At 43.6% G+C, this 144179-nt stretch overlaps 1 protein-coding gene across 1 annotated transcript; it reads right to left on the reverse strand.

Moving 5' to 3' along the window:
- Nucleotides 1-6985: 6985 nt before the first annotated feature.
- Nucleotides 6986-64408, reverse strand: COL1A2 (collagen type I alpha 2 chain). The gene is made up of 49 exons (XM_069211760.1): nucleotides 64276-64408; nucleotides 63234-63308; nucleotides 58677-58733; nucleotides 52791-52835; nucleotides 52408-52461; nucleotides 52244-52297; nucleotides 51121-51174; nucleotides 50876-50929; nucleotides 49114-49167; nucleotides 47983-48027; nucleotides 46752-46805; nucleotides 46598-46642; nucleotides 42968-43021; nucleotides 41998-42096; nucleotides 41846-41890; nucleotides 40267-40365; nucleotides 39947-40000; nucleotides 39729-39836; nucleotides 38971-39024; nucleotides 38776-38874; nucleotides 37719-37772; nucleotides 37167-37265; nucleotides 36617-36670; nucleotides 35716-35769; nucleotides 35573-35626; nucleotides 35292-35345; nucleotides 33627-33671; nucleotides 31358-31456; nucleotides 31121-31228; nucleotides 29124-29177; nucleotides 27517-27570; nucleotides 26113-26166; nucleotides 25947-26000; nucleotides 25745-25852; nucleotides 24497-24550; nucleotides 24349-24402; nucleotides 23658-23819; nucleotides 22769-22876; nucleotides 21772-21879; nucleotides 20965-21018; nucleotides 20768-20875; nucleotides 17893-17946; nucleotides 17571-17678; nucleotides 14465-14518; nucleotides 14271-14378; nucleotides 13079-13328; nucleotides 10809-10999; nucleotides 10052-10294; nucleotides 6986-7928 (listed from the first exon to the last, which is right to left on the reverse strand). The coding sequence occupies exons 3-49, from the start codon at nucleotides 58677-58679 to the stop codon at nucleotides 7782-7784; spliced, it is 3822 nt and encodes a 1273-aa protein (XP_069067861.1). The 5' UTR covers nucleotides 58680-58733; nucleotides 63234-63308; nucleotides 64276-64408; the 3' UTR covers nucleotides 6986-7781.
- Between the last annotated feature and the right edge of the window lie 79771 nt (nucleotides 64409-144179).

The raw sequence follows: 144179 nt of genomic DNA on the forward strand, positions 1-144179 counted from the left end.
CTTCACTACAGACTGCAGTGGCAGGCCTGAGGCATGGTTTACAAGGATACTTTAGTGGATGGCACAATGAGGGCTGTTAGCATCTACATTTCCTGGGTACATGTAGTACTGTGTACTAAGTATTAATAAGTAAATAAATGGACCAATCCGGTCTTTACCAATTTTGCTGTGTGTAGAAGTGAGAACTCAAGCACTTTACCACTGATTAGCAGGCATAAAGTACAAAGTCCTAAATGCCAATAGGTTCCACAAAGGATGGCAAAATTCATGTCCAACAATATCCCCGTCAGCCAAACGCTAATGTAGTCTAATCAATACCTTGATGGGCTTCCTTGCCCAGGTGATAGAACTTAGGTAACTGGCCTCTTGCAGTCAAACTTGTCAGCTCTGTGCCCCCTGAACATACTTGCACCACTCTGTCACGGTCCTCTTGGGTGACTGTACTGACCCATGGGGAACACTTCTCTTTAACAGTGGATCTCTTCTATGAGGCTCATGACTTTAGTTTGCTCACAGATGCATCCCAGTAAACAGACAGTATCGCCAGGGCCAAAAGTGTGATGTGGTGCATTCCATCCCTTGGATCAGACTTCTATCCCAAGTCCAAGGAAATTTCTGCCCATAAACACAACAACCAAAAGAGGCCACTGCCAGCTGTCAGTGTCAAGAGCCAGACCCCTGACCATCCACCTAAAGGTGAAGGTTGCAACCTGGGGCCTTAATCAGGCGTCACTTCCAACCTTGGGGCTGGCAAAGAGTCCCAAACATGTTCCTTGGGGTTATATCCTGAGACTGGCGTTTCAGCCTAGGGTCTGTACCCTGGGACTGAACAGGTACCTGGCAAGCCAAACTTCCAAGGGAAACCATTCTTCCCAAGGGTGACACAGTCGGTCTGTGTCCTGCATGGATCTGCCTGGCACAGGTATCCTGTCTTCTGCCTCTGGGACAGCACAGGCAGCACATCCAGGTCAGAAGCCTCACCAGGGTCCGTCTTGTGATGATCTCCTCACAGACTGGCTAGAATCTCTACTCCACTAGGCTTTACACTGAGGATTGTTTCCACCTATTACCCATTGCTCTCTGGTGGTAATTCATTACCTGTAATGCAGTTAATGAGCATGTGGAGACTGACTATGACCCTCCTCTGGACCACTTTCCAATCCTATTTCGGAGACACCAGGGGAATAGGGCAGACAAAGCCCTGTCCATGAGCCTGAATTACCCTAAACACCTGTCCTGGAAGGTACACATTTGGGGAAACCAGTGCTTCCATCACAATGGTCAGAGCAGTGACAGGAATCCTACATACGGTGATCTTGTGGAAGTGACGACTCCCACTTCCAGGGATCACAAGCTTCCCCTCTGAATCCACGTCCCATCTAAGGGACATTAGGGCATGTTCTACCCACTTGGAGCCCCCACACGGCCATATTGGTCATCTGTTCTCAAAAGTGGATGGTCTCTCAGTGCAGGTAGAGCTCCCTTGCTTGTACCCTAACTGGGAACCGTGAAAGCACCTGGGCATGACAAAAGATGCCCTGAGCCTCTGCCCATCTGACCCTTCCCTTCTCAGAAAGGGCATGGGAATCCTGATCCTCACACCGGTGTGGGGCCAACTTTTGGGACTCACCTCTTTTGTCCTGAATCTCCCCTTTGCTCTGCAAGGGGAACTTGAACTACCCTTTTTGGAGTCACTGCTAGAAATCTTCCTTTGAACCAGGTGCTGATCCAGAGGTCTGCTTCCTTGTCATGCTCACTGGGGGTCAGTGAATTTGGAATCAATAAAGTGTTGGTTCAACTCTATAAAGCAACTATTGAGGATGTGCTTCCAGAGAAATAGATGGTACAGCTCAACATATCTACTAATTTTACTGTATTTCACCCAACCATATAGTGACTTACAGGAGTAATCCACAAATCCTCCCAGGATTGTCTTCCCGGCTTCTGGCTATCCCTGCGCTTTAACGTGTACTTCGCAGGGGTTAGAACATATTTCCTAATAAGTGCTTTCTTCATGAGGTGATACTGTACCTGCTCATTTACCTATGGCCAACAGATAATACCATCCTCCCCTCAGGTGGCACATGCCTCCAGAGACTGGTTCCCCAATTCTCCTCAGGGAACCTATATATCTGTAGAGCTACCTCGTAGGTTTCAAACTATGTGTCTATATCACCCTTCACCACATAGTTAGGCACCAGATCTTTGGTATGCAGACTCTCTTGTCACCTTTGGACACTGCATTGTCATTTACACCATTTTCACTAGGCTCTATGAGCGTCTTTGCTTTCAAGTCCAGTTCCTTCTGACTCACTTCATGACCTAGCAATATTTTCTTCTCCGCCAGAGCTAATTTTCTTTCCTCTTTATAACTGTTTCTGCTTTCATTTCCTCCCTATGCCAGAGTGGCCTGGTGCAACCTCAACTCTTTTTCAGCCTTCCTGTCCTTCAACTCCTTAATGGACAGGTTGTATGAGGACACACTGCTTCCTGTTTGAAATTCAGCAGGGGACCTCACTCTTGTGCGCCCTCATTTCTCCTCTGGTTCCGGGACCATGGTCAAGAGGGTCTAATGATCTTCCTGCATATCATCCTCCCTACCTCTTCATCTCCCTCTTCATCATTCCCTTGCTTCTGTGCTACTAAGTGCACCATGCATACCGCCTCCCAAGCTCAGAGGGCCATCTGATACTCCGGCTTCTGGGAGCCCTTGAGCAGCTTCAGCTGCCCGTCCCACACAACTTCTTTCTGCTCTGCCATAGTTTAGGCTTCAATGTTATTAATATTCACCTCCATCCAAAAATATGAGGCAGAAATTGAATTTGGAAAAAGAGAAAAATGCCCAATCAAGAAACCATGTAAAATTAAAAAAACAATTCTGGTGCCTGATTATAACAAGGGATTTTTGGTTTTACACAAATCACTGAGTGGCACTGCAAAAACACAAGTGCTGTATCCCATTGCTGAACACCAGTGTAAGATATTGAGTTATTAGGTGTCAGGGGTGAAGGCTCCACCTAAATACAATCCTTGTCAGGGAAAGCCACAAATGTCACTAAATAAACCTGTGCTTAACCTTTGGCAGCCTGGCACAAAAGCAGCCAGGCTCAACATAGAGGCAAATACTTATGCATTAATAAAGTGGAAACACAACACAAGGAAAATCCCAAATGAATCTAGAAAAACAGAGTACATTTTATTAATAAAATGGCATAAAAATGACAAACACCCAATCAGTACAACCAGACAGATGGATTTTTAGCCAGACAGATGGATTTTTAAAGTTTCAGATACAAATAGCACCAGGAAGCACAAAGCACCTCTCATGGTTATCTAGTCGCGGTTGACCGGGTCAAAGTCATGAGTCCAGGCCGACTGTGATGAAGCGTGGGTCGTATACAGGGAATACGTTCATTAACTGGAGAGTTTACCTTTTCACACAGTCGTAAGAACATTGGCAGCAAAAAGAGCAGGTCACCATTGGAGCGTCATGCTGGCAAAAGACACAGATGGTGGTTGCTGATTCGAAGAGCAGGTTGGAGTCAGATGTTCACAGAGAACGGGAGAAGAGAACAGTCATTTGTGATCGCGAAGAGTACAGAACTTCGGGGTTTTCACCCAGAGTCTAGTTTTTGCAGAACTGAAGTAGGAGATCACCCTGACACCAGCCAAGGGTCCAGGACCTGGGGAGGCAAATCTTGGGGGGCAGGCTCACTCCAACAGAGGCCAACAGCAGGGCTGAGGGAGGTCTAGTTGGTGTTGGCCAGCTGGATATTTGTAAGGAAGTACTCTGGAGGCATGTTGTTTCCCTGTAGCTGAAACAGAAGGTCAGCCAAATGACCCTTGAAATCACTCCTGCCGATCCTGGGTTCAAGGCAAGCACGTCCAGTCTTCCAGCAGGACAATCCTTCTTCTGAATATTCAACAAATCCTGGAATGTTCTGATTCTAGGTTCTGAAGGTGCTAATTTTATTACAAATGCCATCTTATGGGTAAGGGGACACTCACTAGCCTAATACACTCTTCCCTGTGTTTGGCTCCTTCCTCACTAGGGGATAAAATGCAAGAGCAGGCCTAGTGGCAGGTTCCTTTGTGTGTTCTGCATGTAGGGATCTATGAAGAGACATCAGGACAGCGCACAAGTCCTTCCCTGCCATCCTGTCAGGAGGACCCACTCCCTCTCCACCCAGGCCCCTTTTGTCCACCGTCTGGAAGGAATAAACATCAAACCACATGAGAGCCATTAACTGTCATGTGATCCTGGACACTGGCAGTAAGGCACATTTGATTTAGACAGAAAAACTATTAAAAGTGGCATTTTCAGAAAAGTAACTTAAAAATCCAACTTTACTTTTAAAGAGGATTTTAAGTTACAATTCAAATGGGTGGAAGAGGTGTTTGCTTATCTGGTCCCAAATTAAAGTTATCTCTTATTAAGTGTAATAAGGTAATCCAGTGTCAGTTTATAGAAGAGGTAGTCTTGCTACAGTGAAAATGACTTTTTCACTGTCAGGACATGTAAAACATAAGCAAACGTGTCCTACTTTTTGATATGGCAGTTTCAAACTGCACTATAGGCTGCAGTGACAAGCCTGAGACGTTCTTTAAGGCTACTTTAATGGGTGGCACTAGGAGTGCTGCAGTCCATTAGTATTATGTAATTTACAGGCCCTGGCTACATGTACTATCATTTACTAGGAAGTATGAGAAAATTAAATGGACCAATGAGTTGTGTACACCAATTCTACCATGCTTAGAAGGTAGAGTACACAACTTTACCACTGGTTGGCAGGAATAAAGTGCACAGAGTCCTAAAAGCCAACTAAAACAGATTCAGCAAAGGAAAGTAAAAATCTCAGGTGACCCTGCAGAAAGGGCCAGATACAAGACTTTTAAAGAAAGCAGTAGGATTAACATGTTGAGGTGAATTCCACCAAGAGGATAGTTACCATAAATTCCTGAGAACTGCACAGTACCATGAAAGTCATGATGCACAGTACCTACTGATGTTACTGAGCAACAGCACTAAATAAATAAATGAGGGCTGTAAAGTTTGGCCACAGAGTCATGGTGTCACTTGTTTGTGTGTTATGCAATTTGTTTTACGTAATACAAGCTAGGTCTAAAGCCACACTGTAATTTTCTCTTATCTATATCCATTGGCATATGATATCCAGTGTTGCCATTATCTGGCTTAAATTCAAGTGATGGTATTTCCAATGGTGTCATAGGTTAGTGCTTAATTTGAGTCAGTGGTTGCAGGTTTGGCCCACTGGGACTCAGTTTTGGGCACCAGGACTTAATATTTATCCTCAGACTTGAACCCAGAACAAGAGAGAGAGGGAGGTGGAAAAAAGGGAAATAAGGAGAAAGCAAAAGATCAGAAAACAGTATCAAATAGAGTAAGCAGAGAATAAATAACCTGCAAGAGTTAGATAAAGGGACATGGAGTGTGTGGTTGTGGATGGAAAAGTGACGAGATGAAAAAAACTAGCACAGTCATGGTATGAACAACCCTGACATTCTGCAGCACCTGCGGAAGCCTTCTGAGAAAGTTTTTGGGGTGAGTCATTTATTCTTTTATAAATTGCTTACTGCCATATGTATGCTAATAGTTGGGTTTGAAATCTGAAAAATATTACCTCTTTATGTTCACATATTTTATGTAGGTACAACAAGGGCATTTTCAGTGCCTGCACCAAAGGAAGCTCAACTCTAGTCGTCCAGCATAAGCAGGAAGAATGTACCATGTGCCTAAATTTACCAAAACAAAAAATAATTGTGAGTAAAGTAGAAAGCGCAGGGAGTTGAACAGTGCTGTAAATAACAATGTACTATATGCCGATGAAAATAAACAGCATTGCTAGAGCCATTCCTTTAAGGTGATGAACTCTCCAAAAGTATGTATTTCCCTGTCTACTGAGAAAGGTTTGACAATTAGTACGAGTGAATGTTGACATTTAGACAATTTTCAGTTCTACTTCTTGCAGGTAATTCTTCTGGACAAGCGGAATGCAACTAAAACAAAGCGAAAGATTCACTTTTTTTCTCCCAACACTGCACTCAGCTTCCTTTCACGCAATCCTAAATGCAATTAATGAGAATGCAGTGATCAGAAATTAATGTTTCCTTTGGCCCTACTTTAATTTTTAAACAAGCGTACCTTTCCCTTTTGCATATTAAAACAAAATTAAATTACTTTACCCTAAGTCGGAAGAATCTGTTAATGTTTTGTACGAGTTTTTAGTTGTACTATAACTGCTCGAGGAGATAACCTATACGTTATTGAAACAAACAGCTAAAATAAGAGTTCGCTGAGTAAAAGTATCAAATTTGCAAAACTTCATGCTTTATCCTTTTTAAAAATGCAAACATTGTTTATTTGAAGCAAACACACTCAACAAACAATTCAAACAGACACTACATAAACAGACGTCCTTACTCATCAGCAACACATGAGAAACAGCAGGAGAAAATGGCGGCCGTTGTTCATCAAACTGGTAGCTACATAGTGCTGGATTACGGCAGAGCTAGTTCGGCATCACGGGGCATGCTGGAATAAACCACTTCAATTTTCCATTTCAGAGTGAAGAATTTGATGACTCAGATTGTTATTTTATCAAAGTTTTCATTTATAGAAAAGCATTTTGATAGACATAAAGCTCCTGTCCTTGTAAAACCAAAGCAGGACAGTCAAGACATCTATTATCGGTTTCAACTGGATGTGTAGTTAATAGCACAAAGCGAGAGTCAATTGGTGATTCATTATGTCCAGAAATTAGTCCTATAACTTATGTGCTATTGTCACAATGATTTCTAGGTTGTAGACCTCTAACAAATGTTTATTTAGGCATGCAAAAAAGCGATGAAAGGTGGGAAAGTAAACCAAAAAGACAAACGTATTGGCAATTTTTTTCTCAGGGCACATTTTTAAGTGCCAAATGCAAATGGATGGGTGTAAACAAGGAATTTTACTCGCTGAAGGTTTTCGTTCGGAACACTGGACATGCTTTATTTCAAATTTTTTCACAATTTATTTAAACATCTCACATATACAAAAAATAGGTACAATTTAACGATGCCTCCATTTACCCAATCTGAGAGGATGAAAATGAGATTTTTAAAAGGATGAAAACCTGAATTTAAGGAAGAAGGCAAAAATGAGAGAAATGATCCACATGCTTAATCTTTGGGCAACAGTAGACTGGAGAATATTACTTTATTTTATAAAAACAATTTTCAAAGCAAACAATTCAACTCAACACACAAAAAGTGGTATTCGAATGTTGTTAGCACCATCGAAGTTCTTCAAGTATTTGAGAGCTGTAATACTGCAGTTTGCACCTTTGTATCACACGTGAGACGAAACCACCTTGTTAAGTGTAGCACAAGTACCTATCAGGGATACATATCACACTTGGGGAGAAGTGTCTGAGGTAGTTTTAAACCTTTGGAAGTTGTGGTTTTAAACTTCCTCTTTGGGAGACAGTCAAAGGCCACAAGTGGTACAAACTTTCAGGGTGTTTATTTTTTATTTTAGCTTTTTTTTTTTTACAAAGATTGACATTTCCCAAATCAAGTTGTTAACATCTTGAATGACTTCCAGGTCCCTCGGGGGCTGTTTTAGTGTGTATTTCACAATGTTCCAATCAATCCTCCTCCTTCTCTTTCGCCCAGAGTTTAAGCAAGCAGATGAGCAAAGGAAATGGAAGGAGTCAGTTTTCAGCACAAAAAAGAGAAATGGCAAAAAGAGAACATTTTTTAAGTTAGTTTGAGTCCATTCATTTGAAACAGACAGGTCCAATGTCCACACGGATTTCTTGTTCAGCACCACCAATGTCCATAGGTGCAATATCCAAGATGGGCAAGCGGGATGGTTTGTTTGTTCTGTATTCAATGACCGTTCTGCCCCATTCACCAGTATGTTTCTGTAAATAGAGAATGAAATATTCGATTTGTGAGGTTAGATTATTGGTATGACTGTTTGGATACAAAGTCTCAACAGCCTTGCAAACAGGGTGTGCTAGCCTCCATAACATGTAGTGATCTAAATTCTCATATTCAGCTAAATTGTCAATATTTTAAAATTTTACGGGCCTCATCCACAAAGCTATTTCTGTAAGTAGGTCTATCTTACTTCTGGTTTAGATGATACTTACTCTTGAATGTCTAAGCATAAGACATATTCCATCATGGAAAAAGGTTTGAGAATCAGGACCTAAATGTTGCCATTTAGAAAGTATTAAACATTGTGTTTCTGTTGCGACACAAAAGAAGAAATATGTGTGTCCTGTCTCAGTCTTGGCTCAGGTAGGCAAATTAGGATTTCAATCATGGCCCTGTGGTGCCAAAAGCCAGCACTCCTACCAATTGTTAAACTCTATTTACACGGAGCAGGGGTTTTAGTAGGCAATAAAGCCATGGTTTGCACATGTTTCATTGGTCACATAATAAAGTGTTGTATTTTCCTTCCAAACATTAGAGCAATAAAAGATATATGGCCTCATATGTGAATCAGGCTTTCCAATCTCAGAGCCCATTTTCACAAGGTACAACCCGCCGTTAAGAGTTGGCAAAGTCTTTCCAAATCGTAAAAGGAATTGTGCGAACCATCTGATATAGACAGAAGAGGATGTGAAAGAGTCTTTTGGAGTCTCAAAGGAATGTTATAATGGTTAGTGACCTCAGTTGTGGTTGAAAACCATTTAATAGTTACCAGCTTTCAAGTTGGGTTGGTAACCCATTTGTAAAAAAACAGTACCCATTGGGCTGCTTCATCTTTTGGGAATCAGTGGTCCAAGGGGCAAATGCATGCTCCTCCCATGTGTTCCAAAACAGGAAGAAATTATAGTAGCCTCTTTCGCTTTAATGAAAACAAGCTGCTTTAAAAATGTTTTTCTTTGGGGAAAGCAAATGCAGGCATGGTGGGCTGTTACCCTTTGCATACTGCTATCACTGAATTCTGAGCTAGTCACAACCGCTCACACAATTCAACATGCCTAATAATTATCTAATAGGCAGGCCATTTTGAGACTCCCTGTTCACGATTAAATTGTGATGCCACCTATTAGCACAGAGGTCACATTGAAAATAATATCCAATTTTGTCCACCAGTTTGTGTGTAATTTGCACATCCCTGGTTTACGAATGGGGATAGCACATCAGGCCGACTCTTCTTAATTTGGATCTCATATGTATATGTCTTAGTAAGATTAATTTACTAAGGCACATATGAGCCTAAAAAGTAATACACCTGTACCACTACACTGCAAAGTCATACATGCTTTTGCGAACTGGCACCATAGTTTGGTGTATAAAAACACCATAAAAAGTGGTTTTCATGTGGGCCATGTGAGTGATCATCAAAAAAGGAAGTCACAAAAACATTAATGTAGGTTTACCTTAAAGATGATGGGACCATTTCACAAAGGCATATATGAGTATGTATGTTAGTACTGCAGGAGAGCTACATTACATACATATAAGTGCTTTTTGTGAATTGGCCACCACAGCCTTCAGTCAAAAACAATTCATCTCCTTATTTTGATTTTTTTATTAATAGAATTATGTGTATCTTCTTTTAAAATATCAAAATCATGTGCTATATCTCCAGATGCCACACACATGTTTTCAAATCCACATCACCTGTGTTTTCTAGAACTAAAACTGAATAGATCATCTAGAAAATTGCCATTAGAAGGTTAAAAGAATAACTGTGTTCAAGTTGAGAAATCTTGTTATCAGAACTGCAATAGCATTTTCATTTTGAAAATCTGTGAAGGCATAACCCCTAACCAATTTAGGGGGGAGAGGTCAAGCGTATCCTTTAATGAATTATCAATCATTGGCAATTATGCAGTTCTGTCTACACAAGTATAGTATAATTTGTTATCAAAAACAATTAGTCACAGCCCATGTATGTGCCTGACAATGTAGATATTTAGGGCCATATGTACGAACACATTTTCCCATTGACACAGAATGGGAAAAAACCCTTTGCTACATCTGGCCCTTAGTGTCTAAAAATCATACTGCTTTGCAAGTTACTTACAGTGCAGCTGTCCTCGAGGACACTGAAGGTGAATCTGCTGTTGCCCTCAGCGCGGAGTTCAACATCACTAGATCCTTGCAGCATGACAGCCTTCTTTAGGTTACCGGTCTCTCCATCCATGTATGCAATGCTGTTCTTGCAGTGGTAGGTAATGTTCTGAGAGGCGTGGTTGGCCAGGAGACGCATGAATGCAAACTGAGTAGCCATATCTTTAGAGGTCACACCTTCTTCATTGTACTCAAACTAGAACACAAATACAGCACATTTTTACATCAATTCAATAGAAAAGTGCAAATTATGATTTTCTTCACAATATTGATGTGAATAGTAGACTCAAGTAGGCAGAATAATACTATACTACTAAGTAAATGCCTTGACACATAGTAACATAGTAGATCTTCAACCAGACGTTGATTTTAATAACTTACTGGTCTGGGCTATCCTTCTAAATCACTGCTGTGGTTGTGTCTAATATCCACCACTTTTGTGTTCAGAAGTGTGATCCAATAATCTAGTATGGAAGCTCTGACTTTGTAGTCAATGGCTTCCAGAGATTGGGGCTTGGTGTAACACTCTTGAAGACAAACAGTTTACTGAACAACATGTGTAAGCAGCCGTATGATTGGGTAAAATATTTAATTGGATCAGACGTACTGGCTCAAAGGGGACTACTATAGTTCAGGTGTGGTTATAAATGGGACTTTGGCAATACTTTCAGCTACTTGGATATTTTGCTGATTTTAATTTGTATACTCACTTGGGTACCACCATTCATGATTTCTCCAAGCCATACATGCTTCTTATCCTTGGGGTTCTTGTTCAAGTACGAGGTCTTGGGTGAAATGCTATCTGGGTTGGCATGGATGCATGTTTCCCCGCTGGAAAAGTCACAGTACACTCTGATGGCATCAGCAATGCAACCCTGGTTAGGATCAATCCAGTAGAAGCCTACCATTGGAATAAAACCATCTACTGTTAAGAAGGGCTGGAATTCTCAACAGTAATGCTACAAATTATACAACAGAGATGGACATAAGATCATTCTTTTTCTAGTTTACATTTAAGAACAGATGATGATTTCTACAATAAACTGATCCTAAAGTTTAAATTTAATTCCTAAATATAATGTAGCAATGGATACATAGGTTTATGAGGTTTCTTCCCAGCTAAAAAGTAGTGCACTTGAAACAGAGCCCTTTCCATAAGACGTTCAGTGTTTTTTAGGCAGTCTAGTTCCATTGTGACGCTACTTGAGACAGAGCTGAACAAATGTGCACAGCTCTGACATTGATGTCCACCTAATGCCTTAAAACGCTACATCTACTGATCAGGTGTCAATCAGTTCTAGTTATCCACCCCTATGTAGATAATACATACATTGGATAACTACTCATTCTTTTTTGGACTAAAAGGTAATAGAGGGAAAATAGGTCAGATGCCGGAAGTCTCACCTTGAGTACTGGTTAAGTCTTGTTCTTCCTTACCTCAGTGCTCATGTGAGACCCAAGGGACTGTCCTTCACTCTAGTACAATGTTTTATGGAGGGAGGCTCAATATTAACAGCATGCTGTTCTGTCCTATCTCCAGCATATGTGCTAGCTGTCGTGGAAACAATCAATGGAACTTCTTTCAAATTAATGTGGTCTATCTATACTTAATGGTGAAGATACGCAGTGTGCCCATAATCTCAAAATCTGTATGTTATGTTATTTACATTTTTATGGTGATAATTACTTTTGCTATAGTGTCATAATGCATTGCCTTTCTTGGTCATCCTATTTTGCAGATAAGGCCATCCATTAGACTTGAGGAACCATTATTTGATAGTATATCTTACACTGCTGGTATTTCATGGTGTGATTAGAGGAGAGTTTGTACTAGGTGAAGTTTCAAAATGGTTTGTGTGAATTAGCATGGAAGAAGAAACGTGTTTGAGCTCTGTTATCTTTCTGTTATTTTATTACTATTGAGTTGGTTCGGAATGACTTTTCTATTTTCGTTCATTTGCAAAAGGATCAATAGTAAACTGCATGGTTAGAGAATGGTGTTTATAAGTATGTGTCAGAACCCAGCATGGTGTTTTAGAATACAATGTTATGCTTGTGTTGGCGTGTTTATGCTAAGTTTATCGGCAGTCAGAAGAAAAGTAGTTGTTCTCCTAAACCAGGAACATCTTTATTTATTTATGTAATGTTGGGTGGTGCCTTTGGAGGATGAATAGAAAGCCATTTTTTGATAGAACAGCATAATGAGCTGTGTAAAAATTAGTACCAAAATACGTTGCCAATGCTTGTTTACTATGGCAGGGCCTAATCCTTCTTGTGGATGCTGTTCAGCGTGGCAAAAATAAACGTTTTAATATTGATGACGATCAACATGAGCAATATCAGCAACAGATAAGCTAGAAGGAGGGAGACCAGCATGGAGAGTGTGAGGAGGTGGGGTGCAAAGGGGGAAGCACCACACAGGGGAGAAGGCAAGAAATCACACTCACTCCCATGGAGTGCTAAAGAGTAAAAGTAGTTCCCTTAATGTAAGCAGTAGAAGGATACAAGTCATCCAATCATAACATGGAAAGGAAAAAAGAATAGGGCAGAAAGCACTCAAACACAAAGTAGGGAAATGAGATATACCAGAAAACCATGCCATTAAGAGCAAGGGCCTGATATAAAGCTCAGCATGTGTATATATTATAATTTATTGGAGAAAACAGATCTCCAACAACAGACATTTAAAACTGACCATAAACAATGACTAAAACATATTTCGAGAGGCAATACAATAGTCACAGTGACAGATAAATTCTACAAAAATTATATAGTTAGACTCAAAGAATTGATATACAATGAACACATAAATATTGAGGTACAGGTTACTCTAATTTGTCCATGGTGCATTCAAGGTGAGAAAATCTGATATGCAAGACGTACCTACAGAGTCATAGGATTATAACAATATAAAAATTACCTCTTCTTAATGAGAAAGGGGAAGAATGTCGTAGTAGTTATTATATTAATTTATACATACCACTTGACCAGTCTGGGTGACTGAGTCGTAAGTCACGGCATGTGCGAGCTGGATTCTTCTTTGAGCCTTCTGGGGTCAACAGTGTCTCAATCTGGCTGTTCAAAGTTTTCAGTGTGGAGTCAACTTCATAGTCCTTGGGTCTGAGAGAAGGCTGGTCAGCTCTATAAAATTCACCACCATCATAACCGGCATCATAGCCACCTCCAGAAGGTCCAGCAGGGCCAGGGGCACCAGGGGATCCAGCGGGACCCTACCATGAAATGTAATCACAGTAAAAGATTAGTTATTGACTCATTGGAATCTCACTAGACCCAGTAATATGTATATTATTTGAAGGTTTCTCTTTTAACCTGGCAATCCCTTTATTCCCATTTACTGCTATTTCCCTGCAATCATAGTGACAGCAGATTTATTTTACTTTACAACTTTCACTAAATTGAAGCATGCTAAATGAAGGGGCATTTTATTGTCTGAAAATGGAAGTCTAGTTTTATTCGTAGGTCACTGTGTGAGTCTTATTTAAGAAATTCAAGGTGGTTCTTTACCAGGGTGATATTCATAATGCTGTGCACTTTTAAGATCACGTTGATTCTCTCATCCAATTAAAGCCACAATCATATCAATATCTAGATTACAAGTGACGTCTCTTAGATTTCTGGCAAGAGGATGTTTATCACTGAAGGCACATGACATACTGCTTGGGCAGCTACTGAGTGCACTGCTACTGGACTTTTTCATCATTTCTCAACCACTGTTTACTGAATGGACAATGCCAAGACGTAGCCAGGCATCTTTTGTAAGGATCATGTGAGGTTAGGCCTTCATTTTTACGCTATTTTTTATTTGCCTAAGGGTGGCTCAAGTTCATTGCTTTCGATAGGCTAGTTCACTAAGACATGAGCCCTTGGATGGTTATGAATTCAATGCAAATAAATTTGCTTGGCTCTTATGATTGATTTTGATGGGCACACACCCTAGTTGTGATTACTTTTGCTAATTGCTAGAGCTGACGGGTGATATGGAAAGAATGGACTTAGAACCCTTCTTCAGACTTACTAGCTCTTGTCTGTTGGAATCTCAGCATTTTAAAAATCTCATGTTCTTGATTTTGACTTTCAACACAATCACACTATCTTGAAAAAACATTTTCAGTCAATTTTTGAACTGCATATATTAAAAGACATGCACTCACAGCAGGGCCTTGATGTCCAGGAGAGCCACGAACACCAACGGGGCCAATTGCTCCAGGATGTCCTGAGCGACCATCTTTTCCTGGAGGGCCAGATGGGCCGGCAGGACCCTAAGAAAATTAACAAAATATCATTAAGAATCAAAATAAACACATATTTCACCACAAAATGAAAGAGATAAGTACAAAGATCGTACCCTTGGGCCAGAGGGACCACTTGGACCAGCAATACCTGATTCTCCGGGTGAACCCTGTTAAGAAAGAACAAATCATTGTCAATTTTTAAACGGTCAGCAGGCATTACTTATCAAACGTTAGAAATTGTCTGTCAAATAGAATCTATGAGATTTAGGAGATTAACTTTTAAAGACATTCAGCTATGTAGAGCCCTCTGTGAATGCTAATTTGCAATAAATAGTTTTCTACACTTCACATAGCACATTAGTATAAAAGCACTGCAATGGATTCCTTATGGGAAGATGTTTTCATTCATCCTCATCCAAACTAACCATCATCTTATCCCTAATTCCCGAGCTCCAATTGTAACACTTAGGCTGTCCCTATCCTGACATTAGCCTTAGCAGGAACTCTGGCTCCCACCCTAAAACTATCAATGGACATTTCCATAACCTTAACTTGAACCCTAGCCCTTACCCCAGTCATGTGATTGAAGTCATAAAACCAACCATAACTTTATCTATATCTTTAATTTTAATATATTTCTAACCCTTCTCTAACTGTAACACTTCTCTCAAACATTAACCTTTTACTTTTGACCTACCCTAACTTTTTTTTTAAACTAATATCCGTTTTGTGAAATGGCAATAATGAATAAATGTGTTTGTTATGTTGCATTTTTTTGTTATTGCAACTAAATAATTGCTGAAGCCACTAACTATAATCAGTGTTCACATAGGATCTTGAAACAGAAATGACACCAATGCCACACAATCAATAAAAAATGTGCCAATTACCAAAGACAGGATTGTGACCATCTGCTATTTCACTGACCACAATTACTATTTCAATATTCTTCAGGCAACAATTGTCATATGTTAGGCAGTTAGGGTGCATATGAAGTTGTACTAGACAACTGAATGTGAAAGAGTGTTCAGACATATGAATCAAACAGAATATTCAGACACATGTATAGAAAACAGTACCTGGACATGTGAAAAGGGATGTTTGCTGTGACATGTGAAGTGACAACATTCCCAGGCATTTTAAAAGGAAAACGTTACCCAACAGGTGATCTGGAAAGTATGCCAGGACAGAGATGAAAGAGTTTGGACACCAGAAGGACAGTGAACAGAAGAATATATAGAGAACAGTACCCAGAGACCTTACGAGTCAAGAGTGCCCAGACAAATAAATCTCTAGTCCTGTGTTGAGATTTCTTTCTATGTGTGCAGCATATATATGGGGAACTTGCAAGCAGCTCTGAAAACAACAGCAAAAAATAAATCTATGTCCCAGTGCAATGAGCATTGGGTGGTCTTGATCATAAATTATTTGATATTCACCGGACACTCCAACAAATACTTTGGCCAAAAATAAAGTGTATCAACTAATGCTTTGTGTGAAGTGGAAAAATAGGAATAGAAATTAGAGCTTGACACCTGACTAGAAATCATTGCTCAATATAATGAATAGGATTAGATGGCTGGATACATAAGTGTAGAGGAGTAACTAGCCTCTGAAAAGGAAGCACTTTTGAGACACATGAATACAAAAATCTCATAAGAGAACTTTGTAGGAAACACATGAACAATAAGGAGTGTCCAGACACTTAAATGCAAAGGAGGGCTGAGTCATATTAATTTGAAAAGGTGCCTGGAAACATGGCTAGAATGATTGGCTACATTCGATTAAGAAAGCGTGACCATAAACATGCATACAAAAGTACCTAGATGCATGAATAGGAAGCTGTACTTGCTTAGGAAAGTGTACCCCACACATTTCTATCCATGAGTGCTTGGACACATGAAGAGAAAGATGTGTCAATACATCTGATTAGCGAGGAATGGGCAGACACAGGATTAGGAAGCAGTGCTCAATCACACAAATAATAAAAATGTGTCCATAGATATAAATCAGAAAAAGAGCCTCAAGACATGCATACAAATGTATTCCCCAACACTAGAATATACTTTGGTAGCCAGGCACATGAATAAAAGGGGCACCTAAGCTAAGGAATTAAAATAAGTAGTTAGATACCTAGACCAGTGGTTCCCAACCTTTTGACTTCTGTGGACCCCCACTTTATCATTAATGGAACTCAGGGACCCCCAATGAATCATCATTGGAATCCGGGGACCCCCACTGAGTCATTACTGGAGGCAGGATACCTAATTTTTCAATATTTGTTAATATTTTTTAATTTTGTAAGCAGTCGCGGACCCCCTGAGAAGGCTTCGCGGACCCCCAGGGGTCCCCGGACCACAGGTTGGGAACCACTGACCTAGACACTAAAGATTTCCCAGACATCTTGCTAGGAATGATTGTCAGCATATCTCAATAATAAAGTGCCCAAGTACCTGAATAAAAAAGGTGCTTGGATTAGCAGATGTAATGGAAAGAGTTATGAATGTGGCAGACATTAAGGGCCTCATTATGAGTCTGGCTGTCACTAGACCGCCAGACTCATGTATAGGGGTCGGACTGCCGCAAATGCGGTCATCCGAGCACCTCATTAAACCCTGGTGTTCGGGCCACCAGGGAACCACCAGCTTCACCAGGATCAGAGATTCTGGAGGTGGTGGCAGTTCTAATCCTCTAGGGCAGCATTGCAAACAGCACTGCCCTGGGGATTATGACCCAGTTCTCCACCAGCTGGTGGAGAACGGATGCAAGGGGCCTGAGGGGGGCTACTGCACTACCCATGCACTTGGCATGCACAGTGCAGGGGCCCCACTTTCAAGCACCCGTGCAATGTTCACTGTCTGGTCTGCAGACAGTACATTGCAAGGGTGCTGGTGCACCCTGCACTCTACAGCATTGCCGCCGGCTCAATTACGACCTGGAGACAATGCTGTAGGCTGTTTCCTGCTAGGCCAGCGGGCGGAAACGCAGGTTTCCACCCACTGGCTTAGCGGGAAACTCTTAATGGTGGCAACGTTCCCATCGGAATTTCGGCGGACTGTGTAAACCATCCACTGAACTCATAATGAGCCCCTAAGCGCCCACACATTAGAATGAGAGATGGATAAACTAAACTTGTGGTTTGGGCTGAGTAATATTCAAACATACTTAGCCTCTGACGAGCCTATGTTATACATTTCCACTATACGTATAAATACTTACTGGGAGACCAGGCAGACCCTGTAATCCATTGTGACCTTTGCGACCATCCAGACCGCGGGCTCCCTTTTCTCCAGCTTCACCCTTGTCACCTCGGACACCTTGAGCGCCCTACAAAAAGGGTAATGAAGAAGGCATTAAAAACATGTTTTGTAATTTCCAGCATTCGTCAAAGACAATGTAATTGAAGCACACTAATCATTTTAGAACATGATTGTAGCATATAAACTGTCCTATACTTACACTTACTCCTCATCAAATCAAGGGTGACATTTACGTTACAGATTGGAGCACAAAAAAACGAAAATATTTAACAATTACTTACAGCAGGTCCTCTTGGTCCAGCAGGACCAACAGAGCCTTGAGATCCAGCTGAGCCCTGTAAAGATAAACAAACATTACTTTAAATCAGACTAAATTTCGAGACATTCATTTCATGTTTGAGCCTGCATCTTGGCTCATCTACCCAATCTAGAGATCTCTGATGTAGGGTTTTCGCTCAAAAAACTCCAGCCAACATGGTGATAATAGTCTCAGTAAACATGTCAGGGCAGCCTGCTCACCATTATTTTTGTTTCACAGAAAAAAGTGGGATTTGTTTCTGCAAAACAAATAGCAAAGTTCATGACATGCTGAATTTTTCTCTTGGGTCATGGGAGTCATTGCTTATTTGTCCTTTCTGCACTGCCATTGTGTGTTGCATGCACAGGTTGAAAACATCAGACGACTGGCGCTACATAGTGTGGGCAATCTCATGATCAGATGCTTGTGCCCATGTGACTGACTGCCCACTAGCTAAGGTTTTCCAAAGCCAGAGGAAGTTGATATTCCATCACAGGTCTGGAGAAATCTGTAATTGTAAATCCCGCTCAGGTTGGTATTATAAAGTGTGGTTTGCCTTGGAAGTTTCGGAACATCAACAAACATGTATGGGCATATCCAAATTCGATTCTGACTCTTTTTTACTCTAGAAATTGAGTTTTAACTATAGGGGGGTGCATCATCCCTACATTTTGTACAGTATAGGGCTAGAGCTTTGTACATGAAGATACATGTTTTCCCCACAGAAAAAAACGAGCATTTTCACAGGTGATGCATTCTCCCTCATGGGTACTGTCATGTAACAGTAACTATGCACTTATATTCCCCCTGAAGGGGAATGGAGATCCTATAGCTGTGTTTGATTAATCTGTATGAAATTTGTCAGACAAATATGAAGTTCGTTTCAAGTGCATGCCCACAAAGACCCTGCAACCAACTTCCGCTACACAAAGCTGAAGGGAGTTGAGTGCAGGGCTTGGCCATATTTTTACAGAGCTCTTACACTGCTCAGGTTTAACCAATGAAAGGAGTTACTTGTGTTTCTGTACTTTCTGCTGCTCCTCCTCTGACATTTGCAAAACATCCTTCCTTCTCCGATAGATCACATGTTCTCAATTAGACTGGTTTCTCGCAATCAGATAATGAATACAACCTTTATCTGGATCTCACTCCACTACAAATAACCAACTCTACCAGGATCTTCTTATGTTTTGGGTAGAGGAGAATATGGCCCTCATTCTGACCTTGGCGGTCTTTTCGCAAGACCGCTGAGTTACCGCCGCGGTGAAGACCGCCGACCGCGGCGGTGTGCCGCTGTGCGCATTCTGACCGCTGGGAGCGTTCCGCCGGAAAACCGCCAGCAGCCACACTGGCGGTCGGCGGGAAAGTGGAGACTGGTCAACCTCCACCGCCACGGCAGCAGAACACCGCCCACAGAATTACGACCCACATTTCTGTGTGGCGGTCTTCTGTTGGCGGTCTTCTGTTGGCGGTCACGTCCCTATGGCTCCCGTCGCCTCCCGGAGGACCAACGCACAAGGTAAGTTGATCGTCCGTGAGGGGAGGGGGTGGGGGGGTGTTGTGTGATGTGGGCGTGCATGGGGGTGTGCGTGTGAGTGTGTAGAGTGGGTGTGTGAGTGCGTGTATGCGGGCGGGGGGTGCTGCTGTGTCTATGGGTAATGTGTGCTGTTCGGCAGGTGCGCATGTCGGCATGTATGTGTGCGGGTATGTGTCCCCGTTGTGTATGTGTGTGTAGGGGGCGTGTATATGTGCATGTTGGGGGTGTGTGCATGTCGGGGTACATGTATGTGCATGTCGGGGTGGGGGTGGGGAGGGGGTTCGTACCACCTCTGGGGGGTGGCAGGGGGGTGGAGGGTGTGGGGGGAGGACTCGGGTGGGTAGTGGGGGGTGGGGGAGACCCCTATCAGTGCCAGGGAAGGAATTCCCTGGCCCCGATAGTGCTTACCGCCATGGTTCGCACGGCGGTTCCCGCCCGCAAGAAACCGCGGCGGTAGGCAGGGTCATAATACCCTTGGCGGTCTTGGGACGACCGCCGGGCCGGAGTGCGCAAACTCCAGCCCCGCGGTCATGACCGCCGCGGCGGTCGGAGTGGAGAAGTAGCGGTCGGTCGCGGCGGGGACCGCCGCGGTCAGAATGCCATTTTTAATACCGCCGGTCTGTTCGCGGTCCGACCGCCGTCTCTCCGCCGACCGCCAGGGTCAGAATGAGGGCCTATATGTTTTCCATGCTTACGTCTTCCCATTAATTAATTCAATGTGCAGAGTCAATATTAACTGCTGCCTGTTACATGTGATCAGTGCAATTAATTGTTAGGACTTTACACACCCCTCCCGAATCCCAATATTTTAATTTCTATTTTTTCTTTTTGTTTTTTTCTTTACTAATGATTTGATGGCCAGTCTCTCGGGGACAATTCACCACTGTTTTAAACAACGCTATGACTGGTTTTGAATCAGCAGAGGATCTGCATTATTTTCTTTAATGTTAGAACTGCATAGTCCTCATTATTTTTCTGTCACTTTTTATATTTCGCTTTAGGCTTTGCCTTCTAACAGCAGCATTGTGTTTTTGTGGCACTGATTGCTAGTACTCTTGCTAATTAGGCTGTCATTTGGTTCCAATTTCTGTTGTTTACCCATACTGTTTACTCCATTTGTATGCAGCCAGATTTAGTAGTTTCTCTAGAGCAACCTGTGAGTTCACATTCATACACGAACTCAGGCTGCAACGTAAATATTTGTGTCCACTCTGCCACATTTTGCCATGTAAAGATTCTGAGTATGCCAGGTATATCTGGAATTTTTGTTTCCATTTTCGTAAATGATATTTTCAATAAAGATACAAAGTTCATAACTTACAGGCTCTCCACGGTTTCCAGCCCTGCCAGCGGGGCCGACAGAGCCATGGGGTCCAGGAGCACCAGCATGGCCAAGACTTCCTGAGTTGCCAGGATAACCACGCTCACCCTACAGTGGAACACAAATATATAAAATATTTTACAACGAAGCAGCAAGGAGTAAGAACTAAATGTACCAATGCAAGTAAATGTACTTACCTTGGCACCAGCGAGCCCGTCACGGCCTGGAGGACCATCGTTCCCAGGGTTGCCCTTTGAGGATATAAAAATGAGATATGAAGTGTAACAGTGCAACATTATTACATGTGCATTGCACATCAAGCGCATAAAAAGTCTAGCTCCTTCTACCAAGGAATCAGATGTGTTGCCCCCTTTCTTGGTGATGAATTTAATTTTGCAACAGACACATGGCAGATTTATACAGGAAATTGTGGTTCAAAGAAAGAATATGTGATTTATAATCTACTAGATAAAGTACAGATCAACTGGAGACATTGTAATGTAGGGTGCAGGTGGTGATAGCACTTGCATTCATTGTAAATGGTTTAGGATTATCTATGTTAAGCCCCTATTAGAAAGAGACATTGAGAGTTTTGTGTCTTGGAATGATGTGGTATCAGTGAGTGTTTCACCTTAATTACCAAATGTATAAATTTGAATGAGCCAAAAGGTTTAATCAAAAGCAAACTGGTCAGCCTGGGGTCTGTTTCCTATTGCACTGGTTAAGCCTTGAGATTTCGGGGGTTTATAGGTTCTGCCCACTTGTTACCTCTAAGATCTGCTCCGAACAAAAGGGCATAGTGAATTGAACTTGCTGTAGGATTTAAATTAATAAGCCCTCTTGTTTGGAATAATACTGACCAGTTTGAGAGAGTGGGACTCACCTACTAAAATTAGCCTTATTATCAATCTGTGTACATATTTTGTAATTGGGATCAGCCCTTCACTTGACAATAGGTTGCTATCTCTGCACATGTTCACGATTGTATTGCACATTTGACTTACATCGCGACCAGCTTCACCAGGAGAACCATTCATACCAGCAGACCCAACAGGACCAGGGGCACCACGGGAGCCAGCAGGACCGGCAGGTCCAGCAGAACCAGGCTCTCCCTGTGAAATAAGCACAAGCAGATAGAGTTTAGCTGAGTAGTACAGATGTAAAATTCAATACTGACAATTATCTAATCCTTGTATTGTAATGCATGATATGTACTTGTGTTTATAGTATATCTGCAGGAGTGCTGTGTGATATCTATTGCTTACCATTGTTGTCTGTGGAAAGGGACCATTTCTCATGACAGGTTCAGCTTCAAGTGGGCAACAAAGACCCTCCCCTCCATCAACACTTGTAATAAAGAGCATATTACTCAGTGCAGGTCTGCATACATGAGTTATGCCATGGTGTTATGTCATGTTTGCAAGTCCTACAAATACTTAACTAAATTCAGGACACAAGTTGTTAAATCTCTGCAATGATGTAAAGTCATACTGAATTGGCTGCTTGACCATTAGCATTCGTCTTCCTCTGTCACATTATTGTAAAATGCATGCTATGAAGCAGTAAGCAGTGTTTCCTCAGTTCAACTAGAATGTATGATGTTAAGAAATGTGTGACTAAGCATTTATTAGCACACTTTTTCTAAATAATATGTGTTTTATAAATTCCAAATTTTAACTGTTACATTGCAACTTTATTAACATAATACGTTGCCTCAATTATTGCACTTATTTAACATTAAAACATTATAGTTTTAGAACAGTTGGTACTGGTATTTAAATTGAGCAAACATATTTTAGGTCCAATGGACTGCTCGCAAGGTAGAGATCTATGAAGATACTGGCTGCAGGGAAAGATTCAAAATTTAGTACATAGACCGGTATGCAATGGAGACAGATGTCAATGTTGTAGGTGCGTGAAGCTACAGAATTGTTAATGGAATTGCTGATGCTGGTCTGATAATGTTACATTCTTGTGAGGTTGATAATAGTCAAAACTTACATTCGCTCCAGGACCACCAGGAAGACCACGTTCACCTCTGGTACCAGGAAGACCAAGAATACCACGAGAACCCAAGACACCAGATGGACCTGAACTACCAGGAAGACCCTGAGAAAGGAGAATGAAACAGGTACATTGTAAGTAAGTCATGTCTCTCGCACTGTGAAACATCTAAAAGATTTATTAAATCATTACTCTGTATAATGCCTAATCCATGCACCAACCAAAGAGCTGTGTCTACTCCGACTAATAGGAAGTACTTTGAAGTTATCAATGCTTCTTTCTATGAACACACCAGCATTTGTGCTATGTATGAGCCAAGTCACACAGTTCATAAGTTTTAGTGCATCATTCTAGGTAGATTCCCTGTATATGGATTTTGTGACACAGTGCATAATCATTATCGTTTGGTACATAGCCTAGTTAATTCCCAGCAGCATATTAAGTTGGACATTTGTGATCAAGATCTGTTGGCTTTGCTCCAAGATGTTTACAATCATTTACAACACAAGTGATATTGGGCAATTTTTGAGTACACGCGATAAACCCAGATGTCTAAAAAGGAATGCAACAAATTATTTGCTGTACAGCTGCAAAATATTATTTTTGGTCTTTATGTCACACAGGAACTCACCATGACATTGACACTTGCATCCAAGTCAGACAAGTCATCAGCGACATCAGATGCTGCTGAACTATTAATGTTTTGTATTGTTATTTGGCTAACAACCCATCTTTCCCCATTAGACAGAACAGAATTACACTTAAACTCTTATGTACAGTCATAGGCTTTTCTTTTTATATAGCAGCAGCATTCATTGATAAAGGCCATAGCAGACACATTCCTAATCATTATCAATTATTAACTCTAAATTAAATGACTACTTACAGGAGGCCCAGAATCACCAGAAGGACCCTTTTCACCAGAGATACCTTGGGGACCACCAACACCTTGTTCACCGGGACGACCCACTGGGCCTGAATCACCGCGTGGACCTCTTGGGCCATCTTTGCCAGCATGACCAGTTGGGCCAGGTGGGCCAGCCATACCCTAGGAACAAAGCAGAAAAATGTGTATCAATCACAAACAATAGGCATTCTAAAGTGCTGTTTTGTTTCATGAATTATGTTTTGGTAGTTATACCTATTGCAATATCATTCACCGAATTGCTCCTTTAAAGCAGACTAAAATAGGAGCACTAGAAGAAAATCATGATCCTAGAGTTAAGATTTAACTGACCATATTGTAACATGCGCTGCTAGGGAGAGGAAGTTCTTAAAATTAATGGCCATGTTATAATTTAACTTATGTACCATGTATGTCCTAATCCATGCATATTTAATGCTGTTGCCCATTGTTTTGATAATGTGTAATCCATTATGTGCTCTATCAAGGATATAGAGAAATTACTTAGATCCTTCAAGAACAAGATGTTAATCTGTTTTTCATGACTAACAATGTGGACATCTGCAATAATAGAGCTGTTCATTGATACATAAATGTTTTTTATCAAGTTAATGAATAAAGGTTAAAAATTAGTCCTGTTTTCTGCCTACTTTTATTTCTAGGGTTGACTTACTGCAGGGCCAGGTGCACCAGGTCTTCCAGCAGCTCCAGGGAATCCTGTAGCACCCTGTAAACAGACACCAATATGAGGTTTCAAGATGAAGAACCAGAACTGAAAAACTTAAATAAAGGATATTTAGATGGCCAAGACTGATACTTACAGCTGGACCAGCATCACCACGAGCACCAGGAGCTCCAGCAGGACCATTGGGACCCTAATTAGAGGGAGATTGTAGAATATAAATATTCTAGAGAGATGCATGCTTTAGCATTATAATCAATAATATATTATAGCCAAATGCAAATTCCTTAGCCCTAGTGTGAGAACATACACCTGACTATATTCAGATGTCAATCTGTACTTACCACTACTTTGATATCATGACAAACATTTACACACCATTACATATACATGTTGCAATAATGTTACAAGAATCATTTACTGCATAACATGCAAATAGCACTACTTTCTGAAGGCATATTTTAGCTACTGTGGGTGCAGATTTTAAGAAAACAACTATCACCCTTCATCATTGCTCTGTATAGTCTAGTGTTGTCACATCTGAATCTCTCCTGACAGACCCTATCAGAGCAATTTAATTAAGACCTCTTTAGCAGGGAAGAAATACACATTTTTACACATAGCCATGGGTCTTGTAACATCATTTGCTTGGTGCCAAGTATTTTTATTTTGACCGGAAGGTCTACTGAACACTGAAGAAGTTTCAAAGTCTTTATTATGTGCTCTTATTTTTTCAGGTTAAATCATCATATATATCATTAACAGCTTTGGGTTCTGCTTTTTGTAGGCTCACCATAGACCAAAAGTGCCATTTAGTTAGAGGCACTCAGTGGCTGGCTTGAAGAACATGGCACTCTCCTCTGTTCTTACACAAACACATTTTGCTCTAAAACTAAAAGACACATTTTTGTTGGATTTGTTTTCATCTATTTGCATTGTTTTATAAGAGTGGAATCAGCAAAGCTGTGTCCACTTAAGATCCGATAGATTCATTATGGTGTTCTCAATTCCAGAGCATTATGATCTGCTTACATGACATTTTACATGAACACTTTTCCAATGGGTCTTTTGACACTTATAATATATACAGCCCACCTCGCTGATTAACCATTATGAGAAAAGCTCAGCGGGACCAAAGGTGCTTTAAACGACATACTCAGGTGCCCTTATTCGAGATGCTGTAGCGATATGATCAAAATAGATCCATGCATTAGTCAACGAAGCCACCTGATTGGTTAAGAGTCCTGTTAAAAGGACAATTATGCACCTAACACCAGGGTGATATACTCTTAAAAATCATGTGACATTGATCTCCAATTGCAACACTCTGCATCAATACAACAAAGCCAGTTCTGTAATGTTGGCCTTATATATGGAGGCTACTCACTGCAGGACCACTAGAACCAGCTGCACCAACAGGACCCTGTGGGCCACCTTCACCTTTAGGTCCTTTTTCGCCTCTTTCTCCTTTCACTCCAGTGTGTCCAGCGGCACCCTATTAAAAATGGGATGTGTAAAAAATCTTAAATTACACTATGAAAAAATGCAATTGAACTAATAATCATTTAGAAAGAGTTGTAGATACATACAGGAGGACCGCCAAAGCCAGTGGGGCCACCAGGGCCAGGTTCACCACGTTCACCCTAGAAGGAAATGAAAAACATCAGATGAGAAGTGGTGCAGGCATAGAACTGTAGCTTTTCTTGCCGAAGTCTATTTTGTATTAGTGGAATACTTTTAATGGCGGATACTCACAGGTGCTCCTCGAGAGCCTGCAGGACCAGCAGGGCCAGAAGGACCAGATTCACCCTGAAAAATAAAAATAAATTCTAATGTTGTCCTACATCAGTACCAAATAAAGAGCATGATCAATTGTCACTATGACAGCGGCAGGATGGCTCAGATATCTTATTTGATATCAAGTTAAAATGTTCAGTAAATGGCTATTACTCTCAACAGAAATGGACAGGTAAGGCTAACTATTGAATCTTGAATACTAATTAGGGGTGGCCAGTGCTACGAGCTTTTGTCTGTAGTTTGTCCTTAGATACCCCGGCATTGCCCTTACTACCCTGGTCACAGGTTTTATGAAGATAGAAACAGAAAGTAAATATATTATAAAGGCCCTGTACACAGTCTGTAGTTTTTCTCCTAACCGTTCCCTTGCAACTCTGCAAACAATAGATTGGTCTTACATGCATAAGGATGGGAAGATAATGAACCCTGGAATGTTATTGACAATCAAAGGGTGTATGATGTAATTTTCACTTACAATGATATTTCGGTCAATTGACATCTGTGAGTAAAATAATATGTTTGCATAGAAATACCGTGTTTATGAGAACTTATTTTCTGGTTTAGAGATTTTGTAGTAATTATAGACATTAGGAGAGAACCAATGTTATGCCCATGTTCTTCTAAATTCAATACAGTCAAAACAAGCACTCAAACATCAAGTTTAAGAAAAACCCAAAGATATCATGTAACTGTAAATGTGACTTGGGTGTTGTGCATATATAATCCAATTATCTCAGAACAATGCTCACTTTCAATTAGAAAAAGAGAAAAATATCTAAATGAAAGGGGCATATAGGGCCTAATTCACAAAGGTAAACTTACACTTTTGTGCCAGTTTTTGACTGTTTACTATTCACAAAAGGATTTATTAATAGTATCTTTATGAGTGCAGAGTCTCCACACATAAAAATATAGGACAGTCCTATATTTTTATGTGCAGAGGGTCTGCACTTGTGAAGATACTACAAATAAATCCCTTTGGGAATAGCAAACAATTGTGAACTTACAGAAAAGTGTACGTTTACTATGTGAATCAGGCCCCCTAGTGAATAATTCCCAGGTAGATCTCCAAACCCAACCAGACATCATAAAAATGAATGACTTTCTGAAATTGTTATTGATGGTTATTTTAGTGCTGTTGGGTAGGATTACATGATGTGGATTTTTATGTTTGGCTGAGCAATGCCTTTCTTTATCTTTAAACTGCTTTTTCTGATCTATTATATATAAAAATGTGTAATAACCAAATCAATAACTTGTCAGCCGAAAACCACCCAGAATGTATGTTACTAGGTGGCAATATGTTTTCTTTAAAGTACAACCATGTTTATACTATCAGATGATATGTAGTTGTAGACTCACCCTGTCACCGGGACCTCCAGATGGACCAGGAGCACCAGAAGCACCAGCAGGGCCCTAAAGATAATACATGATTAAATGTTTACCATTGAGTAGTCAAACAGAATCAACAATACATTTTATTGAAAATATTGACTGTCTAAGCACTATCCTTACATTTCTCTTCATCTGTTGATGCTACCTTTGGAAAGTCTTCATGAATGGTACAGTCACAACATTCATATCCAACCATGGGCTACCAAAGCCTTATTCTTGATGTGGGGCTAGGCTAACGTTAGAAATTATTTTTCTTTTGAGCCCCATTGTAATTGATAAGGCATTAGAGAGGAGCAGAGAAGCTGCCACAATGAACATTCTTAAACCCTCTTCCTTAGCTAAGATGTTACTAAGCATCATTATTGATGTGTGACATGTTCTTTCAGAATTTCTGCCACTTAAAGAAAGTCTCCTGTTCTAATAAATTTCAGTATTATAGCATTATGCCCCTCTGTTGACCACTCTGTCAATTAGTAAATAGATATATTCTGCTTTCCTTTGGCTGATTGGTCTTCTCTCTCAGACAACTCAAAGTGAGGTGCCCAGACACTGTGTGATAATGGGATACACCAGAGGAGGCTAAGGGAGGGCCACAAGAGAACGAAGCCATGTTATCTTTCTCTTCAAGTAAGGTATATCTCCTGCTCTGACAGCACTACTTTCTTCTGAAGGGTAGGGTGCTCTTACCTGCAGGGAATCGTATGGGTAATATTTACCCCCAACTTATTATGCATCCTCGTCTCTGTTCTGAGGCCAAAACCATGGCGAAGGTAATTAGCTTGGGCATAGCCCAAGATAGAAGTGTTATAGTGGTGCTACAACATACCACCCACAGAAGAAGGAAGGGAAAGAAAGGCATTGGAATGTTGGAAGAGAAGGCACATACCAAGCACTTTGCCATCCATTACCTACAATTAAGTTCTCAAACTTTCAATGTTCTAATTTTTAATGGGCACTGGGTATGGGGCACTTTGCCCTGATCCCACCTTTTCTGTGTGCATTTAACATACTAGTAGTGGCACTACAACATGTGGTCTCCCAAGTCCAAAAGAGAAGGACTAGATAAACAAATTGATAACAGCACCAATGGTAAGGTTAGGTAGCTTGGTACAATCTGCAATATTTTCCTTTATGTCCAAAAACACACTTTGCTTGCATCTAGTAGAAGCAGTGGTGTATTTTATTCAAAATGTAAAACTGATTTTAATGTTCTCCATCTTTACCCATTGGCTGTTGTCAATATGTTGTAGGCAGTGTTAACCTTGTCATAGACTTGTAACTTGTAAAGGAAAAGCCAAGGTATTTTGAGTATCATTGACTTCCTAGATAGGATTAGTTTACCTGTATATATTGGTACGTTTTACTAGAATGTTACCAGACTCAAATCAATATGAAAGTACACCATATTTTAACTTGGGAAAGCTGTATATTCACTATGCATTTCAAGATGCAGTAGTTGTTTAAAAAAAAATAATGTATACCTTGTCTGTCCAGTGTAGTGATCTGAGAGTACAGGGTTTAAACCCTTGCTGATATCACAGCGAGTATTTGCCTAATCAATTCAAAGTACTTACACGTGCTCCATCTCTTCCTTGGTTTCCGTATTCACCTCGGTTTCCGGGTTCACCCTACAATGAAGAAGAACTTCTTTCAGTGTCACAGAAAGTGTAATTGTATCATTATGCTTCATAGTGGCATGGTTCTCTGTGGCTTTATTGGATATGTGTACTTCTTTATCAAATGTAGGGAAGTGGTGGGCATTAATAGTACTGCGCCAAAATGACTGGGGCTTGCTTATACAACATTTAAGCGTGCGATCCATTGATAATTAAACTACATTTGGAGTGTTTTGAAAATGTTACATTGAAAATTGACTTATGTCTTGCATGGACATTTGTTAGTTTGTAATGATTTTCCAGGCAACTGCTTATTCCAAATAAAAGTACTATTGCCATCACATCTTATTGTGTTTTGCATTTTTAGGATTACAAATTGTTTTTCTCTAAGCCCAACATAAGAAAATACTCTGATATGAAAAAAGGTCACCTGACTACAAATGTCAGTAGAACTCTAGTGTCCCTGTTGTATATTAGACAGTGGCATGTACTTTTCTCTGCTGATCTGAGGTGAAGCTGCAAGTCCAGTTACAACTTGAAAGAAAGCAGGCATTGTTGAAAAAGGCTGGCCATGCCTGCCTAGCCTGAATGTTAACATTCTAGAGCATTCCACCTTTTAGGTCTGTTATCTAAACAATCATAACATCACAAGTAAGCAATGCTTTGCTCATTTAAAAAAGAACAATTGTTATATTGCTGTGACTTTTCTTTAATTAGGCAAGCAAAGGGGAAAACTCCAATTTGTAGAAACATCCATATACCCAATATCATGATTTCACAAGGAAATTATTTCAGACTATTTTATTTATCGGAGAAAATGTTTAAATAGAGTAAACAAAGGATCCAGAGCACATCACATTTAGATCCGTGACGTAAGATAACTGCAATTATGAATTGTTGAGAATCAACAGTGTCCATGCTTAAATTATACAGTGGAGTTAGCTGTAATGGGAGTGCTTTTCATTGAGTTGCTAGGAGGACAGCAGGCCTCTTCTCAAGTTGATGGATGTGATAGGAATATATATATATATATCTTAAATAAGACACTGACAATCAATATTTTTCTTTTGTTGACAAGTCTTATGGATACTTTACCATACTTAATCTCAAACAGAACTTTTCAAGTTCACGTGTAATCTCTCAGAAATGTCAGACCCATGTAATTTCCTATTTGTACACGTGTTTTCCTGCTGTCTTTAATAGCAGAATTTGGTGAGAGTTTATTTGGGGAAAGAGGCATCAAATCGGCATAAAAAATCATAGGCCTCATAATCTTGGAGTAGAAGTAAGTACAGCTCATTAGGGAGTCAAACATTACTGGCTATGCTGTTGTGTTAGTTTTAATTTTCATCACCTGAGGCATCTAAGAAATTGAGCCTTTTCCAAAACCTCTTTCTGACCTTGATACAAACCCTGATTTGGGCACAAATTTCCATTTGTGTCTTCATCAGAATTCTAGGTCAGGCACAAATTATGCACCACGCACTATTTATCCCCAAGATTTTCCCAGGTGTGATCCAGGTTCTCCAATTTTCACTTCACTGAACTGGAGAAAACACGCAATTCATGGATTAGGTCTCACATGTGAGTTCAAAAACTAGAACTGAGTGCAAGTTATGCATATGGTAAATACAGTGCCTCACACAATTGAAATCTACAAGGGCACAGTGTGTTCCTGGATTTGCACAGATGTTGTAAACGAGGTCTATGTTGTTAGTCAGCTTTCTTTGACATAATGCTAATAAAGAAATATATAGGGTTCCACATTGTTTTGACCACGGGCCACAAACCTGTTGATGTGTCCTTTGCACCAGCCATTATAGGACAGTAATGTGTGCTGTTGATATGCACAAGAATTAGCAGCTCAGTGGGAGACAGGGGGAGGTTGACAATCCATTAGTTCATGTTAATGGAGAATTAGAGTAGGTGAGGCATATCACTTTGTTTTCATTTACCTTTTCTCCTTTGACACCAGGTGTTCCAGCACCACCTCTTTCTCCGGGAATTCCACCAGAGCCAGATGGGCCAACACCACCAGCTAAACCAGCAAGACCAGGTTCACCCTTAGAATCATAAGAGAAAGGAAAGTCATGAGATTGCTGTTTTTGTACATTTTTAACATTATGATTATACTGAGAATCCTATATTAAACTATTTAATATGTATTTAAAAGGTGAAGCAGTTGAACTTACCTTAGTACCATCAGGGCCAGGGGGACCAGATGGACCACGCGATCCAACAGGGCCGACAGGTCCAACAGAGCCACTTTCGCCTGGAGCACCACGCTCACCCTGGGAAAGACATTGTGATTAGTATAGCACCAGGTACAATGGTCATTTTTTAAAAATACATAGAGGACTTGAGTATTATATATTAATGTACATAACTACAAACCATAAAAAGTGAAGTCTGGAATACTACCTTTTAAAATCACCATATTTAGTAAGCACATTATCATGATTTTTCCTAAGCAATGTGCTTCCTTAAATCATGGTTCATGTAAGAGATTAGATCAGTGGACAGATGTCATGCATAAGCTCATAAGCTGGAAAGTAATGAGTTGGATTGTCAAGGTAGCATTTTTCCCGTGATATGCTATTTTCATAGCAATGCCTTAAACTATTTGGCTATTGGCACTGAGTGATTTTGCTTTAGAGTTTGATGTTAAATTATGTTAATCTTGTTTTTCTGATGTATTTGTGGAGGCATTGCCTTTGTGAACAACATGTGGAGACAATTGTTAATGACATTATTTGCCAACTGTTAATATGTGATGCAGTATTCATGCATATGTCACTGCAGCGCAAACTCTGAACAAGGTTTTACTTCAACCTCTTAGGGTACTTCCTTCTGCTTACTACAAGCACTAGTTCGACTGCTACCCCTTCTACTCTGTATCACTGCTGACACAATTTTATAGAAATTGCTGTATGGAATATTTGAAATATTTGAAGCAATTTCTTTGAATTCAGAAAAGTCTGTAAAATTTGCTGTACAATATTTTTACTGCAATAGCAGTACATGTATGCCTAACATGAGATATACAGCATCCAGTGGTGTTCTACCCATTTCTGTACAACTGGAGGACAAAAGAGCCCCATAGCATGTGCCCTGGTGAAATACCGTTGGCATATGTTGCTGTTTTCCCTTTAGGCAGTTGCTAGAAGATAGGAGGTTGCTGCCACAGTAGGTGCAACTTTACACTGTTGTAATGGCCTTTATTTGATAATCCAAAAAGGCTAACTGAGACATCTACAAATGGTTCAAAAGCAAGCTAGATATTGTGTCTGCCAGGCTCCTCATTTCATGAAGGCTGGTACTTTACCCCTTAAATTACATTGGCTTCCTAGTCACAAAGTGTTTTATTTAAATGTCTTTGTAAAGTACAAAAGTGCCCCCTTCCACCACAACTAGGGTATTAAGATTTGCCCAGTCAAAACGTCTTACAGTACAATTTGTTTAAAAAATACTCAATGGATGGGAGGGTTTTTCATGGCTTTCTCCTTGACTTTAGAATGAGCCATCTCTTCAGTTTAGGCAGACCTTTTCACATTGGCCTTTTTGTAAAATGTTGAAGCCTATTTTCTTAGCTTCTAATTTCCAGATGCACATTATAGCCAAGGGACCTTTAGGTATTCATGCACTCAATACATTTTCTAAAATATATCAATATTTTCTATAACCCTTGATTCTTTGTTCACAGTCTAAATAAGGAATATGATAAGGCCCAAGTTTAAGAGGGCCTAGAGCCTCCTTGTGCCACTTTAGCATAATTTTTTATGATGCTAATGTGGCTCAACAAGGCCAAATTTGCTGCGCCAGATGTACAAAGTGGTGCAATGCATGCATTGTGCCACTTTGTAACCCCTTGCACCACATTATGCCTGTGCCAGGCATAATGTATGCAAGGGGAAGTTCCCTCATTAGGGGGACCACAAAAATGGTGCAGTAGAATGTATGCACCTTTTTTGTGGCATTTCTAAACATCTGCACAGAGCAGGCATTAAAAGGAGGCACACCATTATTATAATGGGCCTCCCTGTACTTTTCAGGATTAGGGCCAACATTTTTGGAGCTTGTCCTACTAAGTACAACAATAACGTCAAAAATGTTGACGCTCTTGTCCCTAACCTGCGCCATGGTGCATCATATGTTTAATAAAGGGCGCACATGGTGGCATTAGGTGGACTCTAAGGGGGCAAGAAAAGTGGTGCTGCATATAATGCAGCAACACTTTTCTTAAATTGGGGCCAATGTTTCTCTTGCTCTGAATTATTTCACCCATGCAAATTGCTCCTGGAAATATCTCAAGGACTTTGTGTGGGGAGAAGCCTGAGTCAATGTACAATTTGCATCAGCTCAAACTTAAATTTTGGGCAAAAACAACATGTGACCCTAACCTATGCGCCTGTAAATTAATCACATTAATAGACAAAAAATGAATTATAAATTCATACTTACTCGCACGCCAGCAGGACCAGCAGGACCATGGTCACCATGTATTCCCTGCAACAAGTAAAACCATTTCATTACATTTGAAAATATCACAACAGATTATTTAATGAAATGGAATAAGCTAAAAAAACAGTTTAAGCTATGCCGTTCAGTGTTCCTTCACTACATCTTGAATACATAAAGAAATCCAAAATTGAATCAGAGTCCATTATGAAAGGGGAATTAAGTTGTTGACAGGGTTAATGGTGACCTTGTGTATGGGCATAACTGAAGATTTTCAGGACTGCTAGTCCCTTGAAAAGGCTTCTGTTCATGTTAGTGGCTTATTTAGAAATGTAAGAGTGATTGGAGCCTAAACCTGCACTTAAAAAAGCACCCCATGCCTGATGTTACCATCTGGTTGAACTGATGTCAAGAGTTCGATCAGGGTACTTCAGCCCTTACTATTCAAGGTAAATATAACAGGATGGGACTGGGGGCCTCATTACGACTTTTGTGGTCCCACCACGGGACCGCCAAAGCTGCAGGGTGGATGGCACAGTCATGCCAGCAGCATCCCCCCTTGTATTGCAATGTTCCCGCTGGGCTGACCAGCAGGAACACTGTATTATGATGCTCCTGCCAGGCTGACTGGCGGGAACAGTGCTACAGTACTGGCCTTGGCTCCCTTCAGGAAGCCAAGGCCAACACCATAGAAAACCATCATCCTCGTAATGCCGACTGTCACAGGGTGCTGGCCCCTGCACTGCCCATGCCATGGGCACCCTGCACTGTGTTTCCGCCAGTCTTTACATGGTGGGGATCACGTCATGGAAAGGCTGGCAGAAAGAGGTGTTGTGATCAGATCGGCAGTGCTGAGTTCAGCACTACCGTGGTTGACCACGAGTCCGACCGCCATCAGCCTATCAGGAACCATGTTCCTGGCAGGCATGGTGGTCCCCTGGTGGTCCGACCACCAGGGTTGTAATATGGCAGTTGGACCACCTGGAGTGAAGCAGTCCGACCGTCAATGCAAGTCTGGCGGTCCTTGGACCGCCAGACTCCTAATGAGGCCTGCGTCTGAGATTCCTTCTTGAATTTTAACACATGCTTATAGAACCCTTCACATACAATTTTGAAATACCCATTTTTAAAACTATACTTAGAATCCCAGTTCCAGCTTAAAGAGAAAAGACTGAAGAGTAGAAGGGTTTAACTAATATTAACTGAAAAAGAGACAGGGACTGGCCATGGCAATGGATTGGCTTCATAGTTATATTTTTAAGTATTTCTACTTTTACTACTACTACTACTACCATTAATAGTAATAATACTAATACTACTACTACTACTACTACTACTACTACTAATAATAATAATAATAATAATAATAATAATATGTATCACCACAATAACAATGATTACTACTAGTAAACCATTGTAGTAGACTAGAACTGATTGGAAAAAAACAATAATGAATGGAAAGCCTCTTTGAAGGTTTTTCTCTGAACCACAAACCTACCATATTCAAAACTAGGTGTTGCATAGAGTACATTTTCCAAAAAGACATTACAAATGTATTTTACCACTAGAATAATCATCAGCCATCCAATTTATAATGAACTGAATTTACTGATTGATAGCAACGTTATCATAATCTCATACATCTCCTATTTTCAGTGGATTACTAACCCTGTCTCCAGGTTTGCCAACTTCTCCAGCAGGACCTCCGGGACCAGGCAGACCCTAAAAGGTAAATAAGAAACATTCAAATACATCCATTTTGTGAACATATGCCATATGTTCAACAGGCCTATTAAACACAAAAGCCATTAGATATGAGCTAACTAGAACAACTTTCACTTAAAATAGTACAACAAACATATACTGATGCTTTAAAAAGCAACATTTTGCCTAGTTTTCCATGAAAGGTCAAAAGATTCTTGATAAAATGGCACAATTGAAATTCTTACCTGAAAACCAGGAGCTCCAGCTGGGCCTTGTTCACCTTTCTCACCAGCATTTCCCTAAAAAATAAAATATATTATTAAATAAAGAGGTACTTGTATTGAAGATTGGATAATACCATGACATGATTGAGTAAAATGGTACTCACCAGAACACCAGCTGGACCTTGGGCACCATTGTTTCCATCATTACCAGGAGCTCCCTAAAAATATTAAACATTCATTACACATGTATTGTTCAATGTTACAAAAAGTGCATGTTTTTGTTTAAACTATGACCTACAATTTCGCAATTGTTGTCCGATGCATTTAAATACGCTTTACCCAGGTGTACCATATAATCAGGCTATAACACATTAAGGCCCTCATTCCTACTCTGGCAGACCGCTGGGGCCATTCCGACCTTCCTGCTGGGCCGGCGGGCGCTAACATTGTTAGCGCCCGCCGGCCCAGCGGGAAGGCGGCCTGCAACACTGAAGCCGGCTCCGAATGGAGCCGGCGGTGTTGCAGGTGTGCGACGGGTGCAGTTGCACCTGTCGCGCTTTTCACTGTCTGCTACGCAGGCAGTGAAAAGCAGGCTGGGGCCCTGTTAGGGGGCCCCAGGACACCCGTTCCCGCCAGCCTCTTCCTGTCGGTGTACACCGCCAGAAACAGGCTGGCAGGAAGGGGGTCGGAATCCCCAGGGCAGCGCTGCTTGCACTCTAAACAATTAGCTATTATGAGACATTCATGGTCATCTAGAACACTAAAGTTTCTTCTGTTTGTGATGCCTATTATGAATACCGACCTAAGTGTTGTATCCATTTGAGAAATCTTTGCAACCAGTACTAATGCATGGGATTCAGATTACGGTGATGCTTTGTCCATGCATAGGTAGAATATGGAACAGATTACATATGCACAAACATCTGAACTGAGTATTTAAGTGACAGAATAAGGCCAATACAATGTTGTTTCCCATTTGTCTCTTTGCTTCTAACAAAGGAGTATAGCTAAAGGTGCTATGGTTGTTTTAAATTCACCAATACAAAAGCAGAAACACATACATACCCTTGCACCGGAAGGTCCAGGGCTACCCTTGTCACCATTCTTGCCAGGCTCACCCTAGATATAATAAACAGAACCTGATTACACAAAACACAAGTCAAGTTCTAATTGGAAAAAGTTAAATAACATATTTTGATTTGAAGAATGTGGATGCAACTGTGGCACTTATAAGGGAAGGAAACTGTGAACTTTCAGTTTTTGCAAACTACAGATTGAAATGAACTTGCACTGATGGATAAAGGCAACCACACAGACTCAAGGTGGTGAATTGTTGGAAAATTAGTTAATTCAAAGTGAGCTACCTTTTGATCCACAAAGAAGCTAAAATCATGGTGGCTGCCTTCAATAAGCACTTTTTATACTCTCAAACATTTGGGTATCACTTTTGCCAGAAAAGGCAATAAATCGCAAGTGGCAAACTATTCTACATCAATTAAAGACAATAATTTGATTTTCCTTAAGGGAAGTCTGAATTTGTCTCCTGGAGAGCTCCAATGCTATAAACGGCTATGATGATGAAGGTGGCACTTCACTCATATTCCAAGTTACTTACAGCTGGGCCTTTTGGGCCAGGGAATCCTATGCTGCCAGGCTCGCCTCTAGCACCAGTTGGACCAGCAGGACCCGAACGACCTTCAATGCCTTGTGGACCCTACAAAACATAAACAATAAACATGCTTTCATTAATATATGGCCAGGCATTTTCAAAATTCCATTCATCCACTTGAGCTGAAAACCATATCCCTATGCAGAGCTGGATTTATACATGTCCTCTTTCACAATCTCAAATGTTCCAGCCCCAGTTGGACCTTAATGTATTCAAAGCAACAACAATTTAGAATAATTCATTTTTATGTAGCGCTTACTGCAACATATTTAGTTGTGTGGAGCACTAAAAAAATAAAAGGGTTTACTATCACTCATCTCAATTTATCAAACACCTTGTTAGTCCTAAGTGGTCTTTAAGTCTGTTGTATTATTATCAACAACAACCCAGCCCACATAGTAAGAACAGACTAGAACAGATGTTTATGTGTTAACATTACCTTCTGTAAATTATTTACATATGTTGCACTGCTTTCGAAAATGAGAATATTACACTTACAGCGGGACCTTCTTTGCCTGCAGGGCCTGTATTTCCAGGGAAACCAGGAATTCCCTATAACAAATAAATTAACTATGTTAGAAATACCCATTACTGGTAAACATCTCAAATAAATAACTCACACTCACTTTTGAAAATTGTAGTTATAATTTCATACACACAAATATATTATTTTCACATTGTGATAACTTTCACGCATTTAATTTTGATTATTTAGCATTAAAAATGAATCTAACTCCATCAAAGTGAAAATAATCAATTAAGGCAATACATTTTCTTTACACATTATTATTGATTCTCTTTTTGTGATATGTTTTACTTGAAATGTTTATTTAGGTCAATACTATAGGATCCTAATAATTATTATACATTGTTTGAAAAATAAAAGAAAGTTTAATTCTAAGGGCCTGATTTAGAGTTTGGCAGAGGGGATTACTCCATCACAAATGTGACGCATGTCCCGTCCACCATAATACGATCCCATAATAGCCTATGGAGAGCATAATATGTTTGTGACGGAGTAACCCATCCGCCAAACTCTAAGTCAAGTTTTGAAATGGTATCATCAAACTTGATGCAGGCTTTTCATCCCAGCTTTCTTAAGCTAACATTCCATATATGCAAATTGATGTCTGTTTGACTTTCTCACTTCAGCATACAGAAAAGAGACTTGAATTTCAACTGATTACCACTAAGGTGAAAGATTTCATGCCACTTTGAGGTTGCTGCTACATATGGGCTCTGCCAGATTATACTCAAGGGCTAAGTCAACTAAGCTCCACAGGAGCTAAAAAACTACTATTTGCTTAACTTGCATCTGCTGGATATGAATTGTATACTCACTGATTTTACTAAATGACTAGCGAGACAGAACTCAAGAATAGCTCTCAGAACTGACAGCAAGTACTGTGCTCTAACATACTCAGAAATCTTCAACTTTTGCCTTAGGCCTGAACTTTTTACAAATGCATTTAACTGATTGTCTTTGACATTTATTACAAATTATTTCCTTACATTTTTTAAAGATCATAATGTATAAACTCAAATTTCAAAATACCCTTGCTCCCAAGAGACCAGGCTCGCCAGGGCGTCCTGCATCACCTGAAGGACCACGAGCACCAGCAGGACCAGAAGAACCGCGACTTCCAGGAGCGCCCTAGAAAACACCAAAGCCAATGACCATGAGTAACACAACCATAAATCATGAGCTTTAATACCAATAATTCAAGATCATTTCAGTCGGTAACATTACCATTCCACCAGCTCTGCCATCAGCACCAGGGAGACCACGAGTTCCAGGAACACCCTACAACATAATAAATACAAAAAAAGTTAAGTAGAATCATTAACCAAAACAGTTTGACTACTTGGGCCATGAATGCACTATATTGAACGTAACGCAGCATGAGGGAGATTTGGAATAATTCATAAAATAGTAGCACACAATAAAGTGTTCTCAGGCTATTCTAGCCATTTTAATTTAGTAGATTATCTCATTCTGATATGGACACTACTATGGTTGATTAAATGTACTACATGATGTTAGGATGGACATTTTAATACATAATGCCCTTACTAAGATCCTCTGGAATGATGGCCAGAGTGGAGTCATTTCCATTATATAGCTCAATCATATTCTATTTTTGTGCACAGTGCACAACTTGATAGTTTCTTTACACTGTAATAATAAGTAACTAATTATTTGGTCAACAATAAATATATAAGAGTACATTTTTAGGAATGAGCACACTTGATTGAAGGCTCCGTATTCAACATCATCCCTAAAGTGAATGTGCAATATCACTAAGAAACTAAATATAAATAGTACATATTTAAATATGATACAAATATATAGAGAGATTAATTTTCAACTGTAGTACACAGGTTGTGTCTTATAGAAAGCCTTGTGAATGTTCTTGGAAAAATAGTTACAAACAACTAAGAAGTTAAATTATTTTGTTTGCCATTCTCTGATCCCTAATTTGATAACAAAAATGCCAATAAACCTACCCTTATGCCTGCAGAGCCTGCAGGGCCAGAGGATCCAGGTTCACCATTTGGACCTCTTTTGCCTTCTTCTCCAGATGGTCCAGCATTACCTTGGGGACCAGCAGAACCCTGAAGGAGAAAAATATAGTAAACTTTGATACAATGATAAGATCAATATGGAAGGGTACTCTTCAACCCTGCCAGAATATTACATTTGAAAGAGCCTGTTTGTTACTTACAGGTTCACCCTTGGAGCCAGTGTCTCCCTTTCCACCAGAAGTTCCTGGGTCACCCTACAGCAAAACAAAAAAAACAAATACATGAGTATTCTGTTTCAAGAGGTATTCACTTACTGACCGAAAGCCATCATCATGTGTATGGCTTCAGAATGAATGTCAATGAAATAAAAACTTCAGGAACTTGATGATACTTGGTTTAGATGTTAAGCACTTGCTAACACAATACCAAAATCATGAACTTCAGTTATGTACAATAAAAACGAACACAGCTTTGAAATTATTTGCAAATAAGCACTGCATGTGATAAACGTTGTACTTACAGCAAGGCCCCTGGCACCAGTAGCACCAGCTGCCCCCTGGGGGCCAGGAATACCACGTGGACCAGGCAAACCAGGAGCACCACCCACACCAGGAAGGCCCTGTAGGAGAGAAACACTTACTTAGGTACAGCTGTTGTAAAAGATAATCTATATCATTTGGATAAAGCAATATGAATTTAGTTCTAAATAACAGAAGCACATGCCAAATAATGACTGTCACCATTGCCAAACAATTAAGGAATAGTTCCCTTTATAAAGTTTATGAATAAGTGTTAAATTCTTGTTTCATTTTAAGAGCATAATCTGGAATCAACGGCATATACTAAGAGTGTCACCTGAGGAATATCAGGGGTAGCAGCTACCACTGCTGATATCCCCTTTGGCAGAGCTGGCATTGCCTTTGCTACCCTTGGTCTCAGTGAACACGAAAGACGTGCCAAGAATAAAAATTAATTACAGGACTCCAAAATATTTGTTTTCTTTCTGTAGTTTCCACTCCCTGCACTTCCCCTTAGTCTCTCAGTTGTTAATATAGCTTGTTTTGCTGCTAAAGATTTACATATGACCAGTGTTGTCATGTGATACCAGCATATAGTACTGTGGGAAATTTCTGACACATAATTTCAGTTGGTGAGTCTCCCATGGCGAGAATCCCACTTTGCTGGACCTTCGTCTCTGTATTGTATCTACCTTGCTTGTTTTTAAGCTACCCATATCTGAAACCTTTTGCTTTGTTCTGGGAAGGGTGACTTTAGCATGGAGGTGGGCCATGCTCTAGAACTTCTTGTGTTTCCATCGTCCCATCTGCTTCTTTTATGCCAGTGGGGGAAGCAGCATCTCTGTACCCTCTGCTTACTTTGAAGGGGTGTTTTCCACAACCCCCCTATGCACCCTCACTTTTTGATTTCTGATTACCCACCCTCTTCACAAACGCAGTCCATCAAGCAATGAAATAAAGGCAGAGAATTATCTGGTGACACAGAATGTGTAGGCAAAGCTGCATGCCCTCTCATTTCATGTGTGTAAAAAGCTCTATGACATCACTCCACTAACAGAGCTATTTTAGTGAATCAATAGCTGTCCATATAATGAGAAGGCAGGACACTTAATAACTTCTCATGCACAATAGCAGGGAGCTTTTCCAACCAATCACTCAAATCCCATCTTTCCATGAAAGGGCATATATCAACTGCTCCAGCCTGCTTCATTACAGTACTCTTTCACCCAACTCAAGACTGAGAATGTAAGCAAGTGCTCGTAGTTAATGCTGCATTCTAAAGCCTTTAAATGAGCTAATGGGTGTGGTATCAGAAAATTAGGCTGAGACTATGCCAGAAGTCTACAATAGGCATTACCTTCTGTTGGCATCATGGCTGAGATCTGGTTTTGTTGCCTGCACAGCGTTGACTTAGTTGGCAGTGACCAGTGATGAGTACGACATAAAATGTTTGAACAAATTGCAAAAATAGTTGCATAATCTTTATTTTTGGTGTAACTCATTATATTCCTTATCACACTGGGAATATTCCTGATCATAGGGAATGTTTACAAGTTCCTCCACATGAATACTAATACTCACAGCGGCACCTTTTGCTCCAGCTACACCATTAGCACCAGGATTACCCTGTTAGAGAAAAGAAAAAAATGTGTGTTACTAATATTTACGGTATGACCCTTCTTTCAACTTTTAACAAATAAATATTATTAAAGAAATGTTTGAACTGTACTTACAGCAGGTCCAACAGGGCCAACAGAGCCAGGGAGGCCAGGATCTCCTCTAGAACCAGCAGGACCAGAAGGACCAGTGCTTCCAGCAGAACCAATTTCACCCTGTTGAGAAAAAATATACACATTACTTGTGGGTCTTCCTAGATTGTTTTCAATTAGCTATGACACACATGCTCACACACGAACACACACACACACACACACACTAACTCTCAAACACATAGAGACACTTCTCTGCGCTTTTTTATGATAATGCAGAGGCAAATGTTAAGTTCTACTATGATAATACATATCCCTAGCTACCTCCTTTGCAGCATGTTGTGGCAGTTATATAGGAGCAGTACTGAGCTATCAAAATGTGTCTACAGACCAATGATTGGTGGTCTATGAGCCATCAGAAGCAAAGGCCTCAAAGGTTGTACATAAAAATCTTACAAAACGTTCTAGAACTTATTGTAATACAAACCAATACCTGGTGCATCCTTTCCATATATGTAGAGGAAATAGTTAGTTAGTCATGTATTTCATGGCCACTGGTCACTCAGACATATTGCCATTGGGCTCCATGACTTAATTAACAGTAGCCTCCCAAGTTGATTTACGTCTTATGAAGGATGGCAGACTGTTTAGGTTTTCAAGGTATATACAAGAAATAGCTACATAAGTGTGAACCTGTACTTGTTTGCCATTTAAAGCATTCTACTCCATCAATGTATCAGTGGTAGGCACAGGAACCCACTTTGACATCAGACTAAAGTTTTTATATGAGAAATATTTCACTGTGCTATTACCAGTTCAAAAGTATCAAAACCTAGTCAAGTACGCTAGGCAACTAATGAAAATGCGGATATATATTTCTAATAAATGTTCAAAAAATACAAGTCAAGAGGTCTTCTTTCTTGGTGGAAAATTGAGCATGCAAAGGAGGGGATTTCGTCAAATGGAAGTGTTCAACCTGAAGAACTATTCTTACCTTGACACCAGGGGCCCCTGGAAGGCCTGGAGCACCAGCGGAACCAATAGGGCCCTGTAAACATTAAAACAAAATTGTCTCATAAATGTGGCATCAGACATTGTTAATGCACCAGGTTAAACAAAATTGATAAGCCTACTGTCCCGATGTTTATCAATCCTTTATTCCCTGACTATGGCAAAACAGATTGGAATGGTGTTAATATGAATTTGATATACAAAACTCAGGGTGCTCAGTCTAGTAATATATATTAGTTTTAAGGATTTTTAAGTCTGACTGCAACCATTTCGTTTTTAGCCCACACAAAAACTAGTCTTAAAAAGTGAAGAACTATCTTGTTTGACCCATAATCCAAAATCATTGTGTATGGTGAATCATATCTCATTTCAAATAAAAATTTGTCCTTTAACCATAGACATGTTGATATTGGCCTAGTAACAAGTTAGTAACATTTAGGAGTGGCATACCAGCTTACCAAAATTATCATTTCCAGCCAGTATGTCCACATCGAAATCTGGCTATTATGTATTTTTCTACCCAGAATGGAGATTGAGATGCAGACTTCGGTTTACAGGACCAATATCTGTATGCCGATCCAGATTTTATGCAGAATAATTGGGCCTTTCCTGCTCCCAGCAAATGAGAATTAGGAGTGGGGATCCCTGAGGTCCAGAGGACTTGGCTATCCATGAGTAGCCCCTTGGATGATTGGAGGCAGTGGGGAGCATTTCATGCTCCTGATGCCATTAGACAAACTCAGCTTGTGCTGTCTGCACTTTCTGTCCTGCTCTAAGTATTACAATAAGCATTTCCATCTAGTAAAATCAGTCTCAGTATTTCCGCAACTAGTAATCCCAGGTATACTTGTGATCCAGGAGAGCAGTGTCCTACCGATAGATACCACACAACCTGTAACATGACCGTATATTTTTAACATAGTGCCACTGTAATCTGGGCAATTAAAGATTTTTAAAACAATGGACAAAAAAGTGATACCTAGATCTGCAATATTTCTTCATTACCTGAGCACAACTTTAGCATATTTGAAATATTTACAGTGTTTCACTATGTCTCATTTTAGGCATGGTTGCATGGAGTGCTTTTATGCATTTGTTATTGAAAGAGAAATATATTTAAGGTAAGGTGACTGAAATAGGGAATAAAGGTGGCATATCTAAGTACAAGTAATGCACACATAAATCAAGTTGTGTATTTGATGATGCAATATGTTTGTCATAGACCTTAATTGTCAGAGGAAGATTATAATAAGTTTTATATGAAACAGCCATGTCAGAAATGATTAATGCGTTCATCTCCTTGTGATAAGTTTTAGGGTTAACATTATGGAACTGTGAACTACTAGTTTCCAGTACATTGTCATGTTTCCTCAACAAAGAAGTTTTGTGTATAGTCACTCAGCAATCTATGTGACTCTAGCAGGAGGGCTATATTTGTCATCCTGCAGGTGACAGACATACTGAGCGCTTGAGTGCCAAACCCAAAATCATAAAGAGTAGGAAGCTCCTTGCCTGATGGCTGCCCTATGCATAATTATGGACAATCAGTGTGTTCTTGCTCCATAGACACCTCGATAGCAATATAGTAAGAAATGGTGTGGCTACATTAAAGTGGAGTGTGAAAGAAAACCTAACACGTTTAACCAGCACTGTGGAGAGATAATATTATGAACTAGGCAGAATGTACAGCAAACAGGACACCAGGGATTTTGGGGAGGGTAAACAAACACCCGTTTTTAAAGGTATTCAAACATAATGGTCGTCATTACGAGACTGGCGGTCCGAGTGCCACATTATGACCATGGAATGGCGGTCATGCCGCAGTCAGACTGCCAGCACCGCCAGGATCAGAGATCCTGGTGGTCTGGCGGTTGTGGCAGTCCTAATCTCACAAACAGCACTGCCCTGAGGATTATGACCTTGTTCTCTGCCAGCAATTTCATGACGGTAACACCGCCATGAAGAGGCTGGTGGAGAACGAGTACAGGGGCGCCAGTGGGCCCCTGCACTGCCCATGCGCTTGGCATGGGCAGTGCAATGGTCCCCCTAGCCAGCACCCTCGTCGTGTCCACTCTTTTCTTTGCAGACCGTGAACATGGCAAAGGTGCTAGTGCACCCTGCATCCTACAGCATTGCCGCTGGCTTGATTACGAGCCAGAGACAATGCTGTAGGGTGTTTCCTGCTAGGCAAGCAGGCGGAAACTCAGGTTTCCACCTGCTGACCTAGCTGGAACCTCCCAGTTGGAAGTTCAGCGGATGGCCTAAACCTTCTGGTGAACTCGTAATCAGGCCCAATGTCTCACATCCCTAATAGCTTCCTATTGTCTCCCAATTAAATCCCTTGTATTGTAAGAACTAAACTATCCCTTTTTATGCATAAAGGGAATTTCTAAATCACATTGCAGTTCAATGGCCTTATAAATTTCATTTGCCTAAGGTTGAAAGCCTCTCCATTGTCACAGAACTCGTCAGAGACAAGATGAGTGTACAAGAGGGGGCACTTCATTTTATGTACACGTGTTTGAGCCTTTGATGATCCTGGGGTGCCTTTCTCACAACCTGATAGATCAGACTTCAGTTCTTGTTGCGCATAACAAAAGAACATTATATCAGATTGCAAATTAAATATCTTAGCACTTCCGGCAACACAATCTTGCTTGTGTTGGCATAAACAAGCCCTCTGCAGTCTCTGAGAATGGCACTGCTGCTTTCTTAGTATGCGCCTCATAGTGGGCTGGTATATGTCTGCTGTTGAAGAGTACTGTAAAATACTTAAACATGCATGATAATTCATTGAAGGAAGGTGAGTGAAAACAGTATGCCACCACTGCAGTCAAAAGAACAATTCCTTAAAAGGTACAGAAAGAACTACTATAAAACATAACACATGGTACTACAGATATATGGGTGACATCAGGGTTGGGGGAGAAACCAGAGTCTGGAATAGAGAAGGTGTGGCATAAAATAATGACATCACAAATTAAGGGTGTGACAAAATACACCTGTACAGGGAGCATCATAGCAGGAAATTAGAGGCCTCAACATCCTCGCATTATTAGAAACAAAGTACTGCCAAATCTAGATAACAATGCAATAGCAATTCACTTTGGAGTTCCACTCCCTTACAGTACAAAACCACAAGGAGTTGCTTTCTGCTACATTGGAGTGCAATGTCTTGATGACGTGCAATTTCCTGGTCACAAACACTAGGTAGCAAACTATCCTATAGTAACTTCAATATATTTGTCTTGTAGTTTATTCGGCCCTTTTCGGGCTTTATAATGATCAAATTATGGGGATTTACTCATTTGCATGCTAGAGATCATGTCCAACAGTGCTTTTTAGGAAAAAGTTAGCTCTGATATGAAACTAAATTTATGTGAAGCATTTTCATTTTACAGATTTTGTGCAAATCCAGATTAAACCTTAGCCCAGAGACCCAAATGTACACAAAATTTATGGGAAGTTAAGTATTAAATACGATATGATTGCCCCCCAGTGTGATTTTGAATATTTTATGTTATTTATTCAATGGCCACAAAATCATTATTTTGGGTATTGATAACTATATATAATGCTTACTGAAAAGTTAATGATGTGCTTTTGTACTTACAGATGGGCCACCTGGACCTGCACTGCCATCACTTCCCCGAGCTCCCTGGAAAAGTAAAAGATGGACAATAAATATGTGAGTTCATGTGCCATTTGTTACAGGAATGGCGGATTATTATCAGCTTCGAGAAAAAGCTATACCAAACAATACTTACAACTGGTCCAGGGCCTCCTATACGCCCCCTCTCTCCTGGTAGGCCACGGGCACCCTACAAAAAGCACAATGAAGGAGGATTAGATAAACTGCATTATGATGCACATGTAGAAATATTTCAAGGAACCATATTTTGCTTATCAATTCTTTATTTGTGTTTTCACTCATTTTTACATTGATATTACCTCATTAACAATGGCTAGCGAGTTACATGTATGTAGCAATATCATGCACCATTTTATATACAAAAAGCTATAGCATTATGTATTCATTATTATCACAAAAACAATGGCCCGTATTTATACTTTTTGACGCTAAACTGCGCTAACGCAGTTTAGCGTCAAAAAAATTTGCACCGGCTAACGCCATTCTGAAGCGCCATGCGGGCGCCGTATTTATTGAATGGCGTTAGCCGGCGCAAGCAGACCGGCGCTGGCTGGTGTGCGTGGAAAAAAACCACGTACACCAGGCAGCGCCGGCGTAGGGAAAAATGGCGTTAGGGCGTCTTAAAAATGGCGCAAGTCAGGTTGACGCTAAAAAATCGTCTTAACCCGATTTGCGCCATTTTAAACGACGCCCAGACGCCATTTACATGACTCCTGTCTTAGTAAAGACAGGAGTCATGCCCCCTTGCCCAATGGCCATGCCCAGGGGACTTATGTCCCCTGGGCATGGTCATTGGGCATAGTGGCATGTAGGGGGGCACAAATAAGGCCCCCCTATGCCACCCAAAAAAAAAAAAAAAAAAATGTATACTTACCTGAACTTATCTGAATGTCCCTGGAGTGGGTCCCTCCATCCTTGGGTGTCCTCCTGGGGTGGGCAAGGGTGGCAGGGGGGGTCCCTGGGGGCATGGGAGGGCAGCTGTGGGCTCATTTTGAGCCCACAGGTCCCTTAACGCCTGCCCTGACCCAGGCGTTAAAAAGTGGCGCAAATGCGGGGTTTTTTGACCCGACCACTCCCGGGCGTGATTTTTGCCCGGGAGTATAAATACGACGCATTTGCATCGCCGTCATTTTTTTAGACGGGAACGCCTTCCTTGCATCTCATTAACGCAAGGAAGGCGTTCACGCAAAAAAATGACGCTATTTGCCCATACTTTGGCGCTAGGCGCGTCTAACGCCAAAGTATAAATATGGCGTTAGTTTTGCGCCGAATTTGCGTAAAAAAAAACGACGCAAATTTGGCGCAAACGGAGTATAAATATGCCCCAATGTGTTCTGTCTACTTACAGCTTGACCTGGAGAGCCATTTTCACCATGGGCACCATTTTCTCCCTAAAAACAAATAAAGAATTAATAAAAATTAGTGCACTGGTAATGTATAACAAAAACTCCCTTGAAGCAAAATTGTTCAAGTAATAGGACAGGTCTATAAATTGGGTTACATAGGAGCCTCGCGGTTTCCATTGTCTGTAAGGTCTACATAACAATGTTCCCCATTTGTTTCTGTCGATTGAGCATTTATGTATTTTCTAACATTTCGATTTTCTCCCTGATCTAAGCCCCAAATTCAACAAATCTAATCCCACTCCCTTACCAACTCTGAAAGACAAAGGACAATTTTGATATTGGTGAAAACAAGAAACACACCACGATGTAAAATTCCTAACTCCTCTCAATTTTATCGGTCAATGCGTTTTGGTGCCCTGTTATGGATTATGTTTTCACGCTGTTCAGCATGTTGTTAGATCGAACGAAATGGTGGGCATATTGATATATATGTATTAATGAAGGTTACAAAATGCAATGGATAAGTGGGAGAGTAATTATACCAGAGAATACATTCCTAGCTATAATGTTTAACACTTCTCTTCAGAGTAAACACTGCAATTAAAGGGGACATGTTATTATCAAATGCTCTAAAATAACATGAAAATCTGAGCAATCCATGGCGAAAGAACATGCGAACTGCATTAAGACCCTCCTGTAATGTAGCAAAATTATCATAATGATGATATCCCTGCTAGCAAAAATTGCAACATCATTGAAAGTGAATCCACACACATATCACAAACTATTGATATCATTGATAAGACAGGGACTTGTGTCTTTCTCTTCTTTGTGAGAGCAAGTGGGCACAGCCATGAAAAAGACCAGAAAATAAAGAGGCACCCACAATGACATTGGGTCTACAGAGCACGGGTCTTTACATAAAAGTGTACCTTTCCAATCAACGTTTAATCGGATGTGCATACACAAAAACACAATACAGCTTACTTTATTCAAGGGTGAATTTGGCCCTGTCTGGCATTATGAGATAATTTAGAGTGTGGGTCCTAAACATCTTTTGCACCCTTGCCTTGTTATAGACAAAAATAGGAGTGACACGAACTTGAACCATGTTGAGTGAATGACACGTACCTTAGTACCAGCATTGCCAGGAGCTCCTTTGACACCATCAAAACCGTTGTGGCCCTGAAAAAATATATGTATATGTTATTTCTACACAACCCATTGTCAGCCAGTCTTTTAGTTCATTGCCTCTGTAGTATTAAGTTCTTCCCATTGTATGCAAGTACAGACTCATCACATCCTAAATATAAACCTGTCAATAAATGTGCTGGTAATCTTTTGTGTGCATGCCTTTATGACTAGATTTGCACTGTGTCTCATATATGCAATGTAGTGAGAATATATATCAATTGATTGTGCTGTATGGTGAAGTATTTTATCTTCCAATTTGCTAAGCAGAAACAGCTGTAGAATAGGTGTGCCAATCCTATCAAAAACTGTAACTGTGTAACCAAGACTTACAGTTTTCACGTCGATATTTCAGTCCCACACACTAACCTTTCACAAGCATCAATGGTAAATGACTGAACCATAGAAATACTGCACGAGTTTAGAAGATGAATTACAATGCAATCGATCATACTTTTACCCCTGCATAAAGACATGCTAAAGTAGTATTGTTTTTGGAATCTGATAGATATAATTTGCCAGAAAGTAGGCCAGAGCCCACATCTCCATGTTGGTTTTGGGTATTTTTCTCAGAATAACAAGATTACCCTTTGGCAAAATTAATAGACAGGATATCTTGAATTTTGGAGATGGCTCAGTAACTAGTGGAAAGCTTTTTCACAGTACTAGATAACCTATATTACTCCTAATCTGATGTGCTTAGGAAACAGATGGCCTGGCAAAAATGGTTTTGGGCTCAATATAAATATTGGCTATAAACACACTCTGTCACACCAGCGACGCGTTTACCGCCAACATGATGGTCTGCCCAACAAATTTAAAAGCACATGGACCACAGTTTGACCATGGGGGGAAATATTCTGTCCCCGCCATAGTCAAACTTACCAATGGCCTGATGGTTTAAGGAGCATTGTTATTTAATGCCTGTCATCGATAACTTGGTGGTAAGGGGCAGAAAGAAACAAAACATTCCCCAAGGGAGATGACTTGCATGGCGGGTGGGTCAGTGTTGTTTTTTTATTTTTAAACACAAAAATTTACTTTGGGGTTTTGTATTTGTATTTGAAAACCAAAAAACCTTTGGAAACAGTGCTGTATGGCTACGTCATTTTTGACAGAGCCATAGGGCAGAGTTCAAAGGCATTCACTGGAACAGCATTAATGTTGTTCCTGTAAATGGTAGAAATGTCGGCCCAACAGATATTTCTAAATTTGGTAGCCTGCCCCTCCCACCAGGGCAATGGAGTGTTTTACTCCATTGCCCTGACGGAAAATGTCCTGATTTCCAAGAATTAAACCAGGCCCTTTGTATTTGGAATCCAGGCTCATCAGCACAGCCTAAGGTCTTACTAGGAGGTATTTTTTTTAAAAAGTCAATACTCTTTATTTGATTTCTAAGAATTGAGAACACATTCACTGCTAGCAGGAACTTTTAAAGGAGGCTTTGTGGTAGTTCTTTGTTACTTCTTAATCACCAGAATGTGTAAAATGCAATGGTATGGATAGTACAAAGTATGTGCTTTATTATGTGCACCGATATCATGATGATGACACTGGAAACAAAAGAATTAGGGCAGCAGTTTGTGTTCCCTGGATAACTTATTTTTGCTATGTTTTGGTGTGATTTTTTGTACTTTTTTCTGAAAGCTTACCACAGTTGTATTGACATTTTTTATTCCTATTAAAGGAACAATTTTCTTACCCTGATTCCTTTAAATCCAGGAAGGCCAGGTGTTCCAGGAAAACCACGGGCACCCTAAAAAAGAGTTACAGTGCAGCATATTTATTGAACTGAGACAATAATAAATACCACAAAAACATTTTGTATTCATCCATCATGCTGAATCAGCAAAAAATGGATATTCATTAACACTAACTAATAAAATTACACTAGGTGTTAAACTGATGAAGCCAGAGGTCAACAAACAACAGTAAAGGTAATGTTACCTGAGCACCACCAGGACCTCTCTCACCAGGTCTGCCAGGTTTTCCAGGGTTGCCCTAAAGGTGAGTAGAGAGAAGAATCAGTGAGTAAATCCAACAAATTGTAATATCAAAAGGGAAAGAAAAGGGGTAATGTTTTCATTAATCTGTCTTTTGCTGCTACACCAACATAAAAGAAATTGGTGCTTTAAATGTACCATACACTGCATACCATCTGCAGTTTGAAATCATGTGATCACAGTGGCCCATTAATGTATTGTTGAGTATGGTGTAAATGCTCAATTCACCATTTGTACATTTTGATTATAAAATGCAAAGTGCAACAAGCATTACTCATGAAAAGGAAGTGATCTGGGAACCTCTTAATTATGTCACACCTCACCTATACTTGGATTGTACAAAATTTTAAAAGGCTTCATCCTGAGTTAGTCTAAATAAGTTGAAATTTTCATAACTGCTTTCCTCTATGAAGGCAGAAAGGTTAGATACCCATATCAGCATGTCATAAAACCTATGGAATGACAATTGCTAGAAACCATGTGTTTCTTAGATGCTTTAGGAGCACTGTTACACTTTATAAGTGGACAATGAATGAAAGCCAGAAAGAGCATTGCCCCATAAAGCATTCTTCAGGAGATGCTTCTTTGTGGTAGCTGTTTTGTACATATTTCCACTTCAGGTGAAACTATTCTTAACACAAAATGATACAAAATATCCTCTATTCCAGAATCCATGTCACAGCGGGACTTTGGGAAAACCCATGGAGAAACTTCAGTTTTGCAACCAGCAGTACGCTGCACAGAAGCCAGCTGTGGAATTTCTCCAGGCAAAATAGGCAATGAGAGTATAGCTATCACAGGGTGGTAGTTTATCATTTCTTTTTTTATTTCAATGAAAGATGAATTTTCATTTCTCTCACCCCAGATCAAAAACGTGTGTTTATATATTGGTGCCAATGTTACTATTTGGTGCCTCATTTGAAACAGAAGCTTGTATTGGAGCATTGTCTCACTAGTTTTGTGTCTTTTTAATGTGTTGATATCTTTACAATAAAATATGTTCTGTACTAAATCAGACCAATTATTGCTGAGAGAATTTCAGTATGTAATGATAACATTTTACTTACATCTTCACCAGACTTTCCAGGTGGACCAGTTGGACCTCGGCCACCCACAGGACCCTGTTAGTATGTAAAATAAAAATATGTAGCGTTAGATGGCGCTGTAATCTGCCTGTATGCAAACATGTGTGTGGTTTATGTGTTAATATATTAGAAAAAGATCTACTTACAGTCTGACCAGGTTCGCCAGGCTCACCAGGAATGCCCTGAAATCCTTGAGCACCCTAAAAGAACAATATAAGCAGACAACATTTCGTAAACAACTGAATTCTGACTGCATTTAAAAATGACTATCCCTTAAGGTGGAAGTGCAAGTTTACAAAAGGGCTTTTAGAGTTTCAAAACAATGGAAGATAATAAGAATCTGCCAGCAATTCGATGCTGACTAATGGCTGTTCACTGTGGCAATTGTTGATGGGAAACTTTGACACATGGAGTGATAAGAACAACTCATTTTTTTGTTCTCACTTGATACTGTAGCTCACTTTCTAATAATGTTTGTATTGATCATGGTCATTTCTATATGATAGTACTTATCATCAACTATACTTACAGGAGGTCCGGATGGTCCTGGAGGACCTCGGGGTCCCATCAGACCCTAAAGGAAGAAGAAACAAAATATTCCATCATACTCATACTGTTGGTACTACCTGAAACTTTCTTAAGACATTATATTCAGGAAACCAATTTGGCTGATAATAAGTCTAGTTGTGTGCAGAATAATATAAATTGGAACATCTTGGGCCTCATATGCAAAGAGTCTGATCAGAGCACAAAACTTTGCCTTGCACTGCAAGCAGACCTCAAGCTCTTGCAGGAGGACAGAGGGACTGTCTACAATGAGGCACAAACTACCAACCTCACTAATAATAATTATGAGAGATTCCACTTGACATTCACTGTGAATAGTTGCAAATGTTGGGACAAAAAACACATGTAAAAGTATGCCTCCTTTCCAGCATTCACATTTGCAGTATGTCACATTGTGACCCTTGTCCTTTGAAAGTAAAGGAGTATTAATGCCACTGGAATTTGCACACTGTAAATTAAACTTTGGTTACAGCGTTCAGCAGTCCGTAAGCCAGCAGCCTGCTCCTCTAAATGTCCCCGACCTGCACAAGCAAAGTGGGAGTTGAAAATATTGACAGCTTACACATTGTAAATGACTATATCCTGCCCTTGTCAGATCTTACCCATTACATGCTTTTAACCACAAAAATGGTTACAGAGCATGTGTGCATGCCACTGTGAGTCAGAAGAGAGGAAGAATGCTCTCTGGCCACTTCCTTTGTCTTACAACTCACATGAGGTTTGTGATATATGCTTTCTGTTTTGTATGGCCATTAGGAGTTGCAGAACACTTTTATGTACTGTTAACAGGCACTTTCAATTTGTAAAGTGCACAGTGGTTTGCACATTGTGTTTCTCATCCATTTAGTTTACCTAATAATATTATATTTCTAATGCACATTTCAAAATTAAGTATTAACGCTTCAATCTAACTGTTAATGGGATAACATGACTATATGCTTCAATAAAAATTTAATAAAAGAAAGTGTTGGGAAATTACTAAGCAAATAGAATAAAGCAATCTCTTTGTGTGGTATGTTAGAATAGCATTAGCAAAAACATCATCTGACAGCATACTATGGGCCTGATTTAGAGTTTGATGGGCGAGTTACTCTGTCAGAAATGTGACGAATATACCGTCCGCCATAGTCCGATGTCCATAGGACATAACGGAATTGTAATACAGTGGACGGGATATCCATCACATTTGTGATGGAGTAACCCCATTGGCCAAACTCTAAATCAGGCCCAATGTCTTAAACATGATTTACAGAACATTGTTACATTAGGTGTACATTTTTTATTATTAACTACAGTAGGGCAATATTTTTAAACAAATGATGATATTATAGTTCCAATATTCTGGTCCTAGAACGTTGACCCACAAGTTGTCTCCCTTAGGTCAGTTGCTGAAAGACCTCATCAGCACCACTTCAGTATTACGATTTGGTTGCACAATAAAACATTTTTCTTAGGGTTGCTCACAATTTTTGTGATCTGCAACAGCAAGGATTTGGGATAGTAACAAAAAATAATTAATTGTCAAATGAGAATAATTGGCATATTTACATATAGGCTTTATCTGAAAATGCCTTTGTGATAAATCTAGTAAAGAAAATGTTTTCTATGATTGAAGTTATCTAAAGACTCATGAGTTAGACTCAGAATCTTGGGGCTTGAATACTCAGTAATGGAGAAGTTAACTTGAACAGGTGTGGTGCATTACTATTTCAGAGCATGAGTGAACTATAAACAGAGTGTTAACTTTTATAAAACAAAATAGTGTTTAAGACCACCTGTTTATTTACATTTACATGTAAAAAAATTAAGAATTTGTCTAAGTCCAATAGTTCCACTCTGAAAAATAATAAGTGCTAAACATTATCCTTCCCTTCGGTATGCACTGATTTTCCACACAACAATTCTAAACCCTGATTTGAATGTAGCCAAAGTTAGCGTGTTCAAAGTAATTTGTGTTCAGACCTGGGGTGTTCTCTCCTCTCTCTGTTGGATAATGTGGCATGCATGAAATATATGCTACAGTTACTGCGGACAGTCCCAAATTCTTAAAGGGGCCTGTGTTGTGGAAATGGTTGAGGGAATTCATGACAAACACAAATCCCTGTGTGAGTACTTGAGAACAGTTACTGTCAAAATGAAAGATCAGCTCCATGTAGTGTACTATGGGGATGTTGGGTAAACGTTTGTTCTTTACACAGTACCATTTCATGTGTTCTAAGCAGTTGGGAAGCCTTTAAAATGAGGTCAGAACAAAACATACTTTGTTACTAATAATACTAGAAATTGCAATGCTTTGAACACTCCAAATTGTATGCAGAGGCTGCAGAAGGAGAAATCTGGTGTTATAGAAAATTAGGTTCCCTTTAATGTCTTTAATACATTGGGGTAGATTGGGGTAGATAATTATCCTATGTACCTTATATTATGTTCAGGTTTGGCTTTCGCAACAAGACAGCTCAACCATAAAATGTTTTCTGAGAAGTAAAGCACTTTAATATTGACTTAACTGTAGGTCTCGCACTTAATCTAAGTGTGAGTGGCCCATCAGTCCAGGTATTATTTTCTTAGCATTTTGGTGCTTGTTGTTCCTCAATTTCTAATACGATAAATGGACCTAAAAATACCAGAATACAAATAAAATCTTGACTGAATGCCCTCATGCATAGAATTGTATTTTTCAAATGCTGCACTTTCTGATTTGGAAATTTGCTTTAACTGTGAAAGACCCAAGTAATTTCACCCTGACTGTATATGTTTGTACCAAGAGTAGATAAATTAAGTAATTTAACATTTGTCAGATTAAGTAGCTATTAGAGAATATGAAAATACTCCCAGAGTAACTTTTTTGGGTGTGGCATCTTCAGAGCTGATCAAAAAATAAAACAATGACTTCATGACACCTCAAGGGATACTTCCTGGGACTTCAATTTGCTCCTGCTCTATGTTATTTCACTAGACAATTTACAAAGAAATGACATCTCTTGCTAATAAATCTGATACAATGTCTTACTGGTCTTAGCTGTGTTGTTGAACCATCAGAAGTCAAGTCCACACTTCTGGGCAATGTTTTAAAAGGAACATCAGCAAGTCCAGTGACTCAATCCAGTGAACAAACCCTAAAGCATGTCTTTGGTTACATATGCTGAGATTCAGAGGGGGATTTTGGCTAGCAGTTCGATCTAGACTGCCCTTAAGGGGCGGAGGCTCAAAAGAATGGCATGTGACATGCCTGTCTGTGATAGCACATTGATCTGCATTTAACCAATGGGATAGAGTTTTTCTTCCTGTCTCTTCCTGCACTGATGACCTGGAACACTTAATTGAATGTAGGTACTTATGTGTGCTATGGTAGGACTATAGCACAACAAAAGTGTCTGGTCCAAGTTACAGAATCTAAATATGAAAGTCCACGTGCAATGTGCTCCGGCACATAAATTGTGTCCTGCAGATATAATAATACACTTAGAGTTCTGTTAGAGACATTGTATTAAGGGTTGCAAATATGCATACAGAGGGCACTAATGGAAAATTTCAAAAAACAGCAGCATGATGATGGAAGCTGTGATTAAGGATCACTAATCTAATAATTTGTGTGAAATAGGGAATTTTAAGTGCATTTGTGCTTTTTTTCCTGAGCCCCTTGATATGTTTATGTATAGTAACTAATGTTTTGTGGATCTCTCAGTACGCAGTCACAGATTATAAAGAAAAGACGTCAGAACTCAACAGTGCTAACATATTACAGTTGCGTTCTGATGTCACAATTCAGTTCAATTCATCTCAGTTCAACTTAGTTATTTACACCATGCCTGCTGCCAGAGCCAGCAGCTAAGGTGAAAGGCAGGTCATGTTGCAGAGCATAATTGAGGCAGCTGCTTATGGAAAAAAACAGACATGAATTTTCTTTCTTTTTGCTCTTTTTTTCTAGCTGTACAGTGACAATCAGAAAGATTATATGTATGGCAACATGACTATTTGTTTCACTCCTTAGGTAATTATTATAGCTAGACTTTTTCTGCATGTTTCTTCATGTTTCTACACATTCCAAGCTACTCTGCTTTTTATAAAAAAATAAGTGACTTATATTGAACTGATTCTAATATCTTCGTGAAACAAATATCTCACAGCTTTTTATGTATTTAATTTTGTACTACAGATTCTATTTTTATTCATCATGTTTGCAAACATGGACACACTTTCATATGAAAGAACTACATACCAGGGTTTTAAGTGGTTTGTGGGAAAGGTGATAATGTGACCATGTATTATAAGGCATAAGGTAACCCCATCTGCACGATAAGGATATTGCAGGTCACCTTGGAGTTCCATTAACATATAAAGGAACTCAGCCTTCAGCTTGATTATTAGATGTGGCTATGCAACTCTGTAGTCAATTGCAATATCCTTATCACGTATGGCAAGGGGTACTTTATCTCACACATACCATATCACATATATAGGTATATAGCATGTAATACAACATCAGAGTGATATGTGAGGCCCTTGGTTCCTGAAGTGTATTTTTTCTCACAATCTCTGAAGTGACAATATAACAGGAAAAATGTATCTTTCCCCCAACTAAATAACCTAGATTTCATATGTCTAAAGGGAGGTTTTTGAAGTATATTTTTCATTTTTCAACAATATGACTATAAATAATTATGGCAGTATCCACAGAGGGAACATCAAAGCAGTCTCTACCCTTTACAAATTAAGAGCCCAAGAAATGATCAAATCAAAACTCAAATAATCAGGAGTGTACACATTTTAGTTTAGCCTCATGTTTTCCAGAGGTGTTTGGACAGATTAGTGAGCCTATATTTTTCAACCCAACATGTGGATCGAAAATGATTTATCTTTAGTACTTGATTGAAGTTCATAAGAACACTACCATAGACTGATTAAACACACTTTATAAGTAATCAATATTTTGATGTTTCATAAGCCTCAAAAAGTAGAATCCTTACTAATTACAGAAGACAATAAATGATCTAGTAATGGAATTATATTGTTAACATCAAATATTAAAATTGAATGGTCCAAAATAGTCTTATGAACATCCTGTTTGCTATCCCTTACTTTGGTATAATTAAATTAGTACAGCGTCTTGATTTTTGCTCAAAAATTGAAAATCATAATTGCGTAAATAGATATTGGTTTATCTATACAGAAGAAACGTGCAGTGTTGAATGGATTTTAGATGTTTTCTATATGGTGTGATTTCTGAGAAGGTGTCATGTGTTCTTGCAATTAGGGCAAAGCTTTCCTCCTCTGTTGGTTGTCCATTTAGAAAATAATGGCATTTAATTGTTTTTACTTTAAACATGGGGTTTTGATCATGACTGCATTATTTCATGTTAGCATAATTTGCCAAATGTAATCATTTTCGTTTTTAAGGGGAAGGTTTTTCAGACTTATTCATTTATGCAATTATGATTAGTAGTGTCATCAAAATCGGAATACCAGAGAATGAGATTCTTAAGAATGTGGTTCATAATAACTGAGATAAAGAACACTGAGGCATCTATTTCCAAATACACAGTCTTACAAGGGTTGGGGTTTAGCCGAGTGGACAGACTATGAGATGGGTGAGATAATAGCATTACTGGCCTTGGAGTCAGCCAATAAAGTAAGCTATTGACTCTCAGCCTCTACCATATTTAACTCAAGCATCAGGATATCCTCTCAGGTGATTAGTGTGCTATACAAATCAATATAACATAGCATAACATAACTACTCAGCAGAACAGCTTGTTTTCACCATGTGCTAATGAGCATTTATCCTGAAATTAAATCTTACTATACATTATTTAAACATTCTCCATTCATAACAGGATGTTTGGCTTACCATTGGTCCTGGTCCAGCATCTCCTGATTTGGATGGATCATATTGAGCAGCAAAGTTCTAAAAGCAAAATGAACATTGTGGTTAATATTAAATCTCATATGTATGCCAGGAATTACATGAATCCACATTATTTCAAAAACATCTGTTTGAACAATGTAACAGGCACCCTAGCCTGTTGGCAAATGTTGTGTCAGCCACTTAATGCCTCCTACCTGAATTATAGGCCTGGCCAGTTACCTGGGGCCTATACAAGAGAGGGAGCTGCAAACTTTTGGGGAAAGCCCAAGGTTCAAGGACTATTATGCTATGAGGACAATCCACTCACAGATTTTGTTAATGAAACACATTGAAATAAAAAGAAAGTTGTTGGAATTTTGGAAGAAGATTCCTGTAAGAGCCATAATATGTCTTCTGCATGTATTGTGTTGATTTCATATTTGATCTATTCATTGTTGTCAAATTGAATTGCTGTTAATCTAACCCAGCCTTACAGTGAAGATTGCCCATAAGAATCCATATATGTACATATCAACTCTTGAATGTGATTATGTGTTGGTTCTGTCTTGAAAGTATTTGTAGTCAATGATGTAGAACCAATTAAGACATTTGAACATAGTGCTTACATTTGAACTGACTGTAATAAGCAACAGAAAATCTACAGCAGCATAGATCAAATGGGAATAAATTTGCATTAAATCATACGTGGTTTGCCCTGCTGGAAACTATGAATATATGAATTTACCATTATGTAAGTCATACAGAGAGAGTATAAATATAACCCATTTTGAAATCAAATTTAAGAAAGTAAACACATGTTGATCTTGCTATTGTGTGGATTAACAATGTAGAACTGGAGCTCAAATCCCTTAGATCATGAATACAGAAATGACCAAGATTATCAAAACCATTTGAGAGTCTTATAAAAGCCAGGGGAGAATCATAAATTAAAGAAGGTTGTGGCTGTGTGCAAACATCTGCACACATGAACCAGCAAAGTTTTTGAAGATCTGCTGGATGAATCTCTTCCTGGATTTCCAGCAAAAATCTGCAAAAGTTATTGGATTGGGGGAGAAATGTATTGGGGTGCGTTTTGTTTATGCTGGTTGATTAAAATTCTTGCTGATTTTTAGATATTTTACAGACTCTTCTTTTTACTGTCATAACATGAGGGCCTCTTCAAAATATATGTATGAACTTCAATAACTACAAATTTGGCATATACCTAGGGACTTGGTGGCTGTGGATCTTAAACTAAAATTTCCTCCATTTGCTTAAGAGTGAAAAACATTAACCAAGCAGATTTACAAATCAAATGTACCTGTAAAATAGCACAGTTGTGAATGTGAACTGTCCAGATAAAATTGTAGCTGGTCACAGACAACATGTAGAATTGAAGGCAATATTTCCACCATGTAAATCTGTACTCATCCAGAAAGAGCATGGTTACCATTCCTTGATGGTCAGATTGAATACAGGTCTAGCACACGCTTACTTTCCAGAGTATGGCACCAATGCATTCTGCAGTTTATAATAATTTGGCTACGCAAGATCTGAAAGATGTTTCACTATAAAGCTACAGAACACAGGAAACACTCAAGAAATACAACAACTATGCTGAAACCAGGCTCACTGCTGTATAGGCTTTGTGTATATACCTGTAGAATGGTAAGTGAATACACATTACCATTTTACAGACTAGACTCATATATATTCATAACTTTAACAAGAGCTAGCCGGAAAAAAATGTGTCATATTCTATCTGATCCTGGATTGGTATGTTCTTCTCCTTTAGTTTGAAAGTCAACCTGAATACTGAGGTATCAGTCTATTGTTGCTGGTAGCGACCATTTACAGTTTCTCCTGAATTGCATTTGAACAACATATCCTGTATCTCCAAAATTTTAGTGCTACACATATTTTCCTGCTCTGCACTGGTCTTACATAACTCTAACTTAACCAAGTTATTTTTTGTGCTGGAGTATATTTCTTTATTGTTCTTGATTGCTGAAAAAATATTTTTTCTTGAAGAAGTGCCCCTATCTTGTCTATTGGCTTTGGTGAGACTCATTTGCCTCCAGTCCAAATATCTTTACTTTCTGTGCATTGCTGCTTTATTTTGTAGGATTGAAGACCTCCTAAAATGGTTCATAACATGTAGTAATTCCACTCCTCCTGTGAGATTGTGCCTCTCTTACTGCTTGGAAGCCATGGCTTCAGAGGCTCTCATTTACCTTATGGCAGAGACCAGGTAGCAAGTTCTATAATGTCAATGTAAATCACAGTGTGAGTCCCACTGAGTATCATATAACCATTGCTGTTAGTGAATCTGTTCACAGCAATGTACGACAAGTGGAAAATGTTCTTTGCGTATAATGATCAAAGCTCTACAGTCTACATGTGCTTTCCTCTTACATTTGTCAAGTGGAACTGTTCGGGTTACTGAGGCCTACCCTTTCCATCACATCTCTCCACCTGGAGGTAATCGATGAAAACAATGGGAACCGTGGTTATTGTGAAGTGTGACTTCAAATATATTGGATTGTATTATTTAGCCTGGAATCCAGTGCATCCTAATTTGTGTCGTATGTATTGATTTGCTTAATATTTTGCAAGGTGCCTACTCTCATGCTCTAATGTTAAGGAATGTTGTAGGCTGTATTCAATATACATATATGTCAATATTATAAAAAGCCATATTTATGTGTCAATCATAAAATATTGTAAATATTCTTATCTTATTTCACTATTTTTATGTCTGGCATTAGGCACGACCATTTGAATTTACGGAAACTATATGTATAACATCCATACTTGCAGAGGTTTTCAGCACCCACCATCATTCATTCATTGGCCTGTTATTGTGTCACTTGCATTTTTGTTCCACCCACTATAACTTACAGCAGGGGTCTCCAACGGGTAGCTTGTGAGCTACCAGTAGCTTGCCAGCTGCCAAAAGTAGCTCTAAGATTTAGAGTCTACCCTAGCATACATTTAAAAGGATCTGGAGCTTAATGGCGCTGCCTTCTGTAACACTGAGTTGTAAAGTCTTGAAGTAGAAGCCAGCATAACCAATGGCAAAGTCCAATGCACAAACACACACAATGAGACTGACAGCATGAAGCCTGTAACATGATAAACCACTATGCAGCAAAGCCACCTTTTACAGTGGGCCCTGGTAGTTTTAGTCACATTGTCTGTGTGTGAGCCCTGGCTGGGTATTAAACGCAGAGTATCTCAAGTGTGGAACTGCATGAGTTAGAATCAAGAAATGCAAACTTTAAACAACATAATCTGATGCCCATGTTGGATGTGATATCTACTGTAACAGTTATGTTTGTTAGTAGCTCTGGATTATTTTCATTGATCTAAGGTAACTCAGCCTGTAGAAGCATGGGGCTTACAGCATGAGGCAATGCATAAGCCTGCTTCAGCAACTGACAACTTCACTGTGAGTGATAGCACTCTATCCTTTCACAGCACATCCAAGCAGTTCCTTCCAGTGCCTGGGACTACTATAGCAATGTGTGCTTTTTGTGACAAAAAATATTTTTGCTTCTAGCCCTTTTTAAAAATGTATTAGGGCCTGCAGTTTCCTGAATACAAAAGTTTTGCAAAAACCATGACAAACCAAACGAAGCATTGGAAAGCCACAAAACTTGCAGCCAGAGCAAGGCCTATTGGCTTTGCCAATGCTTGTTTACATTTTGAATTTTAAAAAAGACAATAAATTCTAGGTGTTGTAATATAATTTGGGAGTCATAAAAATTGTCCCCTGTACTTTCCTGGAATTTTTTGTTTTTTTGCACTTATCTTTTTAGACGAGTCTAATTTTGCAAGATTAACTCCTATGGGTGCTTAATTTGTGCAGGCGGTTGCAGATGGAGGGCACTAGCGTTCATGTGTGTGCAGTAGGACTTATTTTTGATTATCAGACTTTATCAGACTTTGGCCCAGAGGAAGAGAGATGAAATCAGAGAAGGGAGAAAAAAGGAGGAAGTAGAGGATTTGAAAAGCGTGAAATTGAGAACGTTGGGAAGAAAAAGAACCTGCAGGAATGAGATAAAGAGAAAGGAGACGCAGGTTAGAGGAAGAATCGACATGAGGTGGGCTCAAGTCTTGGAAGTATCAGCAACCCTAGCAATGAACATCACCAGATGAAGGATCCTAAATGTATGATTTGGCCCATGCACCAATTTTGTTTACAAATTAAGCAGCGCCAATGTCCATTGTTGTTCTAAAATGGACTGAGGATGAAAATGGTGCCCATGTTATTCAACGTAATGTTATGTACTCGGCATTGATATGACACAGATGCCCCGTAGTGTTCTTCTTCCATTGGAAGAAAGCTTATTGGCTTTTGCACAAATGGTAGAGGACAAAAGAAGCATCTGCTGGTCTCCTTCGGGCTTTGGATACAGAGCAACATAATCCACTTTCATGTGCAGGTTGATCTTGTGTATTGTTTTATTTGTTTTAAAAAAAATTGACATTCTGGTGGTCGTGCAAAGGTTGATACAAATTAATCAGTTTCACTCATAATATAGTATGGTTCCTTACTCCGCTAATTCCAGGTGGGCCGGGAGGGCCAGGGGGACCATCTTCTCCATCTCTGCCTGGAGGTCCGTGTGGACCCTAGAAACAAACATAAAACATTTCCTTACAAAATGTTTGGCAAAAAGAGAAAAAAACCACGGTAAATTGGCCAAAAAACAACCATTACATGCGGAATAATAAGTAATGGGAACAGAACCAATGCGTTTATTTCTTGAACAGTGATAAGAAAACCCAATACGATCAGGTGTGTGATAACAAAGATGCAAACTGATAGTCTAAAACACAATGAGGATGCGCTGTGACTGCACTGCCCTTAGCTATGTAGGTTAATAATGAGAATTAACAATGGTACATAGTGGACATCATTGAAAAGCTCTACTTTCTTTGTTTCAGAGTTTCTCTCAGTTACACGATCAGCTCAATATCTGCTCAGTGAACTGGAACAAAGTACCATTGTGGACAAGTTATAGGGTCAAATGGTTTAATTTGCAATCCTATATGCGCACATTGGATTATTTTCTAGGCAACCGTACAACAGCAGGACCCCCATCCTCATCCACTCACATAGTTAAGTGACACGAAGCACTGCGGCACTACGCACTCTATACAAGACAGCTTTAGGAGACTAGACAATAGGCTAGGAAGTGGCAATCTAAGCCTTCGTGTGATTGCTCTAAACCAAGATGTTTGCCTTCCAGATACTATTTTTTACAATCGATGGTTACCTTCCATATATATAGCCGAGAAATGCTGATTTCTCACAGTACGCTTACAAAGGCATGGGGACTTGTTACCACATTCAAGCACTCCATCACAAGTTGTGCCTGCCTTCATGCAAAGTACACTGCAGCATGCTTTCTCCTCTGACGTATGCATTTGTGAAGTTGTGGTGTTGTGATGCACCTTCGATTGACAACAGAGTGGCATCGATAGAAGACAGGCATTTTTTAAACACAGTGCAGAGTACCAACATACTTGACTCTACCATGTCATTCTCAAGCAGTAATAGCGCGCACGGGCTTAGAAGAGGCGTATGATTCCTTACCCTGTCTCCTTCTGGGCCTTTGTCTCCTCTGGGCCCCTACATGAAGCCAGAAAACGTACATTAGGCATTATTCAAGCAAACAAATCTGTGAGCTGATTAATAATGTTCTTCATGGTTTGTTGGTATAAATATGTAATGGACGGATCTATCTCCAAACAGGGAACCTAATATAACAGATTACTTTAAACATTAAAACAGAACCCATTTTACATGCAGCGTTAGCTCCTCCCCTCCCGATAGTACAGCATAACTATGCGTTTGTACTCACTTCAGATTCTCTAAGATGCTGTAAGATTTAGAGTAGAATCAATACACAAATCAGCACAGAAGAGGGCTCCAAAATAGGCCTCTGCAATCTATATGTGTGGATCTCGCGATACTGTATCTAACAATAACACATTCAAAATAACTTACTTTGAACTTTTCTAGAACCAGCTGAGAACGAGATATACTCTCTATGTTCCATCACAAAAACTGTTTTCTAATGATTAAGCCAACGTGCTAGACGTTTCACAGTGCCAGTAGCAATATTAAAACTTTATTTAAAAAATAGCTGTGCTTACCCTGAGAGCCTAAAGGAAGGAAAACAGTGAAAGACACAAGTTACTAAGTATCACAAAACAGATGAAAGTATTTTGTTGGCACTTAGTGTGCACATTGATGCACTGCAAATGGCACCATGGAAAACAGAGAATATGTGACTTGTGCTACTTTCTGCATCTTGGTACAGTATTGCCTATATTTAAAGATAAACTCACTCAATTAGCCCTCCATATCAAAGCAACAGAATAAAACGGTTAAACAATGCTACTGAAAGTATGACACCTCATCACCTCAAGTGCCACTCTAATGATCATCATTTCCAAAGCAACTCCCACAAATATGCATGCACTAAAAAATCACACCTGATGTATGCCATAATCCTCCAAAAGCTCAGAAACAGCCAACAGCTTCCTAATTTGCTTGCTGCCGAGGGCCCACTTCTTTTTATCTTTAGGGCAAACCTGGACTTTACCCACATTATTGCCCCCTTTTATACTAAAGTGCCCGTCCGAGGGCAGTCTTTTTTTTTAAGACCAGCCCACTAAGGAAGTTGGGGAGGGCACACTTGTGGACAGTCCCATGAGGCTTGCATCAACAGCTGATTTTAAAATGGCCGCGGCCATGAAATATTTCTTGAATATATCAATTTTCTTTAAAGTACGAAGACCAGTCATTTCTATATTGTTGAGAATTGAAAAAGTTGTGCAAATACTTATACTGACCTCATTTGTGTCTTTTGAAGATACATTAATGGGAAAAGAGAAAAAAAAAGGAATGTAAGTATAATGTACCTGCAAATTTCTGTAGACCAGCAGTATGTCGTTCACCACACACACATAATTTCCTTACTTTACATCTCTAAAATACTGTACTTAAAATAATTGTAAAAATATGTATTCTTAAGAATCTATCTATATAAAAAATCTAACTCATGAGCACGGTACTTATAACCATATAAACGACAATATAATCACTGGGAAGTCAAACAAACTGAAAAATCATTACTGCAGGGGAAAGTCTGCTTCGAAGTCTAATTTACTATGTTCACAGATTGTAAAAGGGCCTAAACTGTGTTTATAACGACTGTGTGAAGTCTCTTATGGAGTAGAACTTTTGCCATACATTCATGTTGTAGTACTGATATTGGCGAGGTGGTCGTGATTTGGGTAATTGTACATATCTTTCTAGTCAAAGCAAATAAATATGCAATTATATCCTCATCGTATCACCTTAATGATTGGTGCCCACGGCTCTGGTTCCTACAAACAGAAGCTAATGACTGAGCCTTTTTCAATAACGCAGGTTAACATGACGTTAACACTATCATTATGCAGGTGTATTTGCATTTAATCATCAGCAGTCAAGATGTCAAGCTAGTTCTTAAACGCAGCCTTACTTGGAAAGTTGTTTCACTAAATGTCATGCCTGCTGGATAAGCAGAGAACGTCCTGGCCAGAGAATGGGCTGGTTAAAGCCACAACTATACGTCTCTGAGTCTTGCATTTAAGGAAGAAATTAATATATGTGCGTGTTCATGTATACAGTTGTATGCGTATAACATTACATCTGTGTTGTGCAAATACGTATACATGTATGTATACTGCATGTTACTGAATATGAGAATATATATAAGCACATATACAACATTGTCATCGGGAAGAGGTGAAATGAATGAGTATGTGTGTGTGTGTATATATATATATATATATATATACACGTGTGTGTATGTGTGTAATATATGCATATACTACACCCACATATACATGTGTGCACATATAAGCATGTTATATATATGTTCCTTAACAATCAAAGAAATCATATTGTAAATATTTCAAATGTATGCAATATACACGTCGCACTATTATGTATACATGCATGCAACATTTTTACAGAACTAGAGGAGGGTAATACTAAGGAACAGCAATTGTGAAGGTCGTTTGGATTGTATGAAGAAGAAAGAGCAACGTGGGAAGATTGGGGTCATGGGGTCGAAACCTTACTCCGCCGACGTGGATGGAGGAGAGTGGTCTCGCTGTCTCGGGAACGCCTTGATTTCCTAGTACCTCCCCCCCTCACTTATGCAGTATAAGACATATGATCAAAAGGCCTTACGCCTTTTAACGTGCCCCGGCTTTGACAGCTGCAATTCTAAGTTTTTGCCACCTTTTCCATTAAAAAAAAAAACGATGCTGTATCCCAAAAGTGCCACGAGAGGGAGGCAAAGCTTCAGCAACGTGTCGGTTGCATTTTAATTGTTTTTTTCACAGATGAAACTTCCAGAATCCAGATAATTCGTTTTTATAAAAGTTAACGAGTGTAGTTGCATTTGTGTTATAATAGACTCGAGACGACCTTGCAAAAATCGTGTTCAAAATTTGCCAGAACAGATCTATTTTAAATCTATCAAATCCCCTTGTGTCCACCACGACCAAAATGCATAGCACGAGTGGTAATCGCTCAAACCAATCTTGCCTTTTTATCATGAAATGCCTCCTTAACAGTGCAAGGATTCCGATAAGTAAAGAGAAATTATGATTGATCACCTCACTTTGTCTATATTGGCAAAGCCAGTGACACGGCCCTGGGCGGGCCGTTCTCTTTTCAACTTTCAACATGCAGCAGGCTATGTGTTCTCACTCATACTTCAAACAGGATTTAGTGCACAAGAACATCGCCACACCTTCCTTTAAACTAAAATAGAAATAGCCAACGCCGGCTTGATAACAGTATCTCCCCGGCCTTAACATTAACTATCCCCAATGGCGCTTCAAAATGCAAATTGTCCCACAATTCCCTTCTGTAAAAGTATTCCTAACAGACCATTTAATGCTGCATATCTCTACCACTACGTGGCGCTGCTGTTACGTCCGCTAGTGACTTTGCACTCAACAAAATTGTATCGCTGCTAAAAAGTAATGTATAAAGGACGCTCTCCTTACATTTATACATCCCATCTCATAAAAGACACACCCCTTTAGACGCATTATTCTCTATTTTGAAGTCATATACTCTGCTAGTATCTGTTTTGTTGCATCTTGTAATTTGTAAAGCAGCCCCTCGCGTGACCATTTTGCCCCCATACGTTGTCATATTGTGGTTATAAATATGCACGTTTTATGAACGTGTAACCAGCAACAAGTTCTAAAATCACATAAATGACCAACTGCAAGCAATGATATAAATAGTATTGCCTGTGGGGGGTGTGGTAGGTTCACTTTTCCTGATGAATCGAGACGTTATCAGGGCTCTTGCCTCTATGTCCACCAGAGGGCGGACAAGCGCCTTTTTTCCAGTCGACCCAGTACAACGCCCTAGATTTACACAAGGGGATGGAAGCTTTTGTTTTCTGCCACAGCCAAGTCCAAGTAAAAGCAGGACGATCTTTTTAAACTGTTTCCAAAGTGGATATAAGTTTATTCGAACACGTTTATTAGTGATTGCGTGTTTTAAAAGGTCAAGGCAGATTTAAAGCTCCCCGATTATATATTATCTAGACGAGAATAAAAACGTTGACAGGTTGCATCCTTTACTAAGAACACTGCCGTTTTAACGGATGGTTAAAACGTAGGAAAATGCTATTTCCCATCCAATGTGCATTTTTAATATGCAAGGATTAAGGATTTGATATTCCTTATGCGTGGTAAAACCCCTTCGTTTTCCGGAGCCCCAAAAAATTGCGATGCATCGGGTGAGTCGAGAGTTAGGTCCCATAAAAAAAGATGAAAACACTTACATTGACATGTTGCTAGGTGTGAAGTTACTGCGAGCAGCAACACAATCCGTGTATCCACAAAGCTGAGCATGTCTAGAGATTAGACATGCAGACTCCTTGTGACGCAGACCCTGGCTGGTTAGGACCTGGGGGCTGCAGGCATGCAGTCGTAATGATGGGTAACTCCAAACTTAGCAGAAACCTGCCGCCCGTGATGCTAAACTAATAAAGCACGACCAGCCCCCTTTATATGGCAGGAGGTTCCCTGGGCTGCTTGTCATCGCGCGCCTCCAGACCAATGGGAAGTGAGGGATCCCTGCTCTCTACCGCCCAGACACCAGTGCGCGGGGTCATGTGGTCCTTATCTCCTGCCTCTCTGGCAACAAAAGGGCTCCGGTGACGAAGGCAACCCTGCTAAATTACTTCCATTCTTTTTGAGGACGTGGACACTTTGATGCTTTAAAAGAGAGTTCTGCCCTTTTTTTGTCTGTTTTTTTTTTTTTTTTTGTCTTTCCAGAATCCCAGGCTGGCAGAGCAGTGCTGTCATTTCAAAGTGGGAGCTGTCCAGGGACTGCTGCTGCCACATCATGGACTGCAGATCTCTGATTAGCAGCCTCCACCTTCCGGGAAGTGGTTTGTGCCTGTCCTTCGGCTGCCTGCCTGCACCCACGTAAGGGAGCTGCATCTTCATATAGCTGCCTGGAGCCCCGGAGTAGGGTCTAAACCTCTTTCTCTTGCTAGTTTCCTGCACCCCCCTAAGAGTGGGCTACCCCATATCCTGATATCTACCTGTACGCAGGAGGGGGTCCCCCCCACCCCTCACGTGGTAGTGGCCTGTGGCCGCTTAGAGCTACCTGCCTGGACCTCCTGGGTGGTATAAGCCCCTTTCTCCAGCTGGGTGCTTGCAGCCTCCCCGAAGTGTTTAAACTCCGCTCTCCAGCTACATGCCCGCTCCCCCAGAGGAAGCTTAAGCCTGCTCTCCAGCTAGCTACCAGCAACTCCCGAAGGGCGCGTTGTGCCCAGCCATGAGCCAGGCACAGGTGGTCGCCAGCTCCAGGACAGATGTTTCACATCTCGTTTGAAGTGCGCAGCCTCGTCGGCTGACTCGACCACTGAACGTTCAACTGACCCCTCGACCCAGTTTTGCTCTCTAAAAAGCCAAGTGTCCGTGAAATGATTTATTTTCAGTAGCCTGGCTATTTCCGCCCCTAAAAAGCTCGCAAAATGTTTCCTAAAATAAAGTGCATCACATTAAAGTAAAGTATCACGTTCCGTGACAGATACAAAATGCGTTTCTTTAGACTTCGCATTGATAAAGGTCATCAATGTTCATAGGGCGTTTAATCTCGTAAATGTAACCATATAACACAATAAAACACCAATGCAATTGCACAAAAATTACGTTTTTATCTGTGTATGGGTGTATGTACGTGTATACTTTGTGATTTTTATCCTCAGTGTACCCACAATATGGCGTTTTACAAAATTGTCTTTTTCTCCTACAGTTACTCAAGAAAATCATAAAACACCCACCCTGGTTGTAATGCATTGTGACTTGGGCGCCTGCACATTGTTACATATTTAGCCACGTGTCATGAAAAAGATGGGCAATGCTCAATTCCATGGTCCAGCCTCATAAAGCAGTCACTTCTTTTAAAGTCTACTAATCGATACGTTCAGTTTTATCTTCACCTGTAGGAGAATCGTTTGGGGATGTAAGTGTCTTGGCGGGGAGACCCAGGGTAACAACAAATTGCCGAATATCTTATTTTATTCCAGTTTAACGTTCCGCATATTGGAGGATCGCGTTTCGACACAGACGTAAACTACCTGAAATCACAAAGACCCCCTGGTGAAAGCAGACAAAACGCCGGTGTCTCTGGAAGATACGAGACACCTTTGCACTTGACACCCACTGCCAAGTCCCCAAGCCACTCCCCCCTCAGGTCTTCCATTCTCCCGCAGCCAGTCTGAATATCCAAAGAGGGGCCTCGAATGCATCCCAGCTGGAGGGACACACCCCAGCCAGCGACTGCGCCCCTTTCTCCAGCTCCCAAGTTTATTTAAACGTATCCAAGCATGAGTTCAAGTTATCTGATGGGAGAGACACGTCCATCGCTTGGCATTCTTCCAAGCCTCCCCCTCTCTCCTGCAGAGGAGCATGGAAACGAAGCCCAGGGCCAGCTCCTGGCAAACCCCTCCCTGCTCTACGCCCCCGCCCTCTTTGTTCTTTTTTTCCTTTTCTCTTTCCCTGCTCAGTCCCCTCCACAAATTCCTGTCCAGGCGAAGGAACCAGCTGCAACAAGTCCCACTGAAAAGCATCCAGCAATGTGGAGCTGCACGGGACAGCTCTGCAGGAGAGAGATACAGGGTGGGCGGGCACAGTTCGTTCGCACAGGGCGGGATCACCTAAGAAGGGCTTATTAGACCGCAATCTGCAGGATTTGAAAGTGGCCTTTGGTGTTTGATCCTCCGCTTAGCCCTTCTCAGAAGGGGAAAGTGCTTTCTATAGGACCCTTCCGCACTCTGTCCGGGGACAGACACCTGCCAAGTGTGACTACGTGTAAAGTGCACTAGGGCATCGGCAAAAAGCGTCGTAGAGAGTGTTTTGGGCTCAGAGGGGCTTTTAAAGTTCATCAGAAACATGTCTGTTTGATTTTTCATACTTCAGAATCATGCTTTCGACATTTACTCCAGTGGGGTAAATATCAAACGCATCATCTTGGAGGGCGTCGCCCACCTAAGTCTCAACTTCAAGACACAGAGGACTGTCATCCTCCTTAAAGCCGTCCCCTACACTATAAAACGTGTTAATATTCATTAATTTCGTTGGGACCACCAGCCTCCAGAACCGCTCATTACCGCCCTCCTCGGAGGCTTGAAAAGATGGCGAGGTAAACAGTTACCGCATAATGCACTGGGACGGTGGGAACACTGGAAGCAAGAGTCACTGGGATGGGGACATGGAATGTGGATATGCTGTGGAAAGTGGATGCCGCCATAAGGTCTTTTGGGTTGGAAAAATTGAATCTGTGACACCAAGATATGAACACAGGGACAAGAAGATACGGACACTGGGACAGAGAGACACTGGAACGGGGTGATTGATCAAAGAAATACTGGGAAAGGGGTCCATGGGCAACAGAACAGAGATACACAGCCACTGGGAACCAGAGACAGAGACACTGAGAGAGGCAGACACAGGCACTGAGAGAGGCATACACGGCTTACATGGGCACGGAGAGAGGCATACACAGACTCCGAGAGAGGCATACACAGACACCGAGAGAGGCATACATGCACACCGAGAGACATACACAGGCACCGAGAGAGGCATACACGGGCACCTAGAGAGGCATACACGCACACAGAGAGAGGCATACACAGACACCGAGAGAGGCACACACAGCATACACAGGCACTTAGAGAGGCATACACAGGTACTGAGAGAGGCATACACGAGCACCGAGAGAGTCATACACAGAGTCTGGGAACCAGAAACATAGGCAATGAGAGAGGCATACAAAACATACACGGGTGCTGGCAGAGGCATACGCTGACTCCGAGGGAGGTATACATGGGCACTGAGAGAGGCATACACGCACACCGAGAGACATACACAGGCACCGAGAGAGGCATACATGGACACCGGGAGAGACATACACAGACACAGAGAGAGGCATACACAGACACCGAGAGAAACATACACGACATACACGGACACTGAGAGAGGCATACACAAAGGAGTGACCTTTGACCTGCTTGGTCAGTGGTCCACTCCCCGCGTGCACAGAGCGCCCCAGCTGTCCTCGTGTCTCCCCACCCCACCCTCGCTGCTCCCAGCTGATCCCTGGGGTCTAGTGGTAAGCGTAGTGACTGTAATACTTCTTATGATTACTGTGAAAGCCGTCTCCTTTTCCCCGCCGCTGCGTCCCTGCGGTCCGCCCCCCTTGAGCCCCCATTCGCTCCCGTCTCCCGCCTCCCAGCTGCTCCTCCCTCCCACCTCCCTCTCTTAATGGCGGTCGCTGCGCGCCCGTGCTGCTGGCATGCCAGAGGCAAGCCCGTCTGCGCCCATCCACACCTGGACCGCGCCCAGCGCCAACCCCCCTGGTCTGCAGGACCCCCGCACCTCCAGACGCCACTACACGGCCAGCGACCTCAACGCCCTCAATCCCGGCCGCATCTCAGCATGCTTCCAGTCCTCCCCAAGAAACACCAACGGACCCTTCTCCTGCCGCACCTGCAACTTCACCTGCGACAGAACGAATAAACCTCCAAAGACCGGAACAAACCACCTCCACTGCATACTCCTAAACACCCGCTCCGCACGCAAGCATGCCATAGAGCTCTGGGATTTGTTCGACACCACCGCCCCAGAGTAGCCTTCCTGACCGAAACCTGGTGGAACGACTCTTCGGCACCCGACATCGCCATAGGCATCCCGGCCAGCTACAAGAACGGAATCGTAGGAGGAATAGCCATCGCCCACAACTCCACCCTCAAAGTCTACACCCACATGGACGACACCTTCAAGACCGCCGAACACCTGCACTTCCGAATCCACACCGACCCCAACACCACCCTCAGAGGAACACTCATCTACAATCCCCCCGGACCACGGGCACCTTTCAGCAACTCCATCGCCGACCTCACCAGCACCCACGCGCTCACTTCCACAGACTACATCCTCCTCGGGGACCTAAATTTCCACCTTGAGAACAACGCCAACTCCACCTCTCTGATCGCCAACCTCGCCAACTTCGGCCTCAGACAACTCGTCACCACACCCACCCACATCGCCGGCCACACGCTTGATCCCATCTTCTCCTCAAGCGCCCACGTCACCTTCAACCACACCACCGAAGTCCACTGGACTGACCACCACTGTATCCACTTCACCTTCAAGAAACATACCGAGCACCACCGCACCCAACAACCACCACGTCGCTGTTGGAGCAAAACTACTGAAGACCAGCTAACCAACATCCTCGCCCAGAACCCTCCTTCCGACCCCACCGACCCAGACACCGCCGCCCACAACCTCAGTCAGTGGATCAACGACTGCGCCAACACCCTAGCGCCACTCAAAAAACCCACCGACAACCAAGCCAGGAAAAAAGCCATCTGGTTCACCAATGAGCTCCAAACCTCCAAGCGCGACTGCCGGAAACTTTTAAAAAAATGGCTCCTCGAACGCACACCTGACAGCCTTGTAGCCCACAAAGACGCCACCTGCAGGCATCACCAACTCATCAAACTAGCCAAAAGATCCCACTTCAAAGACCGTCTGGATAACAGCGCACACAACAGTAAAGAGCTCTTCAGCATCGTGAAAGAACTCTCCAACCCCAGCACCAACGTCAACGACATCCCTCCATCTCAAGAACTCTGCGACGCACTGTCCTCCTTTGTCCACCGGAAGATCACGACATCCACAACAGCTTCCACACCACGACCACGCGAGTCCCTACCCCCGAAAACACCACCCGCACCAACCGCCTGACCTCCTGGACCAACGTCAACGGCACAGAGACACGTAAGATCATGAACTCCATCCACTCAGGATCTCCGTCAGACCCATGCCCACACCACGTGTACAACAAAGCCGACACTACCAGCGCCCCCCAACTATGGAAGGTCATCAACATCTCCTTCGAAACAGCAACGTTCCTGGACAGTTGGAAGCACGCCGAAATCCACGCCGTCCTCAAGAAGCCCAAGGCAGAACCCAAGGACCTCAAGAATGTCCGACCCATCTCCCTTCTCCCGTTCCCGGCGAAGGTCATCGAGAAAATTGTCAACACGCAACTAACCCTTCACCTCGAAGACAATGACATCCTGGACCCCTCCCAGTCTGGCTTCAGACGAAACCACAGCTCTGAAACTGCCCTCCTCGCCGCAACAGACGACATCAAACGCCAAATGTACAATGGCGAAACATCAGCCCTCATCCTCCTGGACCTGTCTGCCGTTTTCGACACGGTCTGCCACCGCACACTGAAAACGCGCCTCCAAGAAACCGTAATACAAGAAAAAGCCCTCGACTAGATCACCTCCTTCCTCTCCGGCGGAACCCAGAGAGTCCGCCTCCCTTTTTTCCAATCCGAAACCACCAACATCATCTGCAGCGTCCCCCAGGGCTCCTCCCTCAGCCCGACGCTGTTCAACATCTACATGGCCCCCCTCGCACAAGTGGCCCGCCAACACGACCTCAACATCATCTCTAACGCCGACGACACCTAGCTCATCCTCTCCCACACACCGCCAAAACCAAAACCAACCTCCAGGAGGGAATGAAGGCCATCGCCGAATGGATGAGAAGCAGCCGTCTGAAACTGAACTCGGACAAGACGGAGGTCCTCATCCTCGGACCCACCCCCTCCACCTGGGCCGACTCCTGGTGGCCTACCTCCCTGGGAACCCCACCGACGCCGACCGACCACGCACGCAACCTGGGTTTCGTCCTTGACTCCTCGCTCTCCATGTCCAAACAGGTCAACGCAGTCTCCTCCTCCTGCTACAACACCCTCTGCATGCTCCTTAGAATCTACAAGTGGATCCTGACAGAAACAAGAAGAACAGTAACACAGGCCCTCGTCAGCAGCAGGCTGGACTACGGCAACGCACTCTACACAGGTATCCCAGCAAAAAACCTACGACGCCCCCAACGCATCCAAAACACCTCCGCCCGACTGATCCTCAACGTACCCCGCTGCAGCCACATCTCCCACCACCTGAGAGACCTTCACTGGCTCCCCGTAGACAAGAGGATCACATTCAAGCTCCTCACCCACGCTCACAAAGCACTCCACAACACCGGACCAGCCTACCTGAACAACAGACTCAGCTTCTACACCCCCACCCATCAGCTCCCCGCATCCAACGAAAGACCTCCAGCGGCAGATCCTTCTCCTACCTCACCGCCAAGACCTGGAACACCCTCCCGACCAACCTACAGCAGACCGAAGACCTACTCACCTTCAGAAGACTCCTCAAAACCTGGCTCTTCGATCAGTAGCAGCAGCACCCCCCCAGCACCTTGAAACCTCACGGCTATGTAGAGTGCTTTTTAAATTCTATGATTGATTGATTGATTGACACAGGCACTGAGAGAGGCATAGACGGCATCCACGGGCACTGAGAGAGGCATACACAGGCACTGAGAGAGGCATACACGGACACTGAGAGAGGCATGCACAGGCACAGAGAGAGGCATACACAGCCACTGAGAGAGATACACACAGGCATAAAGAGAGGCATACACAGCATACACAAACAATAAGAGAGACATACACAGACACCTCGAGAGGCATACATGAACACTGAGAGAGGCATACATGGACACCGGGAGAGGCATACACGGACACTGAGAGAGGCATACACGGACACCAAACGAGGCATACATGGCATACACTGACACCAGGAGAGGCATACACGAGAACGAGAGAGGCATACACGGGCACTGAGAAATGTATACATGGTCACCGAGAGCAGCATACATGGACACCGATAGAGGCATTCACGGACACTGAGAGAGGCATACATGGGAACTGAGAGAAGCATACATAGACACTGAGAGAGGCATACATGGGCACGAGAGAGGCATACACGGGCACGAGAGAGGCATACGCGGGCACAGAGAGAGGCATACATGGGCACCGAGAGAGGCATACACGGTCACCGAGAGCAGCATACACGGACACTGAGAGAGGCATACAAGGGCACTGAGAGAGACATACTCGGGCACCAAGAGAGGCATACACGACAAACACAGACACCGAGAGAGACATACACAGGCATTGAGAGAGGCATACACAGACACCAAGAGAGGCATACACGGACACCGAGAGAGGCATAAATGAACACCGAGAGAGGCATACACGGACAGTGAGAGAGGTTTCCACAGGCACTGAGAGGCATACACAGACACTGACAGAGGCACACTCAGGCACCGAGAGAGGCATGCACGGCAAACAAAGACATGAGAGAGGCATACACAGGTACTGAGAGAGACATACACAGACACCAAGAGAGGCATACACGGACACTGAGAGAGGCATAACCGAACACCGAGAGAGGCATACACAGAGAGTGAGAGAGGCATACACAGGTGCTGGGAAAGGCATACACAGGCACTGAGAAAGGCAAACACAGACACTAAGAGAGGCATTCACGGGCACTGAGAAAGGCATACACGACATGCACGGGCACTGAGGGAGGCATACACAGGCACTGAGAGAGGCATACACGGACACTGAGAGAGGCATGCACGGACACCGAGAGGCACTGGTTGAGGCAGACATGGCATGCACAGACACCAAGAGAGGCATACACAGGCACCGAGAGAGGCATACACCGAGAGAGTCATACACGGACACCGAGAGAGGCATACACAGGCACCAAGAGAGGCGCACAAGGGCACCGAAAGAGGCATACACGGGCACCGAGAGAGGTATACACATTCACCGAGAGAGGTATACATGGACACTGAGAGAGGCATACACGGAGACCGAGAGAGGCAAACACGGACACTGAGAGAGGCACACACATACACCGAGAGAGGTATACACATACACCGAGAGAGGCATACACGGACACCGAGAGAGGCATACATTGACACCGAGAGAGGCATACACGGGCACTGAGAGAGGCATACACGATTACCGAGAGCAGCATACACGGACACCGAAAGAGGCATACACGGACACAGAGAGAGGCATACATGGGCACGAGAGAGGCATACACGGGCACCGAGAGAGGCATACACGGACACTGAGAGAGGCATACACGGACAACGAGACAGGCATACACAGGCACTGAGAGAGGCACAGATAGACACCGAGAGAGGCATACACGGACAGTGAGAGAGGCATACACGGGCAATGAGAGAGGCATACACAGCAAACACAGACACCGAAAGAGGCATACACAGGCACTGAGAGAGGCAGACACAGACACCAAGAGAGGCATGCACGGTCACCGAGAGAGGCATAAATGAACACAGAGAGAGGTATACACGGACACTGAGAGAGGCATAAACAGGGGCTGAGAGAGGCATACACAGGCACTGAGAGAGTCATACACAGACACTGAGAGAGGCATACACGGGCACTGATAGAGGCATACACGACAGGCATAGGCACTGAGAGAGACATACACAGGCACTGAGAGAGGCATACACGGACACCAAGAGAGGCATACACGGACACCGAGAGGCACTGGGTGAGGCAGACACGGCACACACAGACACCAGAGAGGTATACAGAGGCACCAAGAGAGGCATACACGGACACAGAGAAAGGCATACACGGACACTGAGAGATGCATACACGGGCACTGAGAGAGGCATACCGGGGTACGAGAGAGGCATAAACAGGCACAGAGAGAGGCATACATGGGCACCGAGAGAGGCATATATGGACACCAAGACAGAGGCACACACGGACACCGAGAGAGGCATGCACGGACACCGAGAGAGGCATACACAGGCACTGAGAGAGGAATACACGGTCACCGAGAGCAGCATACACGGACACCGAAAGAGGCATACACGGACACAGAGAGAGGCATACATGGGCACGAGAGAGGCATACACGGGCACTGAGAGAGGCATACACGGACACCGAGAGAGGCATACACGGACAATGAGACAGGCATACACAGGCACTGAGAGAGGCACAGATAGACACCGAGAGAGGCATACACGGACAGTGAGAGAGGCATACACGGGCAATGAGAGAGGCATACACAGCAAACAGACACCGAAAGAGGCATACACAGGCACTGAGAGAGGCAGACACAGACACCAAGAGAGGCATGCACGGTCACCGAGAGAGGCATAAATGAACACAGAGAGAGGTATACACGGACACTGAGAGAGGCATAAACAGGGGCTGAGAGAGGCATACACAGGCACTGAGAGAGTCATACACAGACACTGAGAGAGGCATACACGGGCACTGATAGAGGCATACACGACAGGCAGAGGCACTGAGAGAGGCATACACGGGCACTGATAGAGGCATACACGACAGGCAGAGGCACTGAGAGAGACATACACAGGCACTGAGAGAGGCATACACAGACACCGAGAGAGGCATACACGGACACCGAGAGGCACTGGGTGAGGCAGACACGGCACACACAGACACCAGAGAGGTATACAGAGGCACCAAGAGAGGCATACACGGACACAGAGAGAGGCATACACGGACACGAGAGAGCCATACACAGGCACTGAGAGTGGCATACATGGGCACCGAGAGAGGAATACACGGACACTGAGAGAGGCACACTCAGGCACCGAGAGAGACACGCACGGCAAACAAAGACATGAGAGAGGCATACACAGGTACTGAGAGAGACATACACAGACACCAAGAGAGGCATACACGGACACTGAGAGAGGCATAACCGAACACCGAGAGAGGCATACACGGAGAGTGAGAGAGGCATACACAGGTGCTGGGAAAGGCATACACAGGCACTGAGAAAGACAAACACAGACACTAAGGGAGGCATTCACGGGCACTGAGAAAGGCATACACGACATGCACGGGCACTGAGGGAGGCATACACAGGCACTGAGAGAGGCATACACGGACACTGAGAGAGGCATGCACGGACACCGAGAGGCACTGGTTGAGGCAGACATGGCATGCACAGACACCAAGAGAGGCATACACAGGCACCGAGAGAGGCATACACCGAGAGAGTCATACACGGACACCGAGAGAGGCATACACAGGCACCAAGAGAGGCGCACAAGGGCACCGAAAGAGGCATACACGGGCACCGAGAGAGGTATACACATACACCGAGAGAGGTATACATGGACACTGAGAGAGGCATACACGGAGACCGAGAGAGGCATGCACGGACACTGAGAGAGGCACACACATACACCGAGAGAGGTATACACATACACCGAGAGAGGCATACACGGACACCGAGAGAGGCGTACACGGACACCAAGAGAGGCATACACGGGCACTGAGAGAGGCATACACGGTCACCGAGAGCAGCATACACGGACACCGAAAGAGGCATACACAGACACAGAGAGAGGCATACATGGGCACGAGAGAGGCATACAATGGCACCGAGAGAGGCATACACGGACACCGAGAGAGGCATACACGGACAACGAGACAGGCATACACAGGCACTGAGAAAGGCACAGATAGACACCGAGAGAGGCATACACGGACAGTGAGAGAGGCATACACGGGCAATGAGAGAGGCATACACAGCAAACACGGACACCGAAAGAGGCATACACAGGCACTGAGAGAGGCAGACACAGACACCAAGAGAGGCATGCACGGTCACCGAGAGAGGCATAAATGAACACAGAGAGAGGTATACACGGACACTGAGAGAGGCATAAACAGGGGCTGAGAGAGGCATACACAGGCACTGAGAGAGTCATACACAGACACTGAGAGAGGCATACACGGGCACTGATAGAGGCATACACGACAGGCAGAGGCACTGAGAGAGACATACACAGGCACTGAGAGAGGCATACACGGACACCGAGAGAGGCATACACGGACACCGAGAGGCACTGGGTGAGGCAGACACGGCACACACAGACACCAAAGAGGTATACAGAGGCACCAAGAGAGGCATACACGGACACAGAGAGAGGCATACACGGACACTGAGAGATGCATACACGGGCACTGAGAGAGGCATACAGGGGTACGAGAGAGGCATACACAGGCACAGAGAGAGGCATACACAGGCACGAGAGAGGCATATATGGACACCAAGACAGAGGCACACACGGACACCGAGAGAGGCATACACGGACACCGAGAGAGGCATACACAGGCACTGAGAGAGGAATACACGGATACCAAGAGAGGCATACACGGACACCGATAGAGGCATACACAGACACTGAGAGAGGCATACACAGGCATCGAGAGAGGCATACATGGATAGCGAGAGAGGCATATACATACACTGAGAGAGGCATACACAGGCACTGAGCGAGGCATACACAGGCACTGAGAGAGGCATACACGGACACTGAGAGAGGCATACACAGACACCGAGAGAGGCATAAACGAACACGGAGAGAGGCATTCACGGACTCTGAGAGAGACATACACAGACGCTGAGAGAGACATACACAGGCACTGAGAGAGGCATACACAGACACTGAGAGAGGCATACACAAGCACCGAGAGGGGAATACACAGGCATCAAGAGAGGTATACACATACACCAAGAGAGATATACATGGACTCTGAGAGAGGCATACACTGACACTGAGAGATGCATACACAGGCACTGAGAGAGGCATACGCGGGCACGAAAGAGGAATACACAGGCACCGAGAGAGGCATACACAACCACAGTGAGAGGCATACACGGACACCGAGAGAGGCATACACAGGCACAGAGAGAGGCATACATGGACACTGAGAGAGGCATATGCGGGCACAAGAGAGTAATACACAGGCACAAGAGAGGCATACGCAGGCACTGAGACAGGCATATACGGTCACTGAGAGAGGCATACATGGGATCTGAGAGTGGCATACACATACACTGGATGAGGCATACATGGACACCAAGAGAGGCATATACGGACACTGAGAGAGGAATACACGGACACTGTGAGAGGCACACAGGGACACCGAGAGAGAGGCACACACGGACACTGAGAGAGGTATACACGGACACTGAGAGAGGCATACCCACCATACACGGACACCGAGAGAGGCATAGACAGACACTGAAAGAGGCATACATGGACACCGAGAGAGGCATACACAGTAACAGAGTGAGGCCTACCGGACACTGAGAGAGGCATACACAGACACAGAGAGAGGCATACACTGCATACACAGACACTGAGAGAGGCATACACAGAGGCATACACGGACACTGAGAGGGGCATATACAAACTCTGAGAGAGGCATACATGGTATACACGGACACTGGGAAAGGCATACACAGGCACTGAGAAAGGCAAACACAGACACTAAGAGAGGCATTCACGGGCACTGAGAAAGGCATACACGACATGCACGGGCACTGAGGGAGGCATACACAGGCACTGAGAGAGGCATACACGGACACTGAGAGAGGCATGCACGGACACCGAGAGGCACTGGTTGAGGCAGACATGGCATGCACAGACACCAAGAGAGGCATACACAGGCACCGAGAGAGGCATACACCGAGAGAGTCATACACGGACACCGAGAGAGGCATACACAGGCACCAAGAGAGGCGCACAAGGGCACCAAAAGAGGCATACACGGGCACCGAGAGAGGTATACACATACACCGAGAGAGGTATACATGGACACTGAGAGAGGCATACACGGAGACCGAGAGAGGCATACACGGACACTGAGAGAGGCACACACATACACCGAGAGAGGTATACACATACACCGAGAGAGGCATACACGGACACCGAGAGAGGCATACACGGACACCGAGAGAGGCATACACGGGCACTGAGAGAGGCATACACGGTCACCGAGAGCAGCATACACGGACACCGAAAGAGGCATACACGGACACAGAGAGAGGCATACATGGGCACGAGAGAGGCATACATGGGCACGAGAGAGGCATGCACGGACACCGAGAGAGGCATACACGGACAACGAGACAGGCATACACAGGCACTGAGAGAGGCACAGATAGACACCGAGAGAGGCATACACTGACAGTGAGAGAGGCATACACGGGCAATGAGAGAGGCATACACAGCAAACACAGACACCGAAAGAGGCATACACAGCCACTGAGAGAGGCAGACACAGACACCAAGAGAGGCATGCACGGTCACCGAGAGAGGCATAAATGAACACAGAGAGAGGTATACACGGACACTGAGAGAGGCATAAACAGGGGCTGAGAGAGGCATACACAGGCACTGAGAGAGTCATACACAGACACTGAGAGAGGCATACACGGGCACTGATAGAGGCATACACGACAGGCAGAGGCACTGAGAGAGACATACACAGGCACTGAGAGAGGCATACACGGACACCGAGAGAGGCATACACGGACACCGAGAGGCACTGGGTGAGGCAGCCACGGCACACACAGACACCAAAGAGGTATACAGAGGCACCAAGAGAGGCATACATGGACACAGAGAGAGGCATACACGGACACTGAGAGATGCATACACGGGCACTGAGAGAGGCATACAGGGGTACGAGAGAGGCATACACAGGCACAGAGAGAGGCATACACAGGCACGAGAGAGGCATATATGGACACCAAGACAGAGGCACACACGGACACCGAGAGAGGCATACACGGACACCGAGAGAGGCATACACAGGCACTGAGAGAGGAATACACGGATACCAAGAGAGGCATACACGGACACTGATAGAGGCATACACAGACACTGAGAGAGGCATACACAGGCATCGAGAGAGGCATACATGGATAGCGAGAGAGGCATATACAGACACTGAGAGAGGCATACACAGGCACTGAGCGAGGCATACACAGGCACTGAGAGAGGCATACACGGACACTGAGAGAGGCATACACAGACACCGAGAGAGGCATAAACGAACACGGAGAGAGGCATTCACAGACTCTGAGAGAGACATACACAGACGCTGAGAGAGACATACACAGGCACTGAGAGAGGCATACACAGACACTGAGAGAGGCATACACAAGCACCGAGAGGGGAATACACAGGCATCAAGAGAGGTATACACATACACCAAGAGAGATATACCTGGACTCTGAGAGAGGCATACACTGACACTGAGAGATGCATACACAGGCACTGAGAGAGGCATACCGGGCACGAAAGAGGAATACACAGGCACTGAGAGAGGCATACACAACCACAGAGAGAGGCATACACGGACACCAAGAGAGGCATACACAGGCACAGAGAGAGGCATACATGGACACTGAGAGAGGCATATGCGGGCACGAGAGAGTAATACACAGGCACGAGAGAGGCATACGCAGGCACTGAGACAGGCATATACGGTCACTGAGAGAGGCATACATGGGATCTGAGAGTGGCATACACATACACTGGATGAGGCATACATGAACACCAAGAGAGGCATATACGGACACTGAGAGAGGAATACACGGACACTGTGAGAGGCACACAGGGACACCGAGAGAGAGGCACACACGGACACTGAGAGAGGTATACACGGACACTGAGAGAGGCATACCCAGCATACACGGACACTGAGAGAGGCATAGACAGACACTGAAAGAGGCATACATGGACACCGGGAGAGGCATACACAGTAACAGAGTGAGGCCTACCGGACACTGAGAGAGGCATACACAGACACAGAGAGAGGCATACACTGCATACACAGACACTGAGAGAGGCATACACAGAGGCATACACGGACACTGAGAGGGGCATATACAAACTCTGAGAGAGGCATACATGGCATACACGGACACTGAGATAGGCATACGCAGATACTGAGAGAGGTATACACGGACACGAGGAGAGGCATACATGGACACCGAGAGAGGTATACACAGGCACTGAGAGAGGTATACACAGACACCGAGAGTATACACAGTCACCGAGAGAAGTATACAGAGACAGTGAGAGAGGCATACTCTGCATACACAGACACCGAGAGAGGCATACACAGGCACAGAGAGAGGCATACACGGACACTAGGTGAGGCATTCACGGACACTGAGAGAGGCATACACGGACACTGAGAGAGGCATACACGGACACCGAGAGAGGCATACACAGACACCGAGAGAGCTATACATGGACACTGAGAAAGGCATATACGGACACCGAGAGAGGCCTACACAGACACCAAGAGAGGCATACACGGACACCGACAGAGGCATACACAGACACCGACAGAGGCATACACAGACACCAAGTGGCACCGGGAGAGGCATACTCAGGCACCGAGAGAGGCATACACGGACACTGAGAGAGGCAGACACGGACACTAGGAGAGGCGTACACGGACACTGAGAGAGGCATACATAGACACTGAGAGAGGCATACACAGATACTGAGAGAGGCATACACGGACACCGAGAGAGGCATACACAGACACTGGGAGAGGCATACACGGACAGCGAGAGAGGTATACACAGACACTGAGAGAGGCATACACCAATACCGAGAGAGGCCTACATGGACACCAAGAGAGGCATACAGGGACACCGACAGGCATACACAAACACCGACAGAGGCATACACGGACACCCAGAGGCACCGGAAGAGGCATTCACAGGCACAGAGAGAGGCATACATGGACACTGAGAGAGGCATATATGGATACCGAGAGAGGCATTCACAGGCATTGAGAGAGGCATACACGGACACCAAGAGAGGCATACACGGACACTGAGAGAGGCATACACAGATCGAGAGAGGCATACACAGACACCGAGAGAGGCATACATGGACACTGAGAGAGGCATACACAGACACTGAGAGAGGCATACACAGGCACTGAGAGATGCATACATGGACACTGGAACAGACACTTACTGAGACAGGGAGGTACAGGCACTTTGACAGAGAGACAGTGGGATAGGGAGATACGGACACTGTGGCAGGGATACACGCGCAACAGAGCAGAGATACACAGCTACTGGGAACCAGAAACACAGACACTGAGAGAGGCATACACAGACACTGGAGCAGACACTTACTGAGACAGGGAGGTACAGGCACTTTGACAGAGAGACAGTGGGATAGGGAGATACAGACACTGTGGCAGGGATACACACACTCTGGGAAAGGGAAACAAACATTGGGAAGGAATGCATGGGCACTGAGAGAGAGAGACACTGGGACAAGGAGATACAACACCTTGGGACAGGGACAAATGGTTAACGGAGCAGAGACCACAGACAACTGGGAAAGAGAAACTGATACACTGAGAGAGGGATACATTGGTACTGAGACAGAGATACACTAGCGGAAGCAGATTCAGACACTGGAACAGAGAGACCCTTGGACAGGGAGATACAGGCACTGGGGCAGGACCACATGGGCAATAGAACACATACACAGACACTGGAAAAGGAAAACACAGACAGCAAGAGGAGGACACATAGACAATGGAACAGTGAGACACTGGGACAAGGAGATACAGACATTGGAACAAAGGGGCACTGGGACTGGCTGGTACAGGCACTGAGGCAGGGATTCATGGGCAACAGAACAGAGATACACAGACACTGGGGAAAGGGCACAGACTTTGAGAGAAAAATGCATAGGCACTGAGACAAAGAAACACTGGGGCCAGCAGAAAGGTACACTGTAACAGGGATACATTCGTAATGGAACAGAGAGACACAAACACTGCGTATGGGAGACAGTCATTGAGAGAGAGAGATACACGGGTAGTGAGACAGAGCAACACTGGGACAAGGAGATATGGACACTGGGGCAGGGATACATGGGCAATGAATGGGACAGAGATACACAGACACTGGGAAAGGGAAGCAGACTTTGAGAGAGGGATGCATGGGCTTTAAGGCAGAGAACAGTGGGACAGGAAGAAATGAACAATGGATTTATAACCCAAATAAAGAGAGGCACAGAAAAATTGCGACATTGCTACAGAGATGCACAGGCAATGATAAAGGGACACACATACCATGGAACAGGGCAGCAGGGTCCTTGGCACAGGGTGGGAGGGCAGTAGGAAAGTGATACATGGGGCACCAGGTAGGGATTCACAGGCACCTGAACAGAGTCAGCCTGAAGGACAGTGAGACACGGAGGCAGCGGGAAAGGCAGACCAGCATAGTCGGTGGTGGCATCTAAATCAGACATTGGGATGGAGAAGCACAGGAAAGGGATTAAGACACATAGGGGCTAATTTAAGAACCCCTAGCACCTCATTGTACCACATTAGCATCATTTTTTTTAACACTAATGTGGTCCAATGAGGCCAAACTCGCCGGGCCAAATTTACATAGTGGCACAATGCATGCATTGTGCCACTTTGTAACCCTTTGCACCACGCACACACCTTTGCGCTTTGGTGCAAAGGTGTGTGCGAGAGTCTTGCACAGGTTTTGTACTGAAAGGGTGCCCTTCCAGAACAAAATACTAGGCCTAGACAACTTCTAAAACTTTTCTTCATTTGTATGTGTGCTGCACAGTGCAGCACACATACAAAGTAGGAAATGAAAGGAGAAGTGAAAACATTTCTCCTTTTAACGCCTGGTTTTAAAAGGCGTTCATTAGTTATGCAAAACCCATCTCACATTTTTGGAAGGTAGGGCTTTGAGTCAAAAAGGATGGGTGGGTGGTTGCACGGGAATGCCCATGTAACCCACCCTTTGATGCAAAGTAATGTAAAGCAGCGCCTCATACTACTTTTTATTACTGGTTTGGGTCACTTTCACGACGCAAACACAGCGCAAAATGTTGGTAGATCCGCCCCATAGACTATTGTGAGCACAGGGAAAGAGTAGCACACGTACTGGGATAGGAAAGGCGATAGAGGGGGCCAGGGAAGCACAGAGACCTGGATAGGAGGATAGTGACACAGCAACAGCTAGACACACATACAAAGATCGAGACACGGACATTGGTACTGGGAACAGCAATCCATAAATCAGACTAGGGTCCACAGGAAATGCACAAACTTGCTGAAACTCACCTTCTAGAATCCTCAAAGTGCAACGAGGCAGTGAAAGTAGAAGTGTGTCATACATATACTAGTGAACATAACATAACATTTCAACAGGTTTACAGACAATTTTATAGACAAAAACCTTTATCGTAAAACCCAAATCTAACAATTTCTGCTCAGATTTTACTACTTAATGACAAATCAGCAGCCAGGTTTTTGGCACCAACGTGCAAAACGTACATTAAGTCAAGCAAGGCAGAGTATTCAGCCTGCAATTGTCCAACCATGAACTCTAAGCTTTCAGCATGTACAGTAAGCCTTTCCACTTGCTAAGACAATGCAACCAGGCCCACCCTTTGATAATGGTCTACGGTATAAAAAGACACCCTATTTTTAGGAGGAATGTTGAATGGGCTATAATCTTTCTAAATTGCTAGGTTGTAAAGCGCCCAGCCTTGTGGTTGAGGCAAGTTGTGGTGTTGTGGCAGACTGGGGTGGGCTGTGTAGGAGATAGTCTGTTGCACTGCAAGCAATAAACAGCATCGAGAGAAACGATCCAGAAAGCATCAGCCTTTTCATCACACGCTCGCTGGACATGTGACACACACCCAATGTGCGCTGGTTTCAGAATACCTGCAGGCTCATCCTTCTAATAGAAAACGTTGCCTTAGAGGTAGTGTGCCCTGTCCAGCCCTATGCTATCTCATGTTAGATGTTTTGCACAACACAATATTCAGCAACTGCATGGCCCACTCGATGTAGTGTTGTCTACGATGCTGTCTGCTGAAGCTGTCTGTGGCAAGGGTGTGAAAAGGAATAAAGCATTCAAATTGGGTTCCAGCACGACACATTATGTAACCATTAATATATTATAGGTGTGAGTGCTAAATTTAATAGTGATATATTAAGTGAAAAGAGAGCAACAACATGTCATCTTATTTCAAAAGGAGTGTGTAACCATAGTGCCAGAAATCATAATTATTTATTGGATTAGTGACCTTCGGTAGTCTAAAGACCTAGGCATGGATTGATCATCTCCAGAATTGAAGTGGTGACTAAAACAATAGCCCTCTGCATTTATTTTTGAAGGTATCATAGTAAGAGGTTGCCCTGATGCCCAGTGGAATGGAATGTCAGACCCAGTGTGGCACTCCTAAAAAAATGATTGCTTCAGTGAATGAAACGGTTTCTGTGCCTTGAAGTTTGCTCTGAAACCCTTCGATAGTTGCTTAGTTGGAGGTTCCAGTCAGGATAGCGTTGTTTTCTGTTTGGGGTGCCAAATGGGTATTGCAGTCCAGCTTTCAGGCACTCCTTACATCAATGGGAGTCATTTTACTGTGGCCAGAAGTGGAGAGACATTATCCAACTTTCATGAATCAGAGGCTGCTGGCATAGCTACTCTGGTAGGGGCATTCTGAGGGGGCTTGTTGTAGTTTAGGGATTTCTACAAGCAGAGAGTTTCTGTGGTCCAGCCTCAGTAGCACCTGGAACAGAATCACTCAAGATTATCTTCAGTGATATAGGATTTCATGCCTCATAGGAGTCTGAGCTGATGCTTTGCTCCTTTATCCAAAGAGTTGGTGGACTCTTGAAGGTTCAGATTACTATACAAATAAAAACCGAGGGACTGCACACATTCCAAAATGGCTAGGTGACAGTTCGGCATCATGTGTCATGCCAGAATTGGACAAGGATTAAGCTGTTTGGAGGGGACACCAAAAGGAACTCTGTTTTGAGTGCTTTAAATTGGAGGTAAAATATTGACATAAAGGAATGGATGTCAGACATAACTTGTGCTGCATTTTTGATCCTTATGGGCGGCGGGCATTTTTAGGTAGAGTTGACTGTCACCAATACACAAGTAATCAAAGTTTGAGTGTTTGATGGAGGAGGCAAGTTTCCACAAACATTTTAGAAAAACTGGGAGAAAGGACAGCGTCACAATGCACATTGACAGGATCTAGAGAGGCGAAAGATGGAATTTTCCTGTTTCATGTGCTGATATCGTTTTCAAAGTGGGATGAAAACCAACTGAAGACTCTTCCCCTTAAACTCATGTTGCTTCGATAGGGGAATGAGATGATTGATTATGTCAAAAATGACTGAAAAGGCTAATAGGATGCGAAGGCAAAAGTCTATAGTGGTTCTACAACTGATTTTTTTTTAAATTGCAGTTTTCAATTTGTTTAATTTAAATTTAAACTCATTTGTCTTAAATGTCCACAGACGTAACAAATTCAGAATCATGGTCAGCTATTACAAAATATCACTTAAATTACATTTTATTAAATTCCAGACAACAATACTATATAATTGAAAAATGGATGCATTTAAACATTGTTGAACAAATCTAAAATGTCTAACCAAATATTGACAGTACCAGGTGCATATGATAAATAATAGCATCAGTTGTGGTACAGATAGTCATCTTAACAAACATTGGCTTTAAAAATAATAACGTCATTAAAAAGAGAATGGCAACGTCCTGGTTCTATGATAATATCAGGTACCACAATACTTATTTACAAAAACATCATCAAAATATTTAACAAAAATTACGTATTTCTATACTTAAGCAAGAACAAACAAATGTTAACTACAAAAATATCTATTTTAATAATATCTGAAATACCCTAATTTTGATAAAAAACAAAGAAATACAAAATATCACAATCACCATAAATAAGTAGAGCACCATACAAATACAAAAACAACAACATAGAATACCAAAATCTCATTAATAAGGTGCAGAAAATTATAGCTACATTAACATTGCATTACAATTCTATTTAATAACGAAAAAAAAAAAAAAACGCAATAAATATTCAAATTCATTTATTAAATACAAGAAAAAAACAGAAATGATAAATATATTATAAAATGATTAACTGGCATCAAGCTAAAGGAGGGAATATAACATTAAGCCAACATTTTAAAAATCAACTGAACACCTTTAAAAACAAATGTATGTTAAAACAACATATTATCTTAAATACATTTAAATAAATATAGCTTCAAGAATAAATATAAATATAATATAAACATATGAACACTAATTTGCTTCCAATAAAGAAGGACTAAACTCATTAAAAATTAAAATATTAAACAAAACAACCAATAAAATTCAAGTTACAATTAACTAACCAATAGGGACACTTATACAATTAAATTGCCAATATAAAAAAGCACACAAAACATGCATTAATTTGCAACAAAAATACCAATACTGGAAGAAAGCAGCACTCTGCCACACCCCACATAAGAAAAAGATGAATCAACTACAAGAAAGAAGGGCACTAAAACGTAAGTAACATAATCTACACAAAAATTAATACAACGTTTTCTATTTATATAGCTCTAATATAGGAAACAACAGCTGAGCAAATCCAAAAATGCAAAGACGAAAATATATGAATAATTTTTCTAAATTACAAACTCCCAAAAACACGCTATCAGAAGTAAGCCACAAAACATGGTCATGGGCAGTGCAGGGCCCCCCCTGTGGCCACCAGCACTGACTTTCCGTCAGTCTTTGGCTGGTGGAAAGTGAAGTTGTGATCATCACAGCAGTGCCGCCATGGGCACCCCCGTGACTGACCATTACTTCAATTTCTGCCAACCCGCGGGATCTATGATCCCGGCGGTTGCAGCGGTCTCCTGGCAGTATCATAATCTGCCAGTTGGACCACCAGGAGTTAGGTGGTCTGACCACCACCATGAATTTGGCGGTCAGTGGACTGTCAAATTCGAAATGAGGCCCATAAACTATAAAAAAATATATATAATACTGACACAGAACATTTACAATTCCCTCTCCAATCCAAGCTACATTGGGGAAAGTGTTGGATATTGAAGGGGCTAAATGTGCTATTACATCCCCAATAACATTCTACACTGAGGAAAGCAATGGCTATAGAAGGGATTTCATTTTCCAATGCTACCCCAACCTAATTTACATTAGACAAAGCAATACATTTAACTCAGATATATAAATTATAACTACTTTAAAAACAACAGAAAATAAATAAAATATTATCTTTTCTTTAATAAATTAATACACATGTTTAACTATATCAAAATATAGGCAATAAAACTCAAGAATTAACAACACATTAATACATTAATGAATGCATTAATAAATGTATTGATGAATGTTAAAATGTTATTGGCATTTTTTTTTACCTTACTATAAGTAATTATAAAATGTTTTAAAATGAAAACAAATATAAAATAATTTTTACAATATTTACTAGCACTAGCTGACATATTTTTATAGGGACACATCAACAAGAAATCAATAAAATGCATAGATTCTTCAATCAAGTGTTTCTACAGTTTCTTTTATAACATTTAAAATATTAAATCCCCAAAACATAAATAAAAATATACCTAAGACAAATTTTTAAGACAAGATAAAAAGATAAAACATATGATTGTAAAATAAAATAAAATAATTTGAATAAAATAGTTAAATTGAAAGTGAATAGATAATTATATAAAACATTTCGCAATCAATTATTTTATTGTTAAAAAAAACAATAAATGACATTGTACAATGTATATTTTTTCTAAATGAAAAAATGCCTTTTAAATAATTCTGACCCTCTTACCCTATGAGACATACAAACTTGCGCTAAAAAATTACTTTACCTCAGTGCACTACAATAATTACAGTAATTAAAAATGCACTAAAAATGAATACAAAATTAAGAAGACTTTTAGATTTAACTAAAAATACATATAAAATTAAACTACCAAAACACTTCAGAAGCACTACACACCCAATTTCCTTCTAAACCCAACAACCCATACCTAAAATATTTGAATAGTTTATTAAAAATATAAAACCTATAGCATTTACACCAGTACAGTAATATATAAAAATAAAGTTACATACAGCAACATTCTATACATTGATATTTTTAACAATGATATTACACACAACACCAAAAATTATATTTTAATCTGTGATATTCCTGACAATGATATTGTGCTTGTTATTAGTAATCCACTGCAACATCCAATGTAAATATCCATCCTGTCGCCTGGAAAAGTAATCAATTTACTGGTGCAACAACTACTCAGTACTGTAAGAAGATATCAATAACCTGCTGCGAAACACAGTGGCCCCCAGCACTGGCCTTCTGCCAGCCTTTCCATGGCAGTGCAACTTCCATGGAAAGGCTGGCAGAAAATGGAACTGTGATTAGCACGGGGGTGCTGAACTCGGCACTGCCCGTGTCTGACCACAACTATGACTGCCGCTACCCATCCAGATGTATGATCCTGCTGGTGGCAGTGATCTCCTTGTGGTCTGACCGCCAGGTTCATAATCTGGATGTTGGACTGCCAGGAGCGCGGCGGTCTGACTGCCACTGCGGGTTTGGCTGTCCTCAGACTGCCAAACTTGTAATGAGTCCCTACGTAGTAAACCTGCAGAAAAATCATCACAAAGCCATAAAACGTCATGAGTAACCTAGTGCAATACCCATATGGGTGCCCTAAAATTAATTAGAAACCTCATGCAATACCCATCCCTGTGTTTTAAAAACTAATCAGTAATTTGGTGCAACACACATCCTGGGCACCCTAAAAACTAAGTGCAGTACCCATTCTGGGTGCCCTAAAACCTAATTAGTAAACTAATGCAACACCCCCCCTACTCATCAAAACATAATCAGTAACCTGGTGCAACAAAAATCCCTGCACCCCAAAAGCTAATCATTAACCCTGTGTCACACCCATCTGTGAGCCCTAAAAACAAATTTGCAACCTGATCCAAAACCCATCCTGTAGTCCTAAAAACCTATCGGAAAACTGATACAATACATATCCCTGAACCCTAATTACCAATAGTAACTAGGAGTGCAATACCCATCCCATTCCTTAAAATCTAACTAGTAAATCCATTACTGCACCCTAAAAGCTAATGTGTTGCTAGGTGTAATAACCACATCTGTGCTCTAAAAATTAATTAGTAACCAGGTGCAATACTCATCCTGATGGCCTAAAAACTAATCAGCAAACTGGTGGAATACCCACCGCTGCTGTCTAAAGACATACAGTAACCCAGTGAAACACACATCCTCACCCCCTAAAAACGAATCAGTAACCCAGTTCAATACCTATCCCCTGCTCTAAAAAACAAATCAGTAACCCAGTGCAAAATCCATCCCTGAGACCTAAAAACTCATTTGTAACCTAGTTCAATACCCATTCTGGCACCATAAAAACTAATCAGTAAGCCAGAGAAATGTCCACCATGGCATCCTAAAAATTAATTATAACTATAAACAGTTAACAGGTGCAATGCCCACCTCTGCACCCCAAAAACTAATTAGTAACCCTGACACCCATCCTTGGGCCCTAAAAATGAATTTATACACCAATGCAATACTCATCCTGACATACTAAAAACAAATCAATAAATCGACTCAATAAATACCTCTGCACCCTAATTACCAGTAAGTGTAATACCCATCATACGGTCTATAAACTAATTATTAAACTGCTGCAAAACAATCCACATACCCTAAAAGCTAATTACCCTAGTGCAATACCCACACCTGTGCCCTAAAAACTGTTTAGTAACTAGGTGCAATGCCCGTTCATGAGCCCTAAAAACTAACTAAAGCCTGGTGCAACACCTGCACCTGCACCGTAAATATGAAAGAGTAACTGGGTGCAATACGCATCCATGTACCCTCAACAATAATTATTAAAACACTAAAACACACAACCCCCAACCAATAACTAACTTATTTATATTTAAAAAAATATTTTAAAAAATAAATTTTTTAAACTAATGCACTTCAGTACACCACCAAGAAAGACTATAAAAATAACAATAAAAAAATACATATAATCATAAATAATTGGAAGAAAATAAAATCTTCCAAAAAAAAAAATGAAATGAACACATTTTAAGAAACTATCTATCAAAAAAACCCTAACATATTAAACAACTCAAATAAACAGAAAAATCTAAATAAAAACACCCTTTAAATATTAAATACAAATATAATAAAAAACATAAATTATATTAAACTTACCAAAAAAAAACATTAAATAAAATAACAAATTTAATGCACTACTGTAGGAGGCTGGCCTGGCTTGTAGTGGGTACCAAGGGGTACTTACACTCTGTCCCAGGTCCAGTTATCCCTTATTAGTGTAGAAGAGGTGTTTCTAGCAGCTTAGGCTGATAGAAGGTAGCTATAGCAGAGCAGCTTAGGCTGAACTAGGAGACATGCAACGCTCCTACTATACCACTGGTGTCATATGCACAATATCATAAGAAAACACAATACACAGATATACTAAAAATAAAGGTACTTTATTTTTATGACAATATGCCAAAAGTATCTCAGTGAGTACCCTCAGTATGAGGATACCAAATATACACAAGATATATGTACACAATACCAAAATTATGCAGTAATAGCAAAAGGAAGTAATGCAAGCAGTGTAAAGTTACAATAGATTGCAATGGGAGCACATAGGTATAGGGGCAACACAAACCATATACTCCAAAAGTGGACTGCGAACCACGAATGGACCCCAAACCTATGTGAGCTTGTAGAGGGTCGCTGGGACTGTAAGAAAACAGTGAGGGTTAGAAAAATAGCCTACCCCAAGACCCTGTAAGGTAGGTGTAAAGTGCACCTACAACCCCCAGAGAGCACAGAAGTCATGATAGGGGGATTCTGCAAGGAAAACAAACACCAGCAATGCAACAACAGTGGATTTCCGGACCTGAGTACCTGTAAGACAAGGGGACCAAGTCCAAGAGTCGCAACAGTGTCGAGAGTGGGCAGATGCCCAGGAAATGCCAGCTGAGGATGCAAAGAAACTGTCACCTGTTGGAAGAAGCTTGCTGTTCTGCAAGAACGAAGAGGACTAGGAATTTCCCCTTTGGAGGATGGATGTCCCATGTCGTGAAGAAGCTTTCAGAGGTGTTCCCACGCAGAAAGACCGCAAACAAGCCTTGCTAGCTGCAAGGGTCGCGGTTAGGGTTTTTGGATGCTGCTGTGGCCCAGGAGGAACCAGGATGTCGCCACTTGGATGAGGAGACAGAGGGGGCGCCCAGCAAGTCAGGGAGCCCTCACAGAAGCAGGCAGCACCCGCAGAAGTACCAGAACAGGCACTTAGAAGAGGAGTGAACCGGAGTCCACCCGAAGTCAGAAAAGGGAGTTCCACGACGCCGGAGGACACATCAGAAGGTTGTGCACTGCAGGTTAGAGTGCTGGGGACCCAGGCTTGGCTGTGCATGAAGGAAAACCTGGAAGAGTGCACAGGAGCCGGAGCAGCTGCAAATCACGCGGTACCCAGCAATGCAGTCTAGCGTGGGGAGGCAGTGAAGAGTCACTGGACTGTGGGAGTCACTTGGACAGAGTTGCTGAGTTCTAGGGACCACGCTCGTCGTGCTGAGAGAGGACCCAGAGGACCAGTGATGCAGTCTTTTGTTGCCTGCGGTTGCAGGGGGAAGATTCCGTCGACCCACGGGAGATTTCTTCAGAGCTCCTGGTGCAGAAAGGAGGCAGGCTACCCCCAGAGCATGCACCACCAGGAAACAGTCGGGAAAGCCAGCAGGATGAAGCGATACAAGGTTGCAGTAGTCGTCTTTGCTACTTTGTTGCGGTTTTGCAGGTGTCCTGAGCAGTCAGCGGTCGATCCTTTGGCAGAAGGTGAAGAGGGAGATGCAGAGGAACTCTGATGAGCTCTTGCATTCGGTATCTGAAGAATTCCCCAAAGCAGAGACCCTAAATAGCCAGAAAAGGAGGTTTGGCTACTTAGGAAGGAGGATAGGCTAGTAAGAAAGGTAAGAGCCTATCAGAAGGAGTATCTGACATCACCTGCTGGCCATGGCCACTCAGAGCAGTCCAGTGTGCCAGCACACCTCTGAATCCAAGATGGCAGAGGTCTGGGACACGCTGGAGGAGCTCTGGGCACCTCCCCTGGGAGGTGCAGGTCAGGGGAGTGGTCACTCCCCTTTCCTTTGTCCAGTTTCGCACCAGAGCAGGGCTGGGGGATCCCTGAACCGGTGTAGACTGGCTTATGCAGAGATGGGCACCATCTGTGCCCATCAAAGCATTTCCAGAGGCTGGGGGAGGCTACTCCTCCCCAGCCCTGACACCTATTTCCAAAGGGAGAGGGTGTAACACCCTCTCTCTGAGGTAGTCCTTTGTTCTGCCTTCCTGGGCCAGGCCTGGCTGGACCCCAGGAGGGCAGAAACCTATCTGAGGGGTTGGCAGCAGCAGCAGCTGCAGTGAAACCCCGGGAAAGGCAGTTTGGCAGTACCCGGGTTCTGTGCTAGAGACCCGGGGGATCATGGAATTGTCCCCCCAATGCCAGAATGACATTGGGGTGACAATTCCATGATCCTAGACATATTACATGGCCATGTTTGGAGTTACCATTGTGACGCTGTACATAGGTAGAGACCTATGTACAGTGCACGCGTGTAATGGTGTCCCCGCACTCACAAAGTCTGGGGAATTTGCACCCTGAACGATGTGGGGGCACCTTGGCTAGTGCCAGGGTGCCCTCACACTAAGCAACTTTGCACCCAACCTTCACCAGGTGAAGGTTAGACATATAGGTGACTTATAAGTTACTTAAGTGCAGTGGTAAATGGCTGTGAAATAATGTGGACGTTATTTCACTCAGGCTGCACTGGCAGGCCTGTGTAAGAATTGTCAGATCTCCCTTTGGGTGGCAAAAGAAATGCTGCAGCCCATAGGGATCTCCTGGAACCCCAATACTCTGGGTAACTCAGTACCATATACTAGGGAATTATAAGGGTGTTCCAGAATGCCAATGTGAATTGGTGAAATTGGTCACTAGCCTGTTAGTGACAATTTGGAAAGCAAAGAGAGCATAACCACTGAGGTTCTGGTTAGCAGAGCCTCAGTGAGACAGTCAGTCATCACACAGGGAACACATACAGGGCACACTTATGAGCACTGGGGCCCTGGCTGGCAGGGTCCCAGTGACACATACACTAAAACAACATATATACAGTGAAATATGGGGGTAACATGCCAAGCAAGATGGTACTTTCCTACACCCCCCCCCCCCCCAAACGAAGGACAATAAGACTAGCCATGACCTGATGAGTCTTCATTGTCTAAGTGGAAATATCTGGAGAGTCCATCTGCATTGGAGTGGGTACTCCCAGGTCTATGTTCCACTCTATAGTCCATTACCTGTAGAGATATGGACCACCTCAACAATTTAGGGTTTTCACCTTTTTTTTGTTTTAGCCAAAGTAGAGGTTTGTTGTCTGTCTGAACAATGAAGTGAGTGCCAAACAGGTATGGCCCCAACTTCTTCAGTGCCAAGACCACAGCAAAGGCCTCCCTCTCTATGGCAGACCAACGCTTTTCTCTAGGGGTCAACCTCCTGCTGATAAAAGCAACAGGTTGATCCTGGCCCTCAGAATTGAGTTGTGATAAGACTGCCCCTACCCCTAATTCAGATGCATCAGTTTGAACAATGAATTTATTGGGCTTTTTAGGACAGGTGCAGTGCACATGGCCTGTTTCAGCTCCTCAAAAGCTTTCTGACAGCTAGCTGTCCACAATACCATTTTAGGCATCTTCTTCGAAGTGAGATCATTAAGTGGGGCTGCAATGGAGCCATAATTCTTAATGAATCTCCTGTAATACCCAGTGAGGCCTAGGAAGGCTCTCACCTGGGTCTGTGTTGTAGGGGGAACCCAATCTATGATAGTTTGGATTTTCCCCTGAAGTGGTGCAATCTGTTCTCCACCTACCAGGTGTCCCAGATAAACCACTTTCCCCTTCCTATCTGGCACTTTGAAGCCTTGATAGTGAGGCCTGCCTTTTGCAGGGCCTCCAAAACTTTCCACAGGTGGACCAGGTGATCATCCCAGGTGGAGTTAAAGACAGCTATATCGTCCAGATATGCTGCACTAAAAGCTTCCAACCCTTGCAGGACTGTATTCACCAACCTCTGAAAAGTGGCAGGTGCATTTTTCAAACCAAAGGGCATTACTGTGAATTGGTAGTGCCCTCCAATATTCGAAAATGCAGTTTTTGCTTTAGCCTCTTCTGATAACTTGATCTGCCAATACCCTTCAGTCAAATCAAAGGTGCTTAGATACTTGGCAGATGCCAGTGTATCTATGAGCTCATCTGCCCTGGGTATAGGGTGAGCATCAGTTTTTGTTACCTGGTTGAGACCTCTGTAATCTACACAGAACCTCACCTCCCTTTTTCCATCTTTGGAGTGAGGCTTTGGTACAAGCACCACAGGGGAGGCCCATGGGCTTTCAGAATGTTCCACCACTCCTAGTTCAAGCATTTTCTGAACTTCTTGTTTTATGCAGTCCCTGACATGGTCAGGCTGCCTATAGATTTTACTTTTGACAGGCAAGCTGACTCCAGTATCAATTGTGTGTTCACACCAAGATGTGTTGCCTGGCACAGTTGAAAAGAGTTCAGAAAACTGACCTAGGAGGTTTATGCAGTTGTCTTTCTGCTCAGCAGTAAGGTAGTCTGCCAAAACTACACCTTCCACTAGAGCATCCTGTTCTGTGGAAGAGAAGAGATCAGGGAGAGGGTCACTCTCTTCTTCCTGTCCTTCATCTGTTGCCATGAGCAGGGTGAGATCAGCCCTGTCATAGTAGGGTTTTAGGCGATTGACATGGAGCACCCTAAGGGGACTCCTGGCAGTGCCCAGGTCAACCAAGTAGGTGACCTCTCCCTTCTTTTCAACAATGAGATGGGGTCCATTCCATTTGTCTTGGAGTGATCCTGGGGCCACAGGCTCCAATACCCACACCTTCTGTCCTGGTTGGTACTGAATCAGAACAGCCTTCTGGTCATGCCATTGCTTTTGGAGCTCTTGGCTGGCCTGAAGGTTTTTACTGGCCTTTTTCATGTACTCAGCCATTCTGGATCTTAGGCCGAGTACATAGTCCACTATGTCTTGCTTAGGAGCTTTTAAAGGTTGTTCCCAACCCTCCTTTACAAGTGTTAGGGGACCTCTTACAGGGTGCCCAAAGAGGAGTTCAAAGGGGCTGAAGCCCACTCCTTTTTGGGGTACCTCCCAGTAAGTAAAAAGGAGGAAAGGTAACAGGTCATCCCATCTCCTCCTGAGTTTTTCAGGGAGTCCCATTATCATACCTTTGAGAGTTTCATTAAACCTCTCTACCAGTCCATTTGTTTGTGGATGATAAGGTGTGGTGAATTTGTATGTTACACCACATTCCTTCCACATGGCCTTCAAGTATGCAGACATAAAGTTGCTACCCCTGTCTGAGACAACCTCTTTTGGGAAACCCACCCTGGAAAAGATTCCCAGGAGGGCTTTTGCCACTGCAGGTGCTGTAGTGGTCCTTAGAGGAATTGCTTCAGGATATCTTGTGGCATGGTCCACTACCACCAAGATAAACCTATTGCCTGAAGCAGTAGGAGGGTCAAGGGGCCCAACTATGTCAACCCCTACCCTTTCAAAGGGAACCCCAACCACAGGCAGTGGAATAAGGGGAGCCTTTAGGGTGCCACCAGTCTTGCCACTGGCTTGGCAGGTCACGCAAGATTTACAAAAGTCTTTTGTGTCCTCTGACATCCTAGGCCAGTGAAACAGGGGGACAAGCCTTTCTCATGTTTTAATCTGACCCAAATGTCCAGCCAAAGGAATGTCATGTGCCAGAGTTAGGAGGAACTCTCTGTACTGCAGGGGGGTGACCAATCTCCTGGCTGCTCCAGGTTTTGGATCCCTTGCCTCTGTGTGCAACAGTTTGTCCTCCCAGTAAACTCTATGTGAGTCACTGACATCCCCATTTTGCTGTTTGACAGCTTGCTGCCTGAGACCCTCTAATGTGGGACAGTGCTGCTGTGCCACACTCAGCTCTTCCCTGGCAGGCCCCCCTCCACCCAAAAGCTCAGCAGTGTCTGCTGCCAGCTCATCTGGTGAAGGTTCTGCACAGGGAGGAAATTCTTCTTCCTCAGAAGTAGAATCATCTGTAGAGGGAAGGATAGTGGGTAGGGATTTACCCTTACTAACCCTAGCTTTAGGGAGCACTTGGTCCATTGTTCCAGGATCCAAGTCACCCTGTCCTTTTTGCTTTTTGGCCTGAGCCCTTGTCAAAGCAAAAATATGCCCAGGAATGCCCAGCATTGCTGCATGAGCCTCCAACTCCACTTCTGCCCAAGCTGATGTCTCTAAATAATTTCCTAGTAGACAGTCTACAGGTAAATCTGAACCAACCACAACTTTCCTTGGACCAGTAACCCCCCCCCCCAGTTGAGATTCACAACAGCCATGGGGTGGCTAAGAGTGTTGTTATGAGCGTCTGTCACTTGGTCCTGGTGACCAAGTAGGTGTTGTTCAGGGTGTACCAGTTTCTCTATTACCATGGTAACACTGGCACCTGTGTCCCTGTAGGCCTGAACCTCAACACCATTTATTAGGGGAAGTCGCTTGTACTTATCCATATTAAGGGGACAAGCAACCAAGGTGGCCAAATCAATGGCACCTTCAGAGACTAGCACAGCCTCTGTGGTCTCCCTAACAAGACCAACCCCAACTAAATTACCAAAAGTGAGCCCAGCTACTCCCTTGGATTGGCTATTAGTAGGTTTGCTCCCACAACCACTGCTATTACTAGAGGCACTAGAGGTTGCAGTAGAGGTTGTGGCAGTGGGAGGTTTGGTGCTTTTCTTTGGACAACTGGCATCAGTTGTCCAATGGCCTTTTACTTTACATAAATAGCACCAAGGCTTTTTTACTTGATTAGAAGAGGATTTGGACCCACCACCCCCACCAGAGTGTTTTTGTGGACCTGATGAAGACTCAGTATGTTTACTTTTGTCCCCACCCTTGTCTGAAGACTTACCATCCTTCTTCTTGCCATCCTTGTCACCCCCTGTATGAACTTTTCTGTTCACTCTTGTTCTGACCCATTTGTCTGCCTTCTTTCCCAATTCTTGGGGAGAGGTCAGATCTGAGTCCATTAGATATTGGTGTAACAAATCAGACACACAGTTATTCAGAATATGCTCTCTCAGGATTAGATTGTACAGGCTTTCATAGTCAGAAACTTTACTGCCATGTAACCACCCCTCCAAGGCCTTTACTGAATAGTCAACAAAGTCTCCCTATTCTTGTGAGGACTCTTTTCTGGTTTCTCTGAACTTAATCCTGTATTGCTCAGTGGTTAAGCCAAATCCACCCAAGAGTGCATCCTTCAAAACTGCAAAATTATTGGCATCACTTCCTCTAACAGTAAGGAGCCTATCCCTACCTTTTCCATTGAAAGATAGCCATAGAATAGCAGCCCACTGCCTTTGAGGGACCCCCTGTACCATACAGGCCCTCTCAAGTGCAGCAAACCACTTGTTAATGTCATCTCCCTCCTTGTAAGGGGGAACTATCTTGTGCAGATTCCTGGAATCATGGTCTCTCACAGGATTGCTATCAGGAGTACTGCTGCTGCCACCATGGGGTCCAAACCCCAACCTCTGTCTCTCCTTCTCTAAGTCTAGGGATTCCCTGTCTAGAGGCAGCTGTTGCTGTTTAAGCTTCAGCCTGGTCTCTTCCACTCTCAACGTATTTAGTTCCCTTTCTAACATTTTGTCATCAGGGTGGGTGGGTTGGGAATGTTTTGACACAGAAGAAATATTGGAATGAGCAGAGGGAGACCTGTCCCTAACAACTGACACTCTAACAACCTGGCCTTCAGGAATAAAACCCTCCCTACTATGATGGGAGCTTCTATTACTACCAGCATTGCTATGAGGTCTGGGGGAGGGGGGCAGGTTTGGAAGAGAACCCTGTACCCCTCCCACAAGGGTCTCCCCTGGGTCAGAGTGTGAGCTATCTACTAACCTTTGTGATGGAGGCCCACCCTGGGCCTTATCATTCTCAATGAGCATGTTAGATAGAAATTCTCTAGAAGGGTTCTTTCCTACCACTAAACCTCTATCAATGCAGAGACTCCTTAGGCTCTTAAAGTTAAGATTGTCATATGTTGTATTGACTAACATAAGAGGAGTTCCTACACCAGACATGATAGAAGAAGGTTTAGAGACAGATAAAAGAGAGAAAAAGTTTCAGGACTTTTTAAAGAACAGGAAAAAAACTTTTTCAACTTTTTGAAACTTTTAGAAAGTTTTGGAAGTACTTTTCAGCACTTAGCAGATAGTGTAAGAGAAGAAAAGCAAAACCTTTTGGTTAGGTGTACACACACTGAACTTGTTTTGTATATTATTCTCTTATGAAAAGTACACAATGACAAAGTGGTAAGCAGTTGCAAGTACTTATCCCACCGCTGCACAACCAATGTAGGAGGCTGGCCTGGCTTGTAGTGGGTACCAAGGGGTACTTACACTCTGTACCAGGTCCAGTTATCCCTTATTAGTGTAGAAGAGGTGTTTCTAGCAGCTTAGGCTGATAGAAGGTAGCTATAGCAGAGCAGCTTAGGCTGAACTATGAGACATGCAAAGCTCCTACTATACCACTGGTGTCATATGCACAATATCATAAGAAAACACAATACACAGATATACTAAAAATAAAGGTACTTTATTTTTATGACAATATGCCAAAAGTATCTCAGTGAGTACCCTCAGTACGAGGATACCAAATATACACAAGATATATGTACACAATACCAAAATTATGCAGTAATAGCAAAAGGAAGTAATGCAAGCAGTGTAAAGTTACAATAGATTGCAATAGGAGCACATAGGTCTAGGGCAACACAAACCATATACTCCAAAAGTGGAATGCGGAACACAAATGGAACCTAAACCTATGTGAGCTTGTAGAGGGTCGCTGGGACTGTAAGAAAACTGTGAGGGTTAGAAAAATAGCCCACCCCAAGACCCTGTAAGGTAGGTGTAAAGTGCACCTACAACCTTCAGAGAGCACAGAAGTCGTGGTAGGGGGATTCTGCAAGGAAAACAAACACCAGCAATGCAACAACAGTGGATTTCCGGACCTGAGTACCTGTAAGACAAGGGGACCAAGTCCAAGAGTCGCGACAGTGTTGAGAGTGGGCAGATGCCCAGGAAATACCAGCTGAGGATGCAAAGAAGCTGCCACCTGTTGGAAGAAGCTTGCTGTTCTGCAAGAACGAAGAGGACTAGGAACTTCCCCTTTGGAGGATGGATGTCCCACATCATGAAGAAGCTTGCAGAGGTGTTCCCACGCAGAAAGACCACAAACAAGCCTTGCTAGCTGCAAGGGTTGTGGTTAGGGTTTTTGGATGCTGCTGTGGCTCAGGACGGACCAGGATGTCGCCACTTGGATGAGGAGACAGAGGGGGCGCCCAGCAAGTCAGGGAGCCCTCACAGAAGCAGACAGCACCCGCAAAAGTACCGGAACAGGCACTTAGAAGAGGAGTGAACCGGAGTCCACCCGAAGTCAGAAAAGGGAGTCCCACGACGCCAGAGGACAACTCAGAAGATTGTGCACTGCAGGTTAGAGTGTCGGGGAACCAGGCTTGGCTGTGCATGAAGGAAATCCTGGAAGAGTGCACAGGAGCCGGAGCAGCTGCAAATCACGCGGTACCCAGCAATGCAGTCTACCGTGGGGAGGCAAGGACTTACCTCCACCAAACTTAGACTGAAGAGTCACTGGACTGTGGGAGTCACTTGGACAGAGTTGCTGAGTTCCAGGGACCACACTTGTTGTGCTGAGAGGGGACCCAGAGGACCGCTGATGCAGTCTTTTGTTGCCTGCGGTTGCAGGGGGAAGATTCCGTCGACCCACAGGAGATTTCTTCAGAGCTCCTGGTGCAGAAAGGAGGCAAGCTACCCCCAGAGCATGCACCACCAGGAAACAGTCGAGAAAGCCAGCAGGATGAAGCGATACAAGGTTGTAGTAGTCGTCTTTGCTACTTTGTTGCGGTTTTGCAGGCGTCTTGAGCAGTCAGCGGTCGATCCTTTGGCAGAAGGTGAAGAGGGAGATGCAGAGGAACTCTGATGAGCTCTTGCATTCGGTATCTGAAGAATTCCCCAAAGCAGAGACCCTAAATAGCCAGAAAAGGAGGTTTGGCTACTTAGGAAAGAGGATAGGCTAGTAAGAAAGGTAAGAGCCTATCAGAAGGAGTCTCTAACATCACCTGCTGGCCCTGGCCACTCAGAGCAGTCCAGTGTGCCAGCACACCTCTGAATCCAAGATGACAGAGGTCTGGGGCACGCTGGAGGAGCTCTGGGCACCTCCCCTGGGAGGTGCAGGTCAGGGGAGTGGTCACTCCCCTTTCCTTTGTCCAGTTTCGCACCAGAGCAGGGCTGGGGGATCCCTGAACCGGTGTAGACTGGCTTATGCAGAGATGGGCACCATCTGTGCCCATCAAAGCATTTCCAGAGGCTGGGGGAGGCTACTCCTCCCCAGCCCTGACACCTATTTCCAAAGGGAGAGGGTGTAACACCCTCTCTCTGAGGTAGTCCTTTGTTCTGCCTTCCTGGGCCAGGCCTGGCTGGACCCCAGGAGGGCAGAAACCTGTCTGAGGGGTTGGCAGCAGCAGCAGCTGCAGTGAAACCCCGGGAAAGGCAGTTTGGCAGTACCCGGGTTCTGTGCTAGAGACCCGGGGGATCATGGAATTGTCCCCCCCCAATGCCAGAATGGCATTGGGGTGACAATTCCATGATCCTAGACATATTACATGGCCATGTTCGGAGTTACCATTGTGACGCTGTACATTGGTAGAGACCTATGTACAGTGCACGCGTGTAATGGTGTCCCCGCACTCACAAAGTCCGGGGAATTTGCCCTGAACGATGTGGGGGCACCTTGGCCAGTGCCAGGGTGCCCTCACACTAAGTAACTTTGCACCCAACCTTCACCAGGTGAAGGTTAGACATATAGGTGACTTATAAGTTACTTAAGTGCAGTGGTAAATGGCTGTGAAATAATGTGGACGTTATTTCACTCTGGCTGCACTGGCAGGCCTGTGTAAGAATTGTCAGATCTCCCTATGGGTGGCAAAAGAAATGCTGCAGGCCATAGGGATCTCCTAGAACCCCAATACCCTGGGTACCTCAGTACCATATACTAGGGAATTATAAGGGTGTTCCAGAATGCCAATGTGAATTGGTGAAATTGGTCACTAGCCTGTTAGTGACAATTTGGAAAGCAGAGAGAGCATAACCACTGAGGTTCTGGTTAGCAGAGCCTCAGTGAGACAGTTAGTCATCACACAGGGAACACATACAGGGCACACTTATGAGCACTGGGGCCCTGGCTGGCAGGGTCCCAGTGACACATACACTAAAACAACATATATACAGTGAAATATGGGGGTAACATGCCAAGCAAGATGGTACTTTCCTACAACTACCCAACCAAATCCAAAAACCAAAACTTTAAATAAGATAATTATGATACGATACTATAACTTTATTGTGGCACTCACAGCCATAAGTTGACAAGAGTAGTAAAAATATAGAAACATATATGCACTTTCATAATTCGGGCTGATATACATTCATAAAACCGGATCAAAATTTTAAAACAATCCCTGAAAACAAATAATGTTAAACTAACAATTATTTCAAAACATTAAAGTAAAAAAAAAAAAATTAAATTTTTTTCAAACTGCCATGTACATGTTGGACAGCTAAAAAAGGACTGGCTTATAACCTATTTCCTTTAGTACCAGCTCCTAGATAAATGTCTAGACATAATTTTCCACAGCGACTAACGGAAATCCTTTATAAAATGTGCTTGAAGCCCTGCATACGAATGCTTACTAAAGTGCAAAACCAAATCCAATTTTTAGACTAAGACTTTTAGGAAAGCCAACAACCAAATTAAATCAGCAGAATTTAGAGGGGGCAGGCGTTTGTGCTCATTGTGAACAAAGAAGGTACCAAGCACAAATCCTCCCATCACCCGTTTCCTTAAGCACCAGATCCTAAATAAGTATCTAGGCCCATATTTATACTTTTTGACGCTAAACTGCGCTAACGCAGTTTAGCGTCAAAAAATTTTGCGCCGTCTAACGCCATTCTGAAGCGCCATGCGGGCGCCGTATTTATGGAATGGCGTTAGACGGCGCAATCAGACCGGCGCTGCCTGGTGTGCGTGGAAAAAAAACACGTACACCAGACAGCGCCGGCGTAGGGGGAAAATGGCGTATGGGCGTCTTAAAATGGGGCAAGTCAGGTTACGTCGAAAAAATCGTCGTAACCCGACTTGCGCCATTTTTTTTCGACGCCCATCCCCCATCAACATGACTCCTATCATTGTAAAGATAGGAGTCATGCCCCCTTGCCCAATGGCCATGCCCAGGGGACTTCTGTCCCCTGGGCATGGTCATTGGGCATAGTGGCATGTAGGGGGGCACAAATCAGGCCCCCCTATGCCACAAAAAAAAAAAAAAAAAAAAAACTTACCTGGACTTACCTTAATGTACATGGGATGGGTCCCTCCGTCCTTGGGTGTCCTCCTGGGGTGGGCAAGGGTGGCAGGGGGGGTTCCTGGGGGCAGGGGAGGGCACCTCTGGGCTCATTTTGAGCCCACTTGTCCCTTAACGCCATGCCTGACCCAGGCGTTAAAAAGCGGCGCAAAAGCGCCGTTTTTGGCCACGCCCACTCCCGGGCGTCATTTTTGCCCGGGAGTATAAATACCACGTAAAGGCCTGGGAGTCATTTTTTAAGACGGGAACGCCTCCCTTGCATATCATTAACGCAAGGAAGGGGTTCACGCTAAAAAATGACGCCCACTCCGGGCACTTTGGCGCCCGAAGCGTCTAACGCCATAGTATAAATATGGCGTTAGTTGGCGTTAGTTTAGCGTCGAATTTGCGTCGAAAAAAACGACGCAAATTCGGCGCAACCAGAGTATAAATACGGCCCCTAGAGACCGCAAAAACAATAGGCTGTTGAGTGTCCACCTTCAAAATTCTTAATAGTTCAACACCGCGTGTAGAGCCAATGTTTCAACATCCTGAAACTATCCAGACTGATCTGGGCTTCATATAAATAGTACAGAAAAAGAGGACATGAACCTCTGTTTCATCCGCTTGGCCACAAGAAGGGCACACCTTGTCCAAGGTCTGTCCCCCATTTGACCACTTGTTTGTAAAGGAGCGGATGGGGAGGTTACCGCACCTGAACTGTAAATATAGCTTCCTGGGAAGGACTGGCTTGATTTCATCAAGGCAACATTCCAAATTATAAAAGTTCTTAAAACCTAAAAATCATATAGTCAGGTCACCTAAAGAGGAATCCTTTAGTACATTAAATAACATACGATCCCTTTAACATTTAGTGAGTTTGATTCTAGAGATGGTCTGACAGGCCTCTGCTGGGTTATCCCACAGGCTCAGTTTACCCAAGCTTTTCAAATCTTCCTTAATGTACCTCAGCCAGGATAATCTACCTGTCCAGATATCCCTAAGACCTCCCCTAGAGCACATCTATAAGAAATCAGCTCTGGTGTAGCCCAGATTCTCCATCAAAAGTGTGGGGGCCTAAGACCAATATTCTCTAGTATAGTCCTCATTTTCAAATCCATTTGGAGGGGCATCAAGGGGGTACTGGCAGGAGGGATCAGCAATTGTCTCATAAAGCTATTCTCAATATACATGAACCTTGCCAGCAGCTTATGTCCCCATAACTCGGCCCCATACATGGCTGCTCCCACTGCTTGTATTTTATAGATATCTAGGGTGGGACTAACTGGCTTGAAAAAGATCCCCTGTATACCTTTGTGAGCCCACCCACAAACCAATCCAACCTCAGTCTTTGCCTCTCCATGTGGGAAAGCCAATCCATGCATTCGCTAAGCGTGATCCCTAAGTTCTCAAAGGTTGTAACCCTCTCTAGTGGGCCCCATTCAAGGGGGGATCAGGGCGCGTAGTCCTTGAAGGTTGTGCATCATGTATTTAGTTTTACTCCATTTAATTCTACGCCGCTCTCCATACAGAAAATATTGAACCTGTCCAATACCCTTTGGATTCCCATAGGGGACTTCAAGAGTACAAGAGTGTCATCGGCAAACATCAATGGTGGCACCTTAACAGACGCCAGCCTTGGGGCATCCGTTTTATGTTGGTCAAAAAATTGACCAAACCATTGACGTACAAAGTAAATAACGTAGGTTCCAGCACACAACCCTGCTGGACCCCTTTTGTAACTGGAAAGGGGTCAGAGAGTTCTCCAAGTTTATCACAACGTACCTGTGCAAAGTTCCCCTCATGGAGTCTTTGCAAGATGTAACACAGCTATGGGCAAATCCCTATATTGACCAGAACCCACCAGAGAGTGTCCCTAGGAACCAAGTCAAATGCAGGGTCTAAGTCAACAAAAATCAAATACAGACTACCACCCTCTAGAACCACAGATTTCCAATAAAGGAGTTATAGCCAAATAATTTGGTCAATAGTCAAAGTACACTTTGCGAAAACCTGCTTGGAAGGGGCTAAAGACTTTCAAATCGTCCATCCAGTCCTGTAACCTCTCAAGTATCATTGTCAAAAATATTTTCTGCAAGACAACTATCAGGATAATAGGCCTATAGTTGTTAGGTAACAAGGGAGAACCTTTTTCATAGAGAGGCCATATATGGGGAATTGGCATTCCCTCCATAATGGCATTGAACACAACATCTTAACATGGGCCCCAAACTTCAGGGGCTGAGGGAAAAAGGTCCCCTGGAATGTTATCAATCCCGGGGGCCTTCCCTGGGGCAATCAAATTGATTAGCCCTCACAATTTCCTCTAGAGTAAAAGGATTGTGAACTCCCCACAAGGCCCAGCTAATACAATATCTCAGCCCCTAACTTCTCCCTGCCCCTTTCCCTCACCATATAGAGATCGAAAGGGTCATTCCATGTCAGCTGATATATTGTTCTCAATACTGGAGCTGGAATCAGGGTGCATGGTCGCTACCATGCTCCAGAATACTTTGAAATTCTTATTCTTAATTGCATCATACACAGACTCCCACTTAGCTTGCTCTCACTCTCTTTGTCACAATTGACAATACTTTTATATTCGGATCTGGCAGAATGAATCAAACTACCATCCTTAGATTTTAAGGCCTTTAAAAGAGATACCTAATCTACTCATCACTGACTACCAAACCAAGACTGGGTGTTTTTTCTCCTAGCCTTAGGTCAGACCTCTGCAACAAACATATCTGTAAGTGTTCCAGTCAGCTTCTGATGAATATCTGGCACTTTTGCCCAGGGTCATCCTCAATTCTGGTAACCTTACTCAACTCATCAAGGTTGCTCCTACAGATCTTTAAAGTACATTAATAGAACGTGGGTTTGCTCCATCTCATTCCATTTAATTCTCCATTTGTTTAGTGCCAGAGTGAGTCAACCATCTATTGGATCACGTTGAACAACGTGGCCTTTTCATTTGGAAGCATTAACTCTAGGGGAATAACATTATGTTTACTATTGTGTCTAGGGAGGACCTACATATCTACTATACAGGGCCATAACCTTACATCAGCCAAAGTATAATCTATCAGTGAGATCTGGCCCACCCAGCTAAATGTGTGAGCCCCCTGGGTATCAGCCTTGGTGCGTCCATTGCATGCGCAGAAAGCAAAATTTAAAGTAAGCACGTTCAATTGCAGAGCCAATGGGGTCCATTTTTTGATGGGGGCATGGTTAATCCAGGAGTGGCCCAGCTCCTATCTTCCATGCCCATCATTTCATCTTGCTCTACATCCAAGGGCTCAAATTGACAATTTAGGTTGCCAGCCACCACCTTATAGGCACTCTCTGGTAGAGAAGATACGAGTATATCTAACTGCTCTACCAGTAAACATTAATCACGTAGAGTTCTATACTGGGAGAGAAGGTAAGTAGGTGGCAGAGTATGTCATCAGAATGTACCACCACTGGTTTAACCCTACATCCCAGGTGGGTTGCAACCCATGTTGAAAGTCCCTCAGATGGCCTTTCTTGCTGACCCTCAACTGCCACTTTACAATAAACTGCATATCCAGGTCCCTGAAGCTCCTGCATTATCAAAGTTTCTTGTAATACGCAAATGTCAAACTGGTCTTTAAAGACTTCCCAATCTGGGCAGACCAGCTTGCTCTTCAGACCAGCAACATTCCATGAAACCATTTTAATAGGCTTTACAGTCTTACTTATGGCCACCGGTTCCACCACACCAGCTGAATCTTTTAGTGAGCCCTGTTACACAACCTCCTGTATTGACTCCTCTACCTCAAGGAACCTAGCACAATTACTAAATTCCCCAGGAGCAGGCTTAATCTCAGCGGGCAATATACCTCCACCAGCTTGAAAAATGTATTGATTTATATTGGGGATTAGGAACCATAGTAAAATCATTGGCACACTTCTGAACCCTGCTCAGGGGGGTGGAGTCCTGCCCTCCCTTATTCTTTATTGCTTTTAGTTGACCTGGCCTCTCTTTCATCTGACCAGCTCTATTACTCACAATCAACTTATTAACTAGAAGGGAGCTGGTACCTATGGGTTAATCCACCTCCTCCAGTACTTCATACCGGTTAGAAGTAGGGCATACATTTCATATTATTTACCCCCTGAAAAGGCAGAAAACTGCTCCTAGTTACACTGTTCAAAACATTGCTAAACTGGAGCAAAAGGGTTCCTATAGGGGAAGGCCTGTAAAAATATCCCGGTGGAAGAGTGCAGATAGAAGGGCCTGTCTCTTGGGGTTGTGGGCCATCGAATAAAAGACTTTGAACCAGCCACAGATCCCTAAAATTAACAATAACGTAGTCATCGGGTCAATCACTGGGTCCCTGCCCAATTTAGCTGACTCTATGGGTCATAAAGGTATTGCTGGCCAAAGTGGGGGAGAATTTCTTATTCCTTATAACCCAATGCAAGCATTTGTTGAATCCTGAAAGAATTACGACACAGGGACAGGAAGCAGGTGGGAGGTTAATATTTGGAGGGATCATACAGCTGTCACCCACTGGGTCCATAAGGACTTCCAATGGCCTAGGAACTGGGCGAGCACTCTCTGGAGTTTAGACCATACTCCCCTTGGGCCTGGTTATCAGAGTCAGTGTGGCTAACAGCCAGACCCTCCTGCTTCCCCCTCTCCTTCTCTTTTGCATTTAAGGACTTTATCCCATGTAGGTTATCAGAAGGGGTAAAATCGGGTCTGAGTTTCAATTTCCTTTTCACCCCCTGGCCTCACAAGGAAAATGTTTAAAGCAGCCCTACTTGCAGCTTCCAATTGCATCAGACGTTCTAGCAGAGACCAGAGGAAGGAGCTTGGCTGCCACAACGGGCTTTACTTGGGCCATAATGTCCCTCATCAAGACTGGTTCCCACTGCGACGGACGATCCTCCCTGATGATCCCCTTGGCCTCGTGGGCTTTCAGACCTGCAGGACAGTGCATCATCAGGCCATCACCACCCTTTTTGATGGGTTTATGAGTGCAAGGGGTCTTATGCTTCCTCTTGACCACTAAATTAGGATCTGCACCGGAGACCTTGATTAAGGGCCAGTCCATGTTAACATCCAGCCTCAATCCATCTACTCCACTTTGGTCCTCTACCAAACATGCTGCACTCTCAGATGTAACCAGGCTGTTGGAGGCAGGGGACTGTGTGCCAAGGGATACAATGCACACTTCTTGGCTCATTGAGAGTCGCCTTTCTGTAAGTTCGATTTTGGAAGCCTTTTTAGCATCATGTCTACAGATGTTGATTTGGACACAAGTTGCAGTAACTCCACCCTTCCCGGACATTTGCGTTTCCCCATTTTGCAAAACCTATACTCTCTTACCCTGCCGACAGAGTAGCAACAGTCTAAATGTGAGGAAAGTACCTCAGGAGTAAGGCTAATAAATGGCAAAGACTTCTCACAAAGTTTCCCACAGCACAAGCCAGCATCCAAGAGGGATTTCAATGATGAAACGAGTAGATCACAGTCACTCACCCCTCGGCTTTCTGAAGAAGGCGAAAGAGACATGGCCCAGCCTATCCGCGTCTGGCCGCGGATGGGCACAGACAGGTCAGCTTTTGTCCCGGACTCTGTCCGGGCATGTGCCCTGGTGCGTCTCACGTGCGTTCCATGAAGCAGGGCTAACATTTTTCCTTTACGTGCCTCTGGACATGTGTAGTGATGGGAGGCCGCCCTCCTACTGTGTCAGCTCCTGGGTGGTGTAGTCCTGGCCCCTCTGGCCTGTGTCACAGCGTCCCGTGCAGCGGGGCCAATACATTTTCTTAATGCATCTCCGGGCATGTGTAGTAATGGGAGACAGCCCTCCTGCAGCATCAGCTCCTGGGAGGCGTAGTCCTCAGCGTTCTGCACAGCGGGGCCAACAAATTTCCTTTATGTGCCTCAAGCAATGCAAACAGCTATACCCCAGGGGGCACCCCTGGACATAGTAGGATCCAGTCGTAGTGGGTGGTGGTCCCCAAGGCCATGTATGGCTCAACCAGGGGGGCCGCGTGGCCCCCCTCCAATGTTTAATTTAGCCCCTGGCGAGGTAGTGGTCCCAGGGGTTCTCAACAGACCCCCCTTCATTATTTTATTTCAGCCAGGGGAGGTGGAGGTCTCTGGGTCAGTGGGGGGGGCATGTTGGCCTCACCCAGATTAGTTGCATGCTTAGCCCCAGGGAGGTGGTGGTCCCAGGGGCTGGCAAGGTTCCCCTGCATTTACTTTTGTGTTGCCTAGATTCTCGCCTTGTCAGTGTAAAGTTTGCGATCATGCACTGTTTTTGACTTTACCTGGCCCTTTTTCTGCTCCGCTTCATTTACCCACTGTGTTTTTGCCCGTTTTCATATCCGGCTCTTGCCGGTTCTCCATGCCCTCAAGCCAGGCCAGCACCCCGCCTGCGCCCAGGCAAACACACACACGGACCTTTCACATGCCACTCATGCCATTTTTCCTGCACTCACATTAATACCAGCAACACCAACAAGCACTGCAATAACACCAAACCCCACAATCACCTTAACTACATCCTCCTTAACACCCGCTCCGTCCACAAGCACGCCATAGAGCTTTGGGACCTGCTCACAACAAACTCTCCTGACATCGCCTTCCTCACTGAAACATGGATGAACCCCTCATCAGAACCCGACATTGCCATAGCCATCCCAGAAGGTTACAAAATCACCCATAGAGACCGCATAAACAAACCAGGAGGAGGTATTACCATAATACACAAAACACCATAAAAACTTCTACCAACACCAACAGTAGCCCAGACAACGCAGAACACCTACACTTTCAAATGCACATCAATGCCAACACCACCCTTAGAGGAACCCTCATCTACAGACCACCAGGACCCTGCCCCCCATTCTGCGACTCCATCGCAGACACCATCAGCTCCCACGCCCTCAACTCCACAGACTACATACTCCTTGGTGACCTCAACTTTCACCTGGAAAGCACCCACGACTGCAACTCCACAGCCCTGCTGGACAACCTCACAAACCTCAGCCTCAAGCAACTTGTCACCTCACCCACTCAATCAGTGGGACACACTAGACGCCATTTTCACCTCCAGCAGCCACATCACCTTCACTCACACCACCGAACTCCACTGGAATGACCACCACTGCGTCCACTTCTCCTTCATGAAACCCCCTACCCACCACCAACAACACACTACACCCTACTGCAAGTGGAACAAGCTCTCCAAAGAACACCTGATTGCCAACCTCACACAATCTCCACCTCCCATCACCAACGACCCCAACACTGTCACCCACAACCTCACACAATGACGAGCAACCTGTGCAGACTCCCTCGCCCCTCTGAAAAGAAACAACAACACCTGCACCATCGAGACCGCCCTCTGGTTCACCACAGAACTCCAGGCTTCCAAACAAGAATGCAGAAAAATTGTGAAAGCCTGGCGCCAAGAACCCTCAATGAACAACTTCTCCACCCCATGCGCAAACACCACCAACTCATCCGGACCACCAAACGGTCCTTCTACAAAGAACGCATAGACAACAACACACACAACAGCAAGGATCTCTTTGCCATCGTCAAAGAACTCACCAATCCCAAATCCAGCATCATCGACCCTCCACACTCCCAAGACCTCTACAACTCCCTCTCCAACTACTTTCACTGCAAAATCGCAGACATACACAACAGCTTCACAGCATCAGCACCCACCAGCACCACCACTGACATAACCAACACCACAACACCCTCCCGCGCCAACCAACTAAACACCTGGACCCCCACCAACAACAAAGAAATTGGCAAAACCATGCACTCCATCCACTCAGGCTCCCCAACAAACCCTTGCCCCCACCACATTTTCAACAAGGCCAGCCACATCATCGCTCCCCAGCTCTGTGCCGTCATCAACAGTTCCTTCAACACCGCAACCTTCCCAGACGTTTGGAAAAAAACCCAAAGCAGACCCGGGAGACCTCACAAACTACCGTCCCATTTCTCTTCTCCCCTTCCCCGCAAAGGTCGCTGAGAAGATAGTAAACGCTCAACTGTCTCACTTAAAAGAAAACAACATACTCAACGCCTCCCAGTCTGGATTCTGCAAGAACCACAGCACTGAGACCGCCCTCATTGCCTGCACAGACGACATCAGGACAGAGTGGACAAGGGCGAGACCATCGCCCTCATACTCCTAAACCTCTCTGCAGCTTTCAACACTGTATGCCGCCAAACCCTCCGTGCACGCCTTTTTGACGCCGGAATTCACCACAAGGCCATGGACTGGCTCACCTCCTTCCTCGCCTAAAGAACCCAAAGAGTTCGACTCCCTACTTTCCAGTCTACAGCCACCAAGATCATCTGTGGGGTCCCACAAGGATCCTCCCTTAGCCCCACCCTCTTCAACATCTACATGACTCCTCTCGCCAACATCCTCCGCCCCCACGGCATCACCATCTTCTCATACGCAGATGACATCCAGCTCATCATCTCCCTCACCAGGAACCCATCCACCACCAAGATTAACCTGCATGCCAGACTCCCTGACATCTCCAAATGGATGACAGCAAACCACCTCAAATTAAACTCAAACAAAACAGAGATCATCATCTTCGGCCCACCCCCAACAACCACCACCCACGCACGCAACCTTGGCATCATTCTAGACTCATCTCTCTCCATGACCCAGCTAATCAACTCCATATCATACTCCTGCTTCAACACCCTTCGCATGCTACGCAAGACTATCAAATGGATTCCTTTAGAAACAAGAAGAACAGTCACCCACACCCTCATTAGAAGCAGACTGGACTACGGCAACGCCTTCTTCGCAGTGACCACAGCCAAGCTTCAAAGAAAACTCCAGTGAATCCAGAATGCAGCCGCACGCCTCATCCTCAACCTCCCTTGCCACAAACACATATCCACCCACCTCAGATCCCTACACTGGCTGTCCATCAACAAAAGGATAATTTTCAAAGTCCTCGTCCACACTCACAAAGCCCTCCACGACACTGGACCGGCCTACCTCAACGAATGAGTAAAGTTCCACATACCAACTCGACAGCTCCGCTCCGCCGACCTCGCCATCGCTACAGTCCCCCGCATCTAACGCACCACCTCCGGTGGCAGATCGTTCTCCCATCTCGCCGCCAAGACCTGGAACTCTCTCCCCACCAACCTACGCAAGACCAAGGACATCCTAACCTTCAGAAAGCACCTTAAAAAATGGCTTTTTGAGCAGTAACCGGCAACCCCCCTCCCAGCGCCTTGAGACCCTACCGGGTGAGTAGTGCGCTTAAGAAATTATTTGATTGATTGCTTTGATTGATTAAAACATTCAAGACAGCAGCTGAACCGACTGTCGTACTAGTTTTTAAAGTTTTGTGAAGATTCATCAAAGAGCACCAAAGTTATTGGCAAAAAAACAAAAAGCAGTTCTCCTATGGGAACTAGGTCCTAAGTATAACTACCTACTGGGACCAAAAGGGGTGAGGGTGAGGACAAAAAGTGCATTTCCCATGTTAATTCCCAAAGGAGGTTTGAATACAACTACAGCCCAAACCACTGGACGGAATTACACCACATTTGGCACAAAGCTATCTTTTAGTACGCAGATTACACTTTCTGTTATTTGGTGTAAATACTTTCTGTAGTTTTATAGAACTTAAAGAAAAAACAAATTTCTATATCTAGAGGCACGAAGGCTTCACAAATCCTCCCGATCTCGTGCAAATATCTGATTGGCTGCCATCACTTCAACCAGGAAGTGTTGGCAGCCAATCTGAGACTTGGTTTCAGCAAAGCTTAAAAAAAAAGGAAGAAATAGAAAAGGGAGCAGGATACTTTTACCCTAACCCCTAGCCTTGGTCCAGGGGTCTCTCAGGGCTAAAAAGCATTTTTGTTAGTTCACTGCGAAAATCATGAATATTCACAAATTACGTTGCGGAATAAAAAATAAAACAGCAATCGTGGTCTCCCACGCTTGGTTCTCATTTTGCCCCTGGGAGGGCCGGGGGCCTTCACAAAATATAGAGGGGGCAGGGGTCCCCTCCTAGGGCTTATCAAAGCACGTCCCCGTGGCAATGGCACATAATGTATGCAGGTATCCTGCTTGGCACCCTCCTCGTTCGGGAACCACCACCTTCCCATTTTTTATGTATGCTGGTGGGCCTGTTCGACCCACTCGGGCCACCTGTGCTTTAGAGACCGCCACCTCCCGGGTGCAAATGCTGTTAAATGTATGCAGGTAGGACCCACGCAGCCTTCCAGCACCCTGGGGAGTGCCAACTTCCTCGGGCAATACATGTTATGTATGCATGGGCCCACACAGCCTCCTGTACCCCGGAGACCGCTACCTCCCGGAAGCAATGTATATTATGTATGTTGTCCACTCCATGCCCCAGAGACCGCCACCCCCCTCCCCCGGAGCAATGTACTGAGTGTATAGCAGGAGTGCAACCCCCACACCCTTCGGATCTCCACCTCTCAAGGCCAATGCATAGAATGTATGGGGAGGTGCACAGCCCCCCCTGCACCCCAGTGACCACCACCTCCCCGCGGCAACATATACATTTCTTGCAGGAGACAGGAGCTAGCAGGGACTGTGGGGGCCTTGAGACTACCCCCACGGTCCCCAGAAATTGGAAGAAAAAATGAAATTCCAGCTGGATCTGCAGATCTGCAGCTCCACTATGAAAATTATCTGATAAAGAGGCTTGAGGAACAATCACATTGACAAAGTTACAGAAACACAAGATTATTAGAGACATTCCTCGCCGTCCGTTATGCAGCTGTAGTGTAGGAGGTGCTCTATACATTTACCCACTGAGGTAACACTTACTAATTACCCGGTAAAAAGTACTCCAAGTGGGTAGATATTCTGAACAAAATGGTGGACTTTTCTTGACTAAACATACAGAGCAGACTTCATGCTAGCATGCTACTCATTTGACAGAAATCAAATGTCAATGAGAAGCTCTTACAGACATAAACAAAGAAGGTGCCCAAGTTCAAGGTCAACTTCTTATTGTTTAATCAGCTTTATTAAAAGATGGCTCTCCTGTAAGGTACCTTTTTTTGAGTGCAATATTTCATGTAGTGACTGTGATAAGTGGGTTCTTTCTTGTCAACTGCTGCTAAGACCCAAGACCCACTAGCCATGTGCAATGCAGGCTTGGGTAGTTATAGAGGGATGGCCAAAGGCTGTGTGTGGTGCAGGGTTAGGTGGTCATAGGGGGTTTGTTCGCAAGGCCGTGCTACTGGTCAGGCCCTGCGGCCAACCCCTGCTGTGCACGGCCTTCAGCAATGCTTGCCAGATGCGGGATTAAGGTATAGTAAATAAAATTACTTTACGTTAAAACAAACAGAAATTCACTAAAAAACAAAGTTACAAGGATCTAATAGTTAGGAAATAGAATTAAAAAATATTGTAATTTACAGGAACGTAATATTTAGGCTCTTATTTTAAATGTACAATCCATAGAAATTCACCTGTTATAGTTAGATTTATTTCAAGTAACTATAACTTGTTCCCTAAGGTAACTATTACTCACGCACTCCCCATGCACTGCTAATTAACCCAGATATTACAGCACTCATGACATCTTTTAGAACATCATTGATATCACTGTAACATTTGCTGTAAAATTATTCATAAAAACTGTGCATGGCAGGGGTGTGAGTTATAGTTATTTTAGGGCAAAAGAATATGTATACACACACACACACACACACACACATATACACACACACACATATATATGTAAAAAATGGAAGGGAACTCTTGGCAGTCCCCAAGATTTATATAAAAAACAGCTCCCTAAAAATTACAAAGTCATTGCCATTTTACAGTAATATTGTTCACCATAGGATCAGCAAGTGCTATCCATGACGAGCTGAAAAATGGAGAAAAAAAAGTATTTTACCGTTCCAGCCACAGTAAATGCTGAAAGTACTTAAAAGCGCTCGAGTGCCATGGCACAGGAAGGCCTGCAGATTTGCCCAGGACTACAGCCACAACAATTCACAGCCGTGGGGAGGCTGCCACGTCATGCCTGCATTTCCTGTGAACTAACTCGGTACATAAGAGGAGCACTTGAGTCCCGGGGTGCAGGAAGACCCGCACAGTTGCCCTGGACTAGGGACATAACAATTCACAGCAGCGGGGAGGTCGCCACATTACACCCGTATTTCCAGTGTGCTGACTTGGTGCACAAAGGGAGTGCTCGAGTCCCATGTGCTGGGCCTACTCTCTTTTGTGGTTTTTAACAGCTGTTGCCCCATTGGAGTTCTGGCTGAATGCTTTCCTCATTATATGCCATGGGCAAATTCTAGGCTTCTGGTCCTTTAACAGATCCACGCAGAAAAACCACTAAAGACAGTATGCTTGAGAGAGCTTCAGGGGTGATCACAAATGAAATTGCTCAACTGAATGCAGATTATCTATGGAGCACTGGGTGGCATCTGCTAACGCAAGCAGTAGTGTTAGTATGAATAATGGTAAACCAGAAGAACCAGTGGTAATAGTGGTAACAGGGATGGGAGGTGAGTTGCAACCCCCCCAGTCATCATAATGAATTAGCAGCCTTTTGGATAGTTTTGATAATCCCCCAGTGACACCCTGCTCTTTGATCATTCAATCACCTCAAGAACCAGCTGGCAAACATAACAAGAACAGTCAGTGCTCATCCTGGCTATAGCCACAGCCTGCTAAGTCTGTTAAGGGTGCTCCTCAACCTAACCTGGGCTTGCCATACATAAACAATTTTCAGGTATACTGCAGAAACAGCTGAGACCTATCACTGATCATTTGGCTCACATAGAGAACTAGCTGGCCATTCTGACTAGCCCACAAAAAGTTTCTATAAGCAGGAATTGCACCCATCAGAATGCTGACACTCACACATTATCTTCATTGTTTGCATTCTTTTTTATAAAGAGGCTTGGAATTAATCTGATTCCAAACCTTCGTTTTCAGTTCTGTTCTTTCCCCTGGGCCCCACGACGGTGGTCTACTTCACCGGAAGATAACCTGTTACTGCTATCCGTTTGTCTCCTCCTTCACAGCCCTCTATTCCTTGCTCTTCACATCTACTCCTGCTCCAAAAAATCTGCCAGTTTCTACCGAGCAAAGAAGATAATGTAGAAATATAAAGAACATTTCTTGACATTTTTAAAAAAAGACAAGGCACCGAGTTTAACGTCCTGAAGAGGCCAGATAGTCATTAAAGGCCGAAACGCGTTGACAATACAGACTTTGGAGGAATGTTTCTGGAATTTCTAAAGAAACGACTGAAAAAGATATGCTATCAAACATATATAAGATGAACATTTAATTTTTTTTTAAATGATACCTGATGACATTACCTCATTTCTAGTAGACTGCTAGCCAGAAAAGAGCAGCAGCTTGGATTGAACAAAAGACTCAAGTGCAAAAAAAAATGTTTGTGATTATTGGGAATATGTTTACAATGATTGTTGTTATGTGATGTATGTTAATTATGAGTGTTTGCACTTTAGTGTTGTGTTAAAATAGATGTAAAAAGATTTTGACTGGTGACAGAGAAAAGCCGAAAAAGAACAGAAGAATAGTTATAAAAATAAAAAATAGACAAAAAGTGTTTTTCGATGAGTAATTTACTTTCTCACTTAGGATTTATATCATATTATTAGATCTATCTCGCCTGTATAGTTTAATTTGCAAGTTTAATCCCATCCCAGATACAGTGAAGTTACAGGGCTTCCCCTCTAGGTTTACATTTAACTTTATAAGTTTTAGCAGCCAAATGTGACTTTGACAATAATGCAAATATTTATATGAAACCAACTTGTGTTTTATGCTTTTCTAAGAAAATACAGGAACGTCTGTTAGCCTGTCGCAATCCTACTTTAGCAGAAACGATTGACATTGCGAAGAGTATAGAAAGGTCCATTGTTTCTTCTAAAGTCTTATCGAGTCATACTGGTCTGTCTGCTGTTAGTTGCGTGATGGAGGATGATTTTGATTTGTACGGTTAGCAATGAGCCCTTCAAACAGGGTAGAGGGCAGATGCTAGGTACAAGAGTCTGTTTCTGCTGTGGTCCTCACAACCACATTGGAAATAATCCTTCCGTCCTGCAATTGGAAAAAGATGTTTGACATGTCGCAAATGGTGTGTTGGGGCACAGCGATTGGTTTTCGCATGACTGGCAATGTTAGTAAAGTGAAGATTAGTAATGTATATACAAAGAATATAGAAGACAAAACTCATGGGTGTTTGAAGAGGTTTTCCAAAGTAGTTTTGACTGTGGATTCACTAGATCATGTTGTGCACATGAAAACTGAGTACATCAGGTGTCCTTTGTGTGAGGCACTCATAGATCATAGAGGATTAACAGTTATGGCAGATTCTGGAGCACCCATAACAATTTTGGTGGACAGTACATATTTTACATTTTGGACTTGATTAAATGTTTTGGAACATACTGATATAAGTCCCAAAGCATTTGGTGAGCAGGATATTTAACTTCTGGGATTCTTCTGGTCTACTATAGAGATTTTGGAAAGATGCACGCATACAAAGATATACCTTGTGATTAATGGGAGGGACATTGTGGGTTGGAAAGATCTGGCTAGGCTTGGTATTATTCTACGTCCTGGACATGATATACCTATCACATTGGGAAACATGCCCGTTGTTAGTGGAATTGATTGTGTTATGTCTATATCATCTGCAGATGGAGTGTTTGAACAAATGAAATCTCAGTTTCCCAAAGTGTTTGCAGATAAAGTTGGAAATGTTCAAGGCTTTGAGCATTGTATTAAACTAAAGAAAGGAGCTCTTCCCATTGTGCAGAAGGGCAGTCCAGTACCTTTAAGCATTAGGCAAAATCTAAAAGAGCTATTAGGTAGGATGGTATCTAAGGAAATAATTATGCCAACTGATTCTTCAGAAAAGGTTTCTCCCATTGACCTCACTAAGAAGAGGTCTGGAGACCGTTGACTATGTGTTGACCTGAGATCTTGTAACAGAAATATATTAGTAGATTGTCATCCCCTTCCCCACATACAAGAAATGGTGATAGACGTAGGTAACTCTAAGGTATTTTCTACTATAGACCTACATTCAGCATATCATCAAATAGCACTAAGTAAAGATTCCCAGGCACTTATCACTTTTGTCATGTCATTTGCTGCATTTAAATATTGCAGACTTCCATTTGGTGCGGCTTCTGCTGCAGGTGTTTCCCAGAAGATGATGGACACTTTCCTTTGGGAACTGGATCATTTCCAAGCATTCCAAGATAACATACTTGTCCACACAAAAGCAGTTGAGGAACATATTCAGGCTTTGAAACATGTATTTGACATTTTGAAATCATGTGGCATGACAGTCAAGCCAGAGAAGTGCAAATTTGTGCTGCATAATGTAGAATATTTAAGTCATACTGTTCCTGGGGATGACATCAAATCAAAATCTTGTAACTTAGAAGCTTTTAAAGATGCTCCAGCTCCTACGGACAAGGATGCCTTGCATTCATTCTTGGGGTTGTGCGGGTATTACGCAAGATTTGTTTCATGTTATGCAATATGATTCAACCTTTAAGATCATTGCTGAAAAATGGTAACAAGTTTGTGTGGGACAATCAAGCCTCTAATGCAGTGGTTCCCAAACTGTGGTCCGGGGACCTCTGGGGGTCCGCAAAGCCTCCTCAGGGGGTCCGCGATTGCTTAGAAAATTAAATAATATTAACGTATTAGATCCCCAACTTTCAGTAATGACTGATTGGGGGGTCCCTGAATTCCAATAATACTTCACTGGGGGTTCCCGGGTTCCAGTAATGTTAAAGATGGGGGTCCACAGATGTCAAAAGGTTGGGAACCACTGCTCTAATGCCTTTCAGAACATCAAGGAGTTAGTATTGTCTGCTCCTGCTCTTAAACTTATGTTTCTTTGGGCAAGTCATTCATAACCGTTGATGCCAGTCTTAAGGGACAGGGTGCTGCGTTTGATCAATGGACAGGAGAAGACTGTTGATTTTGTTTCAAGAACACTCACACAAGCAGACAGCAACTATAGCACTATTGAAAGGGAGGCCCTGGCATGTGTATGGGCGGTACAAAAATTTAAAACATATATTTCGGGTGCTAGTTGTGACCTGTACACTGTTCACAAACCTTTAGTGTTTCTTCTTAGTGGCAATGGGTTGGGTAAAGCACCTGCTCATCTGGTGTGTTTACTTTCCAAGTTGCAGGAGTATAATCTTAGTGTGAAATATGTACAAAGAGGAAAAAATGCTTGTGCAGATTGTCTTTCACGCATGCCATTGCCATATTCAGATGATGTGATTGTGGATCAGGATTCGGAATGTATTGTTGGCTTAGTGGCTGCTGTCTCAGCCTGTGATGGTATAATTACAAAGTATGAGGGTCTGACCCCTGTCATTTGCACCGTTTTGATGTAGTGAAGTGAAGTGCTACGGAGTTAGAGTAGGAAGCGCCTTTTTACTCATCATTCACCCTCTGTTTTTGACGTATAATTACAAAGTATGACTGGAGATTGGCCATGTTAAAAGATTAAATGCTGTTACAAGTTTTGCACTTTATTAAAAATGGCTGGCCTTCTGAAAATAATCTCAGCGGTGAGATAAGGACATTTAATCAAATTGCTATGGAATTATCATGTGAGAATGATATTTGCATGAGGGCTCAACTATATCTTCCACCTAATAAACTGAGAATAAAGATTATTAAGATCACACATGAGGGGCATTTAGGCATTTCTGCTACATGCAAAAAATTTAAGGAAGAATTGGTGGCTTAATTTGTGTTTGTTGTTTCCGGTGCTGAGCACTGGCACTTATTTTTGAGGGCCGGGGCTTATTCTTCCTCCTCAAGCATTTGCTGCGAGCAAAAGACACATATGGGAAAGACGGATGAAGGGAAAAATGAAAAAGCGTCACAAAGAGAGAAAGAAGAAAGCTGCAAGAGTGAGCTGAAGGGGCAGGGAGTGGCTTTATATGGATTGAAGAGGCCCCAGATGGCTTCAGGATTACGCTTCCTGAGTATTCCGTGTTCACACATTTAATTGCATCAGCCGCGTGTTTGTGGAGGGCTTTGAGCACCGGCACCTTTTTATTTACAAATTAAGCACTGGTCTAGACAAATAGGTATCACATTTTGTGGACAGTTATTCACACTGTGTTGTGTCAGATAAACACTGGAAGTGTGCTTCCAAACCTTTGTGTAATGTTCCTCTTTCAGATAAAGCTTGGGATAAATTACCCATAGATTTTTCGGGGCCATTTCATCTATGCCTAAATCAATGAAATATTTAATTGTTGTTGTTGATTACTTTTCCAAATGGATCTACTATTCATTTGTAGAATTTATTAATTCGGAATCAGTTATATCTTTTCCTGAGAAAGATTTCCTATTTGAAGGTTCTCCTTCCTTAATTGTCACAGACAATGGAGTGCATTTTATATCCAAGAAAATTGATGATTTTTTAAAAAAATTCAACATAAAACACTCTCAAGTGGCTCTATACAGTCCAGCATCCACTGATCTGGTAGAAAGGGCCAACCGAATTTTAAAAGAGGGAGTTCAAACTGCAATTGCTGCCAATGTAGATGTTTCTTGTTTTTTTAAACAGAACATTTGGGTTTATCATACTACAGTACACCTCATTCTACTACAGGGTTGTCTCCTTTTATTCTTCTCAGGGGTAGAGAGGCAAGAACCAATTTAGTTCCACCTTGGTTGATTGAAAAAGAAATGACTAAACCTAAATGTTTGTGTTCTATTGATTGGAGCAAATTACAAAACAGAGTTTTAGAAAAACAAAGGTTGCAAAAAAGCAATGATGATCTCAGAAATAAAGTTAAAGACATATAGGTCAATTTACAAGACTATGTTCTGATCACAAAACCACAAAGAGTTTGTAAAGGAGAATCTAACTTTGTCTTGCCGGTGAAAGTTATCAAAGCTAACAAAACCTCTCTCTTGTTGGAAGGAAAGGGATGGTGGAACAGAAATAGTGTAGTGCCAATATCCAGGCTGACATTTTTGGAAAAGTATATTCTGACAGGGATTTTACATGAACACAGATAACATTATTTCGAATAATATATCTGTTGGTGCTAGTAAAAATATAACTACTAATGTTCCAGGGATGCAAGAGTCATTCCAAACTAAGAGTGATGAGGGGGAGATTGGTTCTGTTAATACTAAGAAAAAAAGTTTTAACAAAGTAAGAGACATTGGAGTGCAGCATACTCGCAGCATTCGATCGATTAGATTACCTTTTATGTTGTCTGATTTTGTTTTGAGTTAGTTCACTTTAGCTATTAGTTTTCCTTTCTTTCCAAAGTTTTGTTATTACCTGTGTTATTTCTTATTATGTACTTTAAAAAAAACAGTTTTTGTTGTAAGGGAAGAAGATGATGTAACATTGTATGCTAGTTTGCTAGTTAATGGGTATTCAATGGTAGTTTGGATTGTATGTATGTTTGCTATTGAATGTTGTATTTAGAACCCTGACGGCATCAGCAGCGTTTGAGGTTCCAGGGCATTTGTGTGCGACAGTTGCTCAAGGACGCCAGACTTGGATGGTTGCTGGTGCGGTGGTGGGTCCACAACATTAAAGATACTGGATACTTATCTTCATGTCTCAATGATTCTTCCTTCAACGATCGCTTGCAGGAGATTTCCTGAGACCCCGCTTACTACACAGACCTCAAACATTGAAAGGCCTTGCAAAGTGTGAAATTCCTATAACTTGGACAAGGTCATTCTGGGTAGTTAGGGAAAGAAAAGCTAACCTGACATGCAATGGATACTGCAAAAATTAAGCAGAAGGAAACCTGGAACCCACAATATTTCCACTGTACTAGTGCATTAGGCTAGTAGTGCCACGAGTCAGCTCTAAAATTGGTTTAAGACTGGTAAAGGTCAAGGTTGCCTTGACAGGTGACTTCAAAGCATATGCTGGCAGGAAAGCTACAGCAAATGTTTAAGACCATTGGCTGGTTTGCTCCTTGAGGTCACTGATCATTTCTTGGTATAAAAGATAGTGACCGTAGCTCTGCTGGATTGCCATATGGCAGGGCTCAGAGCGTCACAAAAGGTGGGCATTGTAACCAACAACTGTAATATGATAGAAAACCCGGGATTCTTGGTGTATGTAGGTGTAATCATTTCTTGTGCATAATTACAAAGCAAATAACACTGAAGTAATGAGGGTTTCGTGCAGAAATTGCTTCCCTAGATTAAAAAGTAAATTCACATTTATTTTAACGGTATTTAGCTTAACTATTATGATAATTGATAATTACTTTCTGTTTTGTTACCAACAGCCCTAGTTTAAGGTAATCTTCTGAAAGCGAAGACAAGGCCTTACTCTGATAATACATGAAGAAAGGTAAAAGCAAGTTCATGACATGTTGACACTTTGAGAATTCAATGTCACAGAAAGCAAGCACACTGCTGCCTGCAGGAGCTCATTGCTTGAAGGCCCAGGTTTGTCTTCATTTTCTAAATAGTTAGACAACAACTCATTCCTTTCAGCATGTTTCTACAGTAACTTGTCATCACCTGCACTGCGAAATATGTTAAAGCACTGCATTATAAAAGTGGTGTACTTTCCAACTAGGATTAGAAATGGGTGGAAAGAATTGCACTTAATGATGTGAATACTGATGATTACTGCATGCAGATTGAAAAAGTATATTATTATCCACAGGAAAGATTGCTTTGTGACCGCGTATTGTAATTGTATACCAATTAAAGTGACTTTTAAGGAGTGTAAGGAAAGGTGGTCATTCCGACTAAAAAATAGCATGTTACCTTTACACTTTCACTTATAATCAAAAAGTGACTTCTCAGTGAAGGTGATATTTCAGGGAGGCAGTAGCAAGTTAGATCAATATATTTATTTCGAGTAGATAAGAGCAGAACGTGCACTACAATGAATTTGCTTCAGGCTGTCGGGTCTTAAAAATGAGGCACTTTGTTTACACACATGTCCAGTTCCATTGTTTTCTCGCGAGCAGACAGGATACATCGGTGTTTAATGATAGCCGAGTGCGCCTTGGGGACACGTTGCAACACAGTCTTTGCATGTGTACTAAATTAATGCCAATTTGAGTTTTCCAATTATTGAACTCAAGGGTTCTAGAAAGCATGTGAAAGAATAATACACTGACTTTTCTTCTAAAAATAAAAGTACTTTAATTCCAGGGTTGGAATTAAACTAGTGGCACAATGATAACCTTTTCATTACGGTTTTACACTTTCCCTGGAGCTTCCTTAATTTGGAATAGCAATTTCTCATTAGAAATACCCTACACCAGAGAGAATCCACAAAACATACAGGGCCCAAGTCATAAAGAAAGGATGCAATCTGCATTCACATTTAACCCCCTCTGTGTTGATTTATCAATTTCTGGAATTTACAACCATTTCCAGGAGTCTGCATGGGAAGTTGTGCCAGGCGCAGCTTTCCAAGTTTTTCCTGGGAATGTCATGTGACATTCTTAGCGGGATCCTATCCCCTCTGTGTGGACTTCTCCAGATCAGAGAACACCATTTAGGAGGAATATATAATCTCCTCTCAAATGCACATTTTTTTGTTTATTGTTTTTCTGTGGAGGAAAATAAGGTTCGTTGTGAATAAACGCCTTCCTCTACACCCTTATCAAATATGTGTGATTCATTCCCCTTCCAGTTCGGCAAATGAATTAACACCAGACCTTGTATGGAATAACAATCTGACCCTTTCCAAAGTGTGAAGGGAAAGGAAAGGAAAGTTGTTTATGGATGCTGAAAAGCATCCATGCTTGTGGGCGCTCACAAACTTCCAAGACCAACCACACCTTGGAAGGACGCTTTTACATCTCTTGAGTGGGATTTAGGGTGAGGAGAACTACGTACTTGCGTCAGTTGTCCGCAGATGTAAATTGGCTTATCTCTGCCAGGAATCCCATTGTGAATTCCTCACAGACATAAGTAAGATACTTTCAGTCATAAAGTTACGTTTATGACCAAACTTACCTTTGCGAAAAGGCCCAATATTGGTAACTCTTAAACTATGAAACCTTTGATTGTACTGCTTCTAATGTATTTTTGCATGCTGTTGTTTCATAGAACGCACACATAATTTGCATGTTACAAGGTGATGTTATGTACATTGTTTCTTCAAAATCTCAGACATAATACAGATGACATAATGAATTAAAGATATATGGAAAAAAGAAACACTATGCCAGTAAGACAGGGTGAGACCTATGGAGCTAAATATTGGGCATGTGAGGCTTGTTGAACTCACTACGTCCTGTATAGGTAGTTGGAATCAATCAAACATAAGTAAGTATCAAGGTAGTGAGTAATCACCACTCAGTGTCATTTACAATCTGAAGTGTTTTAGTCAAAAAGATATTCATCTGATATAAAGTTGCAAACAAACAAATGATAATAGTGCAAACAACGCAGGGCTCGTGACACGCTGAAAAAAAAAAATATATATATATATATATATATTCTATGCTCCATTAAAAACTCCGAAAAAACCCTTGGGTCTCCTAGTACTAGACAAAGTGAATCATATCCTCTAGTTATAAGGTAATCCAATACAGACTGAGGCCCTCATCATGACATTGGTGGTAAATCCCACTTACCGCCATGCTGACTGCCTCCAACTTACCGTGCAGCGGCGGATATCCATCCACTATATTATGACACATACATCAATCCGTCAGTATTCAGCCACATACACAAATCCACCAGCCCAAAGGTCAGTGATAAACTGGCAGTATCAAAACCCATACCATTATGCCAACAGAACAACGCCCGCCACATTATGACCCACGAATCACCACAGCAGACATTCAACGACGGTAAACCATTGGCGGTACATACCGCCACGCTCAAAATGGACACACACAAACAAAACAACACCACATTGGACAATTCAAATAACACACACCTGACAACCATACACACACCACACCCACCCACTCACACCACTATAAAACACACACCCATATTACCCACAACCCTTTATCATTACAAACCATTGCCACCAGAGAGATAGCAAGACCACAGACACAACCAAAGCCACACACTACTCACACCTATACACCTCTCACGCACCCCACATCACACACCCCAACACATTACCCAAAACACCCCGACCTACACACCTCACACAACACCCATGGCACCACAAAGACACTCCCGCTTCACAGAGGAGGAGCTAGGGGTCATACTGGAGGAAATCATCAGGGTAGAGCCACAGCTATATGGAGTAGAGGTGCAGCAGATATCAATAGCTCGGAAGATGGAGCTGTGGCAGAGAACCGTGGGCAGGGTCAATGCTGTGGGACAGCACCCAGGAACTAGGGATGACATCAGGAAGAGGTGGAACGACCTTCGGGGGAAGGTATGTTCCACTGCAGCAAGACACCAAGTCACTCTACAGAGTTTTGGTGGTGAACCCCCACCTCCTCCCCCACAACTAACAGCATGGGAGGAGCAAGTCTTGGCAATCCTGCATACTGAAGGCCTGGCCGGAGTAGGAGCAGGACTGGACTCTGGTAAGTCAACTCTCTACTACAATGACCCCCCCAACCTGCTTGCCATCACATACCCCCACCCTCACTCCCATCACTCCACCACTACCCACACACCCCACCATCACATCTCATTCATCCCAGTGCCAAGCCCTGCATGCTCTATCAATGCATGGGCACCACTCACAGCCCTGCATGGACACTCATCACTAAAGCATGCACACTATAGAGAACTAATCATCCCACCATACACCAGCATACGCAAGTGAAAGCTGCCAGGGCAAATACAATCAAAGAGGGCAAGCCACGGATGCACAATATGTCAGACACAGAAACCATAACACATTGTTTACATCCCCATAGGTACCCCAGTCAATGTCACCGGAGAGGAGGTGCCAGCAATATCCAGTCCCCCAAAAGAAGAGGCCCACAGTGATGACAACAACTCTGGTCTTCAGGATCTGGATGGCCAACCTGGCCCATCAGGGACCTCTGGACAGCTGGTTACCCAGGCCCAATCACACACCACCACAGAGCCTCCCCCATCAGGAAACACCACCACAGCACCCACCCAGCATACCCATACCTCTGTCCCCAGGACATGTCAATCAACAGAGTGTCCACCTCTACAGGGACCCCAGGGCACACCTCACACCCATGACAATCAGGGACCTGGGGTCAGTGGCAGTGGGCACACAGTTCAGGAGACAGAGGCACAGGCCAACAGGGAAACTGGGAGGACTGCTGTGCACCAAGGGGAGGACAGGCCCAGGGAACCAACTCTCCAGGAGGCACTTGCAGAGATCCTGGGAGCATATCAACATTCCCAGGACAGTTTGGGCCAGATCCTGGACAATGTGCATGAGAACAGGTGGCTGCAGGAGGGACAGTACCAGGGGATCAAGGAGGACTTGCAGAGCATCAACAACACCCTGATCTCCATAGCAGGGGTGCTGGCAGACATGGTCAGTATTATGAGGGAGGCAGTCACACAACAGCGGGACCCTGCCACTAGCCAGACATCTGAACAGCCTTCCACCTCCGCTACCGCTAGTGGCCAGGAGGCCCCACCACAGGACTCACAGGCCATTGGTACCCCTCACCCTGCAGAAGGAGAACCACCCCGCAAACGTTCCCTGCGATCCACACAGAAGCCAGAGACACTTGCCAAGACCCCCACCAGGAAATGAGACTCTCCTGATTGTCACCCTTGTGTCCCACTCAGTCACCCCGTCCACCTTGAACTGCCATTGCTCCCCTTCCTATGTCCCCTTGGACAATGCACCTGTGATACAAACAGACTTGAACAATACCCTGGACTTTCCTCCATCATCACCCCATCCCATTGCACTTGCCCCTCAATATTTTAGCACTTCAATAAACACCCTTGGAAAAAAAAGAAGTTTGGAATTCAACTGTACAGAAAATGAGCATAGATTAATGACCTGTAGCTGGCTGCAGTGATCACACCAGGAGCATATGTGAGGTCACCAACATCTGCAAAATGAATTACCAAAGGGTACAGTAAGTGGGCATAGAATGGGAAAAAACAGCATACCAGTGCCACAGAAATTCAAACAAATGTAATTGAAATGTGAAGTGACACTGTCTTACCTGTGTGTCATTGGAAGTATTGTCTGATCACTGATGTTCTGTTGTCCTCATCCTCATCTTCTGCCTCCTCATCCTCACTGTCCACAGGGTCCACTGCTGCCACACGGGCATCTCCAGCCTCCTCCTCCTGCAGAAAAGGCACATGGTGTCTCAGGGCAAGGTTGTGCAACATGCAGCATGCCACCACTATCTGGCAGACCTTCTTGGGTGAGTAGCACAGGGATCCACCTGTTAGATGGAGGCACCGGAACCTGGCCTTCTGGTTCCCCTGTGTGCCTCATTATAACGTTCTTCTGCCCTTGTCCTGGCATTCCTCACAGGGGTCTGCTGCCATGATAGGTTGGGGTAACCAGAGTCACCTGCAAATTTTGAGGGACAACATTTAGCCACACACTATCCCTTATGGCCCACACCATACCCATACACCAACATCTACTGGGTGGGACCCAGGGCTCACCTATTAGCCACACCCTGTGCCTCTGTATTTGGCCCATCACATTTGGAATGCTGCTATTCCTCAGGACAAAGGCATCATGCACCGACCCTGGATACTTAGCATTGACGTGGGAGATGTACTGGTCCGCCAAGCACACCATCTGTACATTCATAGAGTGGAAACTCTGCCAATTTCTGAACACCTGTTCATTCTGATGGGGGGGGGGCAAATGCAATCTGTGTTTCATCAATTGCCTCAATTATGTTGGGGATATGTCCCATTGCATAGAAGTCGGCCTTCACTGTGGCCAAATCTTCAACCTGGAGAAATACAATGTAGCTCCACATGTGTTTAATCAGGGCAGACAACACTCTTTTTAGCACTATTGAGAACACTGGCTGTGACATTCCTGCTGCTAAGCCCACTGTCACTTGGAAAGAACCAGTTGCCAGGAAATGAAGCACTGATAGAACTTGCACAAGAGGGGGGATCCCAGTGGGGTGACAGAGAGCAGATATCTGGTCAGGCTCCAATTGGGCACACAGCTCTGTGATTGTGGCCATGTCAAGTCTATAGTTGAGGATAATGGCCCTGTCTTCCGTTGTTTCCAAGTCCACCAGGAGTCTGTACACAGGGTTATGTCTCCATCTCCTACTCATCCACAGTGGTAGCAATCTATGGGGCAAAAGAGTGAGGAGCCGGTCACAAACTGACCAATGGGTCTACAACAGAACTTTGCAATCTGTTAACTTGTAATGGGTAAGTGTGGTTTGTACAGTATGTCCTAATTCCACCAGTGACACAGCAATTATCCAGGGGTTACCCCCCTATGAAATGGCATCCACCTGTCCTGTGTGGAGGGAGACGTGGAAGTGAGGTAATTCCGCTGACGTTGTGCGCTGTTGCGGGAGGTGGTCGGGAACCGCAGTGCAACTCCTCATTGGTTAATATTGGGCCCTATAGGTTGCAGTGGCCATTGGTGATCCACACCGGCGGTGACGGTATGCACCCCCACGGACGTGACCGCCATTTTCTATCTCATCTTTCACTTGCTACCTGATCTTAAACAGGGGAGGACCTACACTGCATGTGCTGCTGTGACCTGTGTCTGGAACCTACCATGGCCTGTGTTACTGGGGAAAGGGCACCAGCCTTCACTTTGGCAGAGTCGGAGAGACTGGTGGATGGGGTCCTACCCCAGTACAGACTGCTGTATGGGCCTCCAGACTAACAGGTGAGTACACTGTGGGCACGATGCATGGTGCATGAATGCATGAAGTGGTGTATGTGAAGGCCTCGTGTAAGGGGGGGTGGGTGGATGTCCTCTGGGTGGCGTATTGGTTGTGTGCTGGGTCATGTGTGTAGAAATGGTTATGTGAAGGGGTATGGTGGGCCATAAGTGTAACAGGCAGGACTGTTTGACTAATTCTATTTTCCTCTGTGTATTTCCTCTGCAGGTCAGTGCCCATCAAAAGAAGGGTATATGGAATGCCATCGCCAAGGACGTGCGGACCCTTGGGGGGTCTACAGCAGGTGGAGCACCCACTGTCGAACACAGTTGGAGGACCTGAGATGCTGGGCACGGAAGACGGCGGAGGCCCAGCTGGGGATGGCCTCCCAATGAGGAAGGGGTGCCCGTCGAACCCTGACCCCCTGATGGCCCACATACTGGCAGTGGCCTATCCTGAGCTGGATGGGTGCTTGAAGGCATCACAGCAGCCACAAGGGTGTGAGTACAGTGCCCATCATTACAACTTACACATGGTAGGGTGGTATCTAGGTGGGGGATGTGTGTCAGTGAGTGCCCCTAGGTCAGGCCTGACATTGCAGCATAGGTCCCTTGGTGGCTAGGGATCAGAAGGGAGAATCTTGCTACCTAGCTCGTAGGCATCCACAACTGGTCAGGGCTGTGTGGGTCCCAGGTGTGCTGCATTTGGCGGTGTGTGCCCCTCCCCATGGCTTGGCTGCTAACAATTTATCTGGTAGTGCTATGGCATATTGCGTAGGGCTGTTCCCTGTGTGTGAGGGTGCCATTTATGCCAACAGTGGTGTTGGTGCAGCCATTGACCAAGTGTATCCTTTAACTCTCCCCCCTCTTTGTTTTGTCACCCTGTCCTATGTGCATTAGCATCATCTGGCAGAGGAGCAGAGGCACTGGCAATGGAGGGAGCTGCATCCCACAGGACCCAGGAGGCAGAGTCCACCGACGGTGAGGGCACCAGTGAGACAGAGGACGAGGGGAGCACCACGGCGGAGACTGGAGGGGACAGTTCTGACACAGACTCCTCCTCCGATGGAAGCTCTCTGGTGGTGGCGGACACCTCTGTGACCACCCGAGCTACAGGTACATCCTCCACCCCGTACCAGCACCGCCCTCCCAGCAGCCCCTCAGTGAGTTGCCTGTGCCCGCTCACCCAGGAGGGTGGGCATCTCCTTCGTCCCAGGTACCTCAGGCCCTGCCCCAGTTAGCCCTGCTGCCCTGAGTGAGGAGGCTACTGACCTCCTGAGATCCATCTCTGTAGGGCAGTGAACCATTGTGAATGCCATCCAGGGGCTGCCAGCCCAGATGCAACAGACTAATGCATTCCTGGAGGGCATTCACACTGGATTGGCGGCCCAACAGAGATCGATCCAGGCTCTGGCCTACTTTCTAATGGCAGCCATTGTCCCTGTTTCTACCCTCCACCCTCCAACTTCCTCTTTAATGCCATTCTCCTCAACCCCAACCCATCCCAAGCACACAGCCAGACGAGCATGCACACAAGACATCACACAAGAGTGGTACAGGCAAACACAAGCACCACACTTCATCCCACAGGCACTCACACAAACACCATACAGTTGCAGAAACACCAACATCCAATATTTCCACTGTCTCCCCCTCCACCTCCTTCCTAGTACTGTCTATACTTACACCTGCATGCACTACATCATCAACCACTACCAGCATCATTACCACACCAAGCAGAACACACACCTCACTTGCAGACACCTCCACAATAGCCATGCACATGTCCCCTGTGTTCTCTCCCACTGTGTCTGTCCCCCCCTCCTAAGGTACACAAACGCAAGCACTCAGACACCCAACAGCCATCAACCTCACAACAGCATTCAGCCCATGCACCTGAACCCAAAATCAGCAGACAGACACCTCCAACAACCACTCCCTCTTCCTCCACTCCCATTCCTTCTCCCTTTTCCCGCCCCAATTTCCCTAAAAACTGTTCCTATCCACCATTGACCTCTTCCCTCCCCTCCCCCCGTCCTGCACGTATGGCCAGGGTGGGAAGAACCCAGCCATCCACCTCACCCACCCAGTCCACGGGCCTAGTCGTCACCACACCCACTCGTGGTGGAAAAGGATCCACGCCACATGTCCTGAAGGTGAAGGAGCCTGCACCAGGCAGCCTCAAGGAAAATGAGCCTGCCCCAGCTGTAGGAAAGTGCAAGGAGCCTGCCCCAGCTGCCAAGAAGGGAAAGGAGCCTGCCCCAGCTGCCAGAAAGAGCAAGGAGCCTGCCCCAGCAGCTGCTAAGAAGGTGAAGAAGCCTTACCCAGCTGCAGGAAGAGCAAGGAGCCTGCACCAGCAGGCAGGAAGAGCAAGGGGCCAGGGGCAGGAACTGTGATGGAGCCCCGAGCACCAACCATGGTTGTGCAGCCATCTGAGGTTGAATGGCCAGGAGCCTCCACCCTCCAGCAGCACCACCACCTCCAGTAGGTAGCCATCCGAGGTTGCAGGGGATGGGCAGGAGCCCCCCCTCACCCCCCAGCAGCACCTCCACCTCCAGTGGGCAGCCGTCCGAGGTTGCAGGGGGAGGGCAGGAGCCTTCCCCTCCAGCAGCACCACCACCTCCAGTGGGCAGCCATCAGAAGATGCAGGGGATAGGCAGGAGCCTCCCCCTCCAGCAACACCACCACCTCTGGTGGGCAGCCATCCGAGGTTGCAGGGGATCGGCAGGAGCCTCCCCCCCAGCAGCACCACCACCTCCACTGAGCAGTCATCTGAGGTTGCAGGGGATGGGCAGGAGCCTCCCCCCACCAGCAGCAGCACCACCACTGAGCAGCCATCACCGCTGGCGGACGGTATGTAATCCTGCCTACATGGGCTGCTTTGTGGCCTGCCCCCTGCAAATCCAGTGGGTATAACACCCACCTGAGAGACCTTGCACTACCCAGGGTCAAGAGCACAGGGCACGAGTCTCCCTCCAGAGCCAGGGGGTAAGACACCCACATAGCCAAGACTCCCCAGGATCAAGAGCACAGGACACGAGGCCCCCTCCAGACCAGTGAGTAAGACACCCACATAGCCAAGACTCCCCAGAAGCAAGGGCACAGAGTGCACAAGGCCCCCTCCAGAACCAGTGGGTAGGACACCCACATAGCCAAGACTCCCCAGGATCAAGAGCACAGGGCACAAATCCCCCTCCAGAACCAGTGGGTAAGACACCCACATAGCCAAGACTCCCCAGAATCAAGAGCACAGGGCATGAGGCCCCCTCCAGATCCAGTGGGTAAGACACCCACATAGCCAAGACTCCCCAGGATCAAGAGCACAGGGTACGAGGCCCCCTCCAGGACCAGTGGATAAGACACCCACTCAGGAGACTGTGGCCTTGCACGCCCCAGGATCAAGCACAGGGCATGTTGCCCCCTCTAGAGCAAACGGGCAAGTCATCCATTCAAGGGACTGTGGCCTTGCACTCCCCATGATCAAGCACAGGGCATGTTGCCGCATCCAGAGCAAGTAGGCAAGTCACCCACTCAAGAGACTGTGGTCTTGCACTCCCCAGGATCAAGCACAGGGCATGTTGCCCCCTCCAGAGCAAGTGGGCAAGTCGCCCACTCAAGAGACTGTGGCCTTGCACTCCCCAGGATCAAGCACAGGGCATGTTGCCCTCTCCAGAACCAGTGGTCTTGTTCCATCTCCCGGTTGAGGTGCCTGCCTGTTTACCAACCGATGCCCCTGCAGTGTTCTCTCCATGTTGATGCGGGTGACATGTGTGGCCTTGGACTTTGGCCTGTGGCCATTTGGCCTACAAACAATGTGGACTGGGCCGTGTCCCTTTTTGTGTACATATGTATATATCTATTATCTTGCCTAACTTATTTTCCTTGATGTGTTGCTCTCATTACATTCACTTTTTCAAAATTGTTTTGTCCTTGCATTATTCATCCGAATTATAGGGTAAAACTGTTTTTGTGATGCAGCTGATTGTGTGTATGGTGTTGGGGGTGTGTGTGGTGCGTGTGTGTGTGTCTCCATCATTTTCCTCCCTCCCTCCCTTGTGTGCCAGGCGGCTGTACTCACTGTCGTCGTCTTCGCCGGCGTAGATGTTCGTGGTGGAGCAGCATGTAGAAGATCATGGGGAACACATGCAGCTGGGGCTCCATGGCGGCGTGGTTGTTCCCTGTGTCTCCAGTGGTGAATCCTTTCCCTTCTGAGCTCTGTTTCCACCATGCTTTTGATGTCGTTGATACCACCCCTGAAAAGGTGGCAGTTTGCTGTGTCTTAATATGGTGGGCAGAACATTGACTTCCCCCTGGCTGTAGGCGGCTACCGCCGCAGCGGCTGTTGTTTCCGCCTTGGCCGTCGGTGTGGTACATTGGCTGTCCATCAGAGATCTTTCCGCCATGGTCATAATTTGACAGTAATTGCCGCCAGCCTGTTGGCAGTATTACTGCCACTTTAACACCAACCGCCAGGGTTGTAATGAGGGCCTAAATTGTATAACCATTGAGGGGTGGAGTGGCAACGTTTCGATCCGTATATAACTTGCTTGTTTCATCAGGACAAATTTGTCTGTCTATAGCACCAAAACAGAATACAAGTTCATGTGCCACAGACTGGAAATGCTACGGGCTAAATTGTAGGGAACCAAGAATCAACTAAAACCCAAATAGCAGTAGAAAAAGAGATAACAACCACGAAAACTTGTACAGATGTGATTCAATCACAAACCAATCGTCACTGGGTCAGTTATATGGTCATAGACACACAGGCGTGCATCACCCGAGCGTGGTCCCCAGTGTCTCAGAGACAAATGCATTTGCAATGAAGAGCTCCGTCTGTTTAAACACAGCCACTAAGCTTTATTCATAAAAGTATTTGAACACCTACATAAAAATGCAGGTGCATAAATACTTCTAATTCTCAAAGTAAGCCCACATTTTGTTTTGCATGTGTTGGCTGACTCAGGAAGGGAATGTGTGCCTGAATATGTGGACAGCAACACACCTTCAAGTTTTGGTATTTACAAATTCTTGGTAGGCACATTCCCACCCTGCATATCTTTAGAGATTTTGATGTGTCAAGGAAAGGAAGAAATCCACATCCAGCGAAGGGAAGGGAAGGGGATACAGCAAACAGTGTCGCATGTATGAAAAAGGGGTTTCTCTAGGGATAAAAGTGTTTTTCATGATCAGAAATAAAAAGTTGTAAAGTGCAATTTTGGACACGATTTTTATATGATTTATTTACTCATTACATTCAGGTGTGCAAAACTAGATGCAAAATAAGTGGAATTCACAAAATAGTTCCTGAACTACAACCAATACACCTGATACTATGCCCCCCCTAGGAGCAGAAGGCACCTTAGGGATAAAGTATAAGGACCTTAATAATGCTTTGTCAGGAAAAAACCTAAGAAAACGGTCAAAACCTAACAGAGCCTCAATTTTGCCCAGTCTTCTACCTGAAGTTATTGCAACCAAAAGGAAGAGTTAGAGGGTCAACAAACGTAAATAAACTATCCAAGGGCTCAAAAGGTGGGGTTCTTCAACATGCTCAAAACCAAAGGAAGCTGCCAAGTGGGGATAGGAGTATGAACAACTGGTCTCTTCATGGAAAAACTCTTAAGGAAATGAGAAGTAAATAGAAGCCCTATTCACCTTAATTTTTGCCCATTGGCTACTGAGAGTGGAAACTGCCAACCCGAGCAAAAATCCATCCATCAAGAATTCAAACTTCTTTGACCCTCGGAAGAAAACAGTAACACATTTCTTTGGGAACACCAATTAGAGAAATATTTGTAGTGTAGCTCATAGATCTTAAGGGTGTTAGAAATGGGGTCTTTGGTTGACAGTCAAGTTACCCCCTGTTCAAGCAAGGACCCTCACTCTAGTCAGGGTAAAAGAGAATCACCCTCAGCTAACACCTGCTTACCCCCTTGGTAGCTTGGCAGAGCAGTAGGCTTAACCTCAGAGTGGTAGGTGTAAGGTATTTGTACCAACACACACAGCAACCTAATGAAAACACTACAAAATGACACAACACCAGTTTGAAAAAAATAGGAAATATTTATCTAAACAAAACAAGAGCAAAACAACAAAAATCCAACATACACAAGTCAAGTTATTAATTTTTAAAGATTAAACTAAAAAAATAGCACTTAGGAACACAAAATGCTTCGATGAGGTGTTAACACTGCGTCGTGACGGAGTTGTTCCCAACAATCCGACACCAGCAGCGCCGGACACAGAGTCGCCTAGACCCCCAGGTACAGTACCTTTGGTGAAGAGTGAAAACAAGCCGATGCGCAAAGTCGGGGATTGCGGCGTCTGTGTGAAACGTTGAATCTGCACACTTCGAGTGGCATCGGTCACGACGTGGTGCGGTGACTTCCATGGAGTCGCGGACTTCGGCGGGGCCTGCGAAGGTCTTCGCGTTCCAGCGAAGATCACAGAGACGGCTGCAGGCGGTGTCACCGGATTCAGCAGCAGCGTCAGTCCGAAGTCGTCCGAAGTCGATTTCCTTGAATTTTCACCAGTTTTCCTTTCAAGGGCCCAGGGACTGGATAGGGCACCACTTGTCAGAACAGGAGTCTCTCCAGAGACTCAAGGTGCTGGTAGAGAGAAGTTTTTGCTGTCCCTGAGACTTCAGACAACAGGAGGCAAGCTCTAAATCAAGCCCTTGGAGATTTCTTCACAAGATGGAAGGCACACAAAGTCCAGTCTTTGCCTTCTTACTCTGGCAGAAGCAGCAACTGCAGGATAGCTCCACAAAGCACAGTCACAGGCAGGGCAGCTTTTCTTCCTCAGCTCTTCAGCTCTCCTCCAGGTAGTGGTTCCTCTTGTTTCCAGAAGTGTTCTACAATCTGTGGTTTTGGGTGCCCTTCTTATAGCCAATTTCTCTTTTGAAGTAGACCTACTTCAATGTAAAGTCTCTTTTGAATGTGAAATCATGCCTTGCCCAAGCCAGGCCCCAGACACTCGCCAGGGGTCCGAATACTGCATTGTGTGAGGACAGGCACAGCCCTTTCAGGTGTAAGTGACCCCTTCTCCTCTCCCACCTAGCACTGATGGCTCATCAGGAAATGCAGACTACACCCCAGCTCCCTTTGTGTCACTGTCTAGTGTGAGGTGCAACCAGCCCAACTGTCAAACTGACCCAGACAGGGAATCCACAAACAGGCAGTCACAGAAATGGTATAAGAAAGAAAATGCTCACTTTCTAAAAATGGCATTTTCAAACACACAATCTTAAAATCACCTTTACCAAAAGATGTATTTTTAAATTGTGAGCTCAGAGACCCCAAACTCCACATGTCTACCCGCTCCCAAAGGGAATCCACACTTTAATCAGATTTAAAGGTAGCCCCCATATTAACCTATGAGAGGGGCAGGCCTTGACACAGTGAAAAACAAATTTAGCAATATTTCACTGTCAGGCCATATAAAACACATCACTACATGTCCTACCTTAACCATACACTGCACCCTGCCCTTGGGGCTACCTAGGACCTACCTTAGGGGTGTCTGACATGTAAGTCAAGGGAAGGTTTAGGCCTGGCAAGTGGTTACCCTTGCCAAGTCGAATTTACAGTTAAAACTGCACACACAGACATTGCAGTGGCAGGTCTGAGACATGATTACAGAGCTACTTATGTGGGTGGCACAACAAGTGCTGCAGGCCCAGTAGTAGCATTTGATTTACAGGCCCTGGGCACCTCTAGTGCACTTTACTAGGGACTTACTAGTAAATCAAATATGCCAATCATGGATAAACCAATCAACAATACAATTTACACAGAGAGCATATGCACTTTAGCACTGGTTAGCAGTGGTAAAATGCTCAGAGTTCAAAAGCCAACAGCAACAGGTCAGAAAAAATAGGAGGCAGGAGGCAAAAAGATTGGGGATGACCTTGCATAAGCAAAAACGTTCAACAAAGGGTATCAGATTTTTTATGATTTCTAGATAGATAAAGATATATCAGGTGAAATGCCAAAGGCTTCCAGTCTCAGCCTTTCAAACTCCCCGTCCCAAGAAAGATGTGGAATACAGAACTGTCTGGAAGATCGAGGTACCTGAGAGGAGAAAGGAAAATATGCATGCAAGATAATTCAACATCTGACTGGGTACTGAATGCCAATGTCTAGAAGACCTTGCCAGAAACCTGTTTCACCTGTTTTTCCCTGATCTTGGCCAAAACCATGGTCAACAGTGGAAAGGGAGGCAAAAGCGATCAGGAGACACCTAAGCCAAGAAAAACTCATTATATTCACCCTTCAGGCCTGTTGGGATGCAAGAAGAGAGAAAATCTGGGAAGTTGGGCATCTAGAGGAGAAGTGAAAAGATCCACCCATAGTTCAACAAATTTGTTGATGATTTGCTGAAAGATTTCTGGAGTCAGTGACATGGATACTGAGGAAGAGAAAGTGTAACTCAGAAGATCTGCATGCCTCCCTCCTTGGAAGATACACTGCTGTCAGAAATAGGAGATTCCTCTCTATCCAAAATCCAATCTGCTCCACCACCCGAGCCAGCAGGAAAACCCTGATACTCCCTAGGTGATTTATGTAGGCTCAAGCCTCGTGGTTGCCTATGCAGATTAGAACAGGGTTGTTTGTGATCAAAGGGTCAAAAACCACAAGAGCTCTACAGACTTTATTTCCTTCCAGTCTGAAGAATTTTGAGCCTCCACCTTCAACCAAAGCCCTTGTACTGAGCAGAGTCGTGGGGCCAGATGTAGCAAGCCTTTTGCGCCTCTCAAACTGCGAAAAACGCAGATTGTGAGGCGCAAAAGGCCAAACGCGATGCACAACCGCAAATTGCGAGTCGGTACCGACTCGCAATTTGAGGCTGCGACTCGCAAATAGGAAGGGGTGTTCCCTTCCTATTTGTGACCGCATCGCAATGCAGAGTTGCTTTGGGTCCTCAAACCAACTCGCAGTTACCGCGGATGGTAACTCATTCGCAAAAGGGAAGGGGTCCCCATGGGACCCCTTCCCCTTTGTGAATGCCAATAAAAATATTGTTTCAGAGTAGGCAGTGGTGCTATGGACCACTGCCTACTCTGAAAAAACCGAAACCAAATGGTTTTGGAATTTTTTCTTTTTGCAGCTCGTTTTCCTTTAAGGAAAACGGGCTGCAAAAAGAAAAAAAAAACTGCTTTTTCAAAAAGCAGTCACGGACATGGTGGTCTGCTGTCTCCAGCAGGCCACCATCCCTGTGAGTGCCTGGACTCGCTATGGGGTCGCAAACTGCGACCCACCTCATTAATATTCATGAGGTGGGTCTTTGCGACCCTATAGCGAGTCGCCGAAGGTGTCTGAGACACCTTTCTGCATTACATTTTGCGAGTTGCAAATTGCGAGTCGCTAGTACTCGCAATTTGCAACTCGCAAAATGTTTTCTTGCTACATCTGACCCATAGTCTCTCTCCAACCCAGTCTGCTTGCATATATTGAGATTGTTTTTAGCAAATGAGGGGAAAGCCTCACCTCTTTCTTTATATTACAGTGGTTCAAATACCATTGCAGCTTCAGCACTACTTCTGGAAGCACCAGGACCAAATCTTCATAGTGTAGATACATCAGATCCCAGAACTGCAGGAAATATCATACTAGATGGTAAAGATGGAGGCAAACCCAAGGTACCAGAAAAAAAGACTGCTGACATATCCCCTTGCACTCCGAGCTAGTTTCTTGCTGGTGCTGTATGCAAATCTGAAAGATTCCTTAAGTGAGATATCAATGTCTCCTGCAGAAACAGAAGAAGAAACACTCCCCTTAAGTACGCCCTGAATTAGTAACCAACGTACAAAAACTCCTGAGAAGAACCCTAATGTGACTTGGCCAGTTGTGTAGGAATTCATGGTCTGCAATGGTGTCGCAAACCATTTGGACTCCTCTTAAGCCTTAGAAAAAGAAGAGGAACTGTTGGACTTTTTGTCTCCTTCCTCCTCCTTTTTCTAACATGATTTTTTTGCTAAAGTGCATATGTTTTCTGTCTAAATTGTATTGGTGATAGGTTTATCCATGATTGGTGTTAGACCTGTCAGGCTTAGGGTGGTCATCCTCCAACTTTTTGCCTCCCTCCCTCCATTTTTCTGACCCTGTTTTTGCTGGGTTTAGGACTCTGTGCACTTTACCACTCCTTACCAGTGCTAAAGTGCATATGCTTTCTCCCCTAAACATGGTAATATTGGTTCCTACCTAATTGGTGTATTTAATTTATCTATAAGTCCCTAGCAAAATGCACTATATGTGCCCTGGGCCTGTAAAGTAAATGCTACTAATGGGTCTGCAGCACTGATTGTGCCACCCACATAGGTAGCCCCTTTACCATGTCTTAGGCATGCCATTGCAAAGTCTGTGTGTGCAGTTTCACTGCCACTTCGACTTGGTATCTAAAACTACTTGCCAAGTCTTAAAATCCCCTTTTTCTGTATAAATCACCTCTAAGGTAGGCCCTTGGTAACCCAGAGTGCTATGTAGGTAAAAGTGTGGGCTGGACATGTATTTATGTGTTTTACATGTCCTGGTAATGAAAAACCCATACATTCATTTTCCACTACTGTGAGGCCTGCTTCTCTCATAGACTAGCATTAGAACTGCCGTCATGTACTTTTGAGTGGTAGATTCTGGTCTGGAAGGAGTGGCCCAGTCATGTTTAGTACGGCCAGAATTGTAATAGAAAATCTGGCTTACTGGTAAAGTTGGATTTAAAATTACTATTTTAGAAATGCAACTTTTAGAAAGTGGGAATTTCTCTGCACTTACTTCCATCTGTGCCTTACAGCCTGTCTCCAAACATCTGGTCTATGCTGGTTGACAGCTCCCCTTGTGCATTCCACCCAGATAGCCACAAACAAAGGCCACTCAGTCACATCTGCATTCATCTGCATACTGAGTGGGTCTCCATGTGCAGGAAGGGTGGAGGGACTCCCTCTTACTTTTCAAAGGCCAGTGGCCTGCCCTCACACAAAGGAATGATAACCGCCCAAAGGGATCCTGGCAGACAGTGCTGGGGCTGAAAGGGGAACTTGTGGACTTCAAAACCACTCTTTTAAGTTTCTCCCACTTCAAAGGCATTTTTGGGTATATAAACTGGGTCTCTAACCCCGCCAAATCTGATGTTGCTACAACCTCACGCAGTGTGATTGTGACATTGCAAAGTTGACTCATCACGTCCTGACCGATTGGAACCATCGACCCTGCCGGGTCACAAGTAACCGATGCCTCGCCACTGACTCCCCACCAGTTCCCCCTGCAACCGGATGGAACCAACGCTTCGCCTCCCCTGCCTGCCAGCACGGACCAATGCCTCACCTTCCCAGACGTCGTAAGGGATTGACGCTGCATCCGCTCCAACAACGCTTCATCTCTACAACTCTGTGCGACGTCTTTGTTTCTTCATTTTCAAATGTACCTTACCTGGGGCTCCATGCAACACAGTGATGGGCACCTGTGGAATCAGATTATTGGGAACGGCTCCGTCAACAAAGCTGTGATAGCCCCAGGCAGAGCTATTGAGTTTCTAAGCACTTTAGTGGGATTTAATCTATAAAAATTAATACCTTTGCTTGTGTACATTGGATTTTCATCGTTTTTACCATATTTTATTCAGATAAATATTATCTATTTTTCTAGGTAGCCCCGTGGGCAGGGTGCAGTGTATTTAAATGGTAAGGCACATTGGGGGTTATTCTAACTTTGGAGGAGTGTTAATCCGTCCCAAAAGTGACGGTAAAGTGACGGATATACCACTAGCCGTATTACGAGTTCCATAGGATATAATGGACTCGTAATACGGCTGGTGGTAAATCCGTCAC

The sequence above is a fragment of the Pleurodeles waltl genome, chromosome 10 (assembly GCF_031143425.1).
Source record: "Pleurodeles waltl isolate 20211129_DDA chromosome 10, aPleWal1.hap1.20221129, whole genome shotgun sequence".
NCBI lineage: Eukaryota > Metazoa > Chordata > Amphibia > Caudata > Salamandridae > Pleurodeles > Pleurodeles waltl.

Bases quoted from the DNA above. Each gene is read 5' to 3' on its own strand.
- COL1A2 (XM_069211760.1), bottom strand. The intron at 40,366-41,845 runs GTGAGTATTAGT...TCTCTCCTACAG, and splicing joins CTGGAGCAAAAGGTGCCGCT to GGCCTTCCTGGTGTGGGTGG. The intron at 26,001-26,112 runs GTGAGTATCCGC...ATTTCCTTCTAG, and splicing joins CAGGCTCTCGAGGAGCACCT to GGTGAACGTGGTGAACCTGG.